A 141,751-nucleotide genomic window follows, 5' to 3' on the forward strand; every position below is an offset into this window, starting at 1 on the left:
ACTGAGCTGATGAAGGAAAACATTTAAATGAATGTAATTAAGTGTTGAGACGTGTGGGTCAAGCTCAGAGTCCATGACAGACACAGACAGACGCATCACTGAGGCATCGATCCTTCAGCTGAGAAAACTCTACACTGACACACACGACTGAGATCAGATTTATATGACAGATCAGAGTAAATATTAAGGATGAAGTCAAAACTGATGAAAGCAAAACGTCTCAGATTAGATATGGGTCAGGTGACACTTTGAATTCTTCGAGGTGTGAATATAGATGATCATTAAAGTGTCACGTCTGTTATCACACGTTCTGAAAATAAGAATTACGTCATTATTGCTGAGCTCTGAGCTGCTTTATACTGACAAATAAAATGAAATAAATATCCATCCATCCATCCATTCGCTTCCGCTTCTCCTTTTCAGGGTCGCGGGGGGCGCTGGAGCCTATCCCAGCTGTCATAGGGCGAAAGGCGGGGTACACCCTGGACAGGTCGCCAGTCTGTCGCAGGGCCAACACACAGGGACAGACAACCATTCACTCACACATTCACACATAGTGGCAATTTGGATTATCCAATTAACCTATCCCCACAAGCTGCATGTCTTTGGACATAAATACACTCTTTATTTTTATTTGAAGGGTTAAAATGAAGCAGGATGTTTCAGCATGTCAGTCTAACAGAGATCAGACTGAAGTGTGTTAAACAGAATAGTGTTGTTACTCTGTAACTGTAACAGTTAATTAAAAGAGCATAATAATGAATTTCCTCAATCATTGATGCACTTTATGAATAGCTGGAGCCACCTGGTGGACAAATACTGCAACTGCACTGTTCATGTTCCCCATTGCTGCACAGTACATGCCTCAGCAAATACCTTCTTTATTAGCCTTGTCTCTTGCTTTCTTGTGCCAACACACTGTTGTTGCCGACCAGAGATGGGCAGTAACGCGTTATTTGTAACGCGTTACTGTAATCCGATTACTTTTTTCAAGTAACGAGTAAAGTAAGGGATTACTATTGCAAAAACGGTAATTAGATTACCTTTACTTTCCCGTAGGAACGCTGCGTTACTGCGTTACTAAAACCGTGAATCTTTTGCGAGAATGTCTCATGACAGTGACGTAAGCGAGTGCGCCGTTTGTGACAACAGTTACAATCACATACAAACTTTAGAGCTAGGGGTGAGCCAGAAAGCACCTGCCTGACTAGCTAACTAATATTAGCTTAGCGTGCTAACCAACAATGCTACTTGTGAATAAAGTTACTGTTAATGCACCAAAATGCCTGTAACTTTCAGGGTACATGCTAGTACTACTTATAAGAAAATACAATTACCAGCTGTGTGCAGATCAACAATGGATCATATATGGAGTGCAGAGAGAGTATGAGCGTGCAGCGTTTAAAGCGTGGAAGTACTGACCTTACTTTGAGTTTGATTCCATAAAAAGTGACAAAAACATTAGTGTCCGCTGTGCGTGGGAAGAAAACTTCTTTTTACAGCGAAAAAAACCCTAAACTTCCAACAAGCACCGAGTAGCTACGACGTGATGGGAAACTCACAGAGAAACTCGCGGATTCTTCCACTGACCGCGGCACACCTGCACCAGGGTAAACCTCCGCCTGCCCCACTCCTGCTTTACAGGTGAAAATAGAGCAACAGGACCGCTGAGTCTTTGACTTTATTTATTTTCTGCTGTGTTTTACTTGCATCTATTTGAAAGAGTGAGTGTAAACACAAAAAATATTTTATTTTATGTGCAGAAAATAGGTTTAAATGTTAAACTAATTTCTTCCAGTCAGTGAATGTTGCATATAATTAAATTTTTGCTTGATGCATAAAGTTAAAAGATTAAAACTGATAAAACAAGTTAAAAAGAGACTTTTCCATTTGATTACATTTTGTATGATGGATTATGTAGAAAAAGTAGAATTGGGCTGAAAGATCTATTTATCACCTGTTCAGGTTGTAAATCGGGTTTTTAAAAAGTAACTAAGTAACTAAGTAATTAATTACTTTTGAAAATAAGTAATCAGTAAAGTAACGGGATTACTTTTTGGGGGAGGTAATCAGTAATTAGTTACTGATTACTTTTTTCAAGTAACTTGACCAACACTGTTGACGACAGTGTGCTGTCATCTTTGTACCAGAATAAAGAGGCAACCCAGAAGAGCAAGCCCAGTGCCGTCCTTTCTACACGGGCATGTAACATCACATCCACCAGAGACAGCTACATAACGCGTTACAGTAATCACATTACATTTTTCAGTAATGCAGTAACGTTCACAGCAATGTGTTACTGCACTAAATTCAGTGATCACATTACAGTTACAGTTACGTTGTTACTTGAGTTACAAAGGTTCTTCAGTTATCAGCGCTAACAGTAGCGCGTTTGCGGCTTAAATTTCTCTATCTAGAAATATATGTTAAAAAACTAAAATGATTTTCAATGTTTTGTAGTTTATTGCACTTTTCTGCAATTTATGTAATTACTATGCATTTAATGCATAATAGAATAATAGAAGAGTCGCACAGTGCTTGGTGTAGCCCCATAGTTCTTGTAGTGAAGAAAGATGGGTCTGTACGGTTCTGTGTGGACCACTGCAAGGTGAATGAGGTGTCACAGTTTGATGCGTACCCGATGCCCCGGGTCTACGAACTCCTGGACCGGTTGGGCACTGCTCATTTCTTTACGACACTGGATTTGACCAAGGGCTACTGGCAGAATCCCTGCAGAGTCTAAGGAAAAAACTTACCTTCTCGCGGTTGACTATCACTCTAGATTCATTGAGATTGCTTTGTTAAATAGAACAAAATCAAACGATATCATTACCCACCTGAAATCTTTCTTTGCCCGTCATGGCATCCCAGAGGTCCTCATGTCTGATAATGGGCCACAGTATCCAGGTCAAACCTTTGCAGACTTCGCAGCAGCGTACGGGTTTAAACACAAGCAGGCCCAAGTTTCCGTAAAGTAATGGAGAAGCAGGGAGAACTGAATGAAACTCTCCTGCACCTCAGCGCTGAGCTCCACATCACGCCCTGTGAAAGCACAGATATAAATCTGCTGCAGTGAGAAGAACTTTACCCAACACAAGTGTAGAAGTAGACATTTGACTTTACCTACAACCTGTTAACAACAAAGCTTTCATGGCATGAAGAAAAGTTGTGTAACATGTAGCATAAGGGCTGCAAAGACATCATGTAGACAGCAGTCGTCTGTTAGTCGTAACGTATCTCCTGTTAAAGAGTTAAATGTGCGTTCTCCATCTCTGTCCTCTCACAGCTCGCCGTACACCAACTCCAGCTGTGGTAACCATGGCTGTGCCCATCAACACGCTGAAGCTGAGACGCCACCCGTCACTATGGCGACTCCAATAGGGTTACCTGTCAGCTGTGGACGCATGAAAGGAAAACAGCAGAAACACAGACATGTTTACTGGAACATTTCCTATTGACAGCTTCATGGAAAAGTGGGTTTAAACACTTTTCTATGTTTGATTTTGTTTATTTATGGATTTATTGTGAAAGGAATTTCAAAGGTTTAATTTGACCTTTCCCCTGTTTTTCATACAGACTGGAGACGAATGGATGGTGCTTTCTTTGTTTGTCTAAAGATAATGAATAAAACTCTACACACATCTTAAACCACCCTCCTTTCTATATATTTTCTTATATAAATGGAAAGTATATAAGACACAAACTGAGCTTATATGATACTAAGGACCCTGGAGGTCAGTCCACCTTTATAATTCAGCACAGCCTGGAGTCTCTTAGTCAAGCTTGTTTGTGTTTTCTGTGAGGAAGTTTTCAGCAGCAGCTCTTTTCTTGGATGTTGGTTCCCTTTGTTTCCATCCTCTGTTAAGATGTTTCAGTAATGTTGAGGTCTGGGGAGGCCAATCCATGGCTGACGTCCTGTGATGCTGCATTAGCAGTTTGTTCATAGTGAAAAATGAAGCCACTGCCAATCAGACATTTGCACAGTGGATCAACTTCTGATGGTACTGTCCTGAATTCCACACCTATAATATGTTTGCACGTACTGATGAATATGTGCAGCTGATTTTCAGTCCAGTTCCTGTGTGACAGACGCCAGTCTTTCTGCCTGTGTCCTTCCTTAACAATAGAGCCATCCTTCCACTGAGACTGTTTCTGATGAGGCTTCACTGAGCAGTAGATGGATCCCTCAGCTCATCTAATCGTCCTATTTCTAACACATGACTGTCAGAAACTGTTAATCTGCTGCAGCTCTTTAACTCCTCCACTTCTTTTTTTGTAATCTCTTAGTTTCCTCATCTTTTAAGGTGGCACTGCACACCAGATCCAAAGTCAACATGCTGTTATATGATGGAGTTGAACCTGTAATGGAGTTTGATTTAAACCAATCTAAGCAATTAAGTGAATGATGATGAGCAAAGAAATGATGGCGGAGCCGCATTCTGCTTGGCCTGTAGATACCTGTCGGCTGCCTCCGGAGTCCTACAGGCTAACCAAGCCCGATAGGCCTCCTTCTTCAGCCTGGTGGCTCCCTTCACCTCTACACGGAGCAGGTGTAGGTGGCGCTGTCAGACAGGTGGAGGTTGGTCAGGCTCAGTCTGAGGTCTCCAGTTTCCAGAGCGTCAGTCTTCATGGATGTTCGACCGCTGTAACGCTGGTTTGGATCTTTCAGTTTGTCTCCTTGAAGCTGGTGGACGGTTGGAGGACTGAGGTCGGAGCGACTCCACACCACTGTGGGGCCGTCCAGTTCAAAAGTGGGAAACTCACAGGGCAGCAGGACAAACAGCTCTCCCTCATACAGCTCCACAGCAGAGGCATGCTGGGAAACTGAGGACACAGACAGAGTCCATGTGTCACTTTGAGATCAAACGTGGACACAGCTTCAGTTACACAATATCAAATATCCACATATAGAAATAAAATCACTGTGCAGGTCAAATAAATAAATACAATAAAGAAAGAAATCAGACGTCTGAGTTCAGCTCGTCGGCTCACAGAAACACTGACTTCCTGTTATTAATGAGGCGGCTGTGGGAACAGGTAGGAGGCTCCTGATTGGTTCATAAGGTGTGAATAAATGTGTCATGTAGCAGGAAGTAAAGCCACATCAGCCTCAGAAGGACTCATGAGAGTCTGAAGTCTGTCTGCAGTGCAGTGGAGTGATCTCCTCCCTATGAATGAAGTTAGAAGTGTGGAAGTTTAGGAAGCAGCTGCACGTCAGGAAGCACAAATGTGATGAGGAGAAGGCGTGGAGCGCTGTGTCAGGCTCTGCTGTGGAAACCAATGAACTTTTGCATGTTTTAACTGGAAGAAGAAGCAGGATGTGAACTTTGTAGGTCAAAACAAAGCTCAGGGTCAAATTTGATCCAGTATTCATGTCACAACACTGATGTCCTGACTGCTGATCAGCTGATCGTCCTTTCATGGTTTATCAGAGGACAAAGAAACTTGATAACTTGATTTAGTTTGGACGATCCACCAATCACAGAGCTCCATCAGAGACCTTACAGTAACTACATTCACCAGCAGAGCTTTGATGGCGCTACTCTCCACGACCACTAGATGTCGCCACACTCTGTGCTGACTCCAATGAACGATCAGAGCTGCTGAGCCTGTTTGCAGACCGAGGAGGAGCTCCTGGTGATCCGTGTGGGACTAAAAAGCTCTGATAACGTCCATCCAGCAGCTGAGAACAGGGACATTTGGTGCCATGTCAGAGCTGCACAGTCAGTCATCAGTTTGGCTCTTTGGTTTGGAGAGTTCAAAGCAGCAGCAGAGAATCTAAAGTGTGTCACACAGCACCAAGTTTCCTTTGGTCACATGTGAAATGTGAGTCAGAGCTTCAGCTACACAACAACAACACACACAGCAGCTGATTGTAACACGAGCTCATCTGAAAGCCACCAAGAAGAATCCAGAGATTTGAAAGTTGCTGCTTTTAGTGGGTCTGTGTGATCAGCATCAGTGGGTTAAGCTGAGGCCGTGACTAGTAGAACGTCATGTTGGTGACAGCACATGAGCCAACATCAGACTCCGAGCGCTATAATAAAGATGTTGTTGTTTTTGAGCCCCTGTATTAAAAGTAGCTTAAAGTCAGCTTGAGTTTGATGTCTTTATGTCAAAGCTGCTCATGATGTTGAGCTGCTGATGGAATAAAAGCAGTGAAAAGTCTCCTCAATATAAAAGCATGAAGACTTCTTCAGCTTCTTCTCGAGGACATCAGCTGCTTGTTTGGCAGCAGAGGCAGTTAAGAAGCTTCCTGAAAAACACTGAACAGTGAGTTCACTGTGGCATATGACAGATTCAGCTTTCTGTGTGCAAATGTGTCTGTGTCGACCTTTCAAATGCTGTTGAATCCAAAACATCAGCGGCTCCTCGGCTGCTCGCTTCATGCACTTCTGTCTGTGTGACAGTCCAATGACATCACAGCTGTTTCCAGCCCCAGTGTCTCAGGACTGGACGCCTTTAAACATGTCGAGGATCAAACAGCGTCCAGCTAAACACACATGTGCATGTGTTGAGACAACGGCGGTCTCTGTGATTCTTTTGGTCCTGGTAGAGATCACGCTGAGATGTTTCCATGTTTCACACAATCCTTTTATTATTCTTACAGATGCATCTGGAGATCAGCACACTGCAGTCCTGGGCTGAAGGCTGATCTAAAGAACTCCACAGTTACAGTTATAACCTCTGGTCTCCTCCCCTCTACAGTAAACACCCCCACAATGGACTAGTACAGTGACACCCTGACCCCATCTCCTTTTAAGGTAGTGTCCGTTTGCCCTTTGTCTGCCCCTCACCCTCAGTGACTCCTGCTACTGTCCTGGGGGTTGATTGTCCTCCTGCCTGCACCTCAGTTCTTTGTTCCCATCCCAGCCTTTTTTCTATTTTGTATTCTTACACCCATTAACTGCAATATGAGAATGTTGCAAGCAAACTGTATTCTCTTTAACTCTGATCTGTATCAAGGAATCTCTTGATTCCTTGATATAGATGGGTGGCTGTAGCTCAGGTGGCAGAGCAGGTCAGCCACTAATCAGAAGGTTGGTGGTTCGATCCCAGGCTGCCTCCTCGCTGCATGCCAAATATCCTTGGGCAAGATACTAACCCCGTGTTTGCCTACTGGTGGTGGTCAGAGGGCCCGGTGGCGCCAGTGTCCGGCAGCCTCGCCTCTGTCAGTGCGCCCCAGGGTGGCTGTGGCTACATGTAGCTGCCATCACCTGTGTGTGAATGTGTGTGTGAATGGGTGAATGACTGAATGTAGTGTGAAGCGCTTTGGGGTCCTTAGGGACTAGAAAAGCGCTATACAAATGCAGGCCATTTACCATTTCTCAACACGTTTTAGACGTGTGTCACATGTGGAAACACAAAAATGACACAAAGATTGGTTTGAGGGGCTTCCTGCGTGGAGAGTCAGCTGGTGAATGGAAGTCCAGTCTGACCTCATTGGGTCAGTATTTCAGCAGAGCACATGGACAAAGTGGACGGTGCTGTCAGTTGGTGTTGGCTCTCTCTGTGGCATCACTTCCTGTTCCAACACACAGTGGTGCTTTTGCTGATCTGTGTAGCAAATGTAATTGAAAACTTATAGATAACTTCTTGCTTCCTCCTGTGATTTTTGTTACTCCCCTCGAGTTTAATAAAGCTCAGCTTGTTACTCAGACGCAGCCTTGACACACGCTGCAGGACTAACAATGATTTCATCAGATCAAACATTCACACAAACTTTCTGTGGACGATCAGTAAGAAAGTCTCTGATGCAGTGAATAATGAATCACTGCAATAACATGTGTGTCCTCGTTGAGTCCAATCAACCAATAAACGTCTTGCCTGAGCATCTGTGTGTTGTCAGTGATGTGCAGCTGTATTAGCTGACAGCAGCGCTGCATCTTCTGGCTCCTTCGTGACTTACAAGCAAAGCTGTGATGGTGAAGAAGAGTTGCAGTCCTACACGCCTCTCTGCAGCTCGTCGAGCCCGGAGGCCAGTACGTGTACGTGGACCCAAAAGTGCGTTTTTATAACGTTTACACGTGAAGGCATTTAAAAACAAACATAAGAAATTTAAAGACACAGGCAGCCAGTGAGGCCAGCACAGGGGCTGCTGAGCACCCTGAGTGGCTGTGAGTGAGGCTGGAGGACCTGTAACATCCAGCAGGCTCTAATGGTTCTAATGGGATATTATGGTGGACGTGTCTGTGAAGTTCTCAGTCGTCCAGGTCAGCATTAGAAACACCTGCTGAGTTCAAACCTGAACGACTGAATAAAGAAGTGAAAGCAGCACATTCAGCTCTGTTTGACTCAGAAAGAGGACGTCACTTTGATTCAAGTCCTTCTGCCAGCAGCCGTCACGTCTCTGATAATAATGTGTCTGATTTTATCGGAGGGGGCACCTGCCCTTCAGGGAACGTTTGATATGAACTGGGTCCTGTTGTGCTGTTGTTGGTATGTGGAGCTGGTAGCTGGAGAGCTGCAGCTGTGTTAGAACAACAACTGTGCGTGTAAATAAAGTTAATGCTTAAAAGCAGGGTCACCAACCACAGGCTTATGCCTGAAATTTCCCGAGATGATGTGTCCTCCCCCCACCACCCTCTCCTCAAAACCTGAACAAAACTCAGGGCTCCAAAGCAGTGGCGTGTCCAGTGGGGTGGCCTGCCCCCCCAACCAGACTGGCCACCCCAGGTGCCACCCCGAAGCTAAAACAATAACAGTCAATCAAATATCAAATGTACGATTATGTTTTCACAGTGAAGCTCAGATATCCGAGGGTAAGTGAATGCAGCACCGGCTTCTACACTATGAGCATCACGTTAGCAAAGGTAGGAGAGCCAAGCACGAAAGAGGCACCGCAGGAAACAGTTTTTCAGCGAAAGATTAACAGTTTAACATAGCTGGACTGGCCATTTGCCCGGTGTGCTGATGACTTTTCTTTGTAAGGGCATGAACAATGAGAGGTGGTGGATTGGCCAGATGCAGGCAGATGTGTAAAAATAACTCAGTTGTTTGGTGGTGGCTATGACGGGGCTTCCACAGAGGCCAGCAGGTGGATGAGGGAAGGGGAGGCAGGAGGAGAGACCCGAGGCAGCCACCAGTCCGAGTGTCAGGTGAACTGAACTTCAGGTAAGAAGTTATGACCTGCAGTCTATCTGGGTCAGATATAAACCAAGTTTAGGTGGAGTTTATTTTAGTTGTGCTGACTTTTTACCGTCAGTTGCAATAACTCATACTGCGTTCTAGCCAGCTTGATGGAGTTTCTATACAGCTGTGGGTGCTATGATGTTACTGATAGTGAACTTTATTTAATTCACAAGGTTAGTTAGTAGAGTTGCCAACTGTCCCGTAAAAAACGGAATGGTCCCTCATTCAGAGAAAATATTACTCGTTTCGTATTGAGCTGAGAAGAGACGCAGTTTGTCCCGAACTTCAGCTAGAATGGAAAAGGACACAAAGCTGGATTTATTCTGTGTCTTTGCTGCACAGCTGCCTCTTCTTCTCTCATCCTCTCATCCTCCCTCTCCTGTTGCTACTTCAATCATGAAACTGATCAATGATCAGCTGATCGTCTCTCTTGTTTGTTTATCGCCCACTTTGCGCCAGAAAGAGGAAACCAGTGGATGTCACGCTAAACAACAGCAGCACGTTTAAGCTTGATCAGCTGTTGTTAGAATGTATTTAATATTAATTTCTAGTAGGTTTTATTCAAATGTTAGTCTTTTCAGTTGTTTCCCCACTTTTTTCCTGTTTCAAAATCAAACACCAGTTTGTAAGAAGATTATCTTCTTTTTTTAACAGGCAGATAAAGTTTTGCATTGGCATTGGCTAATTTGACAATTGTATGTTTAAAATGTTCATATTTTAATATTCAAAACTGTTTTTGCCCAAAACATATGTGCACTACATGTCAGTAAAAATACTATGCAAATATTGCTGTCCTTGAATGCTGAGTAAACACTGACAAAGCACTGATTGTATCTCTTGTACTTTATCAATGCAGTATCTAAAAACTTTGCACCGTAGTGGTTAAAATCTCATTCTAATAAGAGTTAAAAGTGCATTTGGTTATTAGGTTTACAGGGTTATTGAATTATGGTTAATGGTTGGTAGAATTGTTTTTAACATTATCTGCCAATTACATCTGCCACCCTTCTCCAAATCTGTGCCCCTACCTGGCCCCCCCAACAAAAGTTTTCTAGACACGCCACTGCTCCAAAGCCTCTCTGAACCTCCCAGATGAGAAGCATGTGTCATCTGTTTAAGACTTCAGAGAATTCATTAAAAGGATGCCAGAACATCTCACTATACGTGCAGAACCAGATACTCCAGATGTTTGTCACAGGTGTGTTTGGCAGCACATGCGAAGAGTCGTTCATTTGCATATTAGCTTGGTAACAAACTAAATACCAAAGCAACACCGTCATCTGTAAGCTTTTTAAGGCTCAAAATGTGGTGTTAGTGTCAGGGTTACAGTTGGGTTATGGTTAGGTATAAAAGAAAGTTTCATCTAATTGACTTTATAAAAGTTTTTATTGCACGGTCCTCGGCGCCGCTGGACCGTCCAGATTTCTCCTTTGAACTTCCTGTTGAACTTATCTGCTCCTCTTCTCCTCTTCCTCCATGGTCCTCTCCTCATATACTGTATCCGATCCCTGTGACTGACGAGTTCTTGTATTAAATGAATGTGAAATATTCAGCTTCTGAGCTTTGCGGGAAGAGTGGGAGATATAAATTAATCTGAAAAACAATATATAATAAAAATGCCAATAAATTAACTAAAAAATTAACTAAGCACATTATATTAAAACCAGAGTGGCAGACAGATTCCTCATTAACATCTGGAGGGGATTTGGCCTCCACGAGACACTGAGTGCTTTTTGTGCTCCTAAGATAAACTGTGAGGTCATTCATTGTTAGCAATAAATAGCCACACAAATCTTTGTTAGTTTTAAAAGTGACACACATATTTACAGTCTCTGAAGTGTACATGCAGTCGGTGTCAGAGGAAGCTGTCTAGTCCATCCGATGTTAATATTTCTTTTTTATTTTTAATTAAATGTTAAAACTATAAAATAAATTAAAACCTTTATTTCCACCACTGAAAATAGCTGATTGTTTTTCTGGTGACAAATGATTACAGTTTGTTTGAATGAGAAGGACAAACACTGCTCCTTCTCAATGCCTAATGCCACCTATTGTTTAGGCACCACTGAACCGCCACAGGTTTACATGTGGTGTTAAAATCTCCCAAGGGCTATACTATCTTCCCTCCTTCGTACACCTGTATGTAAAAAATAAAATAGCCCTGTGTTTCTCTGTGTCAGTGTTGGGACGCCCCTCATGCTGTGTGTCTGGTCCTGTGTGTTTTTGTTAGATTTTGCCCAGTTTAGGTCTTGTGTGGTTTTTCTGTCCAGCAATAAAGCTGCTTTTTCGCTCCCAGTTGAGTCTGCATTTGGGTCCTTTTCCTGCCTGCACACAGCCGTCACATGACACAATCTGTCCTGTGTGAACATCGTCAACAACGAGTGATGCTGTTAGACCTGTTTTATTGGTCTGACGGTGGGATGTCTGTGTGTTTCTGAGAAGCTGAACACAAGATTTTTGTTTTACTTTTTGCAGAATAAGTGTTTTAAAACACAAAGTCCAGAGTTCATCCAAAGAACACTGCTCACTGACAGTACGTGTCATTGTTGTCAGAGTGTTGGAGGAGAAACCGACTAACTCTGCAGAAACATGGTGGACACAGGTGATAATGACACATTAAAGAAGAGAACTGACTAACACAATATGGCTGTGATAAGCATCAGGTGAGGTCGACTGCAGAAAAATGAGCATTTGTTATACTTTGAGAGGGATTTTGATGAAAACCACTGGTGTGCCTCAACATAACCCGCAGTAACACTGATAAGACCGACTTTGTGTTGAAGCACACAGCCGGCTGTATTTCAGACAAAGTTCCCAGAATTCGTGCTTTAAAATACAAATTTCTGTTGATGAATTTGAAGTGATTACAACATAATGCTGTGCAGATGTGACCCACCACCTGCTTTTCCCTGTGTGGATGTCTGTGTGGCACTGAATTTAAATCAGTCACACAGTCGACCAAAAGCTGAAGCTCTGTTAGCACCTCGTGCTGTGAACAAGCATAAGAACGACATTCTGAACAGCAGATCTAGAGTTTTATGGTGTGACGAACGCCTCTCTCTAACATTTCTCATTTATAGCAGCTGTTCTCTTACTCATCTGCCTCCCTCCTGCTTCTGTGTGTGTGTGTACATGTTTACATGTCTCTGTGGGGACCAACAGCCCTCATGGGGACATTTTGAAACTCAAAATTTTTGTTTTAGGGTCAGAGTTACAGTTGGGTTATGGTTAGGAATTTAAAACAGCATGGCTCAGTTTACCTGGTTTCTCATTGAATTTGTTCTGACTCTAAGTCGGCTGTGCTGTAAACTTTAGGAATTAATCTAAAAAGGAGAAAGAACCAATTTCAAACATGTCTCTCTGTCTGTCTCAGCAGAAGAGTAATTTTTCATTTTTGTTTTTATCCTTTTCCAAAGGGAGACTATATTCTCAGACCATGAAATTGTTAGAATATCACCTCAAATGAAACAATTCCACCTCTCAATCAGAGTTTCTCACTTTATTTACAGTCACACATAACATGTGAGGCGAGCTTGTATTGCCTGGATTTATTATCCTTCAAACTTGTCTCTGTATATAGTAATTATATTTGATGCCATGTGTTATAAGTTTGTATTAAAATACAACTTTATGGACGATTTATTAGAGGCCTGATTTTTGGGGGTGGGGCTTTATTGTCCAGTTGTTAACAAAGGAGCATTGACACATTGTTCCTCCTAACTCCTTGTCGTCACTCGTGTAGGACCCCACCGATGGGCCGGAACAGGCCGTCATTCGATGACAAAAATAATCCAAGGTCTCTATTTGCTGAAATACACTCATAACAAAGAAAGTCCCTACAAAACCCCAGAAAATTAGCAGTGTATCTGTGGCGAGGCGTGGTCAACGGTGCGGCTGCAGGGTAGGCCAACGCACCTGCAGGTCACAAAGACTGAACTGGGTCCTGTCATGTTGTTGCTATGTGGAGCTGGTAGCTGGAGAGCTGCAGCTGTGTGTTAGAACAACAACTGTGCGTGTAAATAAAGTTAATGCTGAACAGCGTGAGCCTGTGGTTGGAGATTTTCCCGAGATGACGTGTCCTCCCCACTGTCCTCCCTCCACCACCGTCTCCTCAAAACCTGAACAAAACTCAGGGCTCCAAAGCCTCTCTGAACCTCCCAGATGAGAAGCATGCGTCATCTGTTTAAGACTTCAGAGAATTCATTAAAAGGATGCCAGAACATCTCACTATACGTGCAGAACCAGATACTCCAGATGTTTGTCACAGGTGTGTTTGGCAGCACATGCGAAGAGTCGTTCATTTGCATATTAGCTTGGTAACAAACTAAATATCAAAGCAACACGGTCATCTGTAAGCTCATCCATCTGTTATGTTACCCTGACAGTCCACTTTGAAAAATATTATTAATCTCTAGCTTAATCGTGGCTGTTTTCCTTTAAAAAGACCTGTGTGTCCACAAACTCTGCCTACCTCCCTCTAGAAGTGGCTGTTGTTGAGTAACCTGGACGTCTCCTCGTCACACTTTGTGTTTTGCTTCAAAACCAACACAAACCCCATGAGAGCAAAGCTGTGGGAGCTCTGGTGGACCTGCTCAGTGTGTCCTTTGGTGTGTGATGCTGGGTGCTGGCAGTGTTTGGGTCAGTGTTGAACTTCCATGAAAGAGTGCCGTGGTCAGTGCTTTCTACTCTGTCTTGGTACAAAACTGACATTTGATGACATTACAGTAAACTAAATATGGCTTTTTGAGCACCTTCCTGCTTTGAGTAGCACTTTCTAGAGTCTCAAACTCGCAGCCCCCGTCACTCCTACTGGTGGCTCGTGTATTGGCGTGAAGAAATATAAAGCAGTTTAGCCGTTGAAGAGACTTTTTGTTTGTTGTTGAGTGCGACGTTAAAATGTTCTTTAAATGATTTAGTATGAACAGAGAGCGCAGAGATTGCAGAGCAAAAACAAAAAGGAAACCTGTCTCAGGGCTTTCTGATAGAAACAAATAAAATGTGTCGCCAGCTGCTGCACCCGTAAGAGACCGAAAACCAAAACAAAGATACGACACCTGGGACGGACACCCAGCAGGAGATGGAGGGAGACCCCGGGGACAATCCAGCCCCCGCATCCCAGGGAGGGGCTGAAGTGTCCAGAGGGGAGAGGTGACCATGTCCCACTGGGGCCAAGGGCCAGCCAGCCCCTGATCCACCCACCCACTAGTGACCCACACAAAGACATAAAGACCCATGTACACACACTGCCCCCTCTCTCTCCTGTGGTGTTAATTTAACAGGATTATTTGTAACCTACAAAGTGTCATGTTTGCCCCAAAGTGTGCGTAACAAATCCCAAAAACATGACGGCAGTAACAAACTGATCAGGGCTGATTGCAGTCTGCAGACTTTACCTGCTACTGCAGGGTCTACCTTACAGCATAAAGCAGCACCAGCTGACTGTTGCTGTGATTGAAAAACCTGCTCCAACTTTCAGTGCCTCGAGCTTAACTGCAGTCCAAACAGCACAAAGACCAACGAGTCTGACCGGATTCTTTGGTGGGGCCCTGATGACTTCTAGAAACAGGTGCAGCTGAACATACATCTGACATATTTAAAGTCTAAGGTGAGCTGAAACAGCTGCAGTTAACCATGGCTCTGCAGCAGTTTGTGTGCTGCGTCACTGTGCTGATCATTTTCTTCTGCAAAGGTGAGAAACTGTTTGAATTTCCTTCCTCTCATTGCTGAGGTTTTATCAGGGCTGGAAGAAGAACGAGATTAATTACAGGTACGAATGTTTCTAAACGAAATGTTGCTGCTGGATACAAGGAAGGAGTCCATTTAGCATTAATGTCATTCAGCATCGTATTTAATATGATAATGTAATGAAGTCACAGTCACCGGACGTCTTCACTCTTTATTTGATATCAGCAGCTTCTTTTACAGACGTGTTGTTGCGTTCGTTAGTTTACTTTGTTGTGTTGGATTTCTAACAGTTGATGATATTCAGCAGAGAGTAACTTTATATTACAGTTACTGATGTTTGAGTAAACTGAGAACATGTATTTGGTGAGGAACACCGATGCCAGAGCTTTGATGCCAGAGTAACGACACAGGCGACTCTGACCTTCATCAAGGTTGTACCTGCAGTCAGCTTTAAAGTGTGTTTAGTGTGATCGGTTCTTCGAGTTGAAGAAAACCATCACTGCTCACTTTCACAGGTTTGTCTGTGTTTTCTCATTTTCAGGTTGTGACTCACAGCAGCCCGGTAAGCATCCAAAGACATTTAACCCGTCTTCCTTCTGTCAGCTGGACAGCAATGAGCACATAGAAAACTGAAATGATTTTTGTTCTGACACAGAGGAGGGACGTCTGTGGATCACATGTAAAGCACAGTCTGATGTTAGAGTAACTTCCACATGAATGTCAGAGCTCAGGATCTCCCAGCAGAGCGTTGATCAGTGTTTTCTCTCTCAGTGGTTTTAATGTTTAGCTGTGCTCTCTCTGCTTTGTCAGCATGTGGCAGCAGGGCTGTGAACAGCAGCTTCACAGGAGTTGGTGACGCTGCAGCAGGAAGTTGGCCCTGGTTCGCTGATATAAGAGTTCGTGGAGGGCCTCCAGTCATTGATGCTGGAATTCAGCTGCCTACCAGTTTTGGGTTTGGAGGGTCTCTGATCAACGACCAGTGGGTGCTGACAGCTGCATCCACCATGTCACTGTGAGTCAGTGCTGCCAGTTTACACTTTGTTGAATATGATGATGAAGGTGAAGTGTAGCATTCATGTGCACTAGAGATATTTTTAATATTTCCTCACTTCTTCTAACATTTAAAAACAGCAGCTGCTGCCCAAAGTGCTGAACTGCAAAGTTGTCTGCACAACAATCAAACCAGACGCCACATTAGTTTAATCTAAACTATAAAGTCATTTCATAGATGTCCTTGTATTTGAGAAGCATTGATTTTTCTGTCCACTGATGACAGAAGATGGTTAGCTTAGCATAAAGCTGCTGCTATTACAAACAACTACACACCTCTGTGAGGCTCGTTAATGAACACATGCTGGGAAACTGAGACTGGAGAGAAAAGTGAGGAAAAGTCACAGTCATGTGTTTTGTTCGTGTGCAGCTGTGATCAGCTGACCTCACGTCACAGTCACAGTCAGTTCAACAACATGTAAACAGATGTTACCACACTCTGTGCTGTGGAATAATCTGACCATCAGCGTTAATTACTTATTTATGTAACGAGCCAGCAGGTTCAACCACGCACACACACAGAAACACACACACAACAAAGGCCTGAAAGGAAACTCGTGACTCGACTGCTTTGCCCTGTGCTGATGATCAGCATGAGGCACAATAAAAATATCTGTTGTGTGTGAAGGAATTTCAGAAGCATAGTGGTATTTCTAGGCGGGAACAGCTACTCAGATCTAAGCCCGAATGAAGTGAGTCGCACAGTGGTAAACATCACCTGCCATCCTGGATTCAACTCGTCGACTCGTGAGAACGACATTTGTCTTCTGAAGCTGTCGGCTCCTGTCAATTTCACAGACTACATTCGGCCGATCTGCTTAGCCTCACAAAACAGCACCTTCAACAATGAGACCAGCAGCTGGGCCATCGGCTTTAATGGTAAATCATAAAATATTTATTGTACTTTACAGCATTGTGTTGGAGTCTTTAGAAAAGCCTGATGTTTAAATTCTCTCCAACTAGAAAACAGCAATAACCTGCTGGAGGCAAACGTACCAATAGTGGGAAACAGTGAGTGCAAAGCCAGCAATCCAGGGGTCCCAGACAGCATCATCTGTACTAGAGAGACAGCTTCATGTTTGGTGAGCACAAGTTTATTTCTTATAATCTGTTGTTGACAGTCACTGAGATAATCTCACCTTTAGTCACACTTTGCTTTACTTGTTTTGCTGTAATGGACCATAAATATTAATATTCATGTTTATCAAAGGTTGTTTTTTCTAAAGCCTCTAATTTATTTGATGAAACTGATTCCTTTAAACGAGCTGCCTGAAACTTTCTGTCTGTGGAATCGTCACTTTCATTGCACCAAAGCAGCTGAAGTGGATTCACAGTGGTTCATGTTTCCTAAGTGGACAGACTGATATCCATGAAGTGTTACTGACTGTGTTATACTGGGACGATCAATTTATTTATTACTTAATTTATTTAAGCAGTTTGTAACAAAACTACCAACAAAGTTCAAACTTTAGTGGGTGACAAAGGTCGACCTCTAACAGTTACACATCTGTCCTGATAACTTTCATCACTGTCTTTCCACAGACTAGTGTTGGGGCACCACTGATGACTCAGAGTGGATCCGTCTGGCTGCAGAGTGGACTTCTCATTGTGCTTGGATGCTCTGGACGTCCTTCAACCTACACTCCTGTGTCCCAGTACCAGCAATGGATCAGCGACACAGTTACCGCTCCTCCCACCGCTCCTCCCACTGCTCCTCCCACTTCCCCTCCCACCGCTCCTCCCACCACTCCTCCCACTGCTCCTCCCACCGCTCCTCCCACTGCTCCTCCCACCGCTCCTCCCACTTCCCCGACATGTGCGGGTGTGTTTTGCAGTGGTGAAAACCTGATCCACTTCACTCACTTCACCTCACTGTGTGTTCTCGTTGTGTTGCTCCATGTGTTTGCTGCAACTGTTGGAAACTAGATCAACACATTTACTCAAGTACAAACATGAAGAACTTTACCTGACATGTTACTTTATAACTTTAGGAACCTTTGATTTCACCGTATTTATGCACATCAGGAGGGTTTTCTTATTAGCACAGTTATTATTTTTATGTGATTATTTTCTCTACACATCTGTCTGTATTTGCTTTACTGTCATTATGAAATGAAGCCTTCTTACATAATTCTGAGGAGTGAGATGTTGTTATCACACACTTATTTCTGTTGTTTGCTCAAAATCTTAAACTAATCTATTAAAATCTTTTGAAATCTTTTGTGTCTGTGTGCGCCTGTTCGTCTGTGTGTATATGTCAGGTCGGGTCTTAGACTCCGCCTCTCTGGGAACTCCCAGGCCCTCCAAGGCCTATCTCCCCTCACCACACTCCCTGCCGGTGACTGATGCCCTCAGGGGTCGGTGCATTGGTGGTTCTTGGTGTCCGGGGCTGGGCACTCAGGTATGTACCAGCTCACTCCCGGTAGCTACCTGGCGGGGCCTGGCGCCTGTTGCTCGGTCAGGCCTCGTGCGGGGGGCCCTCGGGCCTCCGGCCTCTGGGCCTGCGGCTCGGTTCATTCTGGCACAGCTGGCTGCCGGCAGAGCCGGCGGGCACGCCGGTGCAGCCCCCTCTAGCTTCTGCTCGGTGGCTACTGGGTGACGCCTCGTCTGGGGATCCTCAGCCCTTCCCATGAGGGTGGCACGGATGCCCCTCCGGTGGTCCTCCTTGGGCTCTCGCACTCTGGGGCCTCTGGATGTCTGGGGCCTGGATCTCCTCCATGCCTGCTTCATGCCCTGGGGGCGGGGCTATGGCTCTCTACATCCTCTTGCAGACCATTACATGGGGAAACCTTTTGAACACAAGCGCGCTGATCCACACAGGTGTGCACACGGGTGCTCACTGCTCGTAGACTTAAATCACACCTCTCTTGGCTGCTACTTCGAAGCACATTGTGCGCTGTCTGTCCTGCGTGCTGCACAACAACATTGAATATTTAGTATTTACTGCTGTTTACACTTAGCTAGATTAATGCGATGGTGTTGTGTTTAGTATGTTGCTTTGTTTTTTTGCTTGTTTTCTATTCTTCTCCTCTCAACAGGTGATCCAGGAGATTTTTTTTCTCCCCCTTTCTCACTGTCCCTCTCCCCTTCTGTTGTTCTTTTCCTTCCTCTTTCTCTCTCCCTTTCCTATCCCTCACTCATGTCTGTCCCGTCTGTAACAACTGAAAATAAAAAAATAAAATAAATAAAAAAATAAAAAACAAGACGAGGCAAAAAGTACAACCTGATGACTCAAGTGATACCCTTATATGGCTTTGGGATCCTTCTTTACATCCTTTACATCATACATAAGCTGACCTGTAGGGGGAAGGCTAATAAACCAGGGAAGAACTCTGCAGTAACCGTGGGAACCAGGACGAACACAATCATTGCTAATGAGCTTGCCAGGCTGCAGGAGAGACTTCTCCAACCTGAAGAGATGATGGAGAGGATTGTGTCCAGGAGGAACAATAGTTCTGGGAGTGGTAGACGAAGGAGGAGTAAAACCACCACGTCAAAAAAGGAGGAGAAATTACTCAGGCAGCTGAGACAGATCACACAGCTTATTCAAGAGAGCAGATTGGAGGGAGCCTCCCCAGAGATGGAGGCCGAGGAGGTCCCATACGGTGCAGACTGGGAAGGTTACCCAGAGGAGACCTACCCAGAGTATGATGAACCCTGCCTCAGACGTGGGTTTAAGACGGTTAAACTAGAGGAACCCCCCACACAGCCCACCGCTGGGGCCCTAGCAGAGAGGATGGAGCAAGAGGAGGAAGAGGTTATGGCAAGGAAACTTTCCACAGTGCGAGAGGAAGAGGAAGAAGATGAGGAGGACACAGAAGCACAAGATGATGAGGATGAAGAGGAAGAAGAGGAGGGAATAGAAGAAGCTATGGGAGTAGAGGAAGACATAGATGAGGAAGAGGATGATGAGGAGGAGGCAGAGAAAAGGCACTTGCTCCGTCCTCCATCATCCCAGCCAGGTCCTGAAAGAACGACAACAAGAGTTGGTTTGGAGGTGAAGAAAGAGCTGCAGTGTAACAATAGCAGGAAGAAGCAAGTCAGCTTCAGTGAGCACAAGGATGTCTTCCACTACCCTAAAGAGGACACTTACGAGGATGGGCAAGAGGACAAGGAAGATCAGATGGAGGACGAGGACACAGAAGTGGAAGAAGAGGAGGAAGCTGATGAAGATGACCCAGTGATGGAGGCAGAGAGCCTGCAGTTCAGCTGTGATGGCAGTTCAAATCCAGAGGAGGAAGCAGAGGAGGATATAGAAGGCAATATTTTAATGTCAGCAAACGTGGAGGGGGAGGGTCGAATCTCTGCAGACACACCCAAGGAAGTCGGGGTGAGCGGCCTGAGGATGCGGGACAGGAGGGAGACATAAGGACTTTTCCTGCTTCTGAAATGCATTTGAAAACAGACAGTGAACTCAGACTTGTGTTACTATTACTTCCTTATATGTTTAAACCATGAAATCCAAACTAAACAGAGGCATGCAGTTATGTTCTTAAGTGATACTTTTGTACAAATAAATGTTTCCTTTGAAAAACCTTTGAAATCTTCTTTTGTGGTGGAATTTTTTGTATATTTCCCATCTGTCCTCAGACTGTGGTTAAAGGTAACTACACTGCCTGTACCACATGCAAAGAAGGCAGGAAGTAGCACTAGCAGGTCTAACAAGGCCACTACTTGTGCTACACCAGTACTACACGGACACTGAGGGAGTTCTCTCACACACAGGTAAGTGAACATGTCTCGTTCCTCGCCCACTTAGAATAAGACACTGGCGAGACAGAGAGTGTAGTGGTAAAGAGAACGGCAGAGAGACGCCGAATTTAATCCTTTAAACCAGGGGGGCCAAACTCTGGCCCGTGGGCCAACTGCGGCCCACGGTCCATTTTTAATTGGCCCGCAAGTAATTTTATAAATAGAATAACATATGGCCCGCACTTCAACTTTTGCTTGATTGTATTGCACTTCTTAGTTTTAACACCAGGGGAGCTACTGGTGATCAAGGCAGTTGCTCCACCAAAAAGGACAATCACAGAAGAAATGTACCCCAAGTTACTAAACATGGCAGAACCAAAGAAGCGACAGGTAGATGGTGAGTGCAGAAAATTTCAGACACGGTGGGAGAGTGAATATTTCTTCAAAGAATTCAAGTGTGTCTGTTTGATCTGCACTGAGACTGTGGCAGTTATGAAAGAGGATAATGTACGACGTCATCATGAAACCAAACATCAGGCCTGTGCATCCGACACTGGTGCTGAGCCAGAGCAGAAAGCAAAGGGTAGCTCTCCTGCAGGGTCAGCAACAGTATTTATTTCATGCTCAAAAGGTCCAGGAAAAGGCTCCGATAGCCACTATGAGGTCGCCCAGCTCATCACAAGACATGGCGAGCCTTTCTCAGATGGAGACCTCATAAAACACGGCCTCGTTAAAGTCACCGAAATAATGTGGAAAAAGTGCAGGACTTCAACAACGTCAGCGTGTCCAGAAATCCAGTCGTGCGACGCACTGAAGACTCGTCGGCCAACATTAAACTGCACCTGTCTGATAAAGCTGTGCTTTTGATGTTTACTCCATCGCAGGCGATGAGAGCACCGACGCCACAGACGCCGCACAGCTGCTATTTTTTTGCGGGGAGTGGACGAGAGCACGAGCGTTTTAAAAATATATCCCACAGTACCCGTGTGTTAATGTGCAGGTACACGTGCTTCAAATATCAATAATGTGCATCAATTCTGTCACTACTCTGCTTTTGCGCACCGAGGGAACATGCATTCTCCAAAACCATGTGACTATCACACCTGTCAAACAGTTAAACAGGAACTGAGCTTTTATACCAGGTACAAGAGGTTTGCAGAGCAGCTGATCGAAGAGGGACACAAGGAAGCAGAGAGGAGGAGAGAGGAGGCAAAAGAGGAGGTGCAGAGGAGAGTGAAGGTGGTGACAGAGGAGGTGCAGAGGAGAGTGAAGGTGGTGACGGAGGAGGTGCAGAGGAGAGTGAAGGTGGTGACAGGAGGTGCAGAGGAGAGTGAAGGTGGTGACAGAGGAGTTGCAGAGCAGAGTGAAGGTGGTGACAGAGGAGGTACAGAGGAGAGTGAAGGTGGTGACAGGAGGTGCAGAGGAGAGTGAAGGTGGAGACGGAGGAGGTGCAGAGGAGAGTGAAGGTGGTGACAGAGGAGGTACAGAGGAGAGTGAAGGTGGAGACGGAGGAGGTGCAGAGGAGAGTGAAGGTGGTGACGGAGGAGGTGCAGAGGAGAGTGAAGGTGGTGACAGAGGAGGTGCAGAGGAGAGTGAAGGTGGTGACAGGAGGTGCAGAGGAGAGTGAAGGTGGAGACGGAGGAGGTGCAGAGGAGAGTGAAGTTGGTGACAGAGGAGGTACAGAGGAGAGTGAAGGTGGTGACAGGAGGTGCAGAGGAGAGCGAAGGTGGTGACAGAGGAGGTGCAGAGGAGAGTGAAGGTGGAGACGGAGGAGGTGCAGAGGAGAGTGAAGGTGGTGACAGAGGAGGTACAGAGGAGAGTGAAGGTGGTGACAGGAGGTGCAGAGGAGAGTGAAGGTGGAGACGGAGGAGGTGCAGAGGAGAGTGAAGTTGGTGACAGAGGAGGTACAGAGGAGAGTGAAGGTGGTGACAGGAGGTGCAGAGGAGAGCGAAGGTGGTGACAGAGGAGGTGCAGAGGAGAGTGAAGGTGGAGACGGAGGAGGTGCAGAGGAGAGTGAAGGTGGTGACAGAGGAGGTGCAGAGGAGAGTGAAGGTGGTGACAGGAGGTGCAGAGGAGAGCGAAGGTGGTGACAGAGGAGGTGCAGAGGAGAGTGAAGGTGGAGACGGAGGAGGTGCAGAGGAGAGTGAAGGTGGTGACAGAGGAGGTACAGAGGAGAGTGAAGGTGGTGACAGGAGGTGCAGAGGAGAGCGAAGGTGGTGACAGAGGAGGTGCAGAGGAGAGTGAAGGTGGTGACAGAGGAGGTACAGAGGAGAGTGAAGGTGGTGACAGAGGAGGTGCAGAGGAGAGTGAAGGTGGTGACAGGAGGTGCAGAGGAGAGTGAAGGTGGAGACGGAGGAGGTGCAGAGGAGAGTGAAGGTGGTGACAGAGGAGGTACAGAGGAGAGTGAAGGTGGTGACAGGAGGTGCAGAGGAGAGTGAAGGTGGAGACGGAGGAGGTGCAGAGGAGAGTGAAGGTGGTGACACAGGAGGTACAGAGGAGAGTGAAGGTGGAGACGGAGGAGGTGCAGAGGAGAGTGAAGGTGGTGACAGAGGAGGTGCAGAGGAGAGTGAAGGTGGTGGCGGAGGAGGTGCAGAGGAGAGTGAAGGTGGTGACAGGAGGTGCAGAGGAGAGCGAAGGTGGTGACAGAGGAGGTGCAGAGGAGAGCGAAGGTGGTGACAGAGGAGGTGCAGAGGAGAGTGAAGGTGGTGGCGGAGGAGGTGCAGAGGAGAGTGAAGGTGGTGACAGGAGGTGCAGAGGAGAGTGAAGGTGGTGACGGAGGAGGTGCAGAGGAGAGCGAAGGTGGTGACAGGAGGTGCAGAGGAGAGCGAAGGTGGTGACAGGAGGTGCAGAGGAGAGTGAAGGTGGTGGCGGAGGAGGTGCAGAGGAGAGTGAAGGTGGTGACGGAGGAGGTGCAGAGGAGAGTGAAGGTGGTGACAGGAGGTGCAGAGGAGAGTGAAGGTGGTGACGGAGGAGGTGCAGAGGAGAGCGAAGGTGGTGACAGGAGGTGCAGAGGAGAGTGAAGGTGGTGACAGGAGGTGCAGAGGAGAGTGAAGGTGGAGACAGGAGGTGCAGAGCTTGGGCAGGAGACAGGAGGTGCAGAGGAGAGTGAAGGTGGAGACAGGAGGTGCAGAGGAGAGTGAAGGTGGAGACAGGAGGTGCAGAGGAGAGTGAAGGTGGAGACAGAGGAGGTGCAGAGGAGAGTGAAGGTGGAGACAGGAGGTGCAGAGGAGAGTGAAGGTGGAGACAGGAGGTGCAGAGGAGAGTGAAGGTGGAGACAGGAGGTGCAGAGCTTGGGCAGGAGACAGGAGGTGCAGAGGAGAGTGAAGGTGGAGACAGGAGGTGCAGAGCTTGGGCAGGAGACAGGAGGTGCAGAGGAGAGTGAAGGTGGAGACAGGAGGTGCAGAGCTTGGGCAGGAGACAGGAGGTGCAGAGGAGAGTGAAGGTGGAGACAGGAGGTGCAGAGGAGAGTGAAGGTGGTGACAGGAGGTGCAGAGGAGAGTGAAGGTGGAGACAGGAGGTGCAGAGGAGAGTGAAGGTGGTGGCACGAGGTGCAGAGGAGAGTGAATGTGGAGATGGAGGAGGTGCAGAGGAGAGTGAAGGTGGTGGCACGAGGTGCAGAGGAGAGTGAATGTGGAGATGGAGGAGGTGCAGAGGAGAGTGAAGGTGGTGACAGGAGGTGCAGAGGAGAGTGAAGGTGGTGACAGAGGAGGTGCAGAGGAGAGTGAAGGTGGAGACAGGAGGTGCAGAGGAGAGTGAAGGTGGAGACAGGAGGTGCAGAGCTTGGGCAGGAGACAGGAGGAGGTGACAGTGGGTCAGATGAGCACAGAGAGAAAGGTGTCATGGTCCTGGGTCGGTCCAGCGCTTTAAGTTCATTAGTATCATTTTCCAGTTTATTATCATGATGATTATTATTGTTTGAGTTCTACGTCTTATATTCGGTCTGCCTCTGAGTCTGTATATCCGTCTGTCTATGGTGGCCCCCCGTCTGTTTGTGAGTCTGTTTAGTTCAACGTCTGGTTCCCTGTGTCTGAGTTTCCTGTTTTATTGTGAAGGTCTGTGTCGTATGTGAGTGTGCTCGGTTTATGTTTCCCCCTGTCTCGTCAGCTGTGATTTCTCCCAGGTGTGTTCCCCTCCTGTCTCTCATCCCTTGATTACTGCCGTCTGTGTATTTAAGCCCTGTGTTTCTCAGTGTCGCGTTGTACCCTCGACTTGCTGTGTGTTTGTAATGTCCTGGCCTCCAGCACCTCGGTTTAGAGTTGTGTGAATCATTCCTCCAGCAATAAAGCTGCGTTTTCAGTAGTGATGGCCAAATGAAGCTTTCCGAAGCTTGTATTGAAAAACGGTTCATTACTCGAAGCTTTTCAACATAGTCCTCTCCGGTGACATCTGGTGGCGAATATTTAGAAGAGCAGCTTGAATCTGCAAAATAAAACGGACTGCTCAAGCATCGCTGCTCACTCAAGAGTGGAGTTCTCTCTGATATTGGGCCACCGTTCCGTTGCTTTGAACATGTAATTGGTTTTGTTTCTCGATTGGGGGGCTGAAAAAAAATGTAATGCGTATTTGCGTAATACATTTTGATCAATAAACTTTCCCTATTTAAACATGCACTATGGTGTGGCCTTTCTTTGCTCATAACTCCTTGATGTTGGTAAATACAATAAGTGAGCAATATATATAATATACATATGATAATGCACAGAACATTATGGAGTATGCCCCTGCTGTGGAGTCCTGCCTCCATCTACTTGTCGTTTAATCACTGGACAGCTGGACAGGTTCATACAAAATATTAGATGAGGCCAATTGTCCTATACATATTTTTGACCTAGGGGTGGGATTGATTGTGAACTGGAAAGGGAAAATGCTTAGGAAGCTGAGTACGGCTGCATCGTTACTGATTTGTAGAATCATTTTTGATTCGATACAGGATCCGATTCAATTTGATTGGAATCTGGAAAGTTTTGCCTCAGTCAGAAATATTACAATTCTGATCATTTAACAGTATATATCCATAATTTCGTATCTATTAAAAGAAAGCTGACACACGTGAGACTTAATTAGAGATGTAAACAGAGAGTTATGAAACCTGCAGCTGCAGAAGCCAGCGAAAAAAAAGAGGCAAACACAGCGCGGACCTGACGACGCACCAAAATCTGACAATAAACAAAATGATTTTCTGAACTGTAGCAATGTAATGTACGTATAGTGTCAAATACATTGTTGTAGTCTTCATCAGCTTTAATTCACATGGAAGTGTTCCTAAAGTCATATGCTGTAATGATATTTACATTATGAAAACATGATTTTGGACATTTCAAGTTTTTCACTTCGGCAGATAAAATGAATTGAGCAAAATCAACTCAAAATATTCCCACACGCCAGAACGTCCTCTCTTCCTCGCTGGCTCCATATCTGTCAGTGGAATGATCACCTCTTCGCTCTCTGTCACCATCAACACACTCCACGAATCCCGTGGATGATTCACTTCCTTATATCCGTTTGAATCAGGTACCGGAGCAGTTACGTGCGTAATGAAGCTTCGGACGTCACTGGTCACGTGACTTTTGCCAAACGAAGCAAGCCTCGACACAGTGCTTCTGAACCAGTGTGTTGTTTTTTTCGACACACGCTCCGGAGCGCCAGCTTCAAGCGGGCCATCACTAGTTTTCAGTTTATTCCCGTCTCCAAGAGTCCGGCAATTTTGGGTCCACCACTTCTGCTTGCCTGCCACACAGCCAACCATGACAAAAGGCTGCACATGGATGAGCAGGTAAAAACAACACAATAATTGTGCGTGCAAGCACACACTGTCAGAACACTGAACTGATCTGTGATTGGTTCACAACAGTCAGACACATGAGCAGCTGAGAATGCAACGATATATTCATCCATTTATTTAACAATGTCAATAATGTGAATGTGCAACACAATCTGGCAGTACAGCACTATTATAGAAAAACATTCTCATGGCTCCCATCAAAGTATATCAGCAATAAAGCTAATAAACATTATCCAAAGTTAATCAAATATATTTACAAAACTCATTTAACCACAGGTGTTGCGCAACAGATTGAATAAGCTCAATGGAATTTAACTCAATGCAAAATCTCATAGGCCGTTTAGACATTTCATCAGAAAAGTAACAAAAAACATCCAAAACGGACAAAACTACAAAAATCTAATCACTCGTTCAACTCTAGATACGTTAAGTCAACATTCGGCCATAATGGAATAAACAAAAACAACAATATTCAATAAATAAAGCTAGTAATTGCACTTGCTGTCGCTAGCCTAGCATTAGCTTTCCGGCGTTTTAGGATGTGCGATCGCGGCTCCGCATTTTCATTAATTGTGACAAAACAAACAACTCACCGTTGAGTCGATTGTGAGGTGGTGTAAAGATGAATAAATCGGCCGGGTTACTGCACGCTGTCAACTGGTCTGTAGTGTAAAATTTGTCTGACAAGTACGCCAACCCCAGGGACAACAGCAGGCGCAGGGACATGCAGCTGATTGACCCGGAACTTATACAGGGTTCATTCCCGCCACAATAAAGGGACTGGCGGAAGTGGGGTCAGAAGTTACCGGGGTTACACTAGGAAGCCGCACAAAAGCTAGCAAGCCACCGCTATTTTCCCACTGACGTACAAATACTGTTCTGCTTTTAGGCATGTTGTCATTTAGGAATATATTTTGTTTATTACTAAACAGCACACAGTGGTCCCGCTCATCCGTCACCAGTGTTGGGTGTAACTTACTTACCAGACAAAGAACAAAGTAACGCTCTAATTAAATTACTTTTCCACTGAAAAAGTAGAGTAACTGATTACTGTTCATTTTTAGGTATTTTAATTACAGTTACTTACAATGTACTTGCGTTACATTGTAAAATAATTAAACTCGCTGAATATCATTATTTAATTTCATTAATTTATCTTCTAAACGTAGAAGTAAACTCTGCTCTTTAACATGGCTGTAGTGCAGCTGCGCGTCATTTCGCGCCAGTTTGCTGCACAGTCGTATTCTAAAGCAGAAGCTGTCTGACTCGGCTGAAGCGAGTGGCTGTTTTATGACATGGACATATTCCCGTCTCTTCACTCTTCTGAAACAAGCAGACAAGAGCATTACAGTAATATGTAAGCTAGAAAAAACTATCGGCCGCTGTTAATAGTAATCTACTGAAGCGCCTGACACGGAGCATAGACGAACACTTCTGAGCGATCCTTGTTCATCATCCATAACACCGCGGCAGCTCCTGCTAAGCAGCAAAACCTGGTTTTACTTCAGCAGCACAGAAAGCGTCTGAAGGTGAGCTTAAAGAATGATTGCAGGCTACACTGTGGAAGAGATGCTGCCGCTGCGTACTGTAGTCTCCGTCTTTAAAAAATATTTATTATTTAAAGAATTTCTATTGTTTGTCCACTCAAGGTTTATATGGAATTTATAAAGTATTTAGTTAAATTACTTATTGAGTAATTAAGTTACTTTTCTGACACAGTAATTAGATAAGTATTTTAAATACAATATTGACTAAGTAATTAGTAATTGATTACTTTTTAAAAGTAACTTACTCAACACTGTCTGTCACTGCTTCGCTTTTTCACTGATTTTTTTATTGCACCGTACATCATTGCATTCTGCAGCCTGATTGACAAATCTCCTCCGTGTCGTGTCTCTTTATTAATATTTTTGAAAAATTAATCTGTGATAAGACAGCTTATCAAGATAGAACCATGTAACTAAAGATGAACCAAACTGTTCAGTTTTATCTAACTCTGTTTTAATAAAGGCTGTGACCCCTGCTATAGAGTCTGACAGCTGCAGGGATTATATACAAATATTCAACTATCCCAGAATCAAACCAGGGGCCTGTTCTTCGTACCTCGCTAAGTAAGTTAGCTGGATTAGATTGTTGACGATTTCGCGTGATCCTGGATCGTTCGGTTCCCCGAAGGACTTGCTGTCATAGCAACAGAGCCGTAAGCGTAAACCTGCTGGGGAGCAGGTTTACTTTATGTAAACAGGATTAGATCGCGGCCACGCAGGTATGTCCGCGTCATTCATACGAAAGCAACAGCGATATTCCACCACTGTTTCACCATAAATAAATAACATCAATGTAACTAAAGTTAATGCAGCACCTGATCCATTTATTGATTTCACACAGGTCATTTCCTAAAAAAGGGAAATGTACTATTAACATTCTATTACATGTATGTGATTATTACAGATGTAATCCATATTTCAGAGTAGTAATTGTAAATTACTTCATGTAATCAAGATGAGAGACCACGGCTATAAAAGCGAAGGTGGATTTGGGAAGCCTGTCGCAGCCATGTCCTGTCCGTATACGCGAGCCACCCATTGCGGAAGGTGCAAGATTGATAAGGAGAGTCCTCAGAATTCAGTGTATATTGCGGGACAGACAGGATCCTTTAGCTCAGCGCGACAGTGTGCTCATAGAGAGATATCGATATTCCCGTGAGGGTTTTATTTACTTAACCAACTTGTTGACGAGGGGGTGCAGGACCACCACCTGTCTTTTTTTGCTCCGCCCTTTTCTTGGTTGCTGTTATAAACAAACAGATTATTTCAGGGTCTCTTTCCAAGAGACTAAAAGCAATATAAGTGATAAATATTACCATTCTGTAGAATATTTCACTTTTACCTATTCCCATGTTCTAGTGGGTCCTGTCGTGGCTCTAATGTGACAGAGGATAAAATATAACATATTATAATATAATGTAATATAATATTGGATAATATAGTGTAATATAATAAATCTACCCTACCGCCTACTGGTGTTGGCCAGAGGAGCCGATGGCGCGATATGGCAGCCTGGCTTCTGTCAGTCTGCCCCAGGGCAGCTGTGGCTACAACTGTAGCTGCTTCCACCAGTGTGTGAATGTGAGAGTGACTGAATAGTGGCATTGTAAAGCGCTTTGGGTGCCTTGAAAAGCACTATATCAATCCACTCCATTATTATTGTTATTATTAAATTACTTACGAGTTTAATTTGTCAGCAACTTCCTGCCAGCCCTCTCTCCTTGCTTTTGCAGCCTTTGCAGTGTTCCCTTGCGTTTTAATTAAACTCTGAAACTCCTGAAATCCCTCACTCAAGAGTTCTTGCTCTGCTGCCGAAAAATACCGAGCCGAGCGCGCTCCGTCGACATTTTCGCCGACCAATCAGAGGGTTGCCGATCAATGTTTCTACTATCGATGCGTAGCCCCTTTTACGACACCCAGTGATCTCACATTACTGCGTCCAGCTGTACTAATCGTCAACAGCAGGTGTGTTCGGGGAACCGGATTAGCGAGCTCACGGTTAGCGCGATGGTTTGGTCTTGGATGTTTCATTTGATCTTGGATGTAGTAAGCGACGTACGAAGCACAGGGCCCAGGTCTAAATAAAAAGGAGTGAGTATCACTACAAAGGTTAACTCAGTGGTCCTAATGCTACAGTTTGATATCAGCAAACACCGAGTGCATACATTGATGTGACACCACAGCCATGCTATCATTCAAACACTGATAACAGCATAAATCGAATTAAATCAGGACTTGATGAGAGCTTCTGAGTATCACTAGAAATATTATAAACAGTCGTCTCCGTACCACAGTTTTCTTTCAGTAAACACCGAGAGCATTCATTGACTCAGGGCTCTAGAGTGGGACCAATTTGGTCTCAAATGCGACCAAATTTTTCAGTGGTGCGACTAAAAAAAATATTTGGTTGCACCTGTGCGACCAACTGTTCGGGTAGCAAAAAAACAAACAAACTCTGCAACCTTCCCTGTGGTCAACAACAGACACACATTTTGCCCCTATCGTGGACTAAACCAATCAGAGATAGTAAGGGGCGGGACCTCTCTGATTGGCCGTGGTCCAGTTGAAAGTGCAGGTGGAAGTGGGAGGTGAGTAGCTTGAACAAAGCGATATCAATTCATTAACCCTTTAAAGCCGGCCGGAGCGGGCACGCTCTGTTTTGCGTAACTATTTTTAAATCCCGGTAGCTCTGCAACCACATAAGCTAGCGCAATCATTTTTTTGCATATGAAACTGGAGGAGTTGTACTTACATCTTATGCCATCAGCTTGTCCTAGGTCACAGTTTCCTTCCACATATAGCTTTGCAAAAGCTGCATAAAAATCACTTGCAGCAACAAAAACATGATATTCCAGAAACACGCTTCGCCGATCCGATCAGCTGTTTGTAACACTTCCTACGTCCATCAGCGCGAACTATCACATGACCGCATGACCTGCCCGAAACCGGAAGTGACGTCATTTGTGACGTCAAATGTAGTTTTTTTACCATCGTGGCCTCAAGAGCTTATAAGTTATCCTTGACTTCATGACTTTCTGTGTCGTTTCTGGGATGCTGAGGACTCATATTGCACTGCTGGAAATAGTTTATTTTGATGCAGATGCTGTTATTTTGCAAATTTGCACTATAATATTTATTTCCGTTTTTCCTGCAGTATATAAAAATTGGTGTATTTCAAAAATAAAACTGTGAAGACACTTAAAATAAATTTCCTGTGGTGGGAAACTAGTTTGTGCAACTTTTTTGTATTTACAGTTTTGAGGGATAAGCCTCTTAAATTTCTCTAACAAGAAATATATGTTAAAAAAACAAAACCGATTTTCAATTTTTTTGTAGTTTATTGCACTTTTTTGCAATTTATGTAATTACTATGCACCTAATGCAGACATATTATTAAAGTTTGGGCTATAATGGTTGTATTGATGTATAGCAACTTGAAATGCTCCAAAAAATGGCTCCACAGCATGTAAAAATATAATGTAAGCTCTGGCGGACTTGGTTCTATGGTAGGTCTTAAAGGGTTAAATCCTGAATCGACTTTTAAATCTAACTGTGTTTTGCCAGAAACGCCAGATTCTCAGATTAAAGCTCACAAAACCATTTCAACAACAACCAAACAGCAGATGAGAGCAGGTACACAGACTCCACACAAAGACGTAAACACAGAGCCGACACATCAGAATCAGCTTTGTCTTTCTCGGCTTTCTCACCCGACGGCCCGCAGACGGACACGCTGTCGGAGCTTAGCGATCCTGATGCGTGCGGTCCGCGCTGTGTTTACGTCTTTTTGCGCGTCACACCCTGCAGATGTGTCTGACGTAACCCTAACCCTATACTGCCAGCACCGGAAACATGCTCGTCATCTCCGAGCATGAAGTAAGGAGAGCCTTCAAGAGAGTGAACACCAGGAAAGCAGCAGGACCAGACGGCATCCCAGGTCGTATCCTCAGAGACTGCGCATACCAGCTAGCTCCTGTGTTCACTGAGATATTCAACATCTCTTTATCTCAGTCGGTGATCCCCACATGCTTCAAAGAGTGCATCATTGTTCCTGTCCCGAAGAAACCCCACCCTGCTTCTCTCAATGACTATCGCCCTGTAGCCCTCACCTCAGTAGTGATGAAGTGCTTTGAACGCCTGGTCAGAGACTTCATCATTTCTTCACTACCAGACACACTGGACCCACTACAGTTCGCTTACCGTCCAAATCGTTCCACAGACGATGCCATCTCTCATCTCCTCCACACATCACTCACTCACTTGGACACTAGAAGGGGGAATTATGTTAAAATGCTCTTCATAGACTACAGCTCTGCATTTAACACCATAATTCCCTCCACACTCACCACCAAGCTGGAGCATCTGGGACTCAGCTCATCTATGTGTCAGTGGATCTCCAACTTCCTAACTGGCAGACCACAGGCAGTAAGGATGGGCGGACATGTCTCAGCCTCCACCACTCTCAGCACTGGAGCCCCCCAGGGGTGTGTTCTGAGCCCCCTGCTGTACTCTCTGTACACATATGACTGCGTGGCCACTACCAGCTCCACCACCATCATCAAGTTTGCTGACGACACCGTCGTGGTGGGCCTGATCTCTGATAACAACGAGACGGCCTACCTGAAGGAGATTAGGAATCTGGAGAACTGGTGCCAGAGGAACAACCTCCTTCTAAACGTCAGTAAGACAAAGGAGCTGATAGTGGACTTCAGCACTAAGCAGGAGAGGAACTACCAGACCCCCGTCATCAACGAGTGCCCAGTGGAGAGAGTGGACAGCTTCAAATACCTCGGAGTTCACATCACGCAGGACCTGTCATGGTCCTGTCACATCAACACCGTGGTGAAAAAGGCCCGTCAGCGTCTCTACCACCTCAGACGCTTGAGAGACTTCCAACTGCCCTCCAAGGTGCTCAGGAACTTTTACTCGTGCACCATAGAGAGCATCCTGACGGGAAACATCTTAACCTGGTTCGGGAACAGCACCATGCAGGACAGACGAGCTCTACAGAGGGTTGTGCGGTCAGCTGAGCGCACCATCCGCTCCGAGCTCCCTGACCTGCACTCAATCTACAGCAGGCGGTGCTGGACCAAGGCCAGGAAGATGGTGAAGGACCTCAGCCATCCCAACAACAGACTGTTCTCTCTGTTGAGGTCAGGAAAGCGATTCCGCTCCCTGAAGACCAACACAGAGAGACTGAGGAGGAGCTTCTTCCCGCAGGCGATACGGTCTCTCAATCACACCACCACACAGTACTGACCCACACATACAGTTCTTACACACACACTGGACATTCTGGACATTGTTTTCACTTCATCACTTAAATCACGTTGCTGTTATTGTGTATATATTTATTTATACTTCTTGTGTATTTTGTTCATACATTCTTATATAGTTCTATATTGTGTATTTTGTTGTACAGTTATTTTATTTTCAATTTAATTTATATATTTTATCTTATTCTTTCCCAGTGTGTTGTACAGTTATTTCATTTTTAACCTTAATTTATATTTTATTCCTTCCTAGTTAAATTTACCCTTTTTAATTTTTCATATTTATTTCCTATCTTATTCATAGCCTTTTCCTTTTTTGTTTTCTTTAGGTCACGAGCAGTTGTCCAAGCATTTCACTACATATCGTACTGTGTATGACTGTGTACGTGACAAATAAAAATTTGAATTTGAATTTGAATTTACTTGAAGTGGCCGAATTTGGCTACAATAGGACGTGGTCTCCCGCTTCCTGTCTTCGGAGCCCCTATGCGATGCAGTCTTTCGAACCCTATGTTTTTCACCGTGTCCTCCGGCAGCTTCAGGTGGATTTTAATGAAGCTTCTCACGGTCGTTTCCGGGTCCTCTCCGGCAGACTCTGGAATACCAGAAAACACCAGATTATCTCTCATGCTACGGGCTTGTAAATCTATAACGGTCTCTTTTATTTTTTTATTTTCTATCTTTAATTGGGTCACATTTTCGGTCAGAGATTTGACCGAGTCCCGTAGCGTGGTGTTTTCCACAGAAAGTGTTTCCACCTGCTGCTGGCTGAACTCCAGGGATTCTTTCAGAGATTTAAATTCCCGGTGTAAGATCTCCACCAGGGACAGCCTCGCATCAAAACTGGACAATTGCTTATCGATTGACTCCAGGATGTTGACGATATCTTTGCCGGCAGTCGATGTTGTTCCGGGGGAGTCTGCCGGGCGATATCTTTTAGATGACGGCGTCTCAGCTTTGGCCGGGGAAGACGCGCTCTGGGCCTTCTTCATTACTAAATCTTCGAAGCACCGGTCGATGTATTCTTGGAGAGCGTCTAAACTCTCCTCGTTGTCCTCCAGGGTGTTAGAGATGATAGGACAGATGTTGTTAGTTATATGACAGTTGGTTAGTTTATTTGGCAATACTGACGTTTAAAGAAACTTTGTTAAATTCTACGCTACCATTCGCTTTTTTTTCCCGCCAAATCTCCGGTGTCTGACGTCACCTACAACATGGGTCGCTTACCTTTTCCCGTTACTTACCTCTCCTCACTTCCATTATTTTTCTAATGTAAGTGGAGTCATAAAATCTTGTGGCAGATATGAGAAGACTCCTTGGGCATCATTTACTCCTATGTACAAAGACATGTTTTAATGTGTGCAACAAAAACAACAAACAAATAAATAATAAATAACTTGTATTTATGTAGCACCTTTCTAGACAGAATCACAAAGTGCTGCACATGAGATAACAAATAATAAAGGGTAAAACAGACAATATAAAACAGGCAGAAATTGAACCAAAAACAGTTTAAAAAGGTGAGTTTTGAGTTGTTTTTTCAAAAACAACAACCGAGTCCACAGTTCTTAATATCTCAGGGAGAGAGTCCACAGTGTCGGGGCCACAGTGGCAAAAGCTCTGTCACCATTAGTTCTCATCTTAGTCTGTTTTACAGCAAGTAAGCCCTGATCAGAGGACCTCGGGGACCTGCTGGGGACATCGGGCTGCAGCAAATAAGATAACCTTTAACCTTTATTAGTCCCACACGTGGGAAATTTGGGAAATAACTGCAACATGAAAATTATTGTCAGATTTATAAAATGTGCTCCAACCTGTTTTGTTCTTTCCTTGATGCATGTTAATGAATCCAAATGAGTGAAAATCAGTGTTCACCATCTGTAACCTGCACACTGTCACACACTCTTATTGGTCCAGATAAAGAATCATGCTTACCTCGTGGTAAGATGGGTAAATGGTGAGGATACTGTAAGAGAGCGTGGTTAAGAGAGGGAGAATAATAACTAAATAATAAGTGAGGCTTGGCTTCAAATAACAAAGGTCTAAATATTGTTTCCCTGAGACACGCTGGCTCATGTAAACTAGCAAATAAATAAAAAAGAAAAAATAATTTCAATTCAATGTTACTTATATAGCACCAAATCAAAACAGCAGTCGCCTCAAGGTGCTTTATATTGTAAGTGCTGCGAGATCGATCAACTTTAGACCAGACAACAAACTACGGAGGCTCCGGAAAAGTGCAATCAAACGATGAGTTTTATTGTCACAGGAGAAAACATCAACATATGTCTTCTGACCAAAATACATGTTGTGAATACTTATAAAGCAGTGGGGTACACGCCCCCCCATGGCGTCAATGACAGATTAAAATATGTTCCAGACATTAGTCACAGTTACTCGTACATCTTGTACATCTTTTAATAGCTATAAGCAGACATAGAACTTCTCTTTTCTATAACACCTTCCATACAAGGTAATAATCTTAAGCCCTCAGGGTCTCTGAGGCTAATTATTGACTCTGCTCATCTGTTACCAAGTAGAATAAAATGCAACAGGTTTGCAACAAGAAGCTGGAAACCTTGGGGCCTCTGCTCAGGCCTATTCCTAGATTATATGTATTATATGTACTGTAAAACATGTTATTAATACATTCTTCATAAGGCAAATTATATGGTATCAATAAAAGAATCTCTGAATCTCAACATTCCCTCTTTTGACATTCCAACAGGAATGTCACCATACTTCCTATTGTATCACTCCCTGCCCCACTCTATGGGTTCCAGGTTCATCTGGTAGATGCCCTCAACCCAGCCAGGGTTCGTAACCTTCGCCACTATCTTTACCAACAATCCTCTGACACAAGGAATGATACAACAACCAGCGATGACCAATATTCCCAAAAATACAGCCAATGAGCACATCACTGATATAGCCACACCTTTCCATTGTCCAAACACGGATGTCATCCACGATGCCAGCGGGTTTTCAATACCTGAGTGCTCATGCATGGTTTTAGACAAATTTTCCGGCCCTCCAGAGCTCGGGTTACTGAGCCATCTGGGGCAGTATTGTTGTTCCATTGCGTCCCTGGTAAGGCTAGAGAGTCTCAGCAAGTTGTAATGAACGTAGTTAATGCGGTCATCATTCTTATTAGGCGTTATCCAAAGGAATATACTTTCAAACCCTGAAGCTAGTGGGTCTGCCAGCTTATACTCGTTTGGAACTCCCCTGGGCACTCCTATGGAGTCTATCCTAGTCGGAGAGTTTAACCGGGGGTCATATGCATGTATACCCTGGGTCCCTCTTTTTACCAAAACATGTCTCTTATGTCTGGCTGCTAAGGTACGTGTGTTGTGTTGCTGAATAGTCTTTACCTGATTTCCAATCAGCATGAGCGGAGCTCCCAGTCGCACCATCGCACATGTCCCTACGCTTCCCATTGGGACACGAACCAAAAGGGTGCTTTGCCCACAATAATAATACAACCCACTTCTTGCCCATGTTCCCATTAATGTGCTCAGGTCACTCACATTATTCGTGGTTCTTCCCGTGGGTGTGACGGCACACCAAGTAGGGTCGATTTCTCCCACGTGGTACTTTACATTATCTGTAGAAAACCTGAAACATGTATAGTTATCTTGTTTTGGCATAAATGAATTGGCATTCTCTGCTTGCCCTATCGTGCTTGGTGCAGAGATTATTAGTTTATCAGTTAGATTTGTCATTGAGTTTTTAAGTGTTACTCAGGCTTTGGGGTAAACTAAGTGTACCCTAATTACCCCAAACGAATCTGTTCCTGACATGTCCACCCTGATTACCAGATAGAATACGCCTCCCGGGCTCTCTGCTTCGGGCACTATGTTCCATGGACCTAAGAAGATGGTGACAGGGTTATGAAAAACAGAATAAACCCTTTGAATTACTACTCCTTGCAGGCCTTCTGGCACATTTGGCTGCCATCCTACTCCTGTCCAACCTACCTCATTTTCCCAGGAGAACCACTGACCTGCTGTGTATGTATGGATGTGTTTGCCCCAGGAGGGGCTTTGCAATAAGCATAACTGGAGCATATCATAGGGTGATTACAGACCCACACATCATATGCTCTCCAGCTGCTACTAGCTCCTGCACACTTAATGACGTCACACAAGTAAAGACTGAACAACAACACCGAGGAAACAGAAGAAACTCCAACTATCATATGACCCCCTGTGAGCTCTTTGGCAAGAGTGGGAAGGAAAAACTCCCTTTAACAGGAAGAAAGCTCCAGCGTAACCAGGCTTATGGAGGGAAAACCATCTAACAGTCAAATGATCATTTCTGAGACAGTCCTACACTTGTATGGACACATTCAGGTATGAAAGTATGAATGTTTTGTGTGTGAAATTCACTGAACGAGGCACTTAGACTGTAAACAGCATTTTAATGTCACAGTTATTTGAGCTGAGGGTAACTCTGTCAGATGAAGCAAATACTATTTTCATAATGGGTCCATCTGATGATTATTTATTCATCTTTTAGCCGTCCAACACTAGAAATTGTTAAAACTATTACAAATACACAAAGAAAATGGTGATCACAGCTGTGGAGAATCGTGAAATACTCGTGTGAATCGTGTTGTTATGGATGTGCTTCAGTTTATTTCATTTAAAGGATGAATAATGAAGAAAAACATTCTAGATTTTTGCATTTTTATTGTTAAAAACTGCTACAGATGTTGCTCAGTCACATTTCCATAACAGATGGTGTCAGATCTTTATGCAGTGTCGGTGAGACGATCAACAACAGATCAGACAAAACACTCAAGCGGACACTCCTCTGTAGAAGGAAACATGGAAAGTGTGAGGTAACATCAATTTATATTTCAGGCTGTTTTTATGTAGAACTTCAGCACCAATGTACAAGTACCGGTTTTAGGAAGATGAACAATATTTTCAGGAAGGATGCCGGTCTGCAAGCAGAGCTGGTTGAACTTCTCCTTCACCTCAGCGCTGAGGTCCAGACTACGTCCTGTGAAGCCACGTGATGTAAATCTGCTGCAGTAACTTCACAGTTTACTGAACACAGCTAAATGCAACGTTACCGTATAATCTGCTTTCAACAAAGGTTTCATTCCGTCCGGTGTTGATGTAATGATTCAGGCCGTACTCGTCAGGCTTCACGTCGACCACACGCATTTCAGTCACAAACCCCGTGACTGACAACAAGGGAAACAGCAGAAGAAAAGATGTGAAAAATACTGGATGATGATGATGGAGGATTAACCGTGGTGGTTAAACTGTTTCCTGTCTTTGTGGGCGTACTCACAGGGAATGCTGAATGTGAATTTTCCAGGCACGTCAGTCTTGGTGGCTAAAGTCTCTATTTTCCAACATGAATCGCTACGGGTGCAAAGACACAACATTAATCATCAGTGTAAATATTTTAATGCTGTCCAAATGGTGTTTGCTTTGTCTGTCCACTCGCACTCACAGAAGATGTGAGGACACCACCTTCAAACCCCCATCTTCAGTTGGCTCAACCATGACGGTGCCGGACTTCATGTTGGCTTTGCGACAGACAAGCCATTTGAAATTAGAGCAAACTCCAGTCAAGTACCACTTACCTGCAACCTGTGTAAAAATGTGTATACACACACACACACACACACACACACACACACACACACACACACACACACACACACACACGTAGGAAAACATTTAGTATACACATCCAGAAATGCATACACTATTATATATTGTACATATATTTATTAGTTTCAGGTTGGCCATTCTTGTATTTTGCTCGTTTGTGTTGTTGTGTTTGCACATCTCTGTTGCTTGTGAAGCTCGCACACAAGAATTTCACTCGCATGTGCTGTGCCAGTGTGCCTGCACATGTGATGTGACAATAAAAGTGATTTGATTTGATTTGATTTGGACACACAAATGGAAAGCACTGAGAATGATACAGAAGCATAAGAGCTGCTTATTGTAACACTTTGTGCATGTGTGTGTGTGTGCATGTGTGTGTGTGTGTGTGTGTGTGTGCATGTGTGTGCATGTGTGTGCATGTGTGTGTGTGTGTGTGTGTGCATGTGTGTGCATGTGTGTGTGTGTGTGTGCATGTGTGTGCATGTGTGTGTGCGTGTGTGTGTGTGTGCATGTGTGTGTGCATGTGTGTGTGCATGTGTGTGTGTGTGTGTGTGCGTGTGTGTGTGTGTGTGTGTGCATGTGTGTGTGCATGTGTGTGTGTGTGTGTGTGCATGTGTGTGCGTGTGTGCATGTGTGTGTGTGTGTGTGTGCGTGTGTGTGTGTGTGCATGTGTGTGTGCATGTGTGTGTGCGTGTGTGTGTGTGTGCATGTGTGTGTGCATGTGTGTGTGCATGTGTGTGTGCATGTGTGTGTGTGTGTGTGTGTGCACATTAATAACACACTGATGTATGTTAGTTTGATTTATGCTATATCTGAGAAAACAATTGCAGAATTTTACATCAAAGTTTCCAAAGCTGATGTTTTGTTGTTCACTCTGTTTTATATTCATATAGTTTGTTGTTTTTAAATCAGTGGACAAAATAAATATTATCAGGCAAAATCCAGGGTGAAACATAACCAAATAACCTAAATGGTGAAGTCATTATAGAAGTACATGTTGCAAAGGTCAGCCTCCTGTATAGACTGCTAAACTGTCTGGGGGGGCCCTGCCTGTCCTCGTTGGATAAGCTCCACCCCTTTTCCATAAGACGGAGACATTTGTATGAAAATAGATGGGCAGTAAAATAAAAAATATTATGGATGACTCTTACCCCCTGTACATCAAAGTCCGCCTGAGGCAGGATTTCAGAAGCAGAAACCATGAGGGAGCACAGCACCACTCCCAGAAGGGCGCGAAGTGAAGCCATAGCTGCTGAAGAGTGAAGACGTGATGATGGAGGAGATCACAGATGAAGATCTGCTGCCTGCTGACTCTTTATATAGAAGAGTGAGACTATCTCCCCACCAGCAGCTGCACTTATACAAACCCCAGGTGCTGGGATGGCTTTGAACATGTGACATTTTCTGCAAACACATGGACAGTTTCATAACCACAAAGATTATTCCTGCGGGGGCAGAATCGTATCCGCTGTGTGAGAGGTGAACGTCAGACAGTTCTCAGAAAATGTAGTTTCTCTTTAAGCTTTTAACGTCTCTTTTACCCCATTTGTCTAAAACTACTTGACAGCCCTTCATGTCAGAGGTTTATTATCTGTGCAGGATGGAGCATCCTCAGAGTGAAAAGCTAAATTTAAACACAGTTTTTTCCAAAGCTCACTGATTAGGAATCTCAAAGTTGGCTTTCCTCATCAGTAATACATGGTCTCAGCCAGGCTGGACACGATCACTCCTACAGGAAGTAAATGTACTTTTATTTCACCTGTGAAATGATGAAAAACAGCAGAATAGCTTACGCTAACAAACGGGTGTTGAAATGTTTCATTTTCTGCTGTTTCACAGGTCAAAAAGGGCGTCGAACCAAACTGAAGCTGAGCTGCTGCTGCTGTTGTAGTGCAGCATCTGCTGTGTGCTTCATCAGAGAACCTTCTTGTCATGGTCCTGCGTCTGAGGACTCAGTGTTTTGTGTTTCTTTGTGCTTTTGTTCATTCCGAGTGTGTATTCTGTTGTGATTTTGCCATTTGTTAGGTTTCTGTTCTTTGCCTGCCTGCTCCCACTTCTCTGTGTTCCCTCTGTCTGTCCATGGTGTTATTGTGTCTGCTCATGAGTCTGCCTGTCAAGTTCAGTGTCCTGTCTGGTTCTCTGTGTCTGTTAGTTTCCTGTTTTATTCTGAAGGTTCATGTCTGATGTGAGTGTGTTCAGGTTACGTTTCCCCTGTCCCGTCAGCTCTGAGTTCTCCCAGCCGTGTTGCCCTCCTGTCTCTCCTCCCCGATTACTGGTGTGTGTATTTAAGCCCTGTGTGTTCTCCTGCCTGTTGCCGGTTCGTCTGTGTTACTCTATGTCCTGCTCGTCTCTCTGCTTCTCATCCCTTTTTGTTTCATCTCAGGTTTGTCATTTAGCTTTCCCAGTTCAGGTCTTTAGTTTTGTCTTCCCTCTTGCCTGTTTTGCCTTCTCACCACTGTGTAAATAAACTCACCGACATCTCATCCACTGCCTGCATCTTGGGTCCTTCTTCTAACTCCACACGGCTCGCCTCGGCAGCCGTGACACTTCTGTACACAGCAGACAGAGGCTGCTGGCACTGAAGTCCATCTGCTAGAGAGCTTTAAACACTGGTTATTGAAGTGGCTTTGATGATACTGATACACAGTCTTTGCTGCTGTCACAGGACAGGGATCCACCAGGGAGTAGTTGTCAGGATAAAGAGCCTTCGCTTCTCTAAATATAAACTGGATACTTGTAGGAAACTTTGGGAAGCAGCATTTTTCCTCATATCGTCTAAAATGAAGTTAGCTCAGGTGCTTCTTCCATACTTGCTCTGCAGAAAGCCAAAGAGTTTGGAGCTCTGCAAACATTTCCAGCACAGCTGGATGTTTGTAACTTTGGTCACCTCTGTATCATCCCTCAGATTCTTTCTGCACAGCTTTGAAACCATGACAGCACGAGTGATGCTGAGGAGACGTCCAGTTTAAACAGACCTTTATTCCTGGAACACAAACACATGAAGTGATGCTGCTAAAGAAGAACATTTAATCGCACTAATGAATCAAGCATCTGTACAGTGGGGCAAAAAAGTATTTAGTCAGCCACCGATTGTGCAAGTTCCCCCACTTAAAATGATGACAGAGGTCAGTAATTTGCACCAGAGGTACACTTCAACTGTGAGAGACAGAATGTGAAAAAAAAATCCATGAATCCACATGGTAGGATTTGTAAAGAATTTATTGGTAAATCAGGGTGGAAAATAAGTATTTGGTCACCTCAAACAAGGAAAATCTCTGGCTCTCACAGACCTGTAACGTCTTCTGTAAGAAGCTTTTCTGTCCCCCACTCGTTACCTGTATGAATGGCACCTGTTTGAACTCATCATCTGTATAAAAGACACCTGTCCACAGCCTCAAACAGTCAGACTCCAAACTCCGCCATGGCCGAGACCAAAGAGCTTTCGAAGGACACCAGGAAAAGTATTGTAGACCTGCACCAGACTGGGAAGAGTGAATCTACAATAGGCAAGCAGCTTGGTGTGAAAAAATCAACTGTGGGAGCAATCATCAGAAAATGGAAGACATACAAGACCACTGATAATCTCCCTCGATCTGGGGCTCCACGCAAGATCTCATCCCGTGGGGTCAAAATGATCATGAGAACGGTGAGCAAAGATCCCAGAACCACACGGGGGGACCTGGTGAATGACCTGCAGAGAGCTGGGACCAAAGAAACAAAGGTCACCATCAGTAACACACTACAACGGCAGGGAATCAAATCCCGCAGTGCCAGACGTGTTCCGCTGCTGAAGCCAGTGCATGTCCAGGCCCGTCTGAAGTTTGCCAGAGAGCACATGGATGATACAGCAGAGGATTGGGAGAATGTCATGTGGTCAGATGAAACCAAAGTAGAACTTTTTGGTATAAACTCAACTCGTCGTGTTTGGAGGAAGAAGAATACTGAGTTGCATCCCAAGAACACCATACCTACTGTGAAGCATGGGGGTGGAAACATCATGCTATGGGGCTGTTTTTCTGCCAAGGGGACAGGTCGACTGATCCGTGTTAAGGACAGAATGAATGGGGCCATGTATCGTGAGATTTTGAGCCAAAACCTCCTTCCATCAGTGAGAACTTTGAAGATGAAACGAGGCTGGGTCTTCCAACATGACAATGATCCAAAACACACCGCCCGGGCAACAAAGGAGTGGCTCCGTAAGAAGCATTTGAAAGTCCTGGAGTGGCCTAGCCAGTCTCCAGACCTCAACCCCATAGAAAATCTGTGGCGGGAGTTGAAAGTCCGTGTTGCTCGGCGACAGCCCCAAAACATCACTGCTCTCGAGAAGATCTGCATGGAGGAATGGGCCAAAATACCAGCTACTGTGTGTGCAAACCTGGTAAAGACCTATAGTAAACGTTTGACCTCTGTTATTGCCAACAAAGGTTATGTTACAAAGTATTGAGTTGTATTTTTGTTATTGACCAAATACTTATTTTCCACCCTGATTTACGAATAAATTCTTTACAAATCCTACCATGTGGATTCATGGATTTTTTTTCACATTCTGTCTCTCACAGTTGAAGTGTACCTCTGGTGCAAATTACTGACCTCTGTCATCATTTTAGGTGGGGGAACTTGCACAATCGGTGGCTGACTAAATACTTTTTTGCCCCACTGTATGTTTGTCTGTCAGTCTGTCAACAGTTCCTCTGATCGACTTCAGACTTGGTGGGTGTTTTGTTTTTGCAGCGGTCAAAGTCGATCAGCGTATTGCTTTGTCTGCTGTAAATCTGCCTGTACAAAGGGAAACATGCATGTTTTTAGATGCAAACTCACAACATGGCTGCATTTTTTTGGTCATCTTGTATTTTATATTGATTTATTCTATTATGTTTTGTATCTTTACAAGTGTGTCGATACAAAGGATTGATTAAAACAAAGGTCTCAGCTGTGCTGTTAGGGATGCTCTCATATTTGTTTCAAATGTAATAAATCAAAGGATTTTAGGCTTTTCATCCTTTTTATTTGTTTGGTTCTAACAGCAGCTGGATAAAAACATGCAGGTGATGAATATAATTGTGTGATATTATGAGCATTGTTAATAAAGAAAGAGCAGAGACAGTAAAAATGAAACAGGTCATGGAGGTGAGATTTTCAGAACAAAAGCTCCTCAGTGAGACGATCACCTGGACACAAGGTCAGGCAGCTGGGACTCATCTAGAGAGCAAAATGGAAAAGTGATCTGTGCAGAACATCACTGTTGACTGCAGTTAAGATAAGATAAGATAAGATAAGATAAGATGACCTTTATTAGTCCCACATGTGGGAAATTTGTTTTGTCACAGCAGGAAGTGGACAGTGCAAAAGTTATATAGCAAAATTAGAATACATTAAGAATAAAATACTGTACACAACTGTACAGAATAGAATAAAATAAAATACTATATACAGTAGAATAAATAGAATAAAATGTACAATAAGATAAAAATAGAATACAAATGCTGTACAACGATACAACGATGACAGAAAAGATTATTGCACTTAGTATTATTGCATATGTATGGATGTATGTGCTTGATCAGTTAAAGTCTTTGTTGTGGAGTCTGACAGCAGTGGGGAGGAAAGACCTGCGAAATCTCTCCGTCCCACACCGTGGGTGCCGCAGTCTCCCACTGAAGGAGCTGCTCAGTGCTGTCACAGTCTGCTGCATGGGCTGGGAGATGTTGTCCAACAGTGATGAGGCCGACTATTGCAGAGTCATCAGAGAACTTCTGCAGGAAGCACTGGGTGGAATTGTGGGAGAAGTCTGCAGTGTAGATGGTGAAGAGGAACGGAGCCAGAACCGTTCCCTGTGGGGCCCCCGTACTGCAGACGACCCTGTCCGACACACAGCCCTGAGTCCTCACATACTGTGGTCGGTCGGTGAGGTAGTCCAGGATCCAGGTAGTGAGGTGATGGTCCACTCCAGAGTTCACCAGCTTGTCCTTTAGAACCGAGGGAAGAATGGTGTTGAAGGCACTGGAGAAATCAAAGAACATGATTCTCACAGTGCTTCCAGCGGTCTCCAGGTGAGCGAGGGAACGATGTAGGAGGTGAATGACGGCATCATCCGCTCCAATGCCAGGCTGGTAGGCAAACTGAAGTGGGTCCAGTGATGAGCTTATTAGGCGCCGAAGCTGAGCGAGGACCAGCCGCTCCAGGGTCTTCATCAGGTGGGATGTCAGAGCCACCGGCCTGTAGCTGTTGAGGTCCTTGGGGCGTGAAGCTTTAATCCTTTGATGTAAAAATTATTTACATCAGACTTCTTCTCTGAGATAAGAGCACAATTTCTGGGAAAGATGACAGTATTTCCAGGCTGGATGCTGTTTGCAGGGAGAACTGAATGAAACTCTCCTGCACCTCAGCGCTGAGGTCCACACCTGTGAACACAGATGAGGTCAATCTGCTGCAGCACGTAGAGCTTTACTGATCAGCAGGTTCAAAGGATTCAGCAGAGCGTAGAGTCAGAGCTAAATGCCACATCACCATAGAGTTTGTTAACAACAGCTTTCTTTGCCCTTTGTCTCGATGGATTGAATCAGGGATACTCGTCATACTTCACCTCAACCACATCACTGAGAGACCCCAGCCTGACACAGCAGCAGAGATGAAATGATGAAAGCAGAAATGGCCTGCATTTGTATAGCGCTTTTCTAGTCCATAGGACCCCAAAGCGCTTCACACTACATTCAGTCATCCACCCATTCACACACTGGTGATGGCAGCTACGTTGTAGCCACAGCCACCCTGGGACGCACTGACAGAGGCGAGGCTGCCGGACACAGGCGCCACCGGGCCCTCTGACCACCACCAGTACAGAAACAGCAAACAGATGGTTCAGTTGTGTGTTTCTCTCTCTGTTTCCACGTACCTGTCAGGGTTCCTGGGTCGTTGACCCAGTGATTTCTGTTTTGTCATGTTCAGTTTATTTTCACATCTATGTTTTCCGTGTCAGCATACCGCCTGCGTATTGTGTTCCAGTTATTTCCATGTATCATTAGTCAGACTAAGTTCAGCTGCGTACTCACCGGTTTCTAATCATTCATCACCCAGCGTGTATTTAAGTCCTCAGTTCCATCCGATCGGGGTTGTGTCATTGATGTTCATGTGATGTTCTGTTGTCGTTTCCGCCTGCGTTCAGCCAGCCAGCCATTTTCTCCCTTTGTTCTGTTCATCCACTCCTCATAATAAATCTGCACCTACCTGCGAGTCCTGCGTTTGGGTTCCTTCTTCCTCGCCTCCACATGACGCCTGACAGTACCTCAGCTTGTTTCTCCAACATGAGCCATCAGGGCTGAAAAACATCACTAACACATGAATTCTTTCTCTTTTTGTTATCACCTGTGATCATGTGTCTTACTCAGACGCCCTCTACAGGAAAGGGCAGAGCAGGCTGTACCTGCTGCGGAGACTCAGGTCGTTTGGAGTGGAGGGCCCACTCCTGAAGACCTTCTATGACTCTGTTGTGGCTTCTGCTATCTTTTATGGCGTGGTCTGCTGGGGCGGCAGCATCTCTGCTGGGGACAGGAAGAGACTGAACAGGGTGATCCGAAGGGCCAGCTCTGTTCTAGGATGCCCTCTGGACCCAGTGGAGGTGGTGAGTGACAGGAGAATGGTGGCTAAGCTGTCATCCCTGATGGACAACATCTCCCACCCCATGCAGCAGACTGTGACAGCACTGAGCAGCTCCTTCAGTGGGAGACTGCGGCACCCACGGTGTGGGACGGAGAGATTTCGCAGGTCTTTCCTCCCCACTGCTGTCAGACTCCACAACAAAGACTTTAACTGATCAAACACACACATCCACACATGTGCAATAATACTAAGTGCAATAATCCTTTCTGTCATCGTTGTATTTTTACTCAGTTGTATATAGTATTTGTATTCTATTTTTATCTTATTGTATATTTATTTTATTTTATTCTACTGTATATAGTATTTTATTCTATTCTGTACAGTTGTGTACTGTATTTATTCTTATTGTATTCAAATTTTTGCCTCATAACTTTTGCACTGTCCACTTCCTGCTGTGACAAAACAAATTTCCCACGTGTGGGACTAATAAAGGTTATCTTATCTTATCTTATGTTTCTGTCATTCACCAGTTCTTGTATAGTTACGTGTAACTAGACTTCTGTGGGACGTAAATGATTGTTTTGTATGCAGATCTGTACAAAGGATGGAAACACTTGATTACAAAGGAGATCTCAGCTGTGTTGTTATGGATGGACTTCAACGTATTTGTTAAAAAAGAGAATAAAGCAAAGTGTTTTAGCTGTTTGGGAGTTTTTGTTTGATTCGATTCAGTTTTATTTCTATGGAGTCAAATAATAACAAAGGCTCTAGAACAGCCCTGAGTTTGTCCAGGTGACACTCCTCTGAAGAACAAAGACAAAGAGGAAGAAGGGGATTCATTTTCAAGTCTTGTTTCTTTCAAAATAAAAGCTGAAATGTTTTGGAAGCATGATAATATTTCAGCCAGGATGCTGTCTCCAAGGAGACCTGCACCTCAGCGCTGAGCTCCACATCACGCCCTGTGAAAGCACAGATATAAATCTGCTGCAGTGAGAAGAACTTTACCCAACACAAGTGTAGAAGTAGACATTTGACTTTACCTACAACCTGTTAACAACAAAGCTTTCATTGCCTCTGCTGTTGATGTCATGTAGGACTAATCATACTTCACATCAGCCATGCACACGTCAGAGGATCTCCAGGCTTTCAGTAATAAAGCCAAGCAGATGATGTGAACATAGCAATAGTAAAACATGCATCATAATCAGCTGTATGTGTCGACTATGTGGCACCTCAGTCTTGTTGGCATGAAGAAAAGTTGTGTAACATGTAGCATAAGGGCTGCAAAGACATCATGTAGACAGCAGTCGTCTGTTAGTCGTAACGTATCTCCTGTTAAAGAGTTAAATGTGCGTTCTCCATCTCTGTCCTCTCACAGCTCGCCGTACACCAACTCCAGCTGTGGTAACCATGGCTGTGCCCATCAACACGCTGAAGCTGAGACGCCACCCGTCACTATGGCGACTCCAATAGGGTTACCTGTCAGCTGTGGACGCATGAAAGGAAAACAGCAGAAACACAGACATGTTTACTGGAACATTTCCTATTGACAGCTTTATGGAAAAGTGGGTTTAAACACTTTTCTGTGTTTGATTTTGTTTATTTATGGATTTATTGTGAAAGGAATTTCAAAGGTTTAATTTGACCTTTCCCCTGTTCGACTGGAGACGAATGGATGGTGCTTTCTTTGTTGAATAAAACTCTACACACATCTTAAACCACCCTCGCCTCAGCAAAACAATGACTCATCTTAAATCTAACCAACCACAGACTCCAAATCTAAAAAACAAACGGTGAAAGAAAACAGGGACTTTAACCAGAGAAGTACTCACTCAGACACTGTTGACTTAATGGTATTCCTTATCTGCAGCTGGACTTTAGTCTGCATTACACTGAAACTGGCAATTTCATTTACTTTTCCTGTTTTAAAGCTATCAGGCTGCTTTGTGGCTCACTCAATACTAAACTAAGATACTTTCAGTGTGAATCATTTGCAGGAACACAGGCAGGATTTAAAGTGCAGAACTTTACAGTCTCTGTCTCAAAGCTGGTCTGAACATGCTAACAGCTCTTTGTTTTTTTCAGTTTTCACTGGTTTGATGTAATGAAAGAAATTTTAAAGAAGCAGACGATTGTTGTTATTTTAGTTCTATAGTTTCATAAATCGTGGTGTGGATCTAAGTCAACATTCAGAATAAATAAGATAATACAGCACTTTGATGGTTGCCTTTGTATTTTCCCAGCAGTGCTCAGGTTGGTTCTTGGCTACATTTACATACAGATGTTAATGTGTTCAGCAGCTGGACTCATCTGAGGAAGGAACATTGGAAAGGTGCTCAGTGCACAACTGCATCACTAATTTTATGTAAGACCCTGTGTTTTATTGTATTTATATGTTTTTAACATTTGACTTAAACACTTTTGGGAAGGATTGAAATGTTTTCAGAAGTTTTTCCTTCTGTCCGACTGTAGTACACACAACACTGCGTCTCCCCCCATTATCACAGTTCCTCAGGCTGGTGATGAGCGCCCCCTGGTGTCACAGTGTTGATGACGTCATGCACAGTGAAACATAAACAGTGTCTGTTAATAAAAAATCATGTGTCCATTCTCATGTTTGCATCATGTTTCTGTAAAATCATCAGCTGTTTCTGAACCTTCTTCATTGTTTGACTCATTCCAACAACTGTGAGCTGTGATGGAGTCAGAGCAGCTTCATCACTGACGTTCAGGTGAAGCTGAACTTAGTGAACTGTAGAAATGATCAGGTTGTGTTCTGGTGTAAAATAGTTCTGTGTGAGGTCGCGCTTGGTCAAACAATTGATTTTAATGAATACACGCGTGGGAAGACCAGCTCCGTTCGCAGACAGGGCTGATCTCCGACTTCATCAAAGCATAAACAGATATTTTATACCATCAGGGCTTAAATTTAATGACACCCCCTCAACGTCAGATCCATTTCATACATAGGTCAGATCAAAACCACAATGACTTTTAACAAAGTTTAAAAAGAACATTGTCTTCGTCTTCACGGCAGGTACTTCCTGTCACTGCCGGATGCTCGCTTATCGTCTTGACACATCAGCAGCAGTTCTGCGACAAACTGCTCTTTTGCAACCCCGACTAGCTCCTGACCTCTCACCAGACAGAGAGACAGAAGCCACTCTCATATATGTAATACTCTGGCACAGCTGGCTGCCAGCAGAGTCGCAAGCCACCCAAAACTTGATCCCAAACTTGTCAGGTTTACTTGCAATATTCTGGAGGAAACAGCACCGAGTCTTTGATGGGAAAAGCTGTTCATCAACGGTGATATGTAGACCAGGGTTGTAGCACGTGATGCAGTTGGTGACAAATGATCCCCACACACTGGAAATTGCAGCGAACTTATCAGTCTTTGGTCAAAGGAGCTTGCAAAGAAAAGCGTCTGGACTTCTTTAAGTTGCTTGAAGACGTTTCACCTCTCATCCGAGAAGCTTCTTCAGTTCTAAGGTCAAATGGTGGAGAGTCCCAGATATAAACCTAGTGGGAGTGACCCCCCACAGAGGGACAAAAGGACCCCCTGATGATCCTCTAATCACCTGAGCCAAGGTGTGAAACTGGGTGTGGGACCCAATCAGCCAGAGTTTTGGGTGGGTTCATTGTGAAACCTGGCCCCACCTTGTCATGCGAATTCCTGAGATCAGATGGCCCAGGATGTGAGTGGGCGTTAAGGCGTCTGGGAAGGGAACTCAAAACTGGATTATAGATGGCAGAGAGTTGGTGTCGTAAACCCCGCCTCTGTTCAAAGATGGCCGCTCACAGTGGACATAGATGCTTCTTTCACTCCTATTTCAAACCATCTGTCCTCTCTGTCCTCTCTGTCCTTAAAGCTTAGCTAAAAGCCTACCAGCCATTTGGCTGCTCTCCGGGTTTTAAAGGTAGAAAGGTAGAAGCCTGGGACTCCTAGTATTAAGAAAATATTGAGTCTTTCAGAAAATCTTGAAAATGAAATGAAACAGCTGACAGCCGAGAAGTCGCGGTTCCTGGACGAGTCCTACCAACATGCTGTCAGACTGGAGCAGATCGCTCTGAAAGCGGATTCAGCGTCCACTATGGTCCACTTGGACTTCCTGATTGAAAAGATGAAGCAGAAAGGACACAGAGAAGGTCCAGAAACTGGAGGAGATGAGAAGATGAGTGGACGAAGGAGCCAAAGCACATGTTGGTACGAGCTTCAACAAACTCCATCAGCTGTCAGAAACATTGGGAGATCCTTCCCCTGCTGTCAAACAAGTAAAGAAGCATCAGGCAGCAGTGTAGATGCTTTTCCCCGATACTCTCTATGCTACATGTTCAGATGCACACCACATGTTTGTTTGTTCTTTCTAACAGATGGCACACTACTATTAATAAACACCAGTTATTTATTGATTACTGATCAGCACTGACATCTCTACTCAGAGAGAGCTTCATAATGTTTTCATGTTAAGGAGAAGTGACAGTGCCTCAGTGTTTGTGTCAGGAAGAGCAGTTTTATGCATCTGACATCAAGTCTGTACCAAATACAACATGTGGCTCCAGATGTTTGTCACCGTCCTGGGTCATGTGACCCAGCATTAAGAGTTTATTGTTGTATTTGTGATTTCTTAGGTATATTTAAAGGATGTTAAGTTTTAGTATTATTAACAGGTTGCCTTTCAGTCTAGTTTAGGTTATTCTATGTATTCTTAGTTATGAGTGTGTTCTAGTATATTACATGGTCTGTCTTGTCCTCAGTGTTTCACTATGTCTGTGTCTAAATCCCCCCTTTCAAGAAACGACTTTCATTAAAATTCTGCCTGGTCCTGTGTCTCTGTAACATAATCCAGAACTTAATAACAAGCTGACATTTTCCTCCTGACACCAACGATCAGCTCAACAGACCCTCATTTTACCTGCATACACTCTGCTCACCTGTCAGCCTACAAGAAACACATGATTTCATCCAGGTTCCTTAAACTTGTATCCAATCTGACTCATCTAATGCTACATGCTTTATTGATCAGTGTGAGATGTGCACTAGTAGGTTTCTTTGAGACAATCATTGGACTAAAATGATAAGTGTATTTATTGTTTGAGGTCTCTGTAGTGAATTGCTAAATGACTCTCATTCCCAGAATTAAATTCCCAGGTTTAATAAAACATTACAAATACACAGTGGTGACGTTTGATATTACCTGAGATTGATTATTTAAGATGATTTATTTTTCAGAATACCCATCAACTGTCTGCGACCATCACCAGTTAATCTGAGTTAATTAAAATCATTGTGGTCTGAAGAACATAATGATGTGTGTCTGCATTTGCACTGGCACAAACTGGAAAGCTTTTTTTTGCCAAGGTCTTTAATCAAATATCAGAAACACTGACAAACAGAGACAAACGTTCAATAAAAATGAGGAATCTGCAGAGCCAACATCTGGAACACAGAGAGTGAAAAACATGAATAAAAACCAGTTAACGTGGAACACTGGTTTGTCTGGTGCGGCAGCTTTTTACTAGTTGATAAATCACTGACAACCAAAACAAATGAATACTGGCACAAACTGACTCTGAGGCTGTTTCTCAATATGTGGACTTGTGTTCTCGTGGACTCGTGATACATCATCACTTACAGACCAAGTACTGCTCCAGTTCAACCATCAAGCCAAGTACGCTCAAAATTCCCGGATGTGGTCTCGCTAATCCTTTTTTATCGAGCATGCTAAATATCCCAGAATGCATTTTGTCCAAAACTCAGACGCGTCAATGGTGGAGGACTGCGGCTAAAAACTTTTAAATATTACTCTTCCTGGGTCACAAAATCAACTTTTAAGATATTTACAGGTGAGAATGTAGCTGTGTAAACTTCAAATATTGCAATTTATATTTAATTGTGTTGTAGATTGCAGTGTTTTGTGTTGTTTCACTTTAAATTTGTTTAAAAGGAAAAGGCTGAAAATTTCAATAGTTAAAAGCTGAACTGTGAATAGTTGGTTATTGTAATATATGATTTATTTATTACATTTTATGTGGAGTGAATAAATAAAAATATATTTACGGTGGCCCCCACAGACAAAGCACGTACAAACTCCAAAACACGTACAAAACACAACAGAAGTGCTCCAGGATGCTAGGGGGCAGTGTTGAGCTTTTTTACCTAGTGGCTAAACAATCCAGGAAGTACCAACGACCGGATTTGGTGTGTGGTAGTAGCAGGTAAATGAACATTTTTTAAAAATTATTTGAATATATATGAGTGCCTATGTATAAATACACAAACAATACACATATGCTTTCAACTGTGTAATTTAAGTGATCTAGGTAGCTCTGTTTTGGAAGTTCAGTTAACGCTAGAAATGTGTTTTGGAGTTTGTACGTGCTTTGTCTCTGGGGGCCACCGCATATATTTATATATAAACATATAAATAAAACCACATTTTTTACATTAGTAATTCCTTTTGTGCATAATTTTATATTATTGTTAATAATAAGTAAATTAAAGCTGGTACGGAGCCGAAAGAGCCGGTTCCCTAAAAAGAGCCGGAAATCCCATCACTAATGACATGGGGTAAAGGAGAGAGAGGGAGAGTTAGCTATGGTGTGTTGGGGGAGGGGTGACACAGGCTGCAGCTCTGGGAAAAAGCTGCTCTTTAGTCTGTTTGTGTGGGTTCTGATTGGCCTGTATCTCTTCCCTGATGGGAGGGGTACAAAAAGTCTGTGACCTGGATGGGTTGGGCCCTTGATGATGCAGCTAGCTGGCTTCTGCAAACAGCTAGCATAGACCGTGTGGAGCAGGGGTGCCCAATCCAGGTCCTCGAGAGCTACCGTCCTGCAGCTTTTAGATGCATCCCTACTCCAACACAGCTGAATCAAATGGTTTGATCTCTTCAGCATGTCATCATGTTTGGCAAAGGCCTGATAACAAGCCATTCATTTGATTCAGGTGTGTGGGAACAAGGATGCATCTAAAAGCTGCAGGACGGTAGCTCTCGAGGACCGGGATTGGGCACCCCTGATGTGGCGATTCGGGAGTTTGGTTCCAATGATCTCCTGGGCAGTTTGACGGTCCGGGTCAGAGTTCGACGGTTTCCTGCAGTTAGTGATGGCCAAATGAAGCTTTCCGAAGCTTGTATTGAAAAACGGTTCATTACTCGAAGCTTTTCAACACAGTCCTCTCCGGTGACATCTGGTGGTGAAAATTTTGAAGAGCAGCTTGAATCTGCAAAATAAAACGGACTGCTCAATTATCACTGCTCACTCAAGAGTGGAGTTCTCTCTGATATTGGGCCACCGTTCCGTTGCTTTGAACATGTAATTGGTTTTGTTTTCTCGATTGGGGGGCTGAAAAAAATGTAATGCGTATTTGCGTAATACATTTTGATCAATAAACTTTCCCTATTTAAACATGCACTATGGTGGCCTTTCTTTGCTCATAACTCCTTTATGTTGGTAAATACAATAAGTGAGCAACATATACAATATACATATGATAACGCACAGCACATTATGGAGTATGCCCCTGCTGTGAAGTCCTGCCTCCATCTACTTGTCGTTTAATCACTGGACAGCTGGACAGGTTCATACAAAATATTAGATGAGGCCAATTGTCCTATACATATTTTTGACCTAGGGGTGGGATTGATTGTGAACTGGAAAGGGAAAATGCTTAGGGAGCTGAGTACGGCTGCATCGTTACTGATTTGTAGAATCATTTTTGATTCGATACAGGATCCGATTCAATTTGATTGGAATCTGGAAAGTTTTGCCTCAGTCAGAAATATTACAATTCTGATCATTTAACAGTATATATCCATAATTTCGTATCTATTAAAAGAAAGCTGACACATGTGAGACTTAATTAGAGATGTAAACAGAGAGTTATGAACCTGCAGCTGCAGAAGCCAGCGAAGAAAAAAGAGGCAAACACAGCGCGGACCCGACGATGCACCAAAATCTGACTCTGACGCGTCGGGTCCGCGCTCTGTGTTCACGTTTGTATGCAGAATCCGTAAACCTGCTCCCAGTTACTGTTTTAGCTGCATGGTGTTTGACGACATGTTGTGAGGTTTAACCTGAGATGCTGGCGTTTCAGGCATAATAACGTTAATTTACAAATCGACACGGGATTTTAATGAATCAATATCACTTTATTCAATTTAGCATGGATTGTAATCAGAAAGGCGATAATCAAAACCCACCCCTAATCAAGAACTTGCAAAGTAAAAACATGCTCTATGTCAGGTAGCCCTTTTGTTATTTACATTTAAAAAGAGGATTAGTGTTACTGTGCGCTGGCTGAGTCTGTTTCTTTTCTTAGAAATAGTTTCTCCTGCCCTGGAGAAAATCCACTTGCATGGAACAGAAGAGGCTGTGGAGTGCAGGAACTACACTGCAAGCTGGTAGATATGCAGGTATTCCTGGGTCCTGCAGACTATCACCTAAAAACAATAAACAAAATGATTTTCTAAACTGTAGCAATGTAATGTACGTATAGTGTCAAATACATTGTTGTAGTCTTCATTAGCTTTAATTCACATGGAAGTGTTCCTAAAGTCATATGCTGTAATGATATTTCCATTATGAAAACATGATTTTGGACATTTCAGGTTTTTCACTTCGGCAGATAAAATGAATTGAGCAAAATCAACTCAAAATATTCCCACACGCCAGAACGTCCTCTCTTCCTCGCTGGCTCCATATCTGTCAGTGGAATGATCACCTCTTCGCTCTCTGTCACCATCAACACACTCCACGAATCCCGTGGATGATTCACTTCCTTATATCCGTTTGAATCAGGTACCGAAGCAGTTACGTGCGTAATGAAGCTTCGGACGTCACTGGTCACGTGACTTTTGCCAAACGAAGCAAGCCTCGACACAGTGCTTCTGAACCAGTGTGTTGTTTTTTTCGACACACGCTCCGGAGCGTCAGCTTCAAGCGGGCCATCACTACCTGCAGTGCAGCTGAAGCACCACACTGTGATGCAGTGACAGAGGATGCTTTCTGCTGTGCTCCTGTAATAGTTTACTAAGAGCTGGGTCGGCACATTTTCTTTTTTAAGTTTCCTTAGGAAGAAAAGTCTCTGCTGTGCTTTCTTCACTGAGTGGGATGTGTTAATAGTCCATGTGAGATCTTTTGTTATGTGTAGGCCCAGGAATTTAATGCCATTCATCCTCAACTTCCTCACCATGTATGTGGAGGGGTGGTCGTGTTGTTTTCTTGGCTCTCCTGTAGTCTACAACCATCTCCTTTGTTTCGGCAGTGTTCAGAACCAGCTCGTTGTTTCCACACCCTCTGATTAGATGTTGGACGTCCTCTCTGCAGTGAGACTCGCTGTTGTCTGATATCCTTCCCACTATTGTAGTGTCATCAGCAAACTTCACTGTGGTGTTAGAAGAGGAGTGGATGGGTTTGAATAGAGTGAAAAGAGCTGGACTGAGAACGCAGCCCTGCGGGACTCCTGTGTTCATGGTGATAGCAGATGATGTAAGGCTGCCCACCCTGACCTTCTGTGGCCTGTTTGTGAGGAAATCCAAGATCCATGAGCAGAGTGTGGTGGTTAGTCCCAGGTCATTCAGCTCGTTTACAAGTTTGTGTGGCACAATGGTAAATGGTAATGGTAAATGGACTGGTTCTTATATAGCGCTTTTCCACTCTTCTGAGCACAGAACCCCCTAACCCAATTCTAACAGAGGAACACGGGTGATGTAGCAGAGACTTGTCCTTCATTAGACTGTGACACTGTGTAACAACTAAAACACACTTCAGTGTTTAAATTCAGTTTGTGAACTCAAACGTGCAGCTGCCACATTCTGAACAGCAGCAGCTGTCAAACTGCTCTCTATGTTTGCAGCTACAGCTTTTAAATGGCTGCTATAAATGTTCATTTTCAGATCTCTGATTGGAGGAGAAGGCAGCGCTCAGTCAGTCATATTGTGATGAAAGAAACATGAAACAGCCCTTTAACATGAGCACTCACTCAGAACCTCAAGCACAAAGATCAGCTTAACAGAGAAAGCCTGCTTAAGAGAGAAAGCCTGCTGTGTGTTTCCTCGACAAAGGAAGTATGTCCACTCGTAACCAGTAACCATAGTTACTTCATAAGTTACACAGGTGACACAGACTCCACACTTCCTGCATCTCTTTCAAAGTAAAAGCGCTGCGTGCTTTTAGTGGTCTTATTGTGAAACATCTGCAGCAACATTGTGTGTAAGAGGTGATGTTGAACTCCAACCACTGAGCCTCTCTCCTTTATTCTACACACATGCAGGTCTGTGGACTGTGAGAGGAAGCTGGAGAACCCGGGAGAACCCACATGGACACGAGGGGAACCAACTGGGGTTCAAACCAGGAAACAGAGACGGGAAGAACATGACTCCACCTTCCATCTACTCACCTGCAGGAACAGTCAGTGCAGACAGCAGCAGCACACACACACCTGCAACTCAGAGGTCATGATGAGGACAGACAGGTGTAGGAACATCAGCTCACCTACAGCAGTCAGCAGAAACAGGCCTGAAACTGAAGAACACACTGGCTGTGTCCCAATTCAGGGTCTGCACGCTTGAAGTACGCATTTCAAGTGCGGTTACGTCACCGCCACGCAATGACGGCTGTCCCAATTCGAAGTATACTTCAAATGCATACTCCAAATGCGCCGTCGATTTCCCCAAATATCAAGCGTGGTCCGGTGCACGCTTCGTGGTCCCATATATCCCACAATTCATAGCGCGGCGGTGGATGTGGATAATTTTGCCGCAAAATACGGCAGAAGGGAGCGGCCGAAGAGGTATTTTTCCCAAATTTTATTGAACTTATAAAGCGAACAGTCAGTCATTCCAGTTCAGTTTGTACAGTAGACATACAAGGCAAATAAGGGTAACAATATACAGTGCAATGAAATAAGAAGGATAAATAAATAAAGGATAAAAAAAGAAAAAAAAGGGGGGGGGGATGTGAAAGACTTCATAAAAACTTTGTACTTGAAAGTTGTGACAGCTCATTCCTTAAACATTTCTGAATGAACTTCAATCAATGATAAACCTTTTTTATTGGAAGTTAATTTAAGAGAGTTTAAGTAATATTCAATTTCAATCAAAAACAAATTAAACAACGCACTGTTTTCGTCCCTTGCCCACCGATGCCTTCTTGTTCCAGTAGCCCACTTTTCGTCAGGGTGCCCTGGTTCCTCAACACCTGACGCGGACCTTGTTGATCCGGGCGACGTCCGAGCCGGCATGCCTTCATATTTATCTGTCTCGCTCATGTCTGCGGTAGGCTTGCTTAGCATAGGGGGCTACTGGAACAAGAAGGCATTGGTGGGCAAGAGACGAAAACAGGGCGTTGTTGGAATGCTACTACGCAAGTAACCCCGGCGGAAGGGGCTACATGAATAGGATGAGGGACCTATGGATTCTTCGATACCCAACATCCACAATGACGGCGAAACAACTAGTAGCTCAGTGTTCCAACATTCGAAAGAAGGGACTGCTCTCACAGCTAGAGATTGACGAGGTACAACACAAATGCTACGGCAAGGAGGAGTCAGGACGCCAGGTCAGGGGGGAGATATCATCACCCCCACCCGAGATTGGGTACATAGCCCCAAGTGCGATAGGAGAAGGATCGTTGAGTGCGAGAGGAACTGACCTGAAAAATAGGATCATGGCCAAGCTTGAAACCTGGATCCCCCGCAGCCGGTTACCAAGATTACGTGAAGTACCCTCAGAAGGTCTGCTAGATGATGTTAATGCAGCACTACGGACAATACCTACAACCACGATTACCGACAGTAACAAGCTGATCTACAATACGGCAGCAGTGATCAGTGAGATGCTTGGCTACAAGTTGAACAGCCACAAGGGGCAGTACCCTCCATGGAGAAGGAGGCTAGAGGACAAGATCAAAGTAGCACGGAGGGAGGTTAGCCAACTAACGGAGTTGCAGAAAGGTGCGACAAATAAGGTGCCTAAGAAATACAGCAAGCTGTCCATACCTGAGGCCTTGGAAACTGCCAAGCAAAGACTCACAGCCTTGGCCAGCCGCTTGAGGAGGTACACCAGAGAGATAGAAGGCAGGAAAATAAACCAGCTGTTCTCCACAGAACCAGCAAAGGTGTACTCTCAGTGGCAAGGGAACAATAAGAGAACAGCACCACCAAGGCTGGAGACGGAGCAATACTGGAAGAGCATATGGGAGAAGGACACAACCCATAACGGCAATGCTCAGTGGCTAGTGGATCTGAGGGCAGACCACAGCGACCTCCCTGAACAGGGTCCATTAACCATCACAGTGGCAGATATCCAAGAAAGGGTCTCCAGTATGAAGAGTTGGACAGCACCAGGGCCCGACATGGTTCACGCCTACTGGCTAAAGAAACTGACTGCACTCCACGAGCGTCTGGCAGCACAAATGAACCAGCTGCTAGTTAACGAGAGACACCCGGAATGGCTAATCGAAGGTCGAACGGTCCTGATCCCCAAGAACCCTAAGAAGGGACCGGTCCCCTCCAACTACCGACCAATAACCTGCCTCAGTACCGCATGGAAGCTCCTGTCAGGCATCATATCGGCTAAGATGAACAGGCACATGGGTCAATACATGAGCGGGACACAGAAAGGAATTGGCAAGAATACCAGAGGCGCAAAACACCAGCTACTGGTAGACAGAACAGTCAGCCGAGACTGCAAGACCAGACTGACCAACCTGTGCACTGCCTGGATTGATTACAAGAAGGAAGGAAGGGGGCTGGGGACTGGTGAGTGTCAGCACCACAGTCCAGGATGAGACAACGAACATCCAAGAATACATTGGGAAGATGGCCCCAACTGACCGAGTGCTCAGTGAATACCTCAGGCAGCAGAAACCCAAGAAAGAGGAGGGAGATGAGGAACCATCATGGAAGGACAGGCCCCTGCACGGTATGTACCACCGGCAGATAGAGGAGGTGGCTGATATCCAGAAATCCTACCAGTGGCTGGACAAAGCTGGACTGAAAGACAGCACAGAGGCACTAATCATGGCAGCACAAGAACAAGCTCTGGCCAACACCAGTAGGCGGAAGGGTAAAGTGTCTTGCCCAAGGACACAACGACCAGGACAGAGAGCCCGGGGATTGAACCGGCGACCTTCCGATTACAGATACGCTTCCCAACCCCCTGAACCACAGTCATCCCCAGTGTACAGGAACATCTGTGCCGAGTATAACCTGGAAGTCCCGAGGTCAAAATGGGAGATGCCCCCAAGGGTGGTGGAGAATGACCGAGCTAAGATCCCGTGGGACTTCCAGATACAGACGGACAAAATGGTGGTGGCTAACCAACCGGACATAGTGGTGGTAGACAAACAGAAGAAGACGGCCGTAGTGATCGATGTAGCGGTTCCGAATGACAGCAATATCAGGAAGAAGGAATACGAGAAGCTGGAGAAATACCAAGGGCTCAGAGAAGAGCTCGAGAGGATGTGGAGGGTGAAGGTAACGGTGGTCCCCGTGGTAATCGGAGCACTAGGTGCGGTGACTCCCAAGCTAGGCGAGTGGCTCCAGCAGATCCCGGGAATAACATCGGAGATCTCTGTCCAGAAGAGCACAGTCCTGGGAACAGCTAAGATACTGCGCAGGACCCTCAAGCTCCCAGGCCTCTGGTAGAGGACCCGAGCTTGAAGGATAAACCGCCCGCAGGGGCGTGCTGGGTGTTTTTATATATATATATATATCTATATATATATAGATATATATATATCTATATATGTATATATATACATCTATATATATATATATAGATATATATATATCTATATATGTATATATATATATATATCTATATATATATATACATATATAGATATATATATATCTATATATATATATCTATATATATATATATAGATATATATATATCTATATATATATATCTATATATATATATATAGATATATATATAGATATATATATATCTATATATATATATCTATATATACATATATAGATATATATATATCTATATATATATATCTATATCTATATATATATATATAGATATATATATATCATAATAATCTGACAATACATATAAAATTGGCCATACTATATTTACATTACCACAGTGAGATGACTTTAGTCTCATGAACAACATTAATTGTTATTTACTAACTAATCTTAAATGACTGTTCAGCACAGACATGAAGCCCAACAATCATGTTTACAGTCCGGTGGTCTCAGCCTCAGATACTCAACTAATCAAAGTGATGTCATGACAAAAATGAATGACCAACAAAACATTTTTCTCCTTCATTTCTGTCACACAAAGCTGTATGTAACGTGTCTCGCGGTTAGTATCATGGTTGCTAGGCAACCTGAACAGCGCGACGAAGCGTATACCGTCCCATTTCACGAGCCTCTCACTTCCGCACTTCTCGTACTTATAGTACGCACCGTACGTAGTACGCGTAGTGCGCGTACTTCAAGCATGCAGACCCTGAATTGGGACACAGCCACTGATCAGAGATCAAATGGTCACATGACCAAAGAGAAGCATTTAGACTGCAGTGATTGGTTACTGTTCCCACACATCAATAACCCACAGCGCCCTCCAGTAGTGGAAACACAGATAATACATGTGGAGAAACATGAAGGAGACTCACAGCAGAGGCAGACGCTCCGTCTCAGACAGCCGTCACCTCCACAGCTCCACAGGTCTGCTCCCCGACCTCCTACATGACACAAAGCACACATCAGCACAGGAGGAGCTCCTCATCAACTTCAGAGAAAACAACAAATGAATTCAAAACTCCTAATACTGAAAACTGTGGAGTCATTGTAAATATGCATTTACACTGTAAAGAGACCAGAACGTTATCTGAAAGTGGCGCATCTTGGTCCACAAATAGTAACTAGTAAGCAGAACTTTGTTAGCATGTGTCTGTGAAGGTTCTTAGTCATCCAGGTCATCGTAGTCTAAGGAGCTTGGAAAGAAAAGTGTCTGGACTTCTTTAAGTTGCTTGAAGACGTTTCACCTCTCATCCCAGAAGCTTCTTCAGTTCTTTTTTTTTTTTTTTTTGGCCTGTCCCGTTTGGCTCTTTTGCATCAGAATTGTTGTCTAAAGGCAAAGAAAGATGCCCAACGGATTTACTTTACCAAACTGACCATCCCAGCCTTGCCGTAATGGTCCATTTGATTCACCTTTTATTGTTTATTTTATTTTCACTTACTGAATACGGGACAGACTTGACTGGGGGAAAGAAGGAGAGAAAGAAAGAGGGAAAGAGAAACAGCTGAGAAGAGGGACGGGGGAGAAGGGCAAAAAACAACAGAATGGGCAGAAAAGAAATGCATCTATGGATCACCTGGATCACCTGCTGAGAAAGAAAAAAGAAAGCAAGCAGAAGAGAACAAGAGTAATAGAATAAACAACATCACAATGATATATGGGAATATGACAGTAAATACTAAATGTTAAACATTATTGTGCAGCACATAAGATCAACAGAACACAGTGTGCTTTGAGGTAGGAGCCAAAAAGGGTGTAGTTTGTGGGTGTGGTCACCCGTGTGTACACCTGTGAGCATGGACGTGCTTGTTTTTTGTTTTTTTAAAAGGTTCCTTCATGTAATGATCTGCTAGAGGGTGTGGGGGGGCCACAGCCCCGTCCTCCAGGGCATGAAGCAGGTGTGGAGCTTCTTCAGTTCTAAGGGTCAAATGGTGGGGAGTCCCAGGTTTAAGCTCTGTGGGAGTTTCCCCCCAAAGAGGGACAAAGGACCCCCTGATGACCCTCTACCTAATCACAAGCCAAGGTCTGAAAACAGGTGTGGCGTTAAGGTGTCTGGGAAGGATCTCAAAACTGGATTATAGATGGCAGAGAGTTGGTGTGGTAAACCCCGCCTCTGTTCAAAGATGGTCGCTCACAGTGGACATAGATGGCTTCTTTCACTCCTCTTTCCAAACATCTGTCCTCTCTGTCCAAAATGTGAACATTGGCATCCTCAAAGAGTGACCTTTGACCTTTAGATGGAGATGAACTGCTGAGTCTTGTCCTGTGGAGGTGGCTCTTCTATGTTGTGCGCTTGTGAAGTGGCTGTTTGGTCTCTCCGATGTAGAGGTCTGGGCATTCCTCGCTGCACTGTACAGCAAACACCACATTGTTAAGTTTGTGTTTTGGAGTTTTGCTTTTGTTATTTGAGTGACTGAATCAGGAACTCTGCCTGCTTTTGTTCTCACACTGGGTTTAATGAAAGAAGATTTCTGTTTGTCCATTAAAGTTCTTTGTTGTGATCTTTTAAGGATCCTGTGATGATCCAGAGCCTGGCTTGTCTCAAGGAGTCTCTCAGTGACCTGAGCATCAGCTACAGCTCTGCTGGCCTCTGTGTTCACTCTGCAGGAGACGTGGAGACCCGAGCTCACCTTCTGCAGCACTTGCAGTGAGGGAAGGTGAATCATCCTTTAGCAGGACATCATTCAGGCTTTATTAGCATCACTGTGACTGTTATTGTTAGGTTTAATGTATGTGTTGTAGGTCGCCATTTAAAAAGCTAGAATGCTTCTGTTTGCTAGCTTCTAGTTCATGTTCTTATACATGTAATACATTTATTACCAACATTAGAGTTTATCCGCTGGTCATTCGACATGACGAATGACTTCTAAAGTCTTAATCCAGCTCGGACGATCTGATTTCCTCGTGTCAGCATTGTTCCCACATCATCATAATTAATGTTGTTCCAGGTTCAACATTGCAAGTGACCAATCACCTTCTTGTGACGTCATTCCTTTGCGACTTCGAAATACCCGCCTTCGATTATTTCGAAATACAAGTGAAGAAGTGTGTGCTGAATCTATGAATCAAACTATCACCTGGAAACATAATTAACTGGTCCATAGCTGTGAAACTGGACATGAGTTCTTGATTCTATGGAGATTAACAGTAATCCAGAAATTTACAAATTTGTCCTGGTACATCGCGTAAATGTTGTCCCAGGGACATTGTGTAAATGTTGTCCCTGGGACATCGTGTAATTGTTGTCCCTGGGACATCGTGTAATTGTTGTCCCTGGGACATCGTGTAAATGTTGTCCCTGGGACATCGTGTAGATGTTGTCCCTGGGACATCGTGTAGATGTTGTCCCTGGGACATCGTGTAATTGTTGTCCCTGGGACATCGTGTAAATGTTGTCCCTGGGACATCGTGTAGATGTTGTCCCTGGGACATCGTGTAGATGTTGTCCCTGGGACATCGTGTAATTGTTGTCCCTGGGACATCGTGTAAATGTTGTCCCTGGGACATCGTGTAGATGTTGTCCCTGGGACATCGTGTAGATGTTGTCCCTGGGACATCGTGTAATTGTTGTCCCTGGGACATCGTGTAAATGTTGTCCCTGGGACATCGTGTAAATGTTGTCCCTGGGACATCGTGTAGATGTTGTCCCTGGGACATCGTGTAGATGTTGTCCCTGGGACATCGTGTAATTGTTGTCCCTGGGACATCGTGTAATTGTTGTCCCTGGGACATCGTGTAAATGTTGTCCCTGGGACATCGTGTAGATGTTGTCCCTGGGACATCGTGTAATTGTTGTCCCTGGGACATCGTGTAATTGTTGTCCCTGGGACATCGTGTAAATGTTGTCCCTGGGACATCGTGTAGATGTTGTCCCTGGGACATCGTGTAGATGTTGTCCCTGGGACATCGTGTAATTGTTGTCCCTGGGACATCGTGTAAATGTTGTCCCTGGGACATCGTGTAAATGTTGTCCCTGGGACATCGTGTAAATGTTGTCCCTGGGACATCGTGTAGATGTTGTCCCTGGGACATCGTGTGATAGCTTGTAAATAATGGAATGAAAATTATTGATTGTTATTAACTTGTGAAAAAGAAGTGTAACAAATCCACATGTTATGTTCTTACACCCTTACAGAAACTGTGACTCCTTCACAATGTCAGGTAAATGTCAACTCATGTTGAATAATCAACCAATCAAGCCTTTTATTATCACATGCAATGTTACACGTACAACTGCAATGAAAATTTCACCCCCTTCTGACCATACATATATTGCTTAAACATCACATTGGGAAGACAGGTCGGAAACAGTTAGGAAGGTCAGAAAACAATTTAATTAATAGATGAGGGGAGAGGAGGAGAAAAAAGAACTACAACCAGACAAAGCTCCTAGAAGACTGAAATGGATGATGGTTGCAGCATGCAAAAAGAAAATGATATCTGTTGACTACAGCATATGCTTTCTCACAGATTACCTTGTGGGAGTAGCTGGACCAAACTCTATTGTATTTCAAGTTTGAAATCCCTGTTTGACCAGACTAACATTTCAGATGAGGTACCTCTTGACATAAAAATCCTTTTATGTTGTCATAAACTAATGTTAAATTCTGCTTTAAATACACTTTATTGTACAATTTACTTAATGAATCGTATTCCTTAGTTCTGTTTTTATTTATATGTATTTATTTATTTGTTTTATAAGGTAATAGATGGTCTAATCTATTTGCAGTGTGAGGTATGTTGAAAAGCTTGTTTGATCATAATGACATAGCATGTTTACGTTTTTTGTAATGTATTTGAAAACATAGGTGTATTTATGTTATTTTTATAGAATTTCCCTCACATTTATCCAATACCAAGCCAAATCACTGGAAAAATTTTGGATGGGTCCACAAGAGCACAAAGTGCATACTTTTTGAAGGTATGACTTGGACTGTGGTAACTATGTTCTTATCACAAAGGGTTTATAAGTTGCCACTATAAACAAACAGCATTTTCCAAAATTGAAGCCTTGTCAGAAGAACCTGAAAAACACCTTTCTGAAACCTTTTCTGTGTAAAGACTTGTTCAAAAGCAATGCACACAGATTAAAACATTTCTGTCTTGGCCAACTGATAAAGAACACCAAAAATTGAGTGGTGCGTGTTGAGTCTGTGGTCTTGATTTGTTTTGTGCACACTATAGAAATTAATTAATGTAAACAAAAAATGACACTTTCTATATGTTTGTGTATCTGCAGAATTAATTACAAGTCTCACCTGACAAGCTTTTGCAGTTTTGCAGTGTCATTCTTGACAGAAAAACATACTTGTCACATTATTTTTATTTCCAGAAAAACATCTTTCAGATGTATGAGAAATTGATTGGAGCCTGTCTGGAAAACGGCAGCCACTGGACCTTGTTTGTAAGTTGCACAGATTTTGCACTCTCTCTAGTGCATGATACTTTTCAGTGTCCCTCATTAGGAAAGCTCAAGGCCCAAGCCTACCATATCCATCTTTTTACAAAACAGTTTTGTGATATACCCAAGAGGACCATAGTCTATATGAATTCATTTGGCGAGTCGGAGGTCAGAAAAAGTGCGGTGTTGAAAAACTGGAGGTAATTAATTAACATATTTAACATATTTAATTTAATTGAAATCATTACCGAACGTGGTTATTGATTTCTCTATATGCTTTTTATTTGTAATAACTGCGATCTCTCAGCTCATTTGCTTCAGCAAGAGGCTGCGCTGGAGAGTGGACCTTGTCACATGTGAGCCACCCACATCAACAGGATGGGAACTCATGTGGAGTGCATGTCGTCATGGTACTGAAAACTATAGCTTTAACCTATATAAGTAATGTTTACATTTTTGCCTATTCAGTTTTTAAAGCCTTAGAGGCAGGATGGTAAAATCTCAATTTTTTTTGTAGATTGAACCATTTCAGCAGTAATGCTTTGCTTTGGTTGCTCTGTTTTTTTTTTTTTTTTTCTCGGGGGGGGGGGGGGGTTAAAAACAAACAAACATTTCTTTGTTAATCTAATTCTTTTTGTTCTTTTTTTTTTTTTTTTCTTCTTCGTCAATTATTAGTTTGCCCAATCTCTCATTGACGGTAAAACACACGTGGAGGAGTACAACACTGAAATCACAAAGCTCAGGTCCCGACTTTGCCGCTACTTATTTTCCTCAATAGGTAAAGATAAAATTAGCCGCCTTCTTTTTCTCTAACATTGGAAAATGTAACTTGTACTTAAACAAATTATATTTTGCAGATCGAACTAGGAAGTGCAGTCAGTGCTGGTGTGTGATTGCAGCCAAAGACCGGGTACACTATGACATGTCCTTAGCCATATAGATTGTTTATATAATGGACTTTGTTCATTTGTTTTTTGTTTGTTTATTTCTTCTTCTTCTTTTTTTTTAATTCACAGGTGCAGTGCCAGAAATGTGGTGCATACAAGCACATGCGTTGTTCAAAGTCTGTTTGTGGCATCTGTATCTTCTGTGAGAGTAAGTCACAATATAACTAAACAATGTCCAAAAATGTTTAAAGTGAAAAAAATTTCGTAATTTTGCCTTTGCACACCAGGACTGTGTTATTAAAGTGGACGTTTCAAGATCCAGTTTTTACACAAAACTATTTTAGACATAACTGTGTCGTATTGTGGGGATTTCTCTTCACAATTAAATTGATATAGTGCTGTTTATATCATTCTTCGTTATGTAACAGCACAGTGCAGCACAGCAGAGGGAAAGGAGTTGTGCAGCATAGTGGGTGGCTATACAGGAGGAGCAATAGAAGTAGCCAGTGAAGAATGTCATCAGGGAAAGCATCAGGCAGCGAATGACAAAGGAAAAGTTCCTAAGGGAGAGAACATCTGCAGCAAATCGACAAGTAACAGTGAGATAGGAAGACTGACAGTCAGAGATGAAGGTACACAGACTGAAAGAGATGAAGGTACACAGACTGAAAGAGATGAAGGTACACAGACGGAAAGAGATGAAGGTACACAGACTGAAAGAGATGAAGGTACACAGACTGAAAGAGATGAAGGTACACAGACTGAAGACAAAGAAAAAGAAAGTATACGGCACAAGTCTGAGTACAGATAATGCTGCTGCTGATGATGTTGACAGGATCGATGCAGATGCAGAATTCCAAACTGATTCAGAAGGAACTAGTACAGTTTACAGAGTGCATGGTCGCTTATCTGTACCAAAAAAGAAAACCTACACAATAACAGAAGACGAGATCAAGCGCAGAATCAACGCAGAGAACATGTCAGTTCATGTTTTCAGAGGTTTGATTGGGGTAGGTATACATTTCGTGATTTTGATGTCACCTGAAATAAATCCGGGTTACTCGTATCAATGAAGTGACAATGTGGCTGGAAGTTGTGCATTTGCTGCAACATATACACAATTACACCATGTAAACAAAAGCATTTAACTTTGTGCGCGTGTGTGTGTCTCTCTCTGCTCTTTTGGTGTTTGCACTTTTTCTTTTTTAGGGCCGTAAAGCCAAACTGCCCGCAATGATTCTTGACAGGCCTAAGAAGGCCAAAACTAAAGTAACAGTGTTTAGTGTTCTGAGTGAAGAGGAGGCTGGGGAGCTAGCCCTCGGGTTTGCCGGAAGATTGGCCTGCGATGTCACAACAGACATGGTCTGTAAAGGCATCGACCATTCAAGTGCTGATATGACAAAGTAAGTTAGTAAAACAATATGAAAGTTGTATCTTTTTTGGTATTATTTGTCATTTCCCCGTATTTGGGTTATTGGTGTAACATTATTAATCTTACTTTCTAATAACAGACAGACTCTTCTCAAAATCCAACACAATCTTAAACATGAGCTGACTGATTCCTCAACCTTCAGTTTGCTGACACACACCTTTGGCCCCGCTGCACTGGATTCTGTCATTTCATTCCTGTGTGAAAAACTTGATCTTGTCTCTTAAATAATGAAACCTTTTGTGACTTTTGTTTGTTCTGTAAATCAGAATCTTGAAAATTGTTCATTGTTGTTCTAAGTTTGTGTTAACTATTTGGCAAAAATGATTGGTTCCTAATCCAAACAGCATAATGACTGTTCTAACACATATCTTAAAAATGCTACAAAGAAAGAAAATTATCACATATGTTTCAATATGAATGTAATTGTGTCACACTCGGTTTGTAGTAGCTTTCCTGTTTTATTTTGAGTTTTGGTATGTTTACACTGTTATTTTTATTTCCCGTGTGTTCGTCTTCCCTTATTAGTTTTACTGTATTTAGTTAGTCTGATTTAATAACTTATAATTATTTACTTTCCAGTGTGTATATATGCTCCTCGTTTGGATTATTGTTTGTTTGAGTTCTGCCTGTCTTTTCTATTAAAGATTTGGACTTTTGGACTATTAGTGGACCTCGTAGGTTTTTATTCTGTGCAATTGGTAATTGACTGGGTTTAATTTAGTGGCCTGGAAAACAGGCCGGAGGGGTCTGGTCATTTTAACCCCCTAAGACCCGAAATCTTCCATGGCATGCATTTTTAATTTCTCTTTGATATTTGGGCCGATTGGAACCCGATGAATGTAAAAAGAAAGAATTACCAGGTTTTGTTTTTTTTACCTAATTTTTGTTTCTGAGAAAAATGAGAGCCACATATGAGGACATTCATTTGAAATTTCGATAGAACAGTTGCAGTATAATGTCCTCATAACTGTATATCAGGCGCTTGTTGATCAAGATTTAGTATTTTGGTCTAAATAACCCAAAATGTGATGTCCACATGTGTGGACGCCAGGCTGGAGTAAAGTGTTAGAGCTATTTATACCTATGTAAACTTTTATACACTGGTTTTTACCTGTCTTGTTTCAGAAAGGTTTAAAAGGGTAATGTCCACAGTTTATAATTTTTGAATTCAACATATTTTATTAAAGTAATTGAGCTTGAACACAGAAAAAACTGAATCAAATAATCATAAAATCAAATCACTTGCACTATACTGAAGTCTAATCTACTCTGAGCTAATGCCGGTTTCCAACACTAATGATCGGGTGAAGGAGAGAGATGAGGGTGTGCACGGCCACTGGTGCTCTTATCCCTGTTCTTTGTGATACAATCCAACAGGAAAGCAGTCAAACCCTTGGACATTAGCCAAGTTAACGTTCACAAATATATACACACAGAGGAACTCTGAGCCCCAATGTCAGCATTAGCACAAACATGCCACTTCATACCAAATCTCAGTGTGAGGTCAGGTGTTAGTCTCATTCCATTACTCTGGCTATATTTTCTTACTCATTACTATTAAACTTATACTTAAGACTAACTATTAACAAAATCACACCCCAATAACTCATTTATTACACTTTGTATTTAATCATAAAAAGGCTGGATGTTGAAACCTTTTACTTCTATTTTGTATGAGCCAGGATTCTCAACAGCTGATACTCTGTCCAAAAAGTGACAGGTATCGTTTTATGGAGCAAAAAACTTAAGAGCGCATATTTTATAAATAATACCAACAATTACAAATGCAGACCTTTAATAGTAATAAGTAATCCTTTATTTATAATGCATAGCAATATAAAAATAGTAACATATGAAAATATTACAATGGGCACAGATGAATTTGTATCAAAAACAGCAACCAAGCCAAAGTAATGAATAACACACATAAATAACAACTGCTTGAGAGAGCAAACAATTTCTTTTCATCTGTTCCTTGGCAGAAAGTTAAGACAGCTATTCAGCTTTAGGTTTCAATAAACAGAAGTAATGGATGCAGTCCCTTTGAAATGTCACACAAAAGTCTACTTGTGCATATACTTAGCTTTAACTCTTCTCTTTTTTGTTTTGTATTCCAAAAGGTTTTCATTTTCTCCAGAGGATGTCTCTCTTTCAGTGGTTATCGACTGTTCACATTCATTTTCAGACTGTTGGAATGTCGATGCTGGCCGAACGTTTCTTGCTAGAATGCAATGGCCTAATTTTGCGTGCATTATCTGTCGTCTTTATTTCGTACTGGCATATACTTTTGCCTACTTGTTTTGTTTTTAAGACATTTGTATGCAGTTCATCATTGCAGTAATGCCCTCTGGAATGAATGCCCACTGTTTAACTGTGTCTAAAACAGCATTTAGTTTTCCAACAGCACCTTCTGTGCATTTTTTGTCTGTGCTTTCAACTACAGGAGTGTCATTCAAAGTTGATAGAGGACTTTTCAGAGAGTTTTTCATTTGTTTAAAATGGCTACAAGCCACCTTCAGGCAAGCACATGTGTTATAGTGAGAGAACGTACAACAAGTGCACTGAAGTGTTTCAGCCGATGCAAAAAAACACAGATTTCCAAACAAACTTGGCATTTTTATCACTTTCAAGTCCTCACAGTGTACAAAGTAATGCCTTTCTTTCACTGCAATTCTTGCCAAGGTAGAAATGTCTGTTTCCATGTTTGGATAGATGTCATTGTCAGCCTCTGCTAATTTTGCAAGTAACACTAGATGCTTGCAAAGAAGTCCTCGTAAGCCATATGTACAGTTGCAGTAGGACTCAACAGGGCAGACATCATACACTATGTCTTCTCTTGACTCAGATGGGACTTGATATGCATTAACTCCATGGCTGTTCTTGACTGTAATTTTAAGAGCCCAACCACTTTCCATCAGTCTTGAAGCAGAGTCTGAAACTTGAGACAAGGTGTCAGCAAACCTGTTTTTCATGCGGCCCACATCTTGCAGGCTTTTTATGACTGAGAAGTAGTCGTCGGCCTTCCCTAGGAGCACTTCAATCAGATCATCCAGACGCCTATTCTTGTAGCCAGATAAAAACTGGTATTTCAGGCGGTGGAAAAATCTGAAAAACAGTTATTTGAAATGATTAGTAACTGTAATTGAAGGAATTTAAAGTTTTAATCAAGACTGTATTATTTTTTAAAAAATTGGAATACCTATTGCACACGTCTTTTATAAAGGAATGCTCTGTGCCGGTTTAGCTGATTTAGGCAAATCCACCTACTCTGTTTTTTGTTGTGATAACATAAAAAACGCTGCTAGAATTTAAAGGATTTGCCTAAAACCTGTTCTGGCAATGACATGACGAACCTACTTAGTTTAGCCTCTTGGATTAAAGCATAATATCTTTTTTTCAGCAATACAATTGAATGAGGTCAAAATAATAAATCATACCTTTCAATCACATTGTTTGTTTCAGAACGAGCGTGACTGAAGCGACGGCCGTAGTCACACCACATGTGGCCAATGCCTTCCCAGTGCTTCTGAAAATACTGGCACACCAAAGGGTATTGCTTAAATGTCTGGCAGAACTCTGCTGATGTGGCTTTAAAGTCGTCCTCCTAAGAGAATTGGATGCAACAGAATATATTTCAATCCATTTAACAGACCTATTGAAATCTTTAATATTATGTATTGAAGCCCTTTTCCTTTTATTGAATAACATTAAGAATTTTAAGTTATTAATAATATGTCGTGTTTTTGTATTAAGAAGCAATTATTTCTTCCCTTACAATGGCTAAGAAGGAACACTAAACCTATAAGCATATTTGGTTTCAGCATCTGTCTGTGAAAGAATCCCACTCACAAGTTCTACTGCACAGTGGGTGACACAATGATGTTCTGCACAGCTTAAGTACTTGTTTTGATAAGCAAGATAAGAAGCCAGTTTTAGAAATTGTTTCAAAAATCTATTTTGTATCTCTCTGTAACTTTTTTTAGCAACTGAAAGTTATTATGCTCTTAGTGTAATCAAGAAATCAAAATGTGAAATAGACAAATTACACTTACAGATGTGCAAGCTTTCAGCTTACAAAAGAAAGAAATGATTTCATTTCTCTTTTGGGTGTTAGAAAGCCCGTGGACCCCGGACTCTGATTTTGAAAGCCATCGATTAACAGCCTGTGAATGTAAGAGAAAAAAAGTTAATCTGGAGAGAGAGACAGAGGAGCAGCTGTACAAAAAGCATAAAAGAAAGCTGACGTCCAAAAATAACTTTGTCACTCACTGGACAAGAGGACCTGTGCATTACAGAAATCAACCAGGCAAACATATTTTTAAATGTCAAAAAGAGCTTTGGGAAGCAGCCACCAGAAGATGAGTGCACTGTGGTCTTAAATGGATGGACAAAGTCACTCAACATTTTATCCCTTTATATTCATTAACCTGAGTAGGTGAATATCACAATGAGGCAAATCATAACAACAGGACCCTGTTGTAAAAATGTGTTTCAGGTCCATCTTAGACAACGTGAAAAGAAAACAATGTGGTTTACCTGCAAGACATGGTACCAGCATAGAAGGATAGCTGACTCTGGAAAAACCTTCTGCAAAGCATTTATTTCCGCAAAGTCTTTGTCAACCATAAATGCTCTACAGAAAAAAAGAAAACACTAAATGAGATTAAACAGTATGAAAATGTTTTTGCTATCTCAAAGCACCACTTCAATGCCAAATTAAACATTTCAACTCACAAGTAGATATATAAAATACTGCATACAGCCTATAGGAATAACTTTAACAACTGGAAAGGAAAGTTTTTTGCAGCCCATGCTGCAGCTATAGCATTAGATTCTGGCATGTTATAACTTTTTTGAAAAGGAATTATTTCAAAATTAATAGCTGTCAATGTATTATTTACCTCGGGGAAGTTGGGAAATGCTCACAAACTATTCCAAGAACAGTTTCCAGGGTTTTCTGACTTTCGTTGCTGACAATAGCATAGGCCACAGGGACTCCATGCCCATGATCATCTCTTACAACAAGTGTGAATAAGGGAAATGAATACTGGTTAACGCAGTGCGTGGTGTCAACAAATACTAACTGTTTTGCACAGTTCTCCATGTTTGATTTCATTACAGGTGTCTGCAAAACAATCATTAGTTCTTGGTCAGATGTGTATGGTTGATAGAAGAGAACATGTTCTTGATGTTTTCCATTAAGTAAGGTATGTACACATTGACTGTCTCCACAGTTAAAGTGCTTCTTCCTCATCATGCAGGTTCTAACACTGTCAATGTCACGTGGTGTGACAAAATGCTCTCTGTTGTGAAGATCTCTGTGTCCATGTTCTTTGGCCCATTTATGACATTCGGTTAGTATGATGGCTGGCTTAGTTCCAAGGGAAAGCAGTTCCTCAATCTTCCTCCTCAAATCACTGGAAATATTGTTGAAATGTGCGTCTTTTGGGTCCGAAGGATCATGCCCATCATGCTTATCATATGTACGCTGCACGATGACTGTGTGGTCTTTCCAACATTTGAGTACTTTAAATGAAACATAGGCCTTACAGCCCACTGCTCTGTAGCTGTTTCGACTTTTTTCCCAGCTCTGATGCAGTTGAATTTGTAATAGTCTCTTTTCCTGTCTTTACCTGAGGCAACATTTAAACATTTATAATGTCCATGAAGGGTTAATGAGTTCAATTTTTCTAACACAACACTGAATGGGTCCTCCTGGCATTATGACACATGCACACAAAGTTGTGTGTCTTTTCCAGTTCTTTTTTTTTCGTCATTCAGAACACTTCTTCTAATTATATCGTCCATTTCTGGTGGAAAAATAACGAAGGTTTAATTAGTCAATATTCATTAATTCATTTTAACTTGTTGTGGGGTTTTTTGCAATACAATGTAAATATTAAATATAATATTAAAAAAAATATATATATAAAATAATATAAAACAAACAGGGGCTAAAAGAAGCTAAACTTTCATATGGTATGTCTCTGGCAACTTTAACATGATGTCCCAGGGACAACATCTACACGATGTCCCAGGGCAACTTCTACATGATGTTCCAGGGACAACATTTACGCGATGTCCCAGGGACAACATTTACGCGATGTCCCAGGGACAACATCTACGCGATGTCCCAGGGACAACATTTACACGATGTCCCAGGGACAACATCTACGCGATGTCCCAGGGACAACATTTACACGATGTCCCAGGGACAACATCTACGCGATGTCCCTGGGACAAATTTGTAAATTTCTGGATTACTGTTAATCTCCATAGAATCAAGAACTCATGTCCAGTTTCACAGCTATGGACCAGTTAATTATGTTTCCAGGTGATAGTTTGATTCATAGATTCAGCACACAACCATAAGTCTAGGCCTTTTAGTCCAGATTCTCTTCACTTATGTTTGTAAAATGATCAGGGAAGCTACTGCAATTTTGCCTGACCCAACCCCCGGGCCATGAAACACCCAAAAAGTTGGGGAACGCTGGTCTAGAGAACACTGGTTAGCTAATGCTGTCGTCAAGTAGCCTATCGCTAGCAAACAAACAGCAAGCCAAGTGAGGAACATATGTATAATGCTTACCGTTTATTAAAGGAAAGTATCCTAAATTGACTTCAAATTCGGCGGACAGGCGGCGGTTTTTCGCTTCTTCACTTGTATTTCGAAATACTCGAAGGCGGGTATTTCGAAGTCGCAAAGGAATGACGTCACAAGAAGGTGATTGGTCACTTGCAATGTTGAACCTGGAACAACATTAATTATGATGATGTGGGAACAATGCTGACACGAGGAAATCAGATCGTCCATCCAGCTCCAGCTCAGGATGCTGTAGAGTCCCGTCAGTAACACTTTTGGTCTGCTAGTAAAATGTAGTTCTATTAATCTGCGCTCGATTACTCTTGAACCGGAACCGGATGTGAGTCCCAAAAAACTGAATTTTGGAACAGAAGTTGAATTCTAAAACTGAAACTAAATTGTTGTTAAAATCCTTTTGTAGAGGATAAAATACAGTTTCAAAGAAAATGAATTGATTTTCAACATATAAAATTCAATTTCAATTTAGTGACGATCATTTTCAAACCAATACATACATACAGTCTCAGGTGCTGTCTGATGGGTATGGAGCTGCAGTCAGCAACAGTAATGGCCTTAAGTTGTTGGGTCAAGGATCGTCCAGTGTCTTGATGGAGATCTAACTGGATCCTCCAGCTCAGAGCTGGTGACTTTTTTCTTGGGTTTTCCACTTGGCTTTTTTGTTCCACAACTCTCAGGATCATTTAAGAAATTTCAGATGACCGTCTTACTGCGTCCCACCTCAGCAAAGATGTCGCACTGTGAGAGACCCTTCTTATGCAGTTCAACACCCCGACCACTTTCAAAAAGGGTCTTAATCACAGAACATGTCATATAAACTGAACAGTTGCAGTGTTTCCTGATTTCCAGTTTAGTTTTTAGCTTTAGTTGGAATATTCCTCCTCTGCCAGGCAGCCTCAGGCTGAGATTCACCCTGTCACATGTTTTTTGGGTTTTTTGCACGAATGCATGGTTCCATCTCTCAGACTCATGCAGTCCCAAATCATCACACCCTGCTTCACTGTCAGGATTCTGCATGTGACACTCTCAGACAGGTTCAATTCTATTATGCTATTATGCTGGAACTTTTCTAAGACAAACAAATTTGGACTCCAGTTTGCTCCAGTTATTCATCAGACTTCTTTAGGAACGTTTCAGTCTGCATTTTTGTCCTAAAGAGCAAACAACGTTTTTATTTCGTGGACACTGTCCTTCACTCTGAGGGACGTTCATTTTCACTGACAGCCCCTGGACGGTCTGGATCCCTGCTGTGTGTGGATTCATGTTAAAATATCACCACGACTCTGATTTCTGATGCAGCTGCTTTTATTTGGTCAGATTTTCCATCATGTCACAGTCTGACGTTTTAATTTTTCTCTTAATTATTTTTCATGTGACTCACTAATGCAGACAAAGCCCTGAATTTCAGTATGAGTGTCTAGTGTTTATTTTGGACTGTGCTCATGATATCAGGCTGACACAGGAGTACCCAGTTTAGTTTCATTTTGTGTTTCTACTTTTCTTTTCAATATAGGCCGTGTTAAGCTGTTCTTGAATGTTCATGAGAAAAAAAGCCTCAAGCTGTGAACTCAGTGATGATGAAATTACTGTGATGTTGTGAAGGATTTGACATGTAGCTGATATCAGTACAGAAGTGTACTCACTTCTGTTCCTGGGCCCAGAGCCAGAGATAAAGATCACAGATGCAGGAACAAACTGCAAGTCTCAGTGGGCGGAGTCAGAACTCCCCATTGTTCATTCGTCTTAACTCGTTCCTCTGAGCACGTTCAAACTTCTATCCACTTTGTTTTTCTTGAAGGTGGAGGTTTGAATCCAGGAGTTCATTCTGAGCTGCTGTAGTTGCTCATCAGCTTCCCAGTGAACCTTTTTAACCTGTGAGGGTTTCATGGTCTGTTTTCTAAAGAGTTCATTCGTTCTACTCAAATGAGGAAGTGGGAGGAGACGAGGTGGTCAGTGTGTCAGTAGAAACTAAAAAGAAGAAGAGCCTGTTTCTTTGATTTACACCGCTCAGTCTTCATAGAGAAGGTACAGTTGCATTTTCTTTTCAGTTTCATTTTTGCTTTTTTGTATATTGAACTCTGATAATGATAAATGAGGATTATAGTAACTTTACACTGCTAATATTAGCTCTGCTTGTATGTTGCAGTCATGGCTGCGGCGTTGGCTCTGGTGTCTGAGGACAGTCTTCTTTGTCCCGTCTGTCTGAGTGTGTTCACTAAACCTGTGTCGATTCCCTGTGGACACAACTTCTGTATGAACTGTATCACAGAGTACTGGAGCACCCTGTCTGTACTCCAATGTCCACTGTGCAAAGAGATGTTTTACACCAGGCCGTTGCTTCGGGTTAACCCTGTCATTGATGAAATGGCAGAAAAGGTTAAAAAATCTGCTCAAGAAATGTTGTTGAGTTCAGCTGAACGAGCAGGACATGAAGACGTGCTCTGCAGCATCTGTGCAGGGTCCAAGGTCAGCGCCCAGAAGTCCTGTTTAATGTGTTTAGTGTCCTACTGTCAAACACATCTGGAGCCTCATCAGAGGATTTCAGCTTTGAAGAAACACAAGCTGATCGATCCAGTTCAGGACCTGGAGAGCAGAATATGTCGGGATCACGGTGAGCCTTTGGAGCTGATCTGCAGACTGGATCAAATGTTTCTTTGTCAGTCCTGTAAATGCAGTGACCATAAAACACATGAAACAGTGAGTCTGGAGGACGAGGCTGAAATGAGGAAATCCCAGCTGAGATTAGAAAATAACAGCATGGATCAGATGATCCAGGAGCGTGAGCAGAAAATCCAGGAGCTTCAACAGTCAGTGAAGACCAGCAGAAGTAAAGCTGAGGAGGCGTTATCGTACAGCAGGAAGGTGATGACCGCTTTGGTGCAGCACATAAAGACAGAGTTCACCAGACTGTCTGAGGCGATCGAGACGAAGCAGGAAATAAATGAGACGGAGGCAGAAAGCTTTATTGATGAGCTGCAGGCAGAGATTACACACATGAAGAAGAAGAAGCTGCAGTTTCATGAAGCTTCGCTCATCAGAGACCCCTTCAGCTTCCTGGAGAACGTCCTCCCTCTTACCTACAATAAGCCCCAGCTGCAGGACTGGTCTGCTGTGACTGTAACCAGTGACCAGTTTATGATTCAGGAGACCCTGGATCAGCTGGAGACAAAAGTCAGAGAAGAAGTCAGCATGCTGTGTAATATCAACTTCAGATGTGGGAAACAACAGAGGTATGATCTGAATGTTTTGATGACTTGATCCAGATACGGGTTCTCCTCGAAACACAGTGAGGTCACGCAATCAAAATCAGTCAGTCCCTTCATCTCGACACCCCTTTTTGTACATGAACTTTTGTTTATTTCATAAAAATAAAGAATAGTTTATCTCATATCTGAAAAATCAGTAGTAAACTTTATAAGTATTATACATGGGGTGGCTGTAGCTCAGGAGGTAAAGCAGGTCATCTACTGATCAGAAGGTTAGTGGTTCAATCCCTGGCTCCTCTAGTCTGCATGTCTAGTATCCTTGGGCAAGATACAAACCTCAAATTGTACTCCGATGCATCCATCAGAGTAAGATGTGTAGGAAGCTCTAAGACAGTGCTTGTGAGAATGGCTGTGATTGGGTGAATGTGGCATGTTGTATAGAGCACTTTGAGTACTCCGGGAGAGTAGAAAAGTGCTTTCAGTCCTTTCACCATAAAGAGGTATTACATAATAAAGGGACTGTAGAGAATTCTTGTGTTTGTCTGTTAGAGAAGGAGCTCCGCTGGCTGGTTATTAAATAGTGCAGAGGGTGGTCAGGTTTATGGACTGGTTCTTATACAGCGCTTTACTACTTGACCACTCTAAGTGCTTTATACAACGTTCCTCTTTCACCCATTTAAGCTTTGTTGTTTTTGCTACCTAAGAGCTCACTCTGATTGTAACATCGAAGAGCAACCTGCGGTTCAGCATCTTGCCCGAGGATGCTTTTGGAAGTCCAAATCCTTCTCAGAATTATAATCCAACACATCAATTAAAATCATGATGAGGAGGAGGAATAGAGTCAAATCCAAGTCCAACATGGACGATTTCCGGTGCTGCTGCTGAAATTTCCAACAGTGAACTCCTGGAATCCTTTGAACTGCCCTTCTCGCAGGACACTGGAGACTGACCCAGAATGCCTCCAGACATCCCAGTTTACTTTTTAACTTTCAACTCCCCGCACCTCCCTCTCTCTTATATCTAGTCAAACAATCAGGTGTTTAAATAAGATTTACTGACCTTTAGCCCGTCCTTATTATCCTCTCCATCTCTAAGGCAAAGGTTATTCAGCTCACATTTCATTAGCACATTAACATGAGTCCTTTTAATCCAAATACTTTTCTCTTTAAAACTCAATACGTTCAATAAAGGCCCCTTTTTTACTAAATCACACACTTTAAATGTTGCACATTCAGAGATCTCCTGTGTGCTGTCTCATTCACACACACACGCTCAAAGTCACTCTCAAATAATTTTTACACAGGCTTTCAGCTTGCCTGAGTTAGACCTGCTGTAATTGCCCAACTTTCTGTGAATGGTACTCGTGGACAATAATCAATGGTCATGACAATCATAAACTGACCTCCCAGCCCATTGTTTCTTCAGCAGTGCTGGTTTCAGTCATTATGCAAATGTACTGTTTATAAGATTTGGGGAAAGCTTCAGTCAGCTGAGACTGAAGAAGTCACTTGGACGAGTGACGAAACGTTTCTGTCCAGATGAACAGAATCAATCTACGGGTGATAAATCCATATTTGAATATCAGTTTCTTTTTGAGAGTAGAAGATGACTGATCTCTAACTCAGTTCCTGTGACCTTAAATTGATTATTTATTGATTGATTCCTAACAGACGCAGAGGAGTTTTGATTTATTTTTTTTATCTGTTTGTTTATTTGAAGGTCAACCATGTTTTCGTATTTTATTCAATTTTATTATTGAAGCTTCCCTGTGATATACCTGTTCATTTTATATTCCTTCTCACATGAATTATATACATTATTATTATTATTATTATTAAACTTAGTAAGACGTCTGGCTTCATCTGATTTCTGTATTTTGATCACATAAATGTTGAGTTTTGTCACCATACATGTTTGTGTCTTCAGGTTTTATCTCATTTAAACGTCATAGTGTTTGTAAAAGTAAAGTCTGAGCTGTACAGCAGCTGCATCAGTACAGATAACATGATAATCACAGACAGCAGTACTCATAAAGACTTCTGCATTCACTCTGCCCTCTGATTGAAACTCTGCTTTGGTGCAGGACGAGTAACGTCTCAAAATACAAGGACATCATCTCCAGAAGTGATCTGATCAGTTCAGGACCTCCTGCTGTCTACCAGCTGAGAGCAAAGAAACAGAAGTTTGGAACAAGAATGACTGTTGGAGAAAAAAGACAAGACAAGCCAAACAGAACCATCTTACTTGTGGGAGAAACAGGAGCAGGAAAATCTACTCTGATCAACGCTCTGCTCAACTACACCATGGGAGTGAAGTGGGAGGATGAAGTCTGGTTTACGATTGTAGAGGAGGAGAAGAAAAGTCAGACATCAGATGTGATGGTGTACGAGATCTTTGGGTTTGAAGATGAAACTCTGCCCTACTCTCTGACCATCATCGATACTCCTGGATATGGAGACATTGAACACGGTGGCATCTTCAGTCACAGATTATTGAACTTGCTGGATGGAGTCCATGAAGTTCATGCAGTGGGTCTGGTGATGAAGGCAACAGAGAATCGACTGAGTGATCGACTGATGTACGTCTTTGATTCAGTGATGTCTCTGTTTGGAAAAGATGTGGAGCAAAACATCATAGCTCTGATCACACACTCAGATGGAAGCAGGCCTGAAAACCCTCTTCAAGCTCTTGAAGATGCAAAAATTAAATGTGCCAAAAATAAGAAGAATCAGCCAGTTTACTTCTTGTTTAATAACTGCCAGCTTGAAGACGAGGCAGAAAAATACCTGAAACTAAACTTTGAAAGCTCAGAGAGAGGAGTGAGAGGGTTCACAGCTTTCCTGAAAGAAAGTACACCTCTGCAGCCAGAAGTGACCCCTGAAGTGTTAAAGGAAAGAATCAGACTGACAGCCTGCATCCAAAACCTGCAAGAAAGAATCAGATTCACTGAAGTTAAACAGAGAGAGGTGAAACAGACTCGGGAAGCTCTGCAGAAGAATGAAGTGGTCACTCCATGTGTTGTTTTTAAACATAAAGAACCTATCAGAGCAGAGACGTGTGGGCCGGGGGTTAAAGCAGCTGTCAGCTGTACAGTCTGTGAGGAGAACTGTCACTATCCTGGATGCACGGTGCCCTTAAATCACTGTGAGGTCTTTAGAGATGGTCTCTGCACGTCATGCACCAACAAGTGTCCTGCATCAGTGCATGTGAAAGAAAAGTGGAGATATGTGACCAGGATAAGGAGCGGTCAGAAGAACAAAACACGAACAAAAAAGAAGGACGTTGATTTTCTTGAAAAGGAAATGAAACTGCTGACAGCAGAGAAGTCCCAGTTCCTGGATGAGTCCTACCAGCATGTAGTCAGACTGGAGCAGATCGCTCTGAAAGCTGATTCAGCGTCCACTATTGTCCACTTGGACTTCCTGATTGAGAAGATGAAGGAGAGAGGAGACACAGACAATGTCCAGAAACTGGAGGAGATGAGAAGGAGAGAGGATGAAGGAATTAGAGGAGCTCTGAGGTATGTAAAACTTACAGCACTCACAGAACAGTGACTGGAGTTTATAATTACTAAGTATAAACTAGGTGTTTAATTATCATAGAAAAGTGTACAGATCAATATCACTGCTGAAACACATCAGTGATAGTTTATCCTGGGTTTAAGATAAGATAAGATAGAACTTTATTAATCCCTCGGGTGGGTTCCTCTGGGAAATTCGACTTCCAAAAAGCACAGCAACGACCGAAGTTACAGTTACAGAATTGTTATATATATATATATATATACACACACACACACATACATACATACATACATACATACATACATACATACATACATACACACATATATATATATATATATATATATATATATATGAGACAAATATAAATAAAATATACAAAGGGGATAAATAGAATAAATAGGAATAAAAAATAAAAATACAAGTGAATTGCACATTTCAAGTATTGAGTCTATTGCACTGTTGACTATTTACAAAAGTATTGCACAAGGTATTGTACAGTGAGGTGCAGAGGCACTACAGCTTAGTTGTCCCCCCCTCCTTTGTCCTCCTGTTTCCCCTCCCTCTCCCCTCCAGAGAGGAGTTAAACAGTCTGATGGCGTGTGGGACAAAGGAGTTTTTAAGTCTGTTAGTTCTTGTCTTGGGGAGAAGCAACCTGTCACTGAACAGACTCTTCTGGTTGTTAATGGCCGTGTGCAGAGGATGCCCAGCATTGTTCATAATGTCCAGCAGTTTCTTTAGTGTCCTTTTCTCTGCCACTGTCACCAGAGTGTCCAGCTTCATGCCGACCACAGAGCTAGCCTTCCTGATCAGTTTCTCCAGCCTGGATGAGTCCCTCTTTGCTGTGCTGCTCCCCCAGCACACCACAGCATAGAAAAGTACTCCAGCAACCACCGACTGGTAAAACATCCTCAGGAGCTTCCTGCAGATGTTAAAAGACCTCAGCCTCCTGAGGAAGTACAGTCGGCTTTGGGCTTTTTTATACAGGTGCTCTGTGTTGCATGACCAGTCCAGTTTATTGTCCACCCACAGCCCGAGGTACTTGTACTTGTTGACCACCTCCACCTCCTCCCCCTCTATCTGAACCGGCAGTGGACCTGCTCTGGACCTCCCGAAGTCCACAACCAGTTCCTTAGTCTTTGAGGTGTTGAGTTGCAGGTGGTTTGTGTGACTCCATGCGACAAAGTTCCTCACCAGACTTCTGTACTCCTCTTCCTGATCATCCCAGATACACCCCATGATGGCCGTGTCATCTGCAAACTTCTGAATGTGGCATAATTCAGAGTTGTAGCAGAAGTCAGAGGTGTACAGGGTGAAGAGAAGAGGGGACAGCACAGTTCCCTGTGGTGCTCCTGTGCTGCTGACCACTGTGTCAGACGTGATGTCCTTCAGCCTGACGTACTGTGGTCTGTCGGTGAGGTAGTCGGAGATCCAAGCCACCAGGCAGGGGTCCACCTCCATCCTGTTCAGTTTTTCCTGAAGCATACAGGGCCGGATGGTATTAAAGGCACTGGAAAAGTCAAGAAACAGGATCCTGACCGTGCCTTTTCCCCCATCCAGGTGTGGGTTTATTTCACTCTTAGTGTTCAAACAGTTTCTCTGCTCAGCGTGACACAGTCATAATAAACTACATTTCTGTAATCGATGAAGAGGAGGAGAAAAAAAACTGATTCTCATGGCTGGATTTGAATGTTAGCTATGGAAATGTGTCTTTTATCATAAAGAAACTGAAATCAATCAGTGTTTTGTGTGAGAACATGAAAACAAATACAATATAGAGAAATTGACATCTGGTTTAAAGGATGGAGAATTACACAAAACGTCTTATACTGAGGTAAAACTACAATGATGTGCAAAAAATCTTTAGTCCAGCATCTCATCCCCAAACTTTGATGGGCACTTCAAACTTTTCCAGCTGGGAACCATGGCCTCAGACTTGGAGGTGCTGCTCTTATCCCAGCCCCTTCACTAAAGACAGAGGGTTACAGCTGGAGGTTATTGTTCAGTCATGGACTATTTTAGTTAATGGAAAGATATTTAAAATAATTTTATATAGAGTCCAATTATAAACATAAATGTAAAATATAAATACCGTATTTTTTGGACCATAAGGCACACCAGATTATAAGGTGCAGTAAGCAAAACAAAACGGTCCGATAAGTCAAACTTCCCTCAACTCATTCTTCTTGCTTCCTCCACTTCTGTACCATTGATCCATTAATGTTGAATTCTCTGGCAGCTGCTCTATTCCCATGTTGTTGCAGTATATTAATGACTAACCTCATATTGTGGATGGATTATCTCAGTTGTTCTCCTGACTGAAGTTTGGTCCGTTTACAGCATCCCCTTAACCTTTATCGAGTGGAAAAAAGTTAGCGTTCATCCTCCAGCGCCACTGTGCTAATGTTATGCTAACATAGCTGTGTCGCTAGCGATCACGTAGCACATAAATTTATGTACCAGCTAGCCTAACTTCAGTAACCCTACAAATGTCACAGAAAGTGTTTAGTTTTCTGTCTTCATTTATGCTGGAAGTGATAGTGTTACACCCCTGAAAACAGGGAGTGATTTTGACTTGCTTCTCTCATGCAGTCGTTTATTGCAATCAAAATGAACATAAATGTTTCACATTCTGTACTGCTTAATGGCACATGGTAGAAGGAAAAGCTAAATAATAATGTAACACAGTAAGGGGAATTGTTGAAAAGAATACATCAATGGGCCAATAGGCTCGACTATAGGAGCACAGGGGTGTGTTTAAATGAGACACAGAGACAAGATTTTACAGACACTTTACAATGGTAGAAAGGAAACTTACAAAAATTAAAAGAAGAGTAAAACACATAAACTACTAAGCAATGACTTGGCCAAGTGTTACTTTTGGTTTTCAGTGTTGGGTTTCAATGTTCGGGTTTCAATGTATGGGTTTCAATGCTTGGGTGCACCCTAGTAACCTGACTCCTTAACTCTTATAGAAACAGATTACACAAATCCAATGTACATTCAAATGAAAATCTCACACTCTTTTCACATGTGGAGAATTGTTCTACACAACAGCTCATTATTTAAAGTCCCAAATAAAAAATGTCCAAGGGGTAAAGTCCAAAAAATTCCCAGGGTTTGAAAGAAAATAGGGGTGAGAGAACGTCAGTCAGTGGTCTCATGTATAACCAGCTGTGTGTGAAAGTGTGAGTGATACAGTCCTACCACACCGCAAGGTGCAGCAGATCATCAAGTGGAAAAGAAGCGAATCTCAGTCTGTCTAAGTCCAGGTGGGAAGGCTCGCCATCTATTTCACCGGAGGAATCCACCTCAGGAACAATTCAGCATACAAAAAAAACCCTGACCTGTCAACAGACAGGGTCAGAAGAGCAATTCAAATATTAATTACCGTACTTTCTGGACAATAGAGCGCACCTGTATATAAGCCGCATCAGCTCTATTTTTAAAAAATTTAAAAAAAAAAAGATATACAAGCCGCACCCGGCTATAAGCCGCAGATATCTATGATTAAAAAATAGATATTTACTGCATGTACAGAACAATCTTGTACTGCAAATGTACATGTATGTACCTGAACAGATTCTTTCCGAACAATGCCTTTTAACACGGCAGCAACTTTGCTGATTAAAACAGAACCAAGAGAAAATAACCGCTATTTATTTACCTCCATTTTTCCTGTATTTGAAACCACAAGTCACTTTAATCATCTTCGCTGAAACCCATGAAGTCGTCTTCTTCAGTGTCGGAGTTGAACAGGCTCAGAAGCGCTTCATCACATCTGTCTCCATCAGTCTCGCTCTCCGTGTCACTGTCATCCTCCGGTGAAGTTGGCTCTGAAGGTGCGGCGCTCTCTTCGCGCAGCAGTCCAGCCTTTCGGAACCCATTGGTGATGGTGGATTCTTTCACAGCACTCCACGCTGTTAGGATCCACTGACAGACATCAGAAAAGGATGCTTTTCGCATGCGGCCAGTTTTTGTGAATGACTTTTCACCGCTTGTCATCCAAGTCTCCCACTCAACCCGTAGTGCAGCTTTAAATGCCCGATTTACACTGATGTCCAGTGGCTGCAAAAACTTTGTTGTACCTCCAGGAATCACAGCTGGAATGGAGTTTGTTTTCTTGATCGCTGCTTTCACAGAATCTGTGATGTGGGCCCTCATGCTATCCAAAACAAGCAGTGCTTTTTTCCAGTGAAAAAATCCTCCCGGGCGCTTCCCATAGCACTCTGTTAACCATTCCTTCATTAGACCTTCTATCATCCACCCTTTGGTGTTAACTTTGACCACTATGCTTTTCGGGAGTTGTTCTTTCGGCATAGTTATGCGCTTAAAAATCACCATTGGTGGAAGTTTTTGTCCAGATGCCGTGGATGCCAGAACGCAGGTGAAGTGCGTCCTCTCATGGCCTGTTGTTTTCAACAACACGGATGATGCACCTGTCTTGTTAACGGTCCTGGTCAGAGGCAGATCAAATGTTAAAGGTACTTCATCCATATTGATTATGTCGTCTGGTCCGATGGAGTTTTCTTGTATCTTTTTTTTCAACGAATTTGTGGAAGTTTTCAACTTTTTCCTGATAGTCAGGGGGGAGTTGCTGACAGAGAGTGGTCCGATGGACAGGTTTTTACGTTTCATAAATCTGAAACACCATGACGGCCCACCTTTGAAATCTTTAATATTCACTTCGCGGGCGATTGTTTTGGCTTTCAGTCGGATCTGTACAGTGGATACACCTCGGCCACCTGCTCTGTGTGTTCACCCATTCCTCCAGGACATTTTCAAGTTCAGGCCACCTGCTTTTATGTCCTCTGAAAGCTTTTCTCGACTTTTGGCATTGCATGAGCTCTTCCCGCTGTCGCCTCTAACATCTCACCATAGACTCATTGACGCTAAGCTTGCGTGCAGCAGCGCGGTTTCCCTCCTGGATAGCAAGATCGATGGCCTTCAACTTAAAACTTGCATCATACGAACTTCTTCGTGTGGTTTCCATGATGAAGGGGCGAGGTATTGAAAATAATTACCAGTTGGTAATTTGTTGTGCGTGTTCTGTCTGCTAAAGAAAAAGTAGTGTATTCTTCTTTGCATTGATTTTTCATCTATCTTGTTTTTTATTCTAATTCTGGTTAGAGTCCCCCTAGTGGTGGAAGAAAAATCCACAGAATAGCCGCACCTTTGTATAAGCCTCATGGCTCAAAACCTAGGAAAAAAGTAGCGGCTTATAGTCCAGAAAGTACGGTATGCTGTTCTAGGTATAATTCACAACTTAGGATTTTGTTGAAATCACATTCAACATCAATTTGCAATTAAAACACTCAAATTTGCAAAAATAAAACATCTCTCTTACACAAACTATGCATTAAACCAAGTAAAGTCAGTGCATATGCGACAATTATTAATCAAACAATTGACATTAATTCAGTTTCTCAACGATAAAATGTGAAACAGACGTGAACTAACTAGACATACAACATGTGCTCACCGATCTCAGTGCATCACGGCCGAAAACAATGGTATGGTTTCTCTCGGTCGGAAAATGCGGGGCTCTAAATAAGGTAACAGGACATTTTGAAGTATGACCAATTCGCGTTGGTCGCGTCTATTGCGTTTGGTGTGAATGCACCGTAAGACTGCAACTCTGCTTCCTGGTCCCAACTCTCCATAGTCATTTTTTTTTTCGGGGGTTAATAAGTCTGTCGATATTTCTAGAAATGAGAGCTGCTCCATCCAAAGTGGGATGGATGCCGTCTCTCCTAACAAGAAGCCCACATCGTTTCTGGGACACCACTCAGACAGCCAGCAATTTAAGGAGAACATGCGGCTAAACATGTCACTCCTGATTGGGTCTGATTGGGTTACACACCGATTCAATATTGATTTTAGTGACCTCCAATTGACGTAACCGGGTGTCATTACTGCCGACGTGAATTATAATTTTACTGAATTTACGTTTACCCTTAGCCAGCAGTTTTAAATTTCATTCAATGTCACCTGCTCTGGCCCCTGGAAGACAATTGACTATGGTTGCTGGTGTCTCTAGCGTCACATGTCTGAGAACAGAATCACCAATTACCAGAGTTTGACCCCCGGCGGGTGTGTCGCCGAGTGGGGAAAAACGGTAAGACACATGAACGGGTTGGTGGTGTACCTGGGGCTTCTGTTTAGGACTATGCTTCCTCCTCACGGTCACCCAGCCGCCCTCTTTCCCCAGCTGCTTGGGAACAGCTAGCGGGGCCTACGCTATCTTCGGCTGCACCAGCTACAGTGGCCTGGCTAGCTACGGGTGAATGAAGGGTGCGAAGCCGAGTCTCCATATCTGTAATCCTGGCCTCCAGAGCTGCAAATATGCTACATTTGTTACAGATATCATTACTGCTAAAGGAGGCTGAGGAGTAACTAAACATCTGACACAATGAGCAGGAAAGTGCAGGAGGGACTGGGACTCTCTAAATCTGGGACTCTTCACCATTGACCCTTAGAACTGAAGAAGCTTCTCAGATGAGAGGTGAAATGTCTTCAAGTAACTTAAAGAAGTCCAGACGCTTTTCTTTGCAAACTCCTTTGACTATGATGACCTGGATGACTGAGAACCTTCACAGACTTATCTAAAAGTTTTTAGTTAAACTGCTCTGCAGATAAGCTACTGTGTGTTGGAACAGGAACAGGAAGTAATACTCTACCTCTCCTGCCGTTAGCTTATTGGACATTATACAGTATAACACTGGGGCTCAAACAACTGAGGTTGTTTTGTATCTATGTGCACAAAACAACTGTAATATAATGCTTCTAAAGCTTACAAGACATAGAAGGGCTACCTATTAAATATATTAACAATGTACAGATTGTAAATTTATCAACTTTTAAACACTTTTACCTGAAAACAGGGGGAAAAGAATCACGAGATTTTTCATCATTTTGACTTGCTTCACTCATGCAGTTGTTTATTGCAATGAGGAAAGCGCACGAAAGCCCCCTTGTCAGAATGGAGACACTACCAATCAATCCCAGAAAAGGCTTACTAGCCGATCAGTGATGTGCAGATGGCATCTCTCTTGAATAAAATGAGAACCATTGGTGTAACATGAAAAAACTTGTCAACAATTTCTTTACTGTATTTACATTATTTTTATCCTTATATCAACTAAGATGAATTAGTATTAACTGTATAACCCTTTTACTTTCAGTAGTCTTTCAACCTGTCACAATAGCAGAGCTTTATGTTTTAATGTTTTCAGAAATCTCTCAGTGAGAACATCGTATATCATGTTTAGGTGGAAACTAGTGAGCTAACTTCTTGCTAGCTTCTAACTCAGTTAGCTTTAATAAATTCTGTTTTCGTGGATGCCTGGATGTTAAACTTATTTGTTACACCTGGTAAAGCAGCAACGCTGATCATTTTATTAAAGATGAAAGAATTTAGACAGTTTTAACTCTCAGTGATGCTGCAGTGTTTGTTTGACTTTCGGACCTGAAGAGACGGAGTTTAGGACCCAGATTACTCCGCGACACTCCTGACAACGGTATCCGTAACGCTCCAACAATCCATCAAGCAGTGCAGCTTTGTACCTTACCAAAGTCGTACTTAAACACTTTTTGACAGATTTTTGAGGGCCATGTACCACATAAAATTGGTTCAAGGTCAGTAAACACAACCAGAATTCATACATAAGGCGCACTGATGATTTTTGAGAAATTAAAGGATTTTAACTGCTCCTTATAGTATAGAAAATACGGTAAATAAAAATAAAATAAATAAATATAAAGTTTCACTTTCTCTACTTTGATGCCAGATGTTTAAATCTGCATAGAAAATCACCCCAATATTCTAATACTTACAATAAAAACTAAAAATGAAATTAAAACTGTATGAATCCAGGGCAGCAACAGCTGTGGCTCACCCAGATGATGTCATGCCAACCCAATCAAAGGTTGAGGGAAAATAAAAGTATAATTAAAAAGTAGCAGTGTGACCACTAATGCTTTGGTAGAGCAGACAAAAAAAATAATCTATTTGGACAAAATAAAAAAAGGTTTAATTTTATGTGACCTTAGATTCTGAGCAGAAAAGCATCAGCTCAGTTTTCAATGTTAAACAATAGGAACCTGTTCATAATGTTTGCATGTGTACTGAAGACTTTCTATGCTTTTCTGTGCAGGATCAGTTTGATCTCATCACCACATGAAGACATCATCTCAGACAGTTTTCTCATCAGGTCAGGACCTCCTGCTGTCTACCAGCTGAGAGCAAAGAAACAGAAGACTGGAACTCTGACAAGAATGACTGTTGGAGAAAAACGTCCAAACAAGCCGAACAGAACCATCTTACTGGTGGGAGAAACAGGAGCAGGAAAATCTACTCTGATCAACGCTCTGCTCAACTACACCATGGGAGTGAAGTGGGAGGATGAAGTCTGGTTTATGATCGCAGAGGAGGAGAGAAGAAGTCAGACATCAGATGTGATCGTGTACGAGATCTTTGGTTTTGAAGATGAAACTCTTCCCTACTCTCTGACCATCATCAATACTCCTGGATATGGAGACACCAGAGGGATCGAACATGATGACACCATCAGTCACAGATTATTGGACCTGTTTCAATCAGACGATGGAGTCCATGAAGTTCATGCAGTGGGTCTGGTGATGAAGGCGAGTGTGAATCGACTGAGTGAGCCATTGAGGTACGTCTTTGATTCAGTGATGTCTCTGTTTGGAAAAGATGTGGAGAAAAACATCATAGCTCTGATCACACACTCAGATGGAAGCAGACCTGAAAACCCTCTTCAAGCTCTTGAAGCTGCAAACATTAAATGTGCCAAAAATGAGGACAGTCAGCCTGCTCACTTCCTGTTTAATAACTGCCAGCTTGAAGAGCGAATGGAGGAAAACACAAATTTTAGAAATTCATGGGAACTTACACAGACAAACATGGATCATTTGACAGATTTGTTGGGAAAATCTAATCCTCAGAAACTGGTGAAAACAGCCGAAGTGTTAAATGAACGAATAAGACTGAAAGCCTGCATCCAAAACCTGGAAGACAGAATCGAGCTGGCTGAACTGAAACAGACAGAAATCAGACAGATCCGAGAAGCTCTGAAGCAGACAAATCACAGAAATAAAATGGAAATTGAGAAAATATTGAGTCTTTTGGAAAATCTTGAAAAGGAAATGAAAGTGCTGACAGCAGAAAAGGAAAAGTGGCTAAGTGACTCCTACCAGCATGCTGTCAGACTGGAGGAAATCGCTCTGAAAGCTGATTCAGCATCCACTGTTGTGCACTTGGACTTCCTGATTGAGAAGATGAAGGAGGAAGGAGACACAGAGAAGGTCCAGAAACTGGAGGAGATGAGGAGAGAGGATGGAGGAACCAAAGAATCACAGAGGTACAAACTTGGTCAAACAACATCAGCTAGCAAAAACATTGGGAGACCCTCCCTCTGGTATAAGTGAAACATGTAAAGAAGCATCAGGCAGCTGTGTAGATTGCTTTTTTTCCCTGATACTGCTTTATGCTACATGTTCAGATGTACACCATGTGGTTGTTGTTGTGGACACGAGGGAATATCAAGTATACTTTCATATTTTATCCAGTTATTAAAAAATATAAATTCTCATTTATAAAAAAACCCCTTTCAGTTATTGCTTTTTCTTTATTAATATACCTGTATTTCACAAAGATACCTGTACTTATGTAACAGCATATAACAAATATCACTACATAAATAAAACATTGTTATTGTGCAGAGCAGGTCTGAGCTGTCTCAAACTGTACGACTGAATCTCGTTAGAAGTTCATAGGTTAGAAGTTTGTAGGTCACGATGCAGGTTCTCACACTATACGGCCCGATGCTCTGATGCGACCTGAGTGCTCACACTGTGCCTCCATAACATGAAGGTTATAACCAGTGTTGGTCAAGTTACTTTAAAAAAGTAATCAGTAACTAAACTTTCAGCCCAATTCTACTTTTTCTACATAATCCATCATACAAAATGTAATCAAATGGAAAAGTCTCTTTTTAACTTGTTTTATTAGTTTTAATCTTTTAACTTTATGCATCAAGCAAAAATGTAATTATCTGCAACATTCTCTGACTTGAATAAATTAGTTTAACATTTAAACCTATTTTCTGCACATTCCAGCACATAAAATAAAATATTTTTTGTGTTTACACTCACTCTTTCAAATAGATGCAAGTAAAACACAGCAGAACATAAATAAAGTCAAAGACTCAGCGGTCCTGTTGCTCTATTTTCACCTGTAAAGCAGGAGTGGGATAGGCGGAGGTTTACCCTGGTGCAGGTGTGCCGCGGTCAGTGGAAGAATCCGCGAGTTTCTCTGTGAGTTTCCCATTACGTCGTAGCTACTCGGTGCTTGCTCGGAAGTTTAGGGGTTTTTTCGCTGTAAAAAGAAGTTTTCTTCCCATGCACGATGGACACTAATGTTTTTGTCACTTTTTACGGAATCAAACTCAAAGTAAGGTCAGTACTTCCACACTTTAAACGCTGCACGCTCATACTCTCTCTGCACTCGATATGTGATCCACTGTTGATCTGCACACAGCTGTTGTCACGAACGTCGCACTCGCTTACGTCATGAGACATTCTCGCAAAAAATCACGGTTTTAGTAACGCAGTAACGCAGCGTTCCTACGGGAAAGTAACGGTAATCTAATTACCGTTTTTGCGATAGTAATCCCTTACTTTACTCGTTACTTGAAAAAAGTAATCGGATTACAGTAACGCGTTACTGCCCATCTCTGGTTATAACACAAAATCTGTCTCTTTCACTCACACAGACACTCATCACCATCATCAACTTTGCTAAATTGCTAATGAAAAACATTGACCAGGCAGCTGTGACTGAGCAGCAACGTCCATCCAACTATTTTCACAGTTGTTGTGGTCGTGGTTGTGATGGCTGATCAATCAGTTTGATCTGTTTGATTATTGATCGGTGATGTCAGACTGGAGTCAGTGTGATGTTGTTGTTGTGTGTTTGAGACTTTTAGTCTCATGGTCTCTGCTGCCGTAGATCCTCTGAACTGTGTCAGAGGTCTCACTCTGGAGGAAACTCTCAGCACTTTCCAGCAGCTCCTCCATCATGGAGGACGTTCCCTCACTGTAACAGGTGGAGGAGAGGAAGCACAGGTGGATCCTCTGAGGAAGAGGAGCATTCCTACAAACCACATGATCACATGACCAGAGGGGCGTGGCCTTCAGTGGTAGTAATAAAGGAACAGATTTGAAGGCTCCAACAAAGCAGACCTGTGATCACTTTGACTCAGTATGATGGATTGTTTGGATTTGTCTTTGTTTCTCTGGCTTTTCTTGTGTGTCTGTGTGTCTTTGTGTGTTGGATGGAGTCATGTGACCTGCCCAGGGACGACACATGAGCAGCTCAAATCTGCAGGTTTCCATCTTCTGTTTTTATCCTGATGTCCATGAACATGAACTCTGTCCCTGTCAGATAAATCCAGATAAAAACAGCCGGTTACATTAAATCTGATCCAGTGTTGTTCTTCTTCTGTGGTGTTTGTGATGGAGCAGCTGCTCCTGATGTGTGTGAAGATGAAACCTGGGCTCCTGCAGCTTTCTTTGCTACAGAAAGTTACATTTAAGATGTTTAATGTCACATACAATGAAGTTTAGGACTCATTTAAACCAGCATGAACTAACAGTTGTACAAGGAAAGGGAAATAAATGAGATGGAGACTTGGAGGGCCACACATCTGTACCCTCATACATCTGCACTGAGAGTGTAGCAACAACAAAGACTGTGAAAGTGTTCCCAAAGCAGAAGCCATGGCTCAACAGTGAGGTGCAAGCTCTACTGAGAGCAGCGCCTTCAGATCAGGAGACCAACAAACCTACAAAGAGGCGTCTAATCTAAAGGCATCAAAGAATCCAAACGCAGATTCAAACAGCGCATCGAGGAACACTTTAACACAAACCACTCCAGAAACATGTGGCACACAATCGCAGGACAATCGCACACAAACAAACTCCCCGCACATCACCTCACCTGACACCATAAAGCAGTTCTTCATGACCAACAAAACAGTGACACCAACACCTATCCTGCCGTTACAGAGAGGGACGACGCCCCCATCCAGCTGGAGCAGCATCAGGTCAGAGCCACACTGTGCCGAGTCTATGCGAGGAAAGCAGCTGGTGCTGACGGTGCAGCCGGTGGAGAGCTTAAAGCATGTGCAGACCAACTAGCAGAGGTTTTCACCACCAACTTCAACCTGCTACAGTCTGTAGAAGGCCAACAGGTGGACAGAGGACGCCATAATTACAGCTCTTCACACAACCCTCACACATCTGGACAGTAGGAAACACGTACGTGAGAATGCTGTTTGTGGACTTTACCTCTGACTTCTTTTCCTGAACCAGACCCTGCAGGATCCACCTGAGTGTCCCAGTCCTGGACCCTGTTTGTAACCAGGAGGATCCCAGGCCTGATTATTGCTGATGTGTTATAAATATTCTTGTTTTATTCTCATTAAATAAATATGTGTATAAATATGTGGACTCATGTTTCAGTCCTCGACGTTGATGCTTGTTTGAAAGGACACAGATGGACCTTGTCTCCTTCTTTCCTTCCTTTTTGTGTCCTAAGTGCTTCATCTGCTGCTCTTCACTCTGTTACTTTGGACTGATTTCACTCACACTTTGTTTCCATGGTTTCTTTGCGTCACGCTGACAGCACGTGAACAACACGACATGTTTGATCTCAAAGAAGGAGCAGCATCCTCTCTCCACCCTGTTTCTCCATCTTCTACAACACCTGATTCATTCCAGTTTCTCTGCTTTCACTTTGATTCCTGAGCGTCTGTGATGAACACACTATCAGCATCACTGACATGTTTCATCATTTAAAAACACTTCCTGTCACTGTGGTGGTTACAGTGACATCATGCAGTTTGTGCTTTGACCTCCAGAGGGCGACAAATCAGCACAGACAGAGAGCTCCATTCAAACTTTGCTGCCATCAGGAATAATTCTTCAAATATAATCATCAGTGTTTGAGCAGCTATGATATCAGGGACAATCTAGACATGTGTGACAATACTGAACATGTCACATGACACACCTTAGACATCATGTGATCCACTCTCAGTCTGCACTTTCAGTCATGACTTCAACAGGTTGAAATGAGCTTGGAAGAAACATTCAGTGATTGCATTTGATTTCAGAGCCCTGCTGTTCCCCATCTGCCCTGTAGGTGGCCTCAGTGTGTTCCCACTGTTTCCAATCACCTGACCCGTCCTCCATCAGCACACCTGGTTTCTGCTCATCCTTCTTCATGGACAAGTGAAGACAGAAAGTGTGGCTGGATCTGTAGACTGGAAACAGAAACTCATGTGAATATTTGTAGTATAAAAAGGTTTGTTCCAAACAGAGTAAGAAGTCTGGATTGCCTATATGTCAAAGGAGCTTACAAAGAAAAGCGTCTGGACTTCTTTTAGTTACTTGAAGATGTTTCACCTCTCATCCAAGAAGCTTCTTCAGTTCTAAGGTCAAATGGTGGGGAGTCCCAGATATAAACCTAGTGGGAGTAACCCCCCACAGAGGGACAAAAGGACCCCTTGATGATCCTCTAATCGCCTGAGCCAAGGTGTGAAACTGGGTGTGGGTCCCAATCAGCCAGAGTTTCGGGTGAGTTCATTGTGAAACCTGGCCCCACCTTATGATAAGGTGGCCCCACACCTTGGTGGGGGCCAGGCCAGATGTCAAACTAAGGATGTCAAACTAAGGAAAAGACCAACAGCTAAACTAAACTGGGAAAAGCTAGAGCTAAACATGCAAACTATGACAAATACATGAACCTGAGCAGGAGCGGGAAGATATGAGAAATCCAGATATGTGGCAAGATAAACAGACGACCTGACACTAAATAAAGGGTGGAGGGTAATGAGGGAAATGAGAACACCTGGGGAACACAGTTGACACAAATAAACCTGAACGCCACAGCGGAAGCACAACTAAGCTGGAGGTTTCTTCCTGTTAGAAATGAATTTCTTCCCTCCCCCTGTTGCCCAAATACTTGCTAATAAGGGGTCATCTTATTATTGTAGGATCTCCTCGACACAAATGTTGATGTGATTTCATGCCATCGAAATAAAACTGAACTGAATTGAATGAAACAGCAGATTATCAAATAATTTGCCGTTGCATGGTTTCTGGACTGGTGTCACTCATAGGAATAATTTTCTGTTGAAGAAGATGAGAAGATTATGAAACACCCCCTGGATGAACTTAATGGGTTGAAACTTAGTTTTGTTTGACCGTTCAATCAATCAATCAAAGCCTTATTCGCCACATGCAGGTTGCCCTGCAGTGAAATGGGACACCCCCCCCCCCCGACCTTACACACACAACACAGACATCACATGGGGATACAAGTCGCAGATCGGTAGCGTTACAGAAAAACACTGAAATATACACTACAATGGGAAAGTACAAGAGGAAAAAAGAGACCTCTACTCATGCTGTGCTTCCATGGTTGGACAGCATGAGAACAGGAAACAAAGAAACTCCTCTGCACAAAAAGCACATAATGTCCACAGCACAACTTTGTGAAAGACATGACAAGCCACAGGATTGGGTGGGGGGGAGGAGTAATGCGAAGCGAACACAGCAGCCGCCCTGCACAGCGCTACCATTCCAGCGCGGGCTCAGACCCACTCAACGCACTCAGGACGCACTCAACGACGTCGACTGGGACATGTTCAGAGCATGCGCAGTCGACATCAACGAGTTTACGGAAGTAGCAGTATGCTTCGTCAATATGCTAGCGGAGGAGATTATCCCCACTGCGAGAGTCACCACATTCCCAAACCAGAAACCGTGGATGGACAGATCGATCCGCACTGCAGTAAACGCCAGGACCGCCTCCTACAACGTGGGTCTCGCCACTGGCGATATGAGCGCCTACAAAGCGGCCTCATACGGCGTGCGGCGCGCGGTGAGAGATGCCAAACGCCGGTACCGGGAACGTGTGGAGTCCCGCTTCCACCAGGGCGACACACGGAGTATGTGGCACGGACTACGCACCATTACGGACTACAAAGCCAGGGACACTGCGCCGATCAACGCCGACTCTGCATTCACCAACGAGCTTAATCGGTTCTACGCCCGTTTCGAGGTTAGCCAGGCGGCTAATGCTATCTACCGCCTGACTACCGAGGACAGTGACGTCATCAGCGAGAGACCGGTGACCAGCATCGCGGAGCATGACGTCCGAGCGGCACTGAGGAGAGTGAACACAAGGAAAGCGGCGGGGCCAGACGGCATCACCGGCCGTCTGCTGCGCTGCTGTGCTGACCAGCTAGCAGGTGTGTTCACTTACATCTTCAACGAGTCCCTGGCGAAGTCTGTGGTCCCCACATGCTTCAAAAGATCCACCATCATCCCTGTGCCCAAGAACAGCAAACCCTCATCCCTGAACGATTACCGGCCAGTTGCACTGACCTCGGTAGTAATGAAGGTGTTTGAGAGGCTGCTGAAGAACATCATCTCCTCCTCCATCCCAGACACCACAGATCCGCTGCAGTTCGCCTACAGATCCAACAGATCCACAGAGGATGCCATCGCCCACGTCCTACACACCACTCTCAGCCACGTGGACAAGAAACAGGGTAACTATGTGCGAATGCTGTTTGTTGATTACAGTTCAGCGTTTAACACAATAGTGCCCTGCAGACTGTTCACAAAGCTGAGGGATCTGGGACTTAACAGCCGTCTGTGTGCATGGGTGTTGGACTTCCTCACTGGCAGAACTCAGGTGGTGAGGGTGGGCAGGTGCTTCTCCAACAGCATCACCATCAACACAGGAGCACCTCAGGGATGTGTCCTCTCGCCACTGCTCTACTCCCTCTACACTTCAGACTGTGTGGCCACCCATGGCTCCAACACCATTGTGAAGTTTGCTGACGACACAGTGGTGTTGGGTGCCATCTCCAACAACGATGAGGCGGCCTACATGGATGAAGTGAAGAATCTGGCATCGTGGTGCCAGGACAACCACCTCCAGCTGAACGTCAGCAAGACCAAGGAGCTGGTGGTGGACTTCAGAAGGGGTCAGCACAGAGACTACAAGCCCATCATCATCAATGGAGCTCCAGTGGAGAGGGTGCAGTCCTTCAAGTATCTTGGTGTCCACATCTCCTCAGACCTGACATGGGCTGCCCACATTCAGGTCCAGACCAAAAAGGCTAGGCAGCGCCTGTATCACCTATGACAACTGAGGAAGTTCAGGGTCTCTCCAAAGATCCTCAGGATTTTCTATACAGGCGCTGTGGAGAGCATCCTCACACAGAACATGACAACAGCTGTGTGAAGGACCAAAAAGCTCTCCAGAGAGTGATCCGTACAGCAGAACGCTGCTGCAGGATTGCTCTCCCCCCGCTTCAGGACACCTACACCAGGAGATGCCGGACTAGAGCAGCGCAGATGTTGGGTCTAAACTCAGACCCCGCTGTATCCAGGACTTATTCCCATGAAAGAAAAACAAGGCAACAGTGTTCGATCGATTTCTTGCGCAAGGGAGGCCTCTCATCTGTGACCAGCACGTCGAAATGACCACACTGGTGGCCTCCTCTCGCTGCCTTTTATTGACAAACTTCAAACAATAGTTTACAAAACACCTCCCCTTGCAACCCCCTTTGGTTACAAAGACAAGGCACTGTATGTAAATGTATATGTGTGTGTGTGTGTGTGTGTGTGTGTGTGTGTGTGTGTGTGTGTGTGTGTGTGTTTGAGACCTCCTGCTGACCAAAGGGTCATAAACCCAGGAAGCTTACATCAAAAGAAACAGATCTTTCAGATAGGATGTATCTACAATAAAACCTCCCCCAGCACAGAGTGGTTGGAGAGGTGGTCAGGATCAAAGGGATGGCTTTGATCCTACTGCTTGAACTAACGCTGTACAAATTTAAGAAACACAATGGCAACATTCAACAATTAGACTTAACATTTCCCTCCTTTTTGTCATTGTATACTTAAATTTCAACTTATGCACCCTTTGTTTGGACAGTGTCAGTGTAGATTTCATTCATGCACAGTAAACTACATCCTATACATAAGCAAATCAGTATCAACAGTTCAAAAACAGGAATTAATATTTTCAAAAGAAGATGCCACCAAGGACCAGACGGTAACCAAGCTATCCAGCCTTGTGGCGGATCTACTCCTGTCGTGCAATTCATTATGTATTTCTTCAAGTAAACAACTGAATGTCAAAGGTCAAACAAGAAGAATCATCATTCTCAAAAATCATATGTCACTACAATCCAACTGTATACAGACATAGGTATTTAAATGCATCAGTTGACCTTATTGTTTGTCCATGTGGCTCTCAGCTAACTTCAAAGCTGCAGCAAGTCAACACCCTTCTTTATGACTCCTATCAACCCCCCAAATCTTCTCACTGTAGGCATCCTGTGGGGGTTAGAGTCAACTGGTGAATTATCTGCATTTACGACTCTTCTCCTGTCCTGTTGTCACCACAGAAAAAGCTTTGTTAAGGAAATTGGATCAAGGTGTTTTGATCTTCTTGGCTCAAAACCTCAAGTGTTCATGATGTAAATGTAGACAAAAGGCTTCTCTGTTTACATCCTTCTTGCAAAAGACAAAAGAATAGGTGATGTTGCCATGTTCCAGGGTTAATCTCCAACTTGGGCTAATCCATTGTCCTTCATACACATAGGCAATTGGCCTGTTTCCAGTTCGTTTAACTGTATAATGTCCTGCAGCAAGTCATATTCTTTGAGTCAGACGAGCAGGTCTGTCTCACCAGAGCAGTTCACCTTCCCAGCTACTGGTGAATCAACCTTCCATTCAGGTTCAGAGTAGTTGAAAAGTTGGCAGTGTTCCTGGACGTGTTGCTAAGGCAACCAAACAAACTGTCTCGCTCTCAGTGATGCTATATGGCCACAGTCCAGAAGAATGTGTAGCCAGTGGCATCACAAGCATAACCATTGGTCTCGTTGTTTATGTGAGCGGTTGTGTTCTTAAACTGCCACCAGTAGTTGTTGAAAACCCATGCGGCACTTGGTGTGGTTTGCTCTGTTCCAGTGCGCTCCTGTCATCCCACTCAGGGTCCACAGGCACAAGAAGATGCACAGCACATTCCCAGCCATTCTGATGAGTACCTGTGGCTCAGTTGGTTTCTTCACCGGATTGAGACGAGGGGCCCTAGAGGCTTCCCCCCCCTTTGTACCCGGTCTTCCTGCCACTTACTCCGAGCTGGCCTGGATGTGTGTCACCTTCTTGCAGTGCTCTTGATATATCCAAGTGTTCCTTCCAGCAATCCTCACTGCTGTGGTCGTCGTCAGCAGCATCCGATATGGACCTTCCCACCATGGACTGGACCAGCACTTCCTCTCCATGGCCTTATCATCATCCAATCTCCAGACTTCAGGCTCTGCTCCTGGCATTTGTGCTGTTCACAGAACCACAAGTCCATCGCTTGACCTCCTCTGCACTGTCACTTTTTGGAGCTTGGCACGCTCCCTCAGGTTCCATTTTCCAACGCTGCTGAAGATTTAAGGCGGAGCACGTCGTACACGTTAGTTGTCTTCCTTAACGTCAACGTCGAAACTCTTTCATCTTATTTAAGATTTGCTGTGCAAAGTCTCCTTGTGACAATCCTTTGGAAGCCCAGTAGCACAGCTCTCTGTGCTGAAGGTGATCTCCGATCCTCCTGAAGACTCTCTCCAGGCCTCAGCTTCCATCTTGTGTGCGATCCTCTCAGTCACTCCTTCTCGTCATGGCACCTCACGACATCTACAAATTGAAAAAAATGACACTCCTCTCGCCACACGGCTTTCGCCATGTGTCAACTCCCCAATGAGACATGTACAAGAATGTTGCACAGTCTCCCTAAAACAATCTCCAGGGTTTGTCCCTTGGAGCAGCTTCACTCCAAGCTGTAACCCTGTGTAAAAACATTAATCAGCACTTAAATGTTCAGCTTGTTTAGCTCCCAGCTCCTGTATCACAGAAGACAAGGTCTTAAAATTAAAACAACTTCACATCTGCAACCAACTGCAGATCATAAGAGTAATAAAGTATTCAGCATCACAGAGACAAGTATCATTGCAGGTTTATTCTAAACCCATTAAACTCCTACTTTTCCCCATAATTTATTCCAAATTATTTAACATCTCAACGTCATTCCAAATTGTAATCAGTGACTTCCCTTAAGTTTGTCACTCACCATGAGCCCAACAGTGTGGTCAGATAATGAGCTCCATGTAACTATTCTGTAACCACTGCACATCTGTTCAATTGTCACTTGTCTGTCTGTGCTGAATCCTTTACAAGCACTCTTAAAGAAAAACAAACATCAGCCAAACACACGGTTCATCCTGGTTGTCAGGTGTCGGCCATCCAGATTCCAGAGGAGCTGTGAAAAGTCGTAAAGTTAACACTCGCTGTGGAAAAAGTAACAATGGTCTCATCACAGTATGTCTCACACTGTATTCATTTCTCCCCTGTAACATTCACATTCTCTCCAACAGTCTCTCAACAACACAGTGTAATTTCATCATCAACATATAGCCTGTAACTACAGTTTTCTTCACACAAAATCTCAGTAATCCTGTGGTAGAAAAACACATTAAGTTGTGTCCTGCTGTAAATCACATGATCAAATCACATGATTAACCATCTGCTGTAAAAAGAAATGTAAATGTTAGCGCTGCGCAGGTGTATACACTTTCTCACAGTAATGTCTGTGAGCAACACAAGTTAGTGAATGACACACACATGGTAAATTCACAGACAGAGAATTTAAACTAAAAGGTTAAATTTTCAGAGTTCACATAGTCATGTGACTCAAGTTTCCTCCCGTGGTCTCCTTCTGCTCCTGCAACAGAGACACACACAGAGATACATCCACACCTTTGTCAGGTGGGGGTTGACTTCACACAATGGTGTTAAGTCAGTCAGTCTTGTCAGCTTTTGTCAGTCAGTCAGTTCCCCATTTATTTTAAAATTCTTACTCATTCACTCAGTGATTCCTTCTTTTGCTGATTGTGGAAATTATCGTCGCATTCGTTTCCACGCTCAGCAAAACAACGTCATTTCAAAAAGAAAAATAATTTAGACTGGATTTCCTCGTTGAATCCTTTTGGACAGGAATTTGTTTCCTGATTGTCCCAAATAAGAGCCCATTTTAATTTTAGAGAAGCTCACTTTTCAACAGTTTTCTCGACGACGCTTCGGTTCTAATCGTGCAGATCTGCTCAAACAGAGATCATCAAACAAAACTTTCAGTGCACCATGAAAGTAACAAAATAAAAGAAAGAAAATAAAGGAAAGAAAGAAAATAAAGGAAAGAAAGAAAATAAAGGAAAGAAAGGCCTTGTTAAAGTCATGACACGTGTTCTTCATGCCAGGGGGATAAATCGTAACAACCCAATTGGCAGGTTCAACTTTAGTAATAAAAGACAAATCAACCAGCCAGTTTAATCTCAACATTCATCCAATCAGCCATACACACAACATACAGCATAACCCTGTTGTCTTAGCACATAATAAGTTTCTTCTCGTGTAACTAATATGCATGTAGGGTTAGTATAGTTAACGCATTTTCAGTATGTTTTTGTGTTCATCTCTCATCACACTTCCATTATTCTCATCACTGCTTAAAACAACACACATCTCTCTCTGTTTTTTTTCTTTAACTGTACTTTTCTCCAAAACAGAAAGTAGCATTACAGCTGTTTCAGACTGAGAAACACCAAACACTCTTCGTGCCATCATTCATCCACACAACTATTTTATTTCTTTTTGTCCACTGGGCAGGTGACCTGCAGAATCACGTCTGCCCCAGCTGGATACCTTTCACACACACCATGACGTCAGACACTCTCACACTCGCCGAATTGATCAGGAGAAAAACTTTCTTCATCTTCACACTCTGTTACAGAAATACCATATGTTTTTTTGTTTTTTGTTTTTTTTTTTGTGTCAGGGATGGATATGTAGTTGTAACGTTTGTGTTCACTAACTTTACTTTCTGTTTCCTACCTTGCCTAGTCTGTAATGGACTCAATGCTGCTCCTAATATGCCTTTAATCTCTCCTCCACCTCTGCCTCTGCTCTCTCACACTCTTCTCTGGCTCTTCTTTCTGCTAACATTCTTGCTCTTCCTAATGCTTTTCTACGGTGTTGTTCTAGAGTAGTTGCAGTGGATTGAGCTGTAGTTTCATCCTCAGGTTTCACAGCTACTTCTTGCAATATTGCTCTTTTAACATTCTGTGCTTCTCTCCTCTTCTGAGCCTGCTCCAGCCACAACTTAGCAACTGCTAACTGCAATTCCTTCCTCTGCTTCGCTTTCCCTGTTTTACCTGCTACACTTACAGCTATTCTTTCTACCAGCATTTTACACTGAACTTCCACTAATGTCCCTTCAAATCCATATTTCTTACGCCAACAACCTACATACTGTGTGCTGCCTGGTAAAACTTTCTGCATAAATTTTACATCTCCTTCTAAGGCAGACTTACACATTTTATTCTCCATTACAAGACAACAATCAGCCACACTCACGCAGACCACGTCTGGCCCGCACACACACACAACATAGGTCTATCACTTGCGTCTGCACGCACAGCTAGCGCTCTCTGTTGAAAACTCTCAAACACCCCATATGGCGGAGAATTCAACCTTCGGACACTCTCCAACGCCCCGAATGGCGGAGATTCCGGACTCCGAACCTAGGTTCTCTCCACGCCCCAAATGGCGGAGAACTCTCTACGCCCCAAACGGCGGAGAAGCCTGCGTCTCTCTCACGCGGCTAGCGCGCTCCCGGACTCACGTTTAACGCACAGCCCGTAGCCGCTCTCTATTGTTTTGGGTCCACGTGCGCTCTCGTGACCAGCGCTCCCCCGGACTCAAGCGTTTCACGCAGAATCACGGTGACGCGTTTCTAGGATCCCACATTCATTCACACGGTTATAGAGACGCTCTCTGATTGCTTACCGTTGTGTTGCGTTTCGTTCACAGGAGAGTCCTAGAATCCCGTCAGTCGCCGTCCACGAGGGGAGTTCAGACGCTATTCCACCGGCCTGGTCGCGAATTTAACACTCCAGGGCTTTGTCAGGCGTCCTAACGGCCTGGTTGTCGACAGTCTGCGGCGTGTCCTCTCTCCCCTCAGTGTGCGGCGAAATTCTTGGAATCCGGCTCGAAGGACCAAAAAATGTTGGGTCTAAACTCAGACCCCGCTGTATCCAGGACTTATTCCCATGAAAGAAAAACAAGGCAACAGTGTTCGATCGATTTCTTGCGCAAGGGAGGCCTCTCATCTGTGACCAGCACGTCGAAATGACCACACTGGTGGCCTCCTCTCGCTGCCTTTTATTGACAAACTTCAAACAATAGTTTACAAAACACCTCCCCTTGCAACCCCCTTTGGTTACAAAGACAAGGCACTGTATGTAAATGTATATGTGTGCGTGTGTGTGTGTGTGTGTGTGTGTGTGTGTGTGTGTGTGTGTGTGTGTGTGTGTGTGTTTGAGACCTCCTGCTGACCAAAAGGGTCATAAACCCAGGAAGCTTACATCAAAAGAAACAGATCTTTCAGATAGGATGTATCTACAATAAAACCTCCCCCAGCACAGAGTGGCTGGAGAGGTGGTCAGGATCAAAGGGATGGCTTTGATCCTACTGCTTAAACTAAGACTGTACAAATTTAAGAAACACAATGGCAACATTCAACAATTAGACTTAACAGCAGATACTGAAGGACCCGTCCCATCCTGGCAACAAACTGTTCCAACTTCTGCAATCTGGTAGAAGGTTCAGCATCATCCGGGCAAGGACAGAGAGACTCAAGAGGAGCTTCTATCCCCAAGCCATCCGGGCCCTAAACACACACACCCGCCCTCTCACATCATCTATAACTGACTGAGACAGGACTCTTCCAGACACTAAACCAAGGCACAATGTACATTTCAATTCCTTTAAATTTAAATATGTTTATATTGTCTATCCTGTAAAATAGTCAGATGTCTATTCATATTAATGTACAGAATTCACCTGCTTGCTGCTACTACTGCACATTCACCCAGTGTATATACTATATATATATATAATGTTCTTCCTCTACACCCCCCCCCCCCAATTTTTGCACATGTCGAGGAGCGTGTAAGGCCACATTTCACTGTGTGTTATACTTGTATAACTATGCATGTGACAAATAAAGAACCTTGAACCTTGAACCTTGAACCTTGACCCGCCGTGTTCCCCCGCAGGAAACAAGCATCGAAGGCGTTTGGAAAGCGAGGGGGGATGAGTGTGTGCTTATCAATATAAGTGTGTGTGTGTGCATGTCCATAGTTCAGCTGAGACAGTGTCCTTCGCCCTGCCAGGCTAAGTAAACAGTCTTCCAGCCAACCCAGGTGGCCTTGCAGGGAATGGGAAGGAACAGACTAAACACAGCCGTTATCAGGGTGTTGTTGTTCGGCTCCAGCCTCGAGACCGCCGCTGGCGCCAAAGGGGTATCTGCATGAAGTGATGGTGCTTTTTACTTTAGTGCGAACAGCTCATATGAATTTCAAGCCAGCTCCGATCAGCCAAAACGCTGTTACCATGGTTCCGAATAGGTCGATATCTTCAGCACTCAGGCTCACCCGAGCCCAAACTTCTCGTTAAAGGGTGTCAATTGCATTTAGGGACCAGTTGATCCAATCCATAATTCCTCTTTTAGGTTTTAGAGAGCAGACTGTGAGAGAGTGTTCCAGGGAAAAGTAAAAACACAAGACAAGGACATAAGCGGCTAAGCAGGGAAGATAAGGGAGAGGAGAGGAGAAAAAGTGCGACCGCCTTCGCCGAGAGCCAAACGAGAATATTTATTATAGAGAAAGTTTATTGTCATTACCAGTGTTTTGGGAAGTGGAAAAATATCCCCGATACATAAATGACTTTGTGGATGTGGTGAACATAGGAAGTTGAACAGGATCTAGACTAGACTAGACTGTAAACAGAGAAACTCCCTGGCTTTCAATATTTGCATCGGTCATATTCCAAAGAAAGCAGACAGTGAGTGTGAGAGCTGAGCAGGGATCAGTGTGTTCACACTGGCAGCTACAACAAGGTTTCATTTCAACAGTGAACTTTACTATGACCAGTCTGACCAGTTTGAAGGCAAATATACACAGTATGGAATGCAGGAAGCTGCAGTTAGATAAACAGTAAAGAACAAGCACAAAGACAGTAAAATGATCAGGATCCATTAAAAAATGATGGACTAATTTGATTTGTCTTTATTAAAGTTTTTTCTTGTTTATCTTTTGATAAAATTGGTGTCATTGGAGGAAGTCTGATTATGAATTAATAAATTAATCAATTGGTTGATGTTTGTTACATCTGAACACAGAAACACACGCAGAGAAATCAAATGCAAATTCTATGCAATGAAATAGGAAAGAAAGGCGAGAAATTTTCCAGTGTAGTTAAATGAACTTCACTGCCCCTCCCACCTGTCCTGCTTCAGGTAGAGTCCCGCCTCCTTCCAGGAAGCAACTCACCTGTGTGTCCGTGTTTAGTGTCCAGGTGTTGAGGGGCACTTGTTGTTAGTGTGTGTGTGTGTGTGTGTGTGTGTGTGTGTGTGTGTGTGTGTGTGTGTGTGTGTGTGTGTGTGTGAAGAAACTGTAAATTTGCTTTGTTTCCTCCTTTAATCAGAATCGTGTTTATTGGCCAAGTATATGTGCAGACACATACAGGGAATTTGGTTCTGGTAGATGGTGGCTCTCAAGCACAGCAATGTAAATCACACACACACACACACACACACACACACACACACACACACACACACACACACACGTGTCTATAAAATAACGAATCTAAACTTATATACATGAAATACAGAAATGAATGAGGTGGAATGAATACTACAGAATGTACATAAGGTGCAGCTGCAGTCTGGCAGTGGGAGCAGTGTGACAGGTCAACTGTTAAGAAGGGAGATGGCGAGGGGAAAGAAACTGTTCCTGTGTCGGGTGGTCCTGGTCTGCAGGCTTCTGTACCGTCTGCCAGAGGGCAGCAGATCAAAAAGTCTGTGTGCAGGGTGTGAGGGGTCTGCGATGATTTTCCCTGCCCGTTTCCTGGTTCTTGAGAGGTACAGGTCCTGGATGGAGGGCAGGGGGGCGCTGATGATCCTTTCTGCTGCCCGTACAGTCCGCTGCAGTCTGCTCCTGTCCTGTTTAGTGGCTGCTCCATACCAGACTGTGATGGAGGAGCACAGGACAGACTCAATGACCAGTGTAGAACTGGATCAGCAGCTCCTGTGGAAGACTGTACTTCCCCAGTTGTCTCAGGAAGTACATCCTCTGCTGGGTCTTTTTGAGGATGGAGTTGATGTTGGTCTCCCACTTCAGGTCCTGGGAGATGGTTGTACCCAGGAACTTGAAGGTCTTCACAGTTGACACAGGGCTGTCTGATATGGTGAGGGGGAGCAGAGTTGAGGGATGTCTCCTGAAGTCCACTGTCATCTCTACAGTCTTAAGAGTGTTCAGCTCCAGATTGTGCTGACTGAGTACCAGCCGCTCAACTTCCTGCCGGTATGCAGACTCATCACCATAACAATTTGTCTTTAGGAACTTTACTGTTTGTTCAGCTCATGTTTGATTTCTTCACACAACAAACTGTGTGTGTTTGTATTTCCGGTCTCTCCATTAAAGTCAGTCTGTAAAGTTTTCCTGCCTAACATCAGCTGTGTGCAGCTGAAATCTGCTGCTCTATAGTTCTGTTAGTGTGATCAGAGTCTGGGAAAAAGTTGATTCTGTTCATCTGGACATAGTGTTTTCAGTGGGAGAAATGTTTCATCACTCATCCAAGTACAATACAATAGAGTTTTATTTATTTTGCTCATTTAAAAACCCAAGTGCTTCACGATAATACGGAGGAACAACATAAAACAATGAACAAAGTATAGATGGGGCACCAGCACAGACAGAAGGCAGCCACTAATTCAAGCCACTATTCCAAGCGACTTCTTCAGTCTCAGCTGACTGCAGGTTTCCTAACCTTATCAACAGAACATTTGCATAATGACTGAAACCAACATCACTGAAGGAACAATGGGCTGGGAGTTCAGTTTGTTGATCATAATATGCAAATTCAAATGACCATTGATCAACAACCACTGATCAAAGCCCACTGATCAATGGCCATGAGTCCCATTCACAGAGAGTTGGGGAATGGCTGCAATCACAGCATGTAAGATGGTGACAGATGTACCCTTAGGCCCCTCCTCGATGAGAGATGGTCTTTCCCCTTTCATGTAAATGGCCTCCTTGACTCCTTGACTGTAAAGTCTCTGTCTGACACTGGCTTCCGACCCTCCTCGATCAACTCAACTGGAAAGGCTTTCAAATATCTCTGAATATATTTGAATACAGAAAATATTTGATATATACTTTTGATGTACTTATGCGTTAGATGTTGTAGTTTGTCACTTGTAAATACAGTCTGTGAGCAGCTATGAGGTGAAATATCTCTGTAGAAAGACTACGTTTTCACACTTATGTTGGTTTTTCATATATTCACAGAACATTAATATATTTTGTTGGACAGTTTATTGTCATTACCAGTGTTTTGGTAAGTGGAAAAATATCCCAGATACATAAATGACTTTGTGGATGTGGTGAACATAGGAAGTTGAACAGGACTAGACTGTAAACAGAGAAACTCCCTGGCTTTCAATATTTGCATCGGTCATATTCCAAAAAAAGCAAACAGTGAGTGTGAGAGCTGAGCAGGGATCAGTGTGTTCACACTGGCAGCTACAACAAGGTTTCATTTCAACAGTGAACTTTACTATGACCAGTCTGACCAGTTTGAAGGCAAATATACACAGTATGGAATGCAGGAAGCTGCAGTTAGATAAACAGTAAAGAACAAGCACAAAGACAGTAAAATGATCAGGATACAGGTAAAAATGATTCAGCACATGAAAAAAGTGAAAATCTCAGATAAAATAATTATTGTGGGTGATTTTAACATCCATGTAGATGCTAAAAATGACAGCCTCAACATGGCATTTAATCTGTTATTAGACTCAATTGGTTTCTCTCAAAATGTAAAAGAACCCACCCACCAAGCAGTTTCAGCTGAACAGGAAGTTGTTTCCTGACAAGGAAACTGAAGGAAAAAGGGGTAGATTTCAAACAAACCAATACAACAGATGTCTACTCAGCAACCTGCTAGTAGCCCAAGTGAAGCAGCTGCATTACTTACCAATATATTAGTCTCAGCAGAGACTCTCAGAACTCTGTGAAATGCGACAGCTGTGGAGCAGCAGCCTGTTACAAGACTGTGGTCAAGTGAGCCCTCACATGCGAAGTCACGTTCAAGCTAGCCAGCCACACCTACATTCTTGTTGCACTTAGCTTACGTATATTATGGTACCGGTGCCGACTGGCTTAGAAAACAGAGTGTCTTCTGGATACTGTCATGTATGTATGTAGCTAATATTTCAAAACTCGAAGTGGATTGAGAAGAAAAATAGTGAAAAACACCAGTATCCAGAAGACACAGAAGACACAGAAGCCAGTCCTGCAGAGGTAATTGGGTTTAGCGCCCTCTGTCTCCACTGTGTGAGGTCTCCCTCCTGCAGCTCCGTTGGCATTTTCAGGTTGTTGTGGTGGGTCCAGCTGCTGCTGCGGTTGGTCAGGGTCACGTCGACGAGGGGAGAGCAGGAGTCCAGGTCAGCTTCGGCTTCCAGGGCCTGCAGAGCAGCCTGTAATGGGGCTTAAGTAGAAGAACAGACAGGGGTGGACGAACAGGAAAATTATGTGCTATTTGGTGTATTATACCTTGCCTCTGTCAGTGCGCCCCAGGGCAGCTGTGGCTACAATGTAGGCCTTTCATCACCATGAATGGCTGAATGTAGTGTAAAGCACTTTGGGGTCCATAGGGACTGAGTAAAGCGCTATACAAATGCAGGCCATTTACCATATTATACGGAGAGGGGAGAAGCGCCGGCCCAAGCTCTGTGTCAGATCTCCCTCCCTCCCCTTTCTTCTCCTTCTCTCACTTTTAGGTGTTTCTTTAGGCACTTCTTCTGAAGCTGCTTTTTCATTTCCCGCTACACCTTCTATCCACACTATCAGACACCTTTTTATTTAATAAATATAGTCATCTCATCTTTTCTGTAATCTAATCAGTTAACAGGACAACAGAGATGCATGTTTAAATCTTATCACAGAGGAGAGTTTCCTCCCCACAGTAACTCACTCATGTTGCTTAATCAGCAGAAAACACTCCACAGTGTTACTTCCCCTGGCTAGTCTAGGGGGCTTGAAGGGACAAACATAAAGGTAAATAGTGAAGGAGGAGCTAAGATCATAATTTTAAAAGTTTATTTCATGCTAGTGTTGAAATTCTGGTTCAGACTGAGGATTAACTCCAGGGAGAGCCATGGCCAACATAACAAACAAATCTTCCCTGATATGAAAAAAAGAAACTTACCTAACTCTCAAGAAAACAAAATATACAACCTATAACCATAACCTACCTGACAACACATAAACAAGAGAAAACAGGGTCAAAATAAAAGCTCTCCCCTACAGGCAGTCTGAACATGAACACATACAAGTCACAAAGGCATGCAAGCCAAGCAGTCACAGAGCCTGCCTCTCCTAACTCCTCCATTTGTTTAGTGGCTGTCTTCCACCCAGAGCCACTATCTCCCCTTCCTCTCTCACCTTCACGGCCCACTGCCTTCTCCTCTCCTAGAATGTGACATGGTGCCTTTCACACACACACACACACACACACACACACACACACACACACAACCTTTGATAGAAGTAACTAGTGTGTGTGGGGTGGGGTCAAGATGTGACCCTGTGAAGACTCCCCAAAGCTGGTGCCAGGAGTCTAGCGGTCCATCTAAACATAAGGCTCTTAGCCCAAAGCTGACACAGCTACGTTTATCCTACCATAAAACAATAAGAGCAGGTACGACCTCTCCCATGCTCCCAGGATGTGGGTGTGAATGCCAGAACACTCTGGAATGCACACAAAGTCTTTGCAGACAACTAAGGATCAACCCTCTACCAACATGACATTGATTATAAAACTCTAAGCATATATGAGTAGATATTTCTAAGCATGAATGACAATCAACAATACAAATCTAACAGATCCTGGTGTTATTTGTCTCTCAGAAACAGTTCATAACTTCAACTCATCCATGTCACCTAAAAGGTAAACCTGTTTCTCCATCACCTGTTCAGCTCTGATGGTTCAGTAAGGACATCTCCTGGTTTCATCTTCATGTTTCCCTCTCACCACATATCCAAACCGACATCATGACCAGCAGCTTTACAGCTGTGGCTCCAGCAAACATCAGCTGATACTAGAAAGTAATATTAAATAAATTCTAACAACAGCTGATCAAATGTGCTGCTGTTGTTTAGCGCGACATCTGCTGTTTTTTTCTTTCTGGCGCAAAGTGGGCGATAAACAAACAAGAGAGCCGATCAGCTGATCATTGATCAGTTTCATGATTGAAGTAGCAACAGGAGAGGGAGGAGAGAATGAGAGGAGGAGAGGCAGCTGTGCAGCGTAAACGCAGAATAACTCCAGCTTTGTGTCTTTTCCATTGTAGCTGAAGTCCGGGACAAACTGTTCCTTTTCACCTCAATACGAAACGCGTAATATTTTCTCTGAATACCAGACGATTCTGTTTGTACGGGATGGTAAAAAGGCCAGCCTCCACCACTTGCTAATGTTACTAAATCTGTGGAAGCTCTGCCACAGCCACCACCAAGCAATTTTACACATCTGCTAACCAGAACGCTGTTTACTCGCATGTGACATCATTCCCAGGTCCGTGTTCCGATTTTCGAGGTAAGTCGAACGCAACACACGAAGTAACGAATAACGAGCCTACACAGTAAAATTCGGAGTGTTAAAATAACACTTAAAGAGTTAAATTTAACACTGGTCCGAGTCTATTTGGTCCCATTCGGAATTGGTGTTAAATCAACTCTTTCTATAGTGTTAAAATTTTAGAGTAAAATTAACTCTAAATAGAGTAAAATTTAACACTGAGTAACACCGCAGAGTGTTAAATGAACCCAACACTACTAGTAGCGTCATATTATTTACTCTAACATAGTGATAAATTAACTCTATTTGAGTAAAATTCCACTGATTTTTAACACTGAATTGAGTTATTTCAAGTTAACACTGGGGGTTCAAATAACTCTGATGAGAGTTGATGTTACTCGATACTGTGTTATTCATACACTTTTTCTTGTGAAAAATTAGCTCTCATAGAGTAAAATTTTAAATTAATTTTACACCAAGTAGTGTTACTAAAACTCTTCCTCTTCCAGCATGAAAACCTGGTTTCTAATAATGCTTTAAAATATAAAACAAGTAAGCAAAAACCACAACTAGATAATAGGTTTAACGGCTTTATTTTGATGTCAGGCTCAAAATATTAAAACATCTCATGTAGTGTACATAAAACACTACACACACAAAAACAGTCATAAAACACTTTAAAACAATGAATTTAGTTCGGCATAAAATGACAATATGGAACCACATACAGGGAGGAATCAGAAGTGCCATACTTCATTTGAAGATCAAATGGTTTGAAGTAACACAGCTCTTTTATGTTCAACACCTTCAGCACCATATTGGGCTGCATTCTGACCTTAAATGCATGATAATGGTCATCAAAACACAGGGTTTCCATCAGTTTTCCACAGAGCAATGCAATGTCATCTTTCACAACAATACTTTTGATCTTATAAAACACTGGAATCTCAGACACTACCTCTGTACAGATAATAAAGTCAGGGCGGTACTCTGTACCATGATGTTTTATCCACTTAGCTGATAAAACACTGGTGGACAACGCAGCTCCAAATTTTAAAGCAATTTCTGGACCTTCTTTCAGCTCTCCAAGTGTCACCATCTTTCCTGGTCCTAAAGCTAATCTTTCGAGGCTAAAAGACTCCCAATACATGGCCATACAACTTTGGTGTTTCTTGGCCAATGTCATTGTAATGTTTTTAAAGCTTTTTAATTGCTTCTTAAAGAAGTTATGTTTGGCTTCGTAACGCATGCACCACATGTGCAGAATTGGGCCAATATTTCGTATACTGCGAGGGTAATGTATCATGAAGTGATGCTTTGGTAGGAGACTGAGTGTAGGAAATAACTGCTTAAAGAGCTGATGATGATCAATAATTAAATGTTTGAGGTAGATGGTCATACCTTCTGACAGCACTGGTGAAAACACAATATTGACAATTTGTAGAAGCAGAAGTAGAAGATGCCAGTAGCTATCACCCACCTGTACCAAATCGCCAAACATCAAAGGTACATTATGCAATAAGCACCAAGATTGAATTGCATTTAGTCCTAAATCATTACTGCCATCGAACAACTTTACCCTTGGTGGGCGATTTCGCTGCTGATTGAAGCCATAGTCAAAGGCATGTATTCTACCAGCAAGTTGTTCAGCACTTAGGAAGTTCTCCTGAATGTACTGCAGCACAAGTTTCACCTCTAACTGAGCAACTCCCTCCAAAATGTCATGCATGATATCTACAGAAAAATTGTTGGCTGTGTTGAAATATTTAAGTGAATTCAAGAGACAAGTGCGTTTCACACCACATACATGAGGTAGCGTAGGATCTCTTTGTACACTTTCACAGTGCTGCTTATGCATATCAAGAGTTCTTAGTGCAACACCAGAATCATCTTCACAGAACACACTTTGAAAACAATCCTTCTCAAGCAGACAAAAACGACAACAATATCGAGCTGCAAATGACTCCACGAACCCAAACAGACTATGCAAGCCAAGATTGTCCCCAGTGACCTGGATTACAGTGCCATGAACCAAGTGTTTAAACATGGGAAGTTTCAGTCCCTCCGTCTCAAGAACTTTCAGATCATTGACAAGTGGCTCAAGGATTGAATTAAAGCCATAACGCTTTGAGTCTTGTGTATGAAAAAGAGCACACAAAAGAATATTGACCAACAACGAATTAAATATTGGAGGAAAATTCCTTAGTGTAAAGTATATTGCACCTAATTTATGTACACCCTTTTCAGAGCCCAGGGGATTTGCAGTTTCAAAGTCATCATAAAACAGTTGAATTTGTAAGGCATCTTTTTCTGCAGAAAATAGGGGACATCTTTTAACATAGGCAGCATCGATTAAGTCTGCATACACACCTTCTCTGGACATATTCCTCGACTTGAACATGTCGACAACATGGTGGTTTTGAAAGATAGTTTTCAGTGTTTCCAAAATAGGAACATATGCAAACCTATCGGTTACAATGACTTGATCAAAAGTCCCTGTGATCTTGTTTCTTCTACTGTCAAATCTTGTGCCAAGCACCATTTCAACAGGTTCAACAGTTGCCCATTTTTGTTTAAAGTGCCTATTTCGTTTAGCTTCTGAATTTAACAGTGTGAATGGGTTTTCAAAGTTTTTGAATGACTGCTCTAATTTCTTTTTACTTGAAGTGTCCTGTGAAGGTAAGCTCTGTAAAGCTGCATCTTTAGCCTGAGTATGAATCTCAAAAAACACTTCCTCCATTGAGGAGACAAAACTATTCACAGTAGATTGGCTTAATCCAGCTGCCCTGAGCTGTGCAACAGTAGAGGCACACATATCCAAAGTGCTCTTATTTGAACTTTTCAACATTTCAGATGTTGTGGGTGTTTCTTCTACATTAGTTGACACCACCTCCCCTGTAGTGCTAACTTCTTTAACTGCCACATCAGGCTGTAAATTAACATCAGTGTCAGCCTGTTGGTCGAAATAGTTAGGGTGTTTGGTATTTAAATGTTTTCTAAAACTTGCAAAAGTGCCAAACACACAGCCACAGTCACGCTGGGCACATTTAAGGCGAAGATTTCTTCCAGGTAAGTAACCATGGACTAACCGTAAATGCCTAACAAGCATGTTTGAACCAGTAAACTCAGCCTGACAGACAAAACACTTCATGATGGAGAATTAACCTTCAAGCCCTAACGAAGCAACCTTGTCCGTATTTCAGCAACTCTGGGACTTTCTTTGATTTTGCCAACATCTATATTGTACACAGTGGTTTGGATGAACGTGTACATGTTGTGAAGCATGGTGTTGAAAGATGTGCCAAACACAAAATGTGCTTTAAACAGTTCATCAAAAGCACCAAGTGAAGAGGTAGACTTGCATGGTATGGCATTCTTGTCAAGAATAATGAAGAACTGGTGGATGTCATGCTTTTTCACCCCAACAGCCAGGAGGTAGGGTTGAGTGCTGGTAGTGATGGCATCAAGGTGCTCTTGGATATTTGTTCCAGTCTGAAAAGACAAATACAGACAGGCAATAAGAATCAAGTGTTTCTTAAACTGGTAATTCATACCATAAAAATAGAAAAGAAACAAACCTTCTTGAAGACCACAAGATGCCTTTCTGCTTGAGAAGCTGACACCTTTCCTGGTCTCTTCCGACCCTGACCAGATGGTGGAATCAGATGTAATAGCAATAGAATCGCTGAGAGGTCACTGTCCCAGCCTGAAAAAATATATTTGTTTTTAATAAAGTTGAATCATCCTCATCAATAACAAATTTCAATGCATCTGCACTGACAAAATGTTTGAGTAGACCCAAAATACAAAAGGACAGCTGTTCTGTGACAAACATTATATATCCTGTGAATGTTCTAATTAAAGAAATAACAGCTCACCAATGTCAGCATTAACTTCAGTGGCATCCTCAGGAGAGTCAGCTGCCAGCAAGAGTTCTTCCAGGTCAGTGGTAGAAGGAAGCTTTCTGCCTTGTTGGATAATCTTTCTTTTGAATGTTGTTGGCCACCTCTCCAGCAACCTGCCTGATACATCCTCACCAAACATCAGTACAAAATCCTGTTCGATCTGTAACAGGGATAGAGAACAGAGAATTATATCTGCTCTCTGCAAAAAATAAAATGTGTTTACATTGTCAACGTAATGAAAAATATTCACCAAGCCTTTGATATCTTTGAAACGTGGAAACACAGACAGTATGTTGCTTGACAGCAGGGGGTCAAGGACCATGTTGTGTCGATAAACAAATGTCAACTTCATCTTCTTCTTGACTGTGTCTTCATCAGCTGAATGTTTCATCAGAGAGATTGCTTCCTTGCACTCATCCTCACTCAGCATCTTCTCTGTAACAAACTGCAACTCTCGTCTGGCAGTCGGTCCACCACACTGGTCTTCACCCGATGATCCATCTCCTGGTGCTAGACAATATGAAATACAACTTTATCAAAACTAATAATAACATTTGATAACCATTATTAATACAGAACCACAATTTGGAACTGTATTATATGTTTCCACTGAATTAGGAATGTTACCTCCAGATGTTAATCGCCTCTCTTTAGCAGTGCATCTCTGTATGGTTTTAATCCTCCAGGCCAAGTACCCAGTGCCACTCTCGACATATACAGACATTTTGTTTATTAATTATCAGTAAGTTATGTGACCATGAACAGTTGATAAGGACATACATTTTGGCAGGATTTAAAATTTTGATTTTAGTTGTATCAGTTATTGCTGTTAGCTACTCACATAGCCATTTTTTGAGTACGGGTCACTGAGGTAAGGGAAAAAGGTTACAATTCCTCTGGCATACATTTCTTTTACCTGCCGTGGTGGTGATGTACTGCAAGATCAAAAGGAAAAGAACTAGTCAGCTTCGCTGGAATTAATAGAGATTTAAAATAATTTGAAAATGATAGTAAAAAAAAATCACAGGGCCAGAAATAAATTACCCATTTTTTTCTGTCATGTCAGCTACCAGTATGTTGACCATTTTTCTTCTGGTTTCATCCACCAGGGACTTGGTCCGATTGTACTCATTTATTATACGTTCTCCACCAGGTTTGCTTGTGAGAATGGATTCCACCAACTGGAAAACACAATAAAAACATCCTACATGTTGATATAACCACTACAGTTCAGAACACTTAAACTACAAACAAAAAAGACACTATTAGAAGAATGTGGAAATCTGTTAGCTCCTACTTGCTTAGCTTCTGCATCCAGCTTCTGACGTTTCCTCAAAGGGCTGTCTGAAAGGATGACCGTATCCTGTGAATCTGATGAATGTGGCCATGATAACTGGAACCGCTCAGGAGACACTTCTGCAACAGATGTTTCCAGACCTTAAAAATAGGAGCAAAACAAATCAGTTAACATGGTCCCTCCATAGACTCATTTTATACACTCTTTGATTAAACAATGTAATAATGACACTAAAAAAAAAGACATCCAATGAAACACAAATCACTCAAACAAACCTGTTTCATATTTGATGGTTAGTACCCTGGTTGAGGGATCTGTTACTATATCCTCAAAAACAGGGGCGGAGCGTGGGGGTGGCTTACTGGGCTTAAGCCCGGGTTGTTTTGTCAGAAGCCCGGGGTCTTTTGGAGTGTAATTTTTTCATAGTTAGATGCCTGGCTGACAACTGCATAAAACACAAAGTACACACAATATTCGAAGCACATAGTGCACACTGTGGGAATTTACGACTGTGGGTGAATCCCCCCTGATATTGGTATGATCCGAGCTCAGGCACTAAGCGACTGAGTGAGGGGGCGGGGCAGCTGCTGCCCGTGAGTGCGCTGTTGGAGAGACGGAGCCAGCCATACTAAGGAGAGCTTAAGTTTGACCAGGTACCAAAGCAAATCATTCGTACCGTACAAATAATGTAAATATGACGGTGCATCACGAAACATTGATATCAAACTGATCACTTGACCAATATTACGTTACTTGCTCTTCAAGTGAATCAACAAATGGCGAAATGAAAATAACTCAAAATGTTAGAAATATTCCAGTGTTAGAAAATCTGCACTGCTCAGTGTTAGTCTTTGTTAATCTTCAAGACTGACTAGGTTACTTTTAAACATATAACACTGTCAAAAGTGTTACTTTAACACTCAACAGTGTTGTATTTAACACTCAGAGGTGTGGCCCCATATAGACACTCTCTAGTGTTAATTTAACACTGGAGATTTTGCTGTGTAACAAAACAATACTAGAATGCCAGACATCAAGCTGTAGTTCTTAATGAACGTCTCTTGCTCTGTGCTATTCTAGGGTGGTTTGGGGGCCCTCAATTCTCAGGTTACCAGCCTAGGACCCCAGACGCTGCTGGTCCGCCGCTGCGTCCAGCCATCGGTGGGGGAACCAACCCCAGGTCAAAATTTGTCCGGTTAGACATCAACCTGCAGTTCTTAACAAAAGTCTCCTGCTCTAGTGCCCAGACACTGGAAGAATTTTGCACGAGTGCCGTTTAAATTAGCGAACAGATGATTTAGGGTTCATCCAACATGCACACTTGGATGTAACAGGTGGTGCTTACCTTTAAGATTCTGTTAGACCTGTCCTCTGTTCGCCTCGTTTCACGACCCCATGATTACGATCTAATTCGTGTCTCTCAGCCATTTTGGATCCGGGTCACAGGCACCAATTATCGACCCCAATTCCTTTGTCCTCAGGCTTTTCAGAGAAGACGCAAACTCAGTGTAATCAAAACATATGCAATCACTTTATTCAATACAATCTTCTTCAGGAAGGGAGATGTGCACAGCGTGAAAGCCTTCTGCAGATCTACTGCATTACTGACAGGATGAGAGTGATATACTCTGCACCCCCACTCCTCACGGACACAACAGGAGACGACCTTCAGGTCATCATCTAGCAGCACAAACATGAGCTACATTCTCTGAAAAGTCTGCACTAAAGCTCCTGTTTATCACAGTTTCATTTCGCCAGGAAATGTAATGACCTAAAGCACAGTATACTTTATATATATATAAACCCTTAAAGCCGGCCTTTAATATTACCCTTTAATATTACGCTTTAATATAGTCTTTAATATATACTTATCAAATAGGCACTTGGATTGTATTTTATAAGAGTTCCCAATAATATTTCAGTGTATTAGCTGCACTGTTATTTACTTAAGTTCAGTTCCCCCCCTGATAATGCAGGATTTTATCTGAGGGTTTTTTCTTTTCCTTTTCTTTCTTTCTTTGTTTAATAAAATGACTCATGTGTTAATCAAATCAGAACACTGTTAAAACATGTTGTGAAATTCTTTATTTCTAATATTGTAAACTTGTGCCTAAACTTGACATTTCTGACATTCTCTCCAATAAAACTGTTGAATTTATCTCTTTGGGCTTGCCAGAGATTTCTTTTCTTTTATGAACATGCACACAAGGAAATTTAATTTGTCATTTATTACTGAACTCCATTTGTCATAGAGGATCTCAGCTCTATCCCCTTGCAAGTTTTTTGGTTCTCTGAAAAAGTGCAAATGTTAAGACATTTTGTAATGCAAGCTAAAAAATACTCAATAAATTTATGTTGTCTGTCTTGTGTTTTTACAAGTGTAATTGCTTATTTCTAACACATTTTCTTTTAATATCCAATTCAAAACACAGTAGTTTTGGCTATTACAAGAGTTTGGGTGTATTTTAAAGCTTTTAGTCCTATTAGCTTAAAATGCTTAACATTTTAAAACTAATTATTAATTCCTAAAATGTATTGAGGTAGATTTGTACTTGAAAGTCAAAAGATCACGTAGAGAGTACCCGTCATGGGCGGGGTCTGTGACCCAGTGTTTGAGTGTTTATATATTTTGGTATTCATCTGTGTCCTAGTTTAGTTCAGCTAGTTCATTCTGAGGTTGCTGTTTAGTCCTTTGTTTCTTAGTTGTTTATGTCATCTCCTCCTGTATTCAGTCTCCCTGGTCCGTGCGTCTACCTGTCATGCGTCATGTCTGCGTGGTTATGTTCAGTTCAGCTCACGTCTAATCCCCATGTTTCCTGTTTTACTTTGAAAGTCTGTGTCTAATGTCAGTGTATGTAGTTTCACTTTCCCTGTCCTGTCTTTAGGTTCATGTGTATCATGTATCCCTTGATCATCCCTCATGTATATTTAGTCTCTGGCTGTCTCCCAATTCAGGGTCTGCAGCCTTAAGGCCGCATTTTAAGGCCGATTACGTCACAGCGGCGCGACGAAGGCTGTCCCAATTCAAAGGCTGCTCGAAATGCGGCCCTCAAATGCGTCCTTCATTCCCCTGAATTTTAAGGACGTGGCAGTGTAGACTTTGTGGCCCAACATATCCCAGAATGCATAGCGCGGCGGTGGGTGTGGATAAATTTGCAGAAAAAAACGGCAGATGAGGGGCGCCCGAAGAGTGCACTTTAAGTACTGAATATGATGTCACTTATTTATGTGCAAATGTTTAATAACGAAGAACATTAAAACATTCCTGTTGGCCACATGTCGGCAAAGTCATGTGACATCAGTGACGTTTGTACTAACTTGGTTTTAAAGCCTTTACTTTCAAATACACGCCGTTCAATAGCTGAGCTTCATCAGAGAATGATCAAAGCTCATGTAGAAACAAACACATGAACAAAAGATTTTCTCCTTCATCTCTGTCACACAAAGCTGAATGACACGTTTCCAGCTGTTAGTATCATGGTTGCTAGGCAACTTGGGCAGCGCAATGGAGGCTTTTTTTTTTTTAACTTTATTGACAAACAACAGTATCAGCGCAACGGAGGCTAGACCGTCCCATTACACAAGCCTCGCACTTCCGGCCTTAGCGGTCTTTGAGTACGCGGCCCTTGAGGATCGTTGAGGCTGCAGACCCTGGATTGGGACACAGCCTCTGTGTTTCATTCAGCCTGTGTCGCGTCGTCTGTGTTCCCACCCTCCATGTTTTCACGGCCAGTCTTTGCAGTCATGGTCATAGTTCTCTGAGTCTCCATAGTTTATCACAGTATTAGTTTCCCAGTTTAGTTATAGTTTAGTTTAGTCACTGTGCTTCTGCCTTCTTTAACCTCTATGTCATCAGCCATAATAAAGGCTCGCTTTCAATTTAAATTCACTCCGTCTCCTCACCTGTGTTCGCACCTGGGTCCACCACACACACCACCGCACGGCCTGCCTCCACAGACCGCGACAGTACCAAACCAAAAATGTGGATATAACAAAAAAACATTTATCAGTGTAACTTAAATTTTTTTATCCAAATCAGCTACATAAATTATGTTTATTTAACTTGTTTTTTTGTTTGTTTTAGTTACTTTAAATATTTTATGTAATCAGTTTAGCCAAAAGTTTTGAGTTAAATTAACGCATTGGGTTTTACAGTGTGGATTTTCAACTACTTTTTTGTTGCAATTTTTTTATTTATCAGTGACAGAATAAAAAAAATCATAGCATCAAAATAAAAACTGGTAAACTTGAACAAATTCCAGGAAGGATATTACTGAAATCAGATTGGATGTGAAGGAACGTACTAAGATGTAAAACTAGAAGTACAAATATCTTACGCCCACAAATAAACTGACTGCAACAAAGGGTCCAGTATTTTGTTTCTAACAGCTGGCAGTGCATATAAAACACCAGGACACCACCACAAGGTAATAGCGGTGATGTACTGATGTAGGTTATCGTCGACATCATTGACTCTACAACGATTCAGCACAGAATTTTAAATCGGGCCAAACTCCCAGCATGTGTCGGGTTTGATCTCTGTTCTGGAAACACAACTGTGACAAGACTTTTCTGCTGTCAGTATGAGATAATGGCAATTAAAACACACAAAGAAACAAACTCTGCTGCTTAATCATCAATTTATTATGATATATTATTAGAATGAAATGACAGAATGGAATCACATTGAATTTTGAAATCAGAAGAGAGAGAGATCCAAACAACATTATTGTTTAGTGTATCTGGATTTTGGATTTACAGACAGATGAAAAATAATCCCAGCAGGTGATTAACTTCCTGTTTTACTTCTGAAAAAATAAAGAAAAAGCTACAAGACAGCCCAAACAGGAAGTTTGCAGCTGGTACACCTTTCACATGGAGAAAAGCAGATGACCTCTGAAGCTGGTATGATAATTGTAATCATCAAATATCCTTCCACCAGCCCAGAGGCGCACATACACCTGATCTTGAGCATCTAGAAGCAGTGAGCCACCATTAGAGGCACTTGGAGAAAGTGTTGTCTGATGTTCCCATGCCGTAAAAATGAGCTCTTTATTCATGAACAACCTAGCAGCTGTAGGATATGCATTGTCTCCGTGTCCATGCAGGGTCAACTCAAAGTTGTAGACTCCTCTGACTGGTGCAGTGAAAATACCTGTGGGACATTTGTTTTTGCCATATTACATGAAAAATCAGCTGTTAGAACATCTGGAACATCAGCAAAGCAGAGAAGTGACATTGAGTGTTATTACCTGTGTAGGGGTTGTAGGCATTTCCAATGTTTGTGACGACGCGTTTGAAGATCAGAGTAGTCTCTGTGTTAAATGGTCCAGTATAAGTTCCACCACCATGCTCCACCAGAGAGGCTGAGAAAGCCACCTGTTTGGCTGAGAGAGAGAGAAATGTCATTATTTTAAACTTCCTGTTTTACAGTTATACCTCCTTTGTACAGGCTGTGAATTCAAATACTACACGTTACACAAACCCCATTTGGTAAATGCGTTACTTTGATATAGTCTTGAAATATTAGTTTATGTAGATATCATGTTGAAGAAATGTCATCGTGTTCACTGCACTAAAAACAGACTGTTGTGAAACTGTAAGTTAATGATTCTTCAGTTTGTCAGCAGCACAGAAAATACAGAGAGTGATAGTCTAATGTTTAGACGAGCTTTGTGCTGTTTCATGTTTATCTGTTTTACATTATTGTGAAGCACGCTTTTACCGTGTTAAGAGTGCTATATACATCAATAAAGTAAATTAAAGTAACAGTGTGATGGGTCACCACTGCTCCACCTTCACTCCTTTTTTAAGGCGCTGACTCCATTTTAATTCCTGTACTTCACTAATAATTCGATTAACTTATGTAAGCCTTCTTAGATTATCAATCGTATTTACCACTATTAACAGTTAATATTCTTTATATATAAAACATTTGTCTAATGAATTCTAAACTAGAAGCCGATTATTGCCAGCATGGGCACATCAGGATGTGCCAGTATCACCAATACTTCATCAACATGATTAGAGAGGATATTTGGAGCAGCATGTGACATCAGCTCCCATTAAACACTTCAGATGTCATGGTGTGCGGCTGCAATTTTCAGTCAGGCTCCTGAGTCTACCTGGGATCCGCCCCTGGGCAGGGCCACCTCCAGTTTCTCACACCTGGAGCTGATTTGCAGCCAATCAACCCAGATTGATTTAAGCCTCCCACTGACCTTCATTCACTGCCAGTTTGTCATCAATCCATGTTGGTAGCTGGCTCTCATGTTTCAAGCTCCCTTTGTGAATAATCTTGATAACCTTACTTTCTTGTGCTGTAGTTCCTGGATTCACCTTCTCTCAAACCTCTGGCTCACGCTTCTCTCTCGGACTCAGGATAACAAACCACCATTTTTGAAATCACTCGATGCCTCACCTGCCTGCCCGCTGCCACCACTCTATCAGCAACCTCTAGATCTCACCTCAGGTCAGCCTTTCCACATTGCTCAGCTCACCCTCCACTCATGGCTCTTTTGCTCCTCCTGCAAAGTGACTGCTAACTGTCCTGTTCCAGGCTGCATCTCAGGCCCATTTCCCCTTTCTAGTTCCACGTCCCCCTAGCCATGTTACCCAGGCTACGCCACGTCAAATTCTACCTTTCACTGCTTTTTGTTCTTGACACATTTTCTAAGACTGAGTATATTGTAAAGCTACCTGCCTTCTCTGTCCTGGGTTTCTGCACCTCAGTCCAGTTTTGGTACTGACCACTCGGTCCCGTGACATCAGACCGTGGTCCTGCATTGCCTGCTCTATATGTTGCTTCATATCATGATATATGTGAAGAAATGAAGCAGTTTTATTTCAAAGTTGTTATCCCTGCTGTCTCTTCAGTCTGTTTCTCTCACTCCATATAAAAGACAAGTTATTGAAGATGGAACCAATAACTATGCAATTCAAATGCATGACAAAAGTCATGCTAAATCACTTCCCAGTGAATATATTTGCAGTGCTTATCTGTTTGTGCTGACAATTAGACAATTTTATTTCAACAGTTTACGTTCAAACTTGTGTCATAAACATAAATATTACAACATCTCTATAGAAATTCTGCCCTTGAGGATTTGCACACAGTACCTTGTAGCCGCTGCTTCAGCTGCTCAATCTCAGTCTTCTGTGTCTCCACTTTTTTTAGTTTTGCTTCTTGTTCTGACAAAACAAAAGGAAATGGAACATGATTGCACAGCTTGTCTTCAGATTGCTTTAGTGTTCCTGTAATTAAAATTCTGTCTTTACATGATCAAGAAATACAATTCTGTTCTTTAAAATAACTGGAACACAACAGCGGATCATATGAAGGCTTCTTGATGCTGCTGTCTCTCACCAACTAACACAATTTTGTACCTTGATTCTCCTTTTGAAGAAGTGTGATCTGCTCTTTCTGTACAGCCAAAGAGGTGACTATCCCTGTCAGCACAGCTTCCATGTCACTTGTAAATGGCTGTAGGAGCGCAATCTTTTTTTTAAGAATGACCTCATCTTCAGCTGTCTGAGCTGCTGAGATAGAGCAGGCCAGAAGCAACACAGAGAAAACCAAGATGGTCTCCATCCTGTCTCCAGAAATCTGAAGTTCAACTGTCTCATCTGCAAATCTGACCTTTTTATGATATGGCAGCAAGAGGCAGGACTATCATCAGGTTACTTCCCCACTCCTCCCAGTTTGTTAAAAAACGAGGAAGTACTCAAACATGACTGGAATAGTGAATTCATCAACCTCTGTGTTTTGGTTGACTGCTGTTAAAACAGGTCAGTTGAATTTAATGCTACAATTTCCAAATGGGGAAAATGCAAATGGTAGCACTGCGCAAGTGTATACACACTTTGTCACAGTTACCTCTGTGAGCAACACACAACACAACCCCATGAATAACAAACCCCTGGTAGATTCACAAACATAAAAATGGCATTTAAAAGGTTAAACCATCAACCTCGGATGTTGCTGTCATCTTTCTGCTCCTGTTACACCCCGGCCTAGGCAACCGGAGTGCAACACGAAAAAAATTAAAATAAAGGAAAAAACACACGAGAAAAAAACTACAGCTCTCCACCAAAATCCCAAAACTAAAGTATCGACAAATCTATTTACAACACGGGGGAGATCGCAACCATGACCAACTGACACACAGGGCTTAAATACATAGAAGGAGCAATCAGGAAAATGGACAACAAGAGGGAAACACAGCTGGGGCAACTCAGAACTGACGAGACAGGGAAACGTAAACTGAAAAGACTAAGATAACACAGACTTTCAAAGTAAAACAGGAAACACATAACAGTCATGCCAAAAACAACACACTGACAACACCGAAACGTAACAGCTCCTGTAAAAGGAAACACATAAATTCATCCACCCTTTCGTCCTGTCTAGGTGGAGGTTAACCTTGACTCGTGGTCAAGTCTTGTCAGCTTTTACCAGTCAGTCAGTTTGTTTTTATTTCCATCCATTCATCCATTCTTTCTTTCTTTCTTTGCTGATAGTGGAAACTATCATCGCATTTAGATTTTAATGTGGAGAAACTCACTTGCAACGGTTTTCTCGACAGGTTGTATAGCGCTTTTAATTCCCGTTGTGCAGATCTGCTTAAAGAAAAGAAATTGACAAACAGAAATCAGTGCACTGTTCAAAAAATAAAAATGAAAAATAAAAGATAAAAGATAAAACTACAAAACAAAAGTAGATGAAAAAACCGAAGCCCGGTCTTAGGACTTGTCACAGAATATTCTTTCTCTTATAGGTGAGAAAACACCAACTCTAAAACTTGGTGCCATGGTAAAACCTTCCCCATACTTCAGAAACAAAAACAAAACCAAACAAAAATCTGCCAGTTTCACTCATTCAAACTCTGGCTGCAGGACTCTGTTCACCCTGCTATCATGTTCCCCAAAATAATACTAATTCAGTCGTCTATGTGTCAGTTCTCACCCCACTCGATAAACCAGGCAGGATGGTAACAGTGTTACCTACTTAAAATTGTGTTTGATCCTAATGAGCTTCATTCCATGTGTGTGTGTTAGTAAATGGTCTGCATGTGTATAGCGCTTTTCTAGTCCCTAAGGACCCCAAAGCACTTTACACGTTCAGTCATCCACACATTCACACACTGCTGATGGCAGCTACATTGTAGCCACAGCCACCCTGGGGCGCACTGACAGAGGCGAGGCTGCCGGACACTGGCGCCACCGGGCCCTCTGACCACCACCAGTAGGCAACGGGTGAAGTGTCTCGCCCAAGGACACAACGGCCGAGACTGTCCAAGCCGGGGCTCGAACCGGCAACCTTGCAATTACAAGGCGAACACCCAACTCTTCAGCCACGATCAGTATATGAGTTGTAGACTCATATACTGTGGTTTGAGATTTAGACTGGTCTAAACTGGTTTCAGGTATGAACTGGTCTGTGAGTGGGAGTCCTCTCTCTGCCATCTATAATCCAGTTTTGAGATCCTTCCCAGACGCCTTAACGCCCACTCACATCCTGGGCCATCTGATCTCAGGAATTCGCATGATAAGGTGGGGCCAGGTTTCACAATGAACACACCCGAAACTCTGGCTGATTGGGACCCACACCCAGTTTCACACCTTGGCTCAGGCGATTAGAGGATCATCAGGGGTCCTTTTGTCCCTCTGTGGGGGGTCACTCCCACTAGGTTTATATCTGGGACTCTCCACCATTTGACCTTAGAACTGAAGAAGCTTCTCGGATGAGAGGTGAAACGTCTTCAAGTAACTTAAAGAAGTCCAGACGCTTTTCTATGCAAGCTCCTTTGACCTCTTTGTCCCGTGTCTCTCTTTGTCCCACTGTCTCTTTCATTGCCATCTCACTCCAAACTCAGACAGTCTTCTCAAAAGTCCTTCACACACAGTGAGGTTGCAGCTTGCTGGAAACGCATCTCCATCCATCCAATCTAGATGGTGGTTCTTCTCTTTCTGATGCCGTTTGCCCACAGCGCTGCTGGACCTCTCTGCTCAGATTGTCTCTTGGCCTCCTGTCCACTGTTGATGTTCATGCTCGTGCTTCTGGAACTGCACTCGGTGTCTTCAGGGAGAGATCAGCTTCCTTGGAGCTTGCTCGTTCAGGATGAGGACGGGGAGCTGCAAAACAATTCAGCCAAAATTCTGGCTGAGTGTTTCTATTTTTTCTTTCTAATGATCTTAACCTTTTCTTCCGACTGCTGCCCGTGGAGAATTGATCCAGGTCCGTTCCCCACCTGTAAATGACAGACTGAGAGACTTTCATTATTCACTGTGACTGCATATGTTTTCATCACTCCTAAAACAACACATCTCTGCTTATTTTGTTTTGAACTCTACTGACTTTAAACCCCCAAAATGTGCATTTTTATTTGCTCTTAACCGCGAACACAAATCTTTGTCCTTTCACCCAACAGCTCAGTCAAGTCAGCCATCAAATCCTCCATTCATCCTTGAATACTTGATCACCTTTAAATGTCACTGTTAATTACCTTAACACTAATCCACTGTTTTATTTTTCTTTATTTACTTTAGTTCACTTTCTCCTATTTGATCACTTTGATTTCTTGACTATTTTTATTTCACAGAACATCAACTGACCTACTTTTCTCCCTCTTTTGTCATCCAGGAATTCACACACACTCACAGCCCGGTCACTCGCCCCCACCTTTCTTTCTCTCTCACACACACTCACAGCCTGGTCACTCGCCCCCACCTTTCTTTCTCTCTCACACACACATTTTACTCCTCGTTCGTTCCGCCTGTGACCCCGCCCCTCGCTGGCTCACACACTTCCTGCTTCTCGCAGTCCCATTCAAACTTTCTGCGAGACACGTCTTTATCTGCTCATTCCGGACAACGACCTAGACGGTGTGGGGTTATAATATTACTTTATGCCATGTTAGACCCCTAATTAAAGATTGTGAATTATGTAGTTTTAGTTTGCATTATTCTCCTGAATTAGAAGAAGCTGATAACTATTGCATTAGTTAAACTGATTTGCATTACAGTAGACTGCTGATTTATTGTGAATGAATGATATTGTTTATGATGCATTATACTGCTGAGTTATAAGAAATACTGTTCGCAGAAAGTCATCGTCTTATTTGTCTGATTAGAACAGAACATGCTGGAGTTTTCTGCCCCATCTCAGCAGGAGCAGATAAACAGGGAGCCAAGGTCGTAGCTTAGGCGCCGTGTGAGAGAAAGCATGTGAATGTTTAGGCTTTTATGATAAGATGGAGGCACCAGAGGCTATAAGAGTTTGATCAATGCTCCACCATTTTGAGATCTGATGCTGTCTGCATCAGTGTCCATCTCCCACGCCTGTGATCATTAAAATCATCGTTTGACTCAACCCGGCCGGACCAGTGTTGTTATTGTGGTTTTTCCTCTTGTATCCATCCCCAATATTTGAATCCAGAACAGTTAGTGTTTTTCTGTTCTGCTTCATCCCAGCAATAAAGCGGTGTATTTTGAGTTTCTTCCGCTTCCTTGAGTCCTGCATTTTGGGTCCTCTCCTCCTGCCTGCGTACACACAGACATGACAATTTGTCAGGTTGTATTTAAAAATGAGAATGTTATTTTCCTTCAATAACATTTTCTATTGTCACAAATAATCACAAATACTTTTGTATTGTGTCTCTTTTCCACAGTTTTTCTTCTGGTTTCTTTTACAGCACATGTCTGATAGAACTGAAAACAAAACTATTTTTACAGCACACACCTGCACAATCACTTAATCTGTGACATGTTGTTCGGTTACTGACGAATTTTCACAACCAGCAGTGATATTTGTCCAATGTAACATGTTTCTCTGTCAGATGAACCACACTGCTCTCTCTTTCAATTTCCTGTCAGTAGCCTTGTCATGGTCTGCGGTGGGTGGCTGGAATTTCCATTAGGCTCCTGAACTAACCTGGGATCCGCCCCTGGGCAGGGCCAACTCCAGCTCCTGCACACCTGGAGCCTATTGCAGGCAATCAAGCCAGAGGGATTTAAACCACACGTTGATGTTCATTCACTGCCAGTTCGTCATCAACACATGTTGGTAACAGGCCTTATACTTCAAGTTCTTGCTGTGATCTATCTTGTTAACACGACTCTCTTGTGCTGCAGTTGCTGGATTCACCTTGGCTCACGCTCCACCTCCGGACTCAGGATACCAAGCAATCATTCTGAAAATCTCTCTGTGCCTCACCTGCCTGCCCTCACACTCCATCTGAAGCCCCGGATCTCAGGCCAGCCTTTCCACGCCACTCAGCCTCCCCTGGATCTTCATCACCCCCCCTCTCAAACACTCCAGGTCCCTAACTGCAAGTAAGAATTGCTGCTCTTACAACTGGCCACTTCAGAGCTGCCTCCACTACCTCCCTAACTCTATCTTCTCTCTTCAGTGTGACTGTTCCCTGCTCAGCTCCACTCCACATCTCAGGCCTCATTCCCTCGCCCTAGCCACGTTCCCCAGGCCATGCCTCGTCAAACTCCACGTCTTATTGTTTTTTTTTTGTCTTTGCTACGTTTTCTTTTTTGCACTTAAACCTAATAAATTGTTACATCATCTGCTGTCTCTGCTCTGGGTTTCTGCACCTGAGTCCTGTTCAGTACAGGCCACTCGGCCCCGTGACAAGCCTTGCTGCAGATAATCAATAACCTGACTCATGAAGACTAGAAAATGAAAACTTATTGGTTGTAATAGCTGTGTTCTTCCACAGGGCAGAGCTGTGCACACTAAAGGGAAAACATTTCCCTGCAGAGCTTTTAGCTGATGACACATGTCATCACATAACTGAGACGAAAGTGAGTGGCTGTCAGGACTCCTGTCTGAGATTCTGTTTACTTTTGACCAGGAAAACTGAGATGACGGGAAAACATCAGCACCGACACACACAGACACACACACACAGCTTTATTCTTCACCTCCAGCTTCATCTGGATAGTTCACATGGATCAAGATCAAACTGTCTTGATTATTAACGTGTAACTTTATTCAAAAACATTTTACAAAGTGCTCTAAAAGATTAGCAAAAAACATATTTGGTTGTAATAGTCATTTGGCCCAAACGCCAGATTATATACAGACAATACATATATAGTACCTGATAGGTTTGTAGCATAAACCTATTCGCTGGAACGTTAAGGACAATCTGCTACGCAGCAAAAAGCAAGACACAAGGCACCAAAGTTCTCTGGTTTACTCATGCATGAGGAGACCTGCCTGGAGCCAAGCGTCGTCCCACCACTTGACCTCCGTCAGACTCTCAGCCAGGTTCCCCACAGCACTCCTTTTATTGTGGTTACATGAATATGCATAGGGTCATTAACATATAGCATCTTACATAGGTATACATGTGAACAAAGAATACTGTGTGTGTGTGTGTGTGTCAAATCAAATCAAATCAAATCACTTTTATTGTCACATCACATGTGCAGGCACACTGGCACAGCACATGCGAGTGAAATTCTTGTGTGCGAGCCCCACAAGCAACAGAGATGTGCAAACACAACAACACAAACGAGCAAAATACAAGAATGGCCAACCTGAAACTAATAAATATATGTACAATATATAATAGTGTATGCATTTCTGGATGTGTATACTAAATGTTTTCCTACGTGTGTGTGTGTGTGTATACACATTTTTACAAATTAAATAGTAAAAAAAAATAATAATAATAATAATAAAATAAAATATAAAAATATACAGAGTTGAATATGTGCAAAACAGCGGCATTACTGTACAGTGTGTAGTGCATAATGTTGAATGTGTGTGTGTGTGTGTGTGTGTGTGTGTGTGTGTGGTACTGCTGATCAAAGGGTCATATACGTAAAAGCACAAAGGCAACATCCTTGGTCAGGAAGAGGGTAGACCCCCCCTCACCCTAGATGGTTCACCCTAGATAACACGGTGAGGAAGTCCAGCAGTTCATCTATATGTAAAGAAGCACTTAAACTAAAACAGACATAGCTACAATAATCCTACCATAAAACAATAAGACAAGGTACGACCTCTTCCCATGCTCCCAGGATGTAGGTGTGCATTCCAGTGTGGAATACACACCAAGCCTTTGCAGCCTGTTAAAGATCACACAACCTACCACTACACAATTGATTATACACCTCTAAGCATGTGTGGTTAAATATTTCGTAATACAAATGACAATAATAAAATCTAAACCCATCAGTACCCAATGTACATTATCGTACTAACCTAAATCACTAAACGCCCTAAAGTTATACTAGAAGTTCTAACATAAAATGCTACTCCAATATATGAAGTCAGTGAGAACTGGAAATAATAGCACTTCGATTACAAGTTTTGAAAAATCCTTGCAACACACAATCCTTGCGTCCGTTTGAATACAGAGAAAGGCGTTAACAGTTTTAAAGAGCTTTCAATATTATTCCAGATTTGTGGGCCTCTGCATGGTCACACTGTAGACACAAAATAATAACAAGAAGGTGAAATCGAGGTGTTTCCTGCATGTGGACGTCTTATGGCCTGAGCTCTTATTGGCTGTTGGTGCATGTGAGTTATCCTGTGCAGACAATGTGGGGTTAATGAACACCGGCTACTAATGTCTGCCTCATTTACCTGATAAATTTTTCTCTCCTCTCTCAGCTGCTCATTAAACACCTGACTGGAGTCCATGTTCCTGCTTTCTTCAGGTTCCTGCTGCTCATTAGCTAAATTTGATTCGGTTCAGTTCAACTACTGAGTAAAACAACGTAAAACCACACCGACAGCTCTTTATTTCACTTTATTTCTACTTCCTGTATTTCATTTAGAAGTAGGATTGTGTTTTAGTTGTGCATTAGTTTTAGTTTCTAAAATGTTATCATCTTTACCCAAAGACAAAAGGAGGGAGGAGGAGAGGAAGCCATCGATCTTTAAACTGCGTCACTCATTTCTTTGTGTTCTTAACTTCTACTGTAAAAATAATATATTCAGTGAACCACATTTAGCTGTCTTGGCTCTTTGGTGTTATGGAGTCACAGCCTCTGTGAGGACAGGGTTTTGGGGGTAGGTGACAGGACGAGGGACTGTTCAGAGTTGCATGTAAGCCCTTAACTCTATTTTCTGGTTTTAATTCTGGATAAATTCATCCAGATGTCTAGAAAGGAGAGCTGCACCATCCAAAGTGGGATGGATGCCATCTTCCTCAATAAGACCAGTTGTTAACATCCTTCCTCACTTGAGGAGCCCTCCTCAGTAGTTGTTGGATTAAGAATGGTCTTTAAATTTTTATATATTTCCTTCTTTTGTCCTTTCAGTGTTTTCTGTAGTTGTTTAATCGTGTCTTCATCTGCCAGCCGATGAAGGAGAGGTCCACAGTAAAGTCTGACAAAGCAGAAAACCACAGTTAAAGTTAATGAAGTGGGTTAAACATCTGTGGAGCACATCATTAGTCTGCTGTTTACCGTGCACACTGAGGTTCTGGTAGAGGGGAACACAGCAGCTGGTTCAGGTGGAGGCTCTGCCTCATGCAGCACTGCCATTGGCTGAAAGCATGAGCCACACGTGGCTGCCAGTTACGCACACCTTCATCCTTTAAAGCTTTCATCTTCCTCTCAAACTCGTCCTCTACAGACAAAGTAAGACAAAGTTTTGGTGCCAAAGAACCAGAGACCAGCAGCAGTTTCTCTTCTTGTTCAGACTGATGTGGAAGCATCAGTGCTGCTGCTGTCACACAAAATCTGTTTAGAGGAACTCTGAATACAGGAACTCTGACTACAGTCCATCTGCTGACTGCTTCTTACACCAATAAATGCATGTCATTGTAGATATCCATCATGTTACCCAGTGAGACTAACCTGGACCATCGGGCTCACACACTAACCACAGCAGGAGAGCATGGAGGCAGTTTACAGTTTCAGGCTTTGGGTGGTGCTGTAGCTTCTTAAACCAGAAAACAGTCACACAGACTGCCAGCTTCAGCTGGTCGGGGATGTTTTCTAAGTCTGAAGTCTGAACCTGCAGAGCTTCCTCAAACACCCTGCGACGCAAACGCTCAGGAGCCGGCACAGATAAGATGCTCACATGTACCACAGAAACACGTCTGCCTGTCAGAGTAATTAAACACATATTTAATGATTAACCTCAGTACCTTATGCAGACGCTGTAGTTTCAGTTGTTTCTGTTCATCACTGCTGGGAAGTATTGATGGGACACGGTAGTATTTGATCTCTTCTCCATCCCTGCCATATTCAGTAACCTCACCTCCTGTTAACAGTCCATAGAAGTACTGTCTGATGCGGTAAGCAGCTGTGTAACTACTACTCTGTGAAAAGTCCTCCACAAGTGGGGTCAGCAGGATTGTCTTCCAATCCACAACACTTGTGACAAAAGTGGTGAGTTCTCCACGCTCAACTTTTTCACACACCCATGGTGGCAACTTAGAACTTGTTTTTTCTGGTTTAACATGTTTTTGAATGGCGAGTTTGAATGTTTGGTTCTCTTTTTTACCAACATGATTTAAAGCTTTACTCAGAGCACGTTCTCTCTTCTGTGAGTCGTCCAAGCCATCCAGGTTCACTTTACTTAAAAAGCCGAGCATACCATCCAGTCTTTTAATGCTGCACTCACCAGGTGAAGATGATTCCTTTGCAAAAGCGCCATAGTCTTCTAATCTTGAATAATCATTTCCTGCTATTGAAGCAAAGACTGGCATGAGAGCAGGGTCCAATTTAAAATGCTCACAAAACGTTGAACGTGTGTAGATCTTAGCAGGAATTTTTCCATCTTCTTCTTTTTTCCACTCAAAGTTGTCGAGATAAAGGAAACCTTTGTGCACATCAAAGATGTAAAAATCTTTGTCAATGGACAGCACAGCACATTGTTGCTGATTTGCAGCAGAAACAACCTCAGGGTCTGCCTCTCCTAAACACACTTTAAACTCTATGCCTTTTTCCCTTAAGATTTCTATGAAGACATCTTTGACCAGAGGTGGTAAGACACTATATGTCTCTGGTACAGTGCCGTCAGGCTCTGTCTCTGCTACTGCCTTTGCTTTTTTCAGTTTATATTTTAGACGAGACACATTGTGTTCATGCTTCTCGGGCCCTGAGCCTCCATCCAGGATGACGTACGGATTGACTTCACAGTCCTGCAGAGTCTTAAAGAACTTGCAGACCTCATGTTTGAATCCAGGATAATCCCCTCCACAGCGCTGGTCCAGCTTTGGATCGGATGTATAATACAAAGAATAGTACAGAGCATTACCATCAATGATGAGACCTGTTTTTTCTACCTTAACTTCTTTGCAGAGACACAAACCATCTATCATTTTCTTTAATGTTGAAACCTCCATGATTCCTTAAAGTGTGGATGAAGATGAGCGGTGGTTCTTGTGCTAATGCCCTTCTGTCTGCAGATATTTGTACACCTACTAGAGTCCACACCCACACCGACGCAGCGAGTCAAACCTGTTTGGACTAATTTAACATACCTAACTTGCTCTTTTGGTTTCATTTCTTTATTCTTCATGTTGTGATTTTCTGTTTCATTTCACTTTGTGGAGCAAAATCAAATGTGTTTCATCAGCTGTCCAGCTGTTAATAATGCAAAGGTACTTTGTGTCCATCACAAAGGCTCAACTCTGCCATGAACTGGAAACTGCTGCAACTCGAGCATCACCATCCACAGTGAAGCCAGTGTTATATAACCATGGACTGTGAGCATGCTGACTAAGAAAGAAGCAACTGTTCCAAAATCGACATCTTGAAGCCCGAGTGAAAGACGCAGCTCCTCGTCATGGACGAGTGAAATGTCTTTTGGAGAAAGATTAAATAAGATAAGATAAGATAACTCTTTATTGTCATTGCACAGTCATACATAGTACAGTAGTACAATGAAATTGGAAAACTTTCCTACGTCGGTGCTACATATAACACAACACAACACGATATGACACATCACAACGTAACAAACAACACAACACAGTATATTAACTTAGTATAAAAAAGAAGAATAAGTGTATGTGTATTGCACACTGTTATTATTGCACATTAATTATTATTGCACCTTGTTATAAATATAAATATTATTGTTATCGTTTTAAACATTGTTACCTCCCCCTAAAAAGTCCAGGGAGGTATCCAGTCAGGTCAGCTGTTTGCATTGATCAGGGCTGTTGCCCTGTTGTAAAAGCTGTCCTTGAGTCTATTTGTTCAGGACCTCAGCAGCCTGAACCTCCTGCCAGACGGCAGCAGCTTAAACACCCGGTGTCCTGGGTGTGTGCAGTCCCGTAGGATGCTGCGTGCCCTCTTGAGACAGCGAGTGCTGTACAGGTCCTTCAGGGAGGGAAGAGGATGTCCAATGATTTTTTGGGCCATGTTGATGACCCTCTGGAGTGCCTTTCTGTGTGCTGTGGTGCAGCTGGAGAATCACACACCGATGCAATATGTCAGCACACTTTCAATGGAGCAGCGGTAGAAGACGGTCAGCAGCTCCTTCTTCAGGTCCATTTTTCTGAGGATTCTCAGAAAGTGGAGACGCTGTTGGGCCTTCTTTAAGACCGCAGAGGTGTTAGAGCTCCATTGGAGGTCTGTGTCTATGTGCACACCCAGAAACTTGAAACTGGAGACCCTTTCCACGCACTCCCCGTTGATGCTGACAGGCTGCAGCTCGGACTTCCTCCTTCTGAAGTCAACTACCAGTTCTTTTGTTTTGGTGGTATTGAGGTCCAGGTTGTTGTCTGCACACCAATCTGACAGCCTCTGAACTTCAGCTCTGTATGCAGTCTCATCTCCCCCTGAGATGAGCCCCACCACAGTGGTATCATCTGCAAACTTGATGACTGTGTTGTCTGGGTGGGAACTAACACAGTCATGTGTGTACAGAGTGTACAGTAGGGGACTCAGTATACAGCCTTGTGGAGAGCCGGTGTTGAGGCTGAGGGCTGAGGAAAGATGAGGCCCCACTCTAACTCTCTGCACACGGTCTGAGAGTGTCATGGAGTCATGAATGTTATGTCTCGGTTCAACCCACTTTCGGCCTGGCGCATTAGGGGGGCGCTAGTATAAATAGTGGCCATTTGACCATTCCTGGATCGCTTACCTGTGATCTCCTTTTTGGTCACCTGACTTCCCTTGGTGTTGCAGAGATCATCTGCGGGTTACCCTTCTGAAGCCTCCATCGCGGCTGTTTACTCATTGTAGTGTGTACATTACCTTACTTGATGGTAAACAGATGTTGTTTTTAGGTCGTAGCTGTAGAAGCCTCCTATGACCCACTCTGCTCATGATTCATGACGCTGTTTACTCAGAAGTGTGGGCCTTAGTTTTACACAACGCTACGCTAACTGAAGTGCTGCTGCTTTGCTTTTACCGTCTGTTCCTGTTGCGAGGTTTCTTTTCCTGCTGCTGCCAGCCTCCTAAAGTGGACGTCGGCGTGGACAGCGGCCATATGCATGCCGGCTACGGGAGTCGGCTGGCGTGCACATTGATTGACTGGACGATTAACTTATAGTCGGGCAGACGGCAAGTTGGAGCAATACGGCGATTCCGTCTGCTCCAGATTTTAAAGTTTTATTTAGATTGTATGTTGTTTTTCTGTTGTTTGGATTTGCAGTTTGGATTTTTGTTACGCCACTGGTGGGAGGCCCTTTTTCTATCTGCAGATCACCAGTGTGGTCCTGCAGTTGGGTTATCCCCCAGCGCTGCATATTAGTTTTGTTGTAATATATTAAAAAAAAATTTGTTTCTTTTATTCAGATGTGGAGGGCTGACGTGGAGGAGACTGGGGGCGCCTTGGTGTGGGATCCTTTGAGTGTTACACACCTGTCTTCTTTTATTAGTGTGAGTGTGTGAGAGTGTGCTGCACTTGTGTATTGGTGTGTTTTCTTTTCTTTTTTTTTGAGTTTGTGCGTGGCATCCCTGCCCCTCCACTGGTAAGCCTCAGCTCTGAATACCTTTTTTTAAGCATATTTGTACATTGATGTTTATGATTGTGCTTTTATATGTTGTTTTAAATAATTATTAATAAGTTGTCAAACTGTTTTATCATCGAACCTCGTCTCTGTACTAGGGCTGAACGATATGTCGCATTTGCGATAATATCACGACATGATCAAGTGCAATTTTCTAACCGCAAAGGCTGCGATTATACTCTGTTTACGTGACATGCACGAGTAAAACATGTGATATGATCAAACGAGATTGTCTAACCACAGAGGCTGCACTCTGGTCACGTGACACGGGGAGCAAAGTTTTGAAACAGTCTACCGAGAGTGAACTAGCAAGCAAAGCTGTAGCCTACACAATGGCCTCAGGTTCAACAGAACCAGAGCCTGCGGGGATGCTAGTACCAAAGAGGAACTGCACATCAGCCGTGTGGGAATATTTTGGGTTTAAAAGAGATGATGTCGCACAGAGTCAGGTACTGTGTAAAACCTGTCTTGGTAGAGTTTCTACATCTCGGGGAAACACTACGAATTTGTACCAGCACCTTAAGACTCAGCACAAAACAGTGTATGATAGATGTATGGCTAAAAAATCTAGTAGTGCGCAGAATAAACCTAGTAACGTTACTCGGCAAGGATCACTGACCGAACTGTTTGAAGGTGTTACGCCATATGAACGCACTTCAAAACGGCACGTGGAAATCACCAAAGCAGTAACCCACTGCATCGCGAAAGACATGATGCCCGTCAATACGGTGACCAAGCCTGGGTTCAATAATTTGGTAACTACACTGGATAAGAGGTACAGAATGCCCTCCCGCACGTATTTCAGTCAGACTGCAATACCCGAGCTACATATGCAATGTAGGCGGAGGGTTGCAGCGGAGTTAAAGGCTGTTGAGTTTTTTGCGGCGACAACAGACATGTGGTCAAGCCGTACAGCAGAGCCCTATCAAAGTCTGACGGTGCATTACATTACCGAAGACCTCCACCTCGAAGCTCGCAGCCTACAAACGGCCTACTTCCCCGAAGACCACACAGGGGAAAACATTGCTGCTGGCCAGAGAGAGGGGCTTGCGTGTTGGGATCTCCCTGAAGACAACCTTGTCTGCATAACGACGGACAACGCGTCAAATATGGTGAAAGCAGCACAGCTGAACGAATGGACCAGGCTCCAGTGTTTCGGACACAGATTACATCTTGTAAGTTACTGCTGTGAGAGAGAGAGTGTGTGTGTGCGTGTGCATGCATGTATGCGCGAGCCTGTGTATCACTCTCTCCCACAAACACACCACACTATTATTTATCTTGTTCTTTACTGCTGTTAATTCTAGATATGTTACGTCAACCCCACCCTGATGTACCCACCTCTTCTTATGAATTTTCTTTTTTGTTTTTGTCTTATGGTCTTATGTTCTTGTATGTCATGATGTATGTAACAATAGCTTTGGCAACACTGTTCCCATAGTCATGCTAATAAAGCAACTTTGAATTTGAGAGAGAGAGAGAAATGGTGAAACCTTGCATCATAACTGCAATTGTATGTCTAACACTAATTTTACTTTTTACTTTATTTTTTTTTCCCTCCAGAAAATGCAATCAAAGATGGTAGAGTATCAAGAGCAATTGTGCTGTGCAAGAAGTTGGTGGGGCACTTCTCGCACAGTTGGAAGAAAAAGGCAGCTCTCACTGAGGCACAGAAGGAGCTTAAGCTTCCTGAGCACTCTCTCATTACTGAGTGCGCTACAAGATGAAGGTCCAAAGAGAAAATGATTGCCAGAGTGCTGGAACAGATCAGAATCAGAATCAGAAAGGGTTTATTGCCAAATGTTGAGCAGGTTTACAACATTAGGAAATTGCTGCGGTGCTTCAGTGCAAACATAAAATATAAAATAAGAATAAGAATTAAAGTGCTAAGTAGATAGATATATACATGATATATACACGAGTGCAGGTGGTGATCAGTGCCAAACATGGAATGATGCAGTGACACAGCGTAGGGTCATGTGTTAGTGGTGGGAACAGTCATACGGTTATTGTTCATGTGTCCAACAGCAGAGGGGAAGAAACTGTTCTTATGGCGAGAGGTTCTGGTGCGAATGGACCGGAGCCTCCTGCCTGAGGGGAGCAGGTCAAACAGACTGTGTCCAGGGTGAGAAGAGTCTGCAGCCAATCACCTTCTCAGCAGAGCGCACAACACGCTGCAGTCTCTGTTTGTCCCTGATAGTGGCTCCAGCGTACCACACGGTGATGGAGGAGGTGAGGATGGACTCGATGATTGCAGTGTAGAATTGCATCATCGTCCGTGTTGGCAGGTTGAATTTCTTCAGCTGCCTCAGGAAGTACATCCTCTGCTGGGCTTTCTTGATGACGGAAGTGATGGTGGGCTCCCACTTCAGGTCCTGGGTGATGGTGGTACCCAGGAAGCGGAATGAGTCCACGGAGGTGATGGGGGTGTCAGTCAGGATGATGGGGGGGAGTGGAGCTGTGTGCTTCCTGAAGTCCACAATAATCTCCACTGTCTTCTGGGCATTCAGCACCAGGTTGTTGTGGCTGCACCAGGACACCAGACGTTCAACCTCCATCCTGTAGGCAGACTCATCCCCGTCCGAGATGAGCCCAATAACGGTGGTGTCATCTGCAAACTTGATTAGCTTGACAGACTGGTGGGTGGAGGTGCAGCAGTTGGTGTACAGGGAGAAGAGCAGAGGAGAAAGAACACAGCCCTGAGGGGAGCCGGTGCTGATGGTCCGGGAGTCCGAGACATTCTTTCCCAGCCTCACATGCTGCTTCCTGTCCATCAGGAAGTCAGTGATGAAAGCCATATCGCAGGTATTGACAGGTGACCGACATGCACGCTCCCTCATCCCAACCTGGCAGGATGCTGAAGTGTTGGAGTCCATTCATAAGGCACTGCATCCTCTCTCCGAATTTACTGATGCTCTTTCTGGAGAAGAGTATGTGAGCATCTCCTACCTCAAGCCAGTTCTCCATCTTCTGGCAACATCAGTCTTGGCTGAAGATGCTGAGGACACTGATCTGACTACATCAATTAAAACCAAGGTCCTGGCATACCTCAACGACAAGTATAGTGACCTCAACACCCAGGAGCTATTGGATGTTGCGTCGTTCATGGACCCTAGGTTCAAAACGCAATACATCAGCGCAGACAACCTTCCTGCCATTAAGGCCCGACTGAAGACAGGAATGGTGGAAATGGCTAGACGTACACATAATCAGGTAAATCCTTGAAAATTATATTTCCTCAAACACATAATATTTATATATAAGCTAACTGCAAAACTAATGTCTCTCTTCCCATCTGGCAGGAGAAGAGGTCTCGCACTGAAACTGCTCAAAATTCTCCAAGTGCACAGGCCTCTGGGGGAAAGGCAAAGAAGACTATTGGTAGTCTTTTTAAAACCAGTGCGGCCTCTTCAGCTTTGCCTCTGCCACTTGAAGATGTCGTAGAGGCAGAGTTGAATAGTTACCTGTTGACCCCTGTCATTGACGGAGAGGATGATCCCTTAGCCTGGTGGAAGGTGCACAACATTCACTTTCCACGACTGTGCAAGATGGCCCGCAAATATCTGTGTGTGCCAGCCACAAGTGCCCCCTCAGAGCGTCTGTTCAGCACTGGAGGGAATATAGTGACCTGCACTCGCTCATCCTTAAAGCCAGCAAAAGTAGATATGCTGGTCTTCCTAGCAAAAAACCTGTGAGCTAGGATGATTATGGCTAGCTGAGCCATACTCATTGTGCACTTTAGTTTGTGCTGTGTTGCTGTTACTTACTGCAGATAATCAAGATGTTCAGCCAGTTTTAATTTAAAGGCGTGTTTGTGTGTGTGTTTATACAATTGCTATTATGTTTGCACTTTATGTGTAATGTTACTGACTGCAGAGATCAGTAAGCTGTGTGTATTTTTTATTTATTAGTTTTATTTATTTAATATTATTTTTTAATTGAATGACAGTCTAGTAGTTCACAGATGTCGAAAAACTGAGTGTGGTAAAGCCACTGATTTTGTTTATGTATATTTCTGCAATCTGCACATTGTACTGACTTTCATTTTAATGTTTACACCAGGGTTCCTTGTCAGCACTTTATGCTCAGATGTTTGTAAGCTAAAAATAAACTATTGTGTATGTTCAAATATACTGTTGTGATTGAAGAAGTTAAATAAAAATGTCAGTCATCAATTCATGCATCACCTCATGTCATCATAACAGAGGTCTGTCTTCCAGGAAAGAACAGTTTAAAATTAATGTAATATAGTATTGGCCATACTATATGATGTATTGCTTGTCTTTGTTTAATAATACAGAAGACAAAGACCTTAAAAAATAATCGCATCGCAATATTGGGGCAAAAAATCGCAATTAGATTATTTTCCATAATCGTTCAGCCCTACTCTGTACTGAGTATAGCGAACCTAACTGCCTTCTTGGTGATTAGTGTTACTTCCAGTATTCTCTGGGTGAAATTCCCAGGGTGGCGTTGTCTTTTAAACTGTGAACAGTATTTACTTTATTCCCACCTCGTGCTGCCACACAAGGACGGCTCTTCAGATCTGCTGATGCTTAGCACTGTGCACATCTGTCTTCCGGAAGATAATGATTGAATAAAATGATTATAAATACTTTGACCACACTGAGTCGCGTCTTCTCTGTCCAGTAGAAGAATAAAAGAACTGGGATCAATAAAACCTAGTCGCTCGCCGATTTTCTTTAATGTCAGGTTCACAACGTGAGTGCCACTGTCACTTGTGATTTTCCCCGGGATACCCCACCCGAGAATGATTTTTGACAGGAGGCCTTTTGCCACAGCACTGCTGTCTGCACTTTTTGTGGGGAATGCTTCTACCCACTTAGAAAACATTACTACTACCAGACAATACATCTTTCCCTCGGCTGTTGTTTCATCTGCTCATTTTGTCATGGCCAGAAGGTCCTCACCGGTCGATCTGCCAGTTTGGGTTGTGTTTGTGTACACTTTGCGTGCGGTTTTCTCCTCTCCGCCCAGTGTGTGTGTTCTTTGTTGTGATGTGGGAACATGTACTTCCGGGAACTGTGGCACGGAACGGCAGCTGACCCGGGAGGAGTGTCCCGCGCTGGAGTCGCCAGATGTGTGCTTAATCACTTCGCCAGCTGCTACTAATCATTTGCCATCCCGAAGCAGACCTATTGGTTGGATGACAGCCAGCGCTGGAACGTTGAGCTAAGCCAGGTAGCGCAGCTGCGATTTAGTGTTTCACGATTGTGAACAAGAGAGTCTCCAGGATCCAGGGAACGGAAGAGGAGCTTGCAAGAGAGGGAGTTGGTCTACTGGACTATTATAGAATAGAATAGAATAGAATTCAACTTTATTGTCATTGCACATGCACAGGTACAGGGCAACGAAATGCAGTTTGCATCCATCCAGAAGTGCTTTAGTGATATAGATATATTACAATATATATTAGCAATAATATAGATATGTGAGTATATTACAGAAATGGGTCTATTATGTTATAATGTACACGGTATGAAGTATGTTGTGAATATTCTATAACTATAAGCAGT

At 43.1% G+C, this 141,751-nt stretch overlaps 10 protein-coding genes and 1 long non-coding RNA gene across 14 annotated transcripts in view; 5 read left to right on the forward strand and 6 right to left on the reverse strand.

The window, feature by feature from the left end:
• The window catches only part of dlg4b (discs, large homolog 4b (Drosophila)), a 49,830-nt gene extending 46,804 nt beyond the window's left edge, over positions 1 to 3,026 (reverse strand). Inside the window, exons 1-2 of one of the 2 annotated variants that reach the window (XM_085401448.1) lie at positions 2,838 to 3,026; positions 1 to 6 (exon numbers count right to left, since the gene is read on the reverse strand). The exon at positions 1 to 6 is cut by the window's left edge and continues 178 nt beyond it. The gene's annotated coding sequence lies outside the window, so the exon portion shown is untranslated. Of the gene's footprint in view, positions 7 to 1,427; positions 1,655 to 2,837 lie in introns of those variants that run through there. The other variant, XM_085401449.1, reaches the window with a different exon arrangement.
• Positions 3,027 to 14,685: 11,659 nt separating this feature from the next.
• On the forward strand, positions 14,686 to 17,852 carry LOC146672863 (chymotrypsin-like protease CTRL-1). Its single transcript, XM_085401556.1, has 6 exons — positions 14,686 to 14,821; positions 15,359 to 15,379; positions 15,628 to 15,829; positions 16,496 to 16,746; positions 16,831 to 16,949; positions 17,410 to 17,852. The coding sequence occupies exons 1-6, from the start codon at positions 14,764 to 14,766 to the stop codon at positions 17,791 to 17,793; spliced, it is 1,035 nt and encodes a 344-aa protein (XP_085257682.1). The 5' UTR covers positions 14,686 to 14,763; the 3' UTR covers positions 17,794 to 17,852.
• Positions 17,853 to 18,203: 351 nt separating this feature from the next.
• Positions 18,204 to 21,794, forward strand: LOC146672864 (uncharacterized). Its single transcript, XM_085401545.1, has one exon. The coding sequence runs from the start codon at positions 19,094 to 19,096 to the stop codon at positions 20,234 to 20,236; it is 1,143 nt and encodes a 380-aa protein (XP_085257671.1). The 5' UTR covers positions 18,204 to 19,093; the 3' UTR covers positions 20,237 to 21,794.
• Positions 21,795 to 37,813: 16,019 nt separating this feature from the next.
• LOC146672865 (lipocalin-like) lies at positions 37,814 to 40,134 on the reverse strand. The gene is made up of 6 exons (XM_085401628.1): positions 39,949 to 40,134; positions 38,634 to 38,773; positions 38,469 to 38,542; positions 38,245 to 38,358; positions 38,070 to 38,171; positions 37,814 to 37,979 (listed from the first exon to the last, which is right to left on the reverse strand). The coding sequence occupies exons 1-6, from the start codon at positions 40,042 to 40,044 to the stop codon at positions 37,951 to 37,953; spliced, it is 555 nt and encodes a 184-aa protein (XP_085257754.1). The 5' UTR covers positions 40,045 to 40,134; the 3' UTR covers positions 37,814 to 37,950.
• A 23,997-nt stretch (positions 40,135 to 64,131) lies between these two features.
• LOC146672866 (uncharacterized) lies at positions 64,132 to 65,967 on the forward strand. The gene is made up of 6 exons (XR_014910404.1): positions 64,132 to 64,717; positions 64,865 to 64,897; positions 64,994 to 65,083; positions 65,495 to 65,566; positions 65,675 to 65,763; positions 65,885 to 65,967. It is a non-coding gene; the product is annotated as an uncharacterized LOC146672866 (long non-coding RNA).
• A 133-nt stretch (positions 65,968 to 66,100) lies between these two features.
• On the forward strand, positions 66,101 to 67,261 carry LOC146672867 (uncharacterized). Its single transcript, XM_085402606.1, has 5 exons — positions 66,101 to 66,121; positions 66,239 to 66,341; positions 66,421 to 66,473; positions 66,580 to 66,658; positions 66,879 to 67,261. The coding sequence occupies exons 1-5, from the start codon at positions 66,101 to 66,103 to the stop codon at positions 67,259 to 67,261; spliced, it is 639 nt and encodes a 212-aa protein (XP_085258732.1).
• A 2,414-nt stretch (positions 67,262 to 69,675) lies between these two features.
• LOC146672868 (uncharacterized) lies at positions 69,676 to 74,652 on the reverse strand. 3 transcript variants are annotated; one of them, XM_085401524.1, is made up of 5 exons: positions 74,472 to 74,652; positions 72,419 to 72,515; positions 71,935 to 72,045; positions 71,320 to 71,486; positions 69,676 to 70,987 (listed from the first exon to the last, which is right to left on the reverse strand). In XM_085401524.1, exons 2-5 carry the CDS (start codon positions 72,506 to 72,508, stop codon positions 70,189 to 70,191), a joined length of 1,167 nt encoding a protein of 388 aa, XP_085257650.1. In that variant the 5' UTR covers positions 72,509 to 72,515; positions 74,472 to 74,652; the 3' UTR covers positions 69,676 to 70,188. The 3 variants fall into 3 exon arrangements, with proteins under 3 accessions (XP_085257650.1, XP_085257649.1, XP_085257648.1); XM_085401523.1 differs by lacking the exon at positions 74,472 to 74,652 and adding an exon at positions 72,967 to 73,613; XM_085401522.1 differs by lacking the exon at positions 74,472 to 74,652 and adding an exon at positions 72,784 to 73,612.
• Positions 74,653 to 76,289: 1,637 nt separating this feature from the next.
• On the forward strand, positions 76,290 to 91,160 carry LOC146672869 (uncharacterized). The gene is made up of 4 exons (XM_085401376.1): positions 76,290 to 76,508; positions 76,630 to 77,713; positions 79,773 to 81,209; positions 89,370 to 91,160. The coding sequence occupies exons 2-4, from the start codon at positions 76,632 to 76,634 to the stop codon at positions 90,661 to 90,663; spliced, it is 3,813 nt and encodes a 1,270-aa protein (XP_085257502.1). The 5' UTR covers positions 76,290 to 76,508; positions 76,630 to 76,631; the 3' UTR covers positions 90,664 to 91,160.
• Positions 91,161 to 114,243: 23,083 nt separating this feature from the next.
• Positions 114,244 to 115,438, reverse strand: LOC146672870 (uncharacterized). Its single transcript, XM_085401542.1, has 4 exons — positions 115,225 to 115,438; positions 114,948 to 115,134; positions 114,648 to 114,775; positions 114,244 to 114,561 (listed from the first exon to the last, which is right to left on the reverse strand). The coding sequence occupies exons 1-4, from the start codon at positions 115,402 to 115,404 to the stop codon at positions 114,244 to 114,246; spliced, it is 813 nt and encodes a 270-aa protein (XP_085257668.1). The 5' UTR covers positions 115,405 to 115,438.
• A 5,466-nt stretch (positions 115,439 to 120,904) lies between these two features.
• LOC146672871 (complement C1q tumor necrosis factor-related protein 3-like) lies at positions 120,905 to 123,874 on the reverse strand. The gene is made up of 4 exons (XM_085401646.1): positions 123,658 to 123,874; positions 123,391 to 123,462; positions 121,524 to 121,658; positions 120,905 to 121,426 (listed from the first exon to the last, which is right to left on the reverse strand). The coding sequence occupies exons 1-4, from the start codon at positions 123,860 to 123,862 to the stop codon at positions 121,143 to 121,145; spliced, it is 696 nt and encodes a 231-aa protein (XP_085257772.1). The 5' UTR covers positions 123,863 to 123,874; the 3' UTR covers positions 120,905 to 121,142.
• Positions 123,875 to 131,463: 7,589 nt separating this feature from the next.
• LOC146672872 (single-strand DNA endonuclease ASTE1-like) lies at positions 131,464 to 133,667 on the reverse strand. The gene is made up of 4 exons (XM_085402607.1): positions 132,385 to 133,667; positions 132,100 to 132,320; positions 131,707 to 131,869; positions 131,464 to 131,626 (listed from the first exon to the last, which is right to left on the reverse strand). The coding sequence occupies exons 1-4, from the start codon at positions 133,593 to 133,595 to the stop codon at positions 131,464 to 131,466; spliced, it is 1,758 nt and encodes a 585-aa protein (XP_085258733.1). The 5' UTR covers positions 133,596 to 133,667.
• Between the last annotated feature and the right edge of the window lie 8,084 nt (positions 133,668 to 141,751).

Source organism: Rhamphochromis longiceps, linkage group LG3 (genome assembly GCF_057381845.1).
Source record: "Rhamphochromis longiceps isolate RC_006_pf linkage group LG3, R_longiceps_female_GT1.1, whole genome shotgun sequence".
In the NCBI taxonomy this organism is placed as follows: Eukaryota; Metazoa; Chordata; class Actinopteri; order Cichliformes; family Cichlidae; genus Rhamphochromis; species Rhamphochromis longiceps.

What these genes read in the sequence shown, in the direction of transcription:
- LOC146672863 (XM_085401556.1), top strand. Translation starts at nt 14,764, where the DNA reads ATGGCTCTGCAGCAGTTTGTGTGCTGCGTCACTGTGCTGATCATTTTC. An exon ending in GATCATTTTCTTCTGCAAAG is followed by an intron (nt 14,822 to 15,358) that starts GTGAGAAACTGT and finishes TCTCATTTTCAG; the next exon opens with GTTGTGACTCACAGCAGCCC. An exon ending in GCTGCATCCACCATGTCACT is followed by an intron (nt 15,830 to 16,495) that starts GTGAGTCAGTGC and finishes TTGTGTGTGAAG; the next exon opens with GAATTTCAGAAGCATAGTGG.
- LOC146672864 (XM_085401545.1), top strand. Translation starts at nt 19,094, where the DNA reads ATGACTCAAGTGATACCCTTATATGGCTTTGGGATCCTTCTTTACATC.
- LOC146672865 (XM_085401628.1), bottom strand. Translation starts at nt 40,044, where the DNA reads ATGGCTTCACTTCGCGCCCTTCTGGGAGTGGTGCTGTGCTCCCTCATG. An exon ending in GTGGTGTCCTCACATCTTCT is followed by an intron (nt 38,543 to 38,633) that starts GTGAGTGCGAGT and finishes TTGCACCCGTAG; the next exon opens with CGATTCATGTTGGAAAATAG. An exon ending in ATTCACATTCAGCATTCCCT is followed by an intron (nt 38,359 to 38,468) that starts GTGAGTACGCCC and finishes CCTTGTTGTCAG; the next exon opens with TCACGGGGTTTGTGACTGAA.
- LOC146672867 (XM_085402606.1), top strand. Translation starts at nt 66,101, where the DNA reads ATGCTTTGCTTTGGTTGCTCT. An exon ending in TGCTTTGCTTTGGTTGCTCT is followed by an intron (nt 66,122 to 66,238) that starts GTTTTTTTTTTT and finishes GTCAATTATTAG; the next exon opens with TTTGCCCAATCTCTCATTGA. An exon ending in CATCTGTATCTTCTGTGAGA is followed by an intron (nt 66,659 to 66,878) that starts GTAAGTCACAAT and finishes GTTATGTAACAG; the next exon opens with CACAGTGCAGCACAGCAGAG.
- LOC146672868 (XM_085401522.1), bottom strand. Translation starts at nt 73,139, where the DNA reads ATGATGAGGAAGAAGCACTTTAACTGTGGAGACAGTCAATGTGTACAT. An exon ending in GCTGGTACCATGTCTTGCAG is followed by an intron (nt 72,046 to 72,418) that starts GTAAACCACATT and finishes TTACATTCACAG; the next exon opens with GCTGTTAATCGATGGCTTTC. An exon ending in ACAAACAATGTGATTGAAAG is followed by an intron (nt 70,988 to 71,319) that starts GTATGATTTATT and finishes ACTGTTTTTCAG; the next exon opens with ATTTTTCCACCGCCTGAAAT.
- LOC146672869 (XM_085401376.1), top strand. Translation starts at nt 76,632, where the DNA reads ATGGCTGCGGCGTTGGCTCTGGTGTCTGAGGACAGTCTTCTTTGTCCC. An exon ending in AGATGTGGGAAACAACAGAG is followed by an intron (nt 77,714 to 79,772) that starts GTATGATCTGAA and finishes GCTTTGGTGCAG; the next exon opens with GACGAGTAACGTCTCAAAAT. An exon ending in GGAATTAGAGGAGCTCTGAG is followed by an intron (nt 81,210 to 89,369) that starts GTATGTAAAACT and finishes TTTTCTGTGCAG; the next exon opens with GATCAGTTTGATCTCATCAC.
- LOC146672870 (XM_085401542.1), bottom strand. Translation starts at nt 115,404, where the DNA reads ATGCTGAGTGAGGATGAGTGCAAGGAAGCAATCTCTCTGATGAAACAT. An exon ending in TCAAAGATATCAAAGGCTTG is followed by an intron (nt 115,135 to 115,224) that starts GTGAATATTTTT and finishes TCCCTGTTACAG; the next exon opens with ATCGAACAGGATTTTGTACT. An exon ending in TGAAGTTAATGCTGACATTG is followed by an intron (nt 114,776 to 114,947) that starts GTGAGCTGTTAT and finishes ATATTTTTTCAG; the next exon opens with GCTGGGACAGTGACCTCTCA.
- LOC146672871 (XM_085401646.1), bottom strand. Translation starts at nt 123,862, where the DNA reads ATGGAGACCATCTTGGTTTTCTCTGTGTTGCTTCTGGCCTGCTCTATC. An exon ending in GCTGAAGCAGCGGCTACAAG is followed by an intron (nt 121,659 to 123,390) that starts GTACTGTGTGCA and finishes TCTCTCTCTCAG; the next exon opens with CCAAACAGGTGGCTTTCTCA. An exon ending in TGCCTACAACCCCTACACAG is followed by an intron (nt 121,427 to 121,523) that starts GTAATAACACTC and finishes AATGTCCCACAG; the next exon opens with GTATTTTCACTGCACCAGTC.
- LOC146672872 (XM_085402607.1), bottom strand. Translation starts at nt 133,595, where the DNA reads ATGGAGGTTTCAACATTAAAGAAAATGATAGATGGTTTGTGTCTCTGC. An exon ending in GTGTGAGCCCGATGGTCCAG is followed by an intron (nt 131,870 to 132,099) that starts GTTAGTCTCACT and finishes CTTTGTCTGTAG; the next exon opens with AGGACGAGTTTGAGAGGAAG. An exon ending in CCAGAACCTCAGTGTGCACG is followed by an intron (nt 131,627 to 131,706) that starts GTAAACAGCAGA and finishes CTGCTTTGTCAG; the next exon opens with ACTTTACTGTGGACCTCTCC.